The sequence below is a fragment of the Lemur catta genome, chromosome 1 (genome assembly GCF_020740605.2).
Source record: "Lemur catta isolate mLemCat1 chromosome 1, mLemCat1.pri, whole genome shotgun sequence".
NCBI lineage: Eukaryota > Metazoa > Chordata > Mammalia > Primates > Lemuridae > Lemur > Lemur catta.
The window spans coordinates 8975969-9118418 of record NC_059128.1 but is presented as its reverse complement, the minus strand read 5'-3'; the positions used below and the strand labels follow the sequence as shown (position 1 = coordinate 9118418).

The window sequence follows — 142450 nt, the reverse complement described above, 5'->3', positions numbered from 1 at the left end:
CTGGCTCTGGGAGACTAGAAGGTGGCTCTGTGTCACTGGCGGTGCTGGGGCACTCAGAAAGGGTCTGTGCGTGTGAACATGCTTCTCAGCTGCAAAGTCCTTCTGTCACAGAAAGGGGGAGGGCTCATTTTTCTCCACGTTGCCAGCAACTTACTTTTAGCCAATATTTACTAAGCTCGGCTGGAGCAGAGGTGAGCCTGGGCATCTGGCATGCAGAGAAGCCTTGAGAAAGACAAACAGCCATGCAGCCAGAATGTCCCCTGGAACTGACGACCCTCTGTAGTCCCGAGCGTCTCTGCAGAGGGCGAGGGTGGTGATGGGCCGCATATCTGCTTGCTCTGATGTGGGGATGGCCGGTCCGGAAGTAGCCTTGAATCCTTCCATGCTGTTTCGTGACAGAAACAAATGTGGTACTTGTTCTGGGAGCTGGACTTTAGCACTTGAGCAGAGCTAAAAATACTTAGACGGGCTTTCTTCTCTGAGGGGTCACCTGCATGAGATCTCTGGTTTTCCAGGTGCAAGGGGCTGATCCACGAGACGTTAACTTCTGCCTGCAATTGAGCAGTGGGTTGCTAAGTGGGAAGGAGAAGGGAATAGAAGATGAGGGATCCAGGGGTCTCAGAAGAACTCATGCCAGGCCCTGTTTTTGACATCTGATCACGTCCCTAGCAAAGTCTCTCTTAGGGCCCTTTTGCCACCCCGTCTGCGCACAAATGCAGAGAAGTTCTGATTGAGCCGTGGACAGTGTGGAGGGCTTAGAGCCTGTCTGGGATAAAGCCTGTCTTGCCCCTCTTCACTAACATCCACCAGGTGTACCTCTTTGCTCTCAGCTTGGTGACAGGCTGGATTTTAGTCACAATCTGCTGATGGCCTCGAGGGAGTCACATCACACTGCTCTGAGCTTGGGGAGGTTGGACTAGCTGAGTTCCAAGTCCCTCCAGCTTCTGGGACTGACGCTCTCCTCCTCTCTCCTCTCCCAGGTAAGGGAACATGGGTCTCCAGCAAGAGACAGGACCCAACTCGGCCACTCGCCTGCCACTTGACCTCACTCATCTGGGTTCCTCATCCAACCCCTCCCCTGTGGGATTCTTGGGAGAGGTAAAGAAGATGATGTGCAGAGAAGCTGTAAATACAGATGAAGCTTTGCTCACTCACCCACCGCTCACCTCCTGCTGTGTAGCCCAGTTCCTAACAGGCCACGGACCACTACCAGTCTGCGGATTAGGGGGTGGAGGACCATAGGAATACGTGATCATTCTGCTGAAGAATGTCTTTCCATTAGAGGTAGTGCATTGTCATTTTCATTCATTCAATTGTTCATTCATCTGCTCATTCCATAGACATTTCCGGTGCCTTCTCTGTTGCAGACACTGTGCCAAGTGCTGAGGCTACAGAGATGAGTACAAGATTGCTCCCACGTTTGCATAGTTTAAGTCAGGAGGGCCAGAAACAAAGGAACATAAAATTGTATCAGTGCGAAAAATACTGGGAGAGAGCCAGCTGTGGGGGTCAGCCAGCATACTCATGGGGGAGAAAGCATCTGAGATGGACCCTAAAATTCAAGTAGGAGTGAGTGTGATGTGGGAACAAGAAGAGGATTGGGAGAGAGGGCTGGAGTCGAGTTTAGGTGAGAGTTTTTCACACTGCAGGTGGGGATCCTCCTGAGACCAGTGGCAGATCATGATAAAATGGTGGCTGTTTTAAAGAATGGGGTGGACAGAATAGACTAGACTAGATCAGAATGCTTCCAGAATTAAAGGGAAAAATGATCATCTCATGATTGTTTTAGGTGTGTGTGTGTGTGTTTGCTGGTTTCTGGTATAAAATGTTCTCACTCCTATAGATTAAAATTTAAAAAAAAGGAAATCCCATAGCCCGGATGAGAGTCTGGAAGCTCTCCAACAGTGGTGTGCTGGATGAAATTTAAAAATGTTTTTTTAACAGTTGACTCTCTAGGGAAAAAATGTATGCATACATATATATGCGGTTTATTATATATTTTACTGATATGAGAGATGTGTAGCACACGATTTATAAATAAGAACATATATGATATTCTTTATTGCAAACTCCATGTAGCCAATTCATTCTCATGGAATGCTTTTGTTGATTTTTGCTGAATTCTTGCATTTATAGCTAATCTGTGGTTGCATTTCAATCGTAATTTGACAGATAAATGTTTGGTTCCATTCAATTCAGCAAAGAAGTGGCTCGCATCATTGATGAAGGAGTGTAATGCCATGTGTGTTGGATGGTACTTTCATTTATCCTAATGAGTAAGAGAAGAACAAAACAACAAAGACGTCTGTCAGAACCTCACTCCATCAATGATCTGAGTCACTTCTTTACTGAATTGGATAATAGCTGTCAAATTCTGAAAGAGTATTTTCTCCACTTTTGAGGTTGTTCACAATGTAATGGCTACAGATGCAACACATTTTTAAATTTCATCTTTTCAGGAACAATTGTGAAAGATTTTGAAAAGGGTAAAAGATTGTTGAATATTCTTTTAATGGATCTCTGGGCCCTCCAGGGATTATCTCATTTTATAAAGTTATGTGCCTTTCTCTGTATTTGTGTTTTGCAGTTCTGCAGGGAAATTAACTTATAGAAAATTGATAGTAATGCAAAGCTTTTGTGTCTGTGGCTATGCAAATGATTCCTGTTCAGGACTATGCAAATGAATTTTGCCAGGTAGAAAACATAAATCTCTGTAAGGCAAATCCTTATCTGACCCAGTTGTAACTTCTTACTGGGGTCCTCCTTAATTAATGAGTTAGGTAAAATATTTGACTTGTATTCATTTTATATCTGCATGAGAGCCATGATTTTATCCTGTTTTGAAAACTATCTTCTAACAATTAACATGTTCTCTATCACTTTCTTCAGTCTAGACAATCAACAAAAAAATAAATCAAGCTTTCATTTGTAGCCCTTGCCAATTTCCATGGTGTAAACACTCCCACATTGACGAATTTCCAGCTACCAGTGGGAGTGACATTGTTCCACAAGGAGTTGGGAAGAGACGTGCAGTAGCACACCATTATGTGATGTCACCACCATTATGTGATGTCACCACCACACAGATGCAGTGAGCATACATAACTTTAGGAGCATAGGTAACAGTAAAATGCAGTGAAATAATTAGGAAGTGATGAGTTTGGGGTATTTATTGGCAGATTTTTAATATAACTTATTGAATTATAAGCTTATACATTTAATATTTATTGTGTTTAGCAATTTCAAAATCCTGAAAATTTAACAGTGGGCTCTCATGAGATCGCTATATATCAAAAAACACCCCCATAGGAACAAAGGGGTTCTTGGTGGTTTTTTTGGCAGATGCTTGGGATTCCAAGCAGTGAATTTAAATGAAGGAACTGGGTAAAGATCTGTAAACAGAGGTGGGTCAGGGTAACCCTTTGATTTCCATCTGATGAGATCCTAGAGTAGCATTATACCTGCTGACCTGCTGAGGAGGCTTCAAGGGTGACATGGGCAGGTGGGTCATGTCCCACTTCTGTGCCCTGAGCTGGTAGGACTCACTCTTCCATGGCTTAGGGTCTGTGAGTGGAAAGGGAAACAGAGTCTTGCCCTGGCCTGGGAGTTGGGAGACCCTTCCAGCCTTGCCTTGCTGGGGACCCCATTCTGTCTGGGGCTCAGTGTCCTCACGGAGGGTATCTGTCCTATGCAGGAGCAGGCAGGTGGCATACGTATGATCAGCAGCTGATCCTCAGGTCATGGCCGTAAAGGGCAGGGGCAAACATGGAAAGTGTGTGCCCTGCCTGCAAGCATTCAAATACAGACATTTCAAAATTATCGGGAGCTGATGCCCAGCCAGACTTGGCCACCAGGCTGCCAGTTTGACCCCTCAGCTAGAGTATTTCTAGGGTCCGGTCTGGGTTGACACACCTTCTGCTTACCCACCATGCTTGAGTCCTGCCCTCTCCTGAACTCCTGTCCTTCACGTCCACACCCAGGACCAGGCTGAGGGGGCCCAGGAAATGTTTGCTACACTGAGCGGGGATGTAGTGATGCCACGAGATAGGTCATCCTTGGGAGATTCTCAGTGTTTGGGAGTGTGCAAGTTTCAAAGGGGAAAAAAGTCATGTTGAATGTTCAGTTCTGGAATTCAGAAGTTTCAAACCAATTCTTTTTAACCCTCCAGTCCGATTTCTGTGTCTGTGAGAAGCCCCCAAATGAAGGAGTTGCCTTAACTTTCAGAGTCATAGGGTAGAAAAAACATATATCTTTAAGCCCCAGAGAAGCCTGGACGGCCAGCGCTCTCTTCAGGGGTGTGTCTGGGCTGGGTGGCAGAGGGAGTGGGATTCAGTCTCTGACCTGAACCCTGGGTGGAATAGCAGGCGGTGTAACCACACCACTTATGTGTGTTATTAATACTGTCTCTCTGCAAGCCCTCACGGACAAATTTGCAAATTAAATGCATTTAGGTTACAACTGTGCCATACAAGACAAACAATTTTCCTCTTACAAAGAGTGACTAATCACCTGTCAGGAGAACTTTTGAGGACTATTATAGTGACATTTTATATTTATGTGTGTGCAGAGGCAAAATGTGTGTGTGGGGGATATATATATATATTTTGCTTCCTTATTAAAGACCCCTCTGTAATCTCTAACGTCACGTGCCACTCTGAATTTGGACAGTCATGCACACATAGGGTTGCCAGGTAAAATATAGGACATCCACTTACATCTGAATTTCAGATAAACAATGAATACTTTTTAGCATAAGAATGTCCCATGCAGTATTTGGGAATACTTATGTTTAAAAAGCAGTTACTTTTTGTCTACATTCAAATTTAATCAGGCATCTTATATTTTTATTTGCTAAATCTGGGAGCCCTACATAAACACAAATACACACTTGTGCACGTCCCTCCGTGCACAGCCCCCACCAGGTACATAGACACAAACATGTGCACACAAACACATACGACTGGTATGTCCAGTGCCCACGGATTATTCAGATGTGCACACAGCCATGCATGCATGCACGCACACGCACACACACACACACACACACACACACACACGCATACTTCATCGTCCTCTGCCGCTGAGCACAGTTGTGTCCCCAAGGTGCTCTCTGAGTTGAGTTTACAACCACAGGGTCTGCCGTTGCTTCCTGAGGCCGGGTTGCTCCCAGGTTTCTTTAGGAACCTGCAGTTGCTGGGCGGTCATTACTCTTTCCTGAGGTTCCCATGGATTTAACAGCTCTGGGCCTGGTTTTGGAGCAGGGGCCCCGGCCAGGCGGCCTAGGCCTCCCTTCCCTAATGGCATCTCGGTTACCTTCGGGCCTGCGGGCCGCGGGCTGATGGGCTTTCTCGGGAGCAGGCCTCTTCCCTCCGGCTCCCAAGCTGCTCGTATCCTGATTTACAGCCCCGGGGCAGTGCCTACGGGGCCTGCAGGCTGGATGTTCTGAGATTTTTATTGGCATCTCCATCAAGATGAGGGCGGCGGGGGTCCTTCAGGCCTTCCGGAGCCGCTTTATTGGAGCGGCCTTGCAGACGTGGCGGGGAGCGGCGATTTCCAGGGGAATCTGGTTTCTCCGCTGGGCTCGCACCCCGCTCCCTCTGTGTTTAGCTTGGCAGCGCCTTGGCCTGGCCTGTTTTGATCCTCACCTCGTCTCTGGGCTTTTGTGGCCTGTCGTTGGATGAGGTGGCGCGGGGTAGCCATTTCCCTGCAGCCACAGGGACACAAACAGAGCTTTGTGTCAGGCGGGGCACAGGTGGACTGGAAAGAGTTCAGGCCCCTCCGGTGCTCAGGGGAAACGCTCTGGAGTTGGAAGACGTTAAAACAAATGAAAACCACTCCAGTCGTCTACACCTTGGGAACCCAGGCTCACGCGTGAGAAGACTGAATGGCTGGGTCTCAATTACTGCCAACCCCTTTGGGATCGGAATAGGAAAGAAGTAGGCGGGATTAATATTCTGCAAGGGGATTTAAATTTTAAAACCCCAAGGGGGGTTAAGCTTTCAGTCAGCTCTGAGCAACAGATGGCCGGAGTGTCCTTGGCGTTTGAGGCCGGGAAGGAAATGCTTGGGGAGAGAGGGTCTGTCCTGGAGGGTCCCCTTCTGTCCACAGGCTGGCACTTGTGGCTCTTTCTCCATTTGGTTGGCCACCAAGCCAAATGAATAACCAGTGTGTTTTTAATAAGAGATTCAAGGTTAGTGTTTGGGCTGAATCGTGCCCCACCAAATTCATGAGATGAAGTCCTAATGCCCAGAACCTCAGAATGTGACTGTATTTGGAAATAGGGTCTTTAAAGAGGTAACTAAGTTAAAAGGAGGTCGTATCAGTGGATCCTACTCCAATAGGACTGGTGTCCTTATAAGAGGAAATTAGGACACAGATGCACACAGAGGGAGACCACGTGAGAACACAGCAAGAAGGCGGCCGTCAGCAAGCCAGGGAGAGAGGCCTCTGGGGAAACCGGCCCTGCCGACACCTTGAGCCCATACTCCCAGCCTCCAGGACTGTGAGTAAATAAGTTCCTGCTGTTGAAGGCCCCCAGCCTGTGGTCTCTGTTATAGCAGCCCTAGCAAACTAACGCAGTTAGCAACAAGAAGAAAGTTACTAGGTAGAACTTTAATTTCATTTCTTGTACTTGATGGGTTTGAGAAGGTGGCCTTATAACAGAGTGACAGTGCTCGGGTTGTTCATTCCCCCCACAGCAATCCAACATAGTGCTGCAGTTCTTCACAGCCATCCTTTGCTTTATCATTTGTCTGCTCGTCGTCTGGGCTCCCCACGGAGCTGGCCCCAAGCTGTGGGTGTGAGTAGCCTACTTGGGAGGTGGTCCCAGGAAGCACACGAGGGAACAGGGAAGGGAGGACAGTCAGAAAAGGGTGAGTTCATGCGTGGGTTACTGTTGTGGGCCTCAGGAGCTGGGTCCCATGGCGACCCTCTGCGAGACTATTTGGAGCAGTCCCTGGAATTGTCCCCCAAAGGGGCAGGAAGCCGGGGTATTTTCCCAGCCAACTTGTGCCTCCTTTGGGGAGGGTCCCTCCAGCTGTTGGAGAAGATCGTCAGGCACAGGACACGGGAGATGGCCTGAAGGGGGCGGAGAATGTCTTCCCTGGGGTGGGAAGCAGATGGCGGCCACCAAAGGCCTCTGCTCGTAGCTGCACTTGCCCAATCTCTCACTGCTCTCGCTGACCCCAGGGCTGACCAGAACAAAATCCCGGACCCTTCAGTCACCGTGTCCCTCACTGTGGACCTGCTTCTGCTCCTCCTGCACCGACCTTCATGCTTGAGCTTCTTGGTTCCACACTACTAAGGATAGGCAAAAACCAAAACATTTTTCCTAATCACACACACCACTCAGCACAGCACTTCCAACACCAAGCAGCTCTCCGGCAGACGCCAGCTGGGGGTCCTATCGTTCAATTCCGACACTGTCTACCTGGAAATAGCATCAGATTCCGCAGGCTGTGGGCTCCGTCCCCAAGACTGCCCCCCACTTCAGATGCCAATCGCAGGCCCCAGGGTGTAGCCTGAACTCCTGACTGGCGTAAAGGAAAAGAAAAATCTCAGGACCACCCCTGCCCCCAACTCCTTATGCAAAAGGAAGGTCAAGCCTGGAGGCTGACTCATGCAACACCCCCTCCAAATGAACAGCTGCTACTAACAAGACTCATCAGCCCGGTCTCCACGGAGAGGTGAAAGGCCTCAGGCATCTGCAAGGATTGTCCCCGCAGATCGTTCATAAGGAAATTCTGTGCTGGCCTCCCATAAACAAGGACATGCAAATTGTAACTTTGGATCCACAGGCTAAGTCTAGCTCCTGAAAGTACACTCTGTTCAAGTCCACACTAATAATGACGATTACAAGTTTACCTTCCCAGGTGCAGAGCAGCAACAAAAGACGATGATGGATCCTTCTTCCACCCACCCAGGGACATCTACACATGGGTTCTTCCTTCACTGCCTTTTTCTCTTCTAACTTGCCCCTTGTCTTATTAAAATGTAGATTTTCCTGGGTCTCAGGAGAATGTGACCCTTTGCCTCGCTGCCCACCCCCTCCTCCTTTTTCCTTCTGTATTCCTTTTCCCCTTCAAATATTCAAGTTCCCAAATTCTCCTTCGGGAAAAACAGTCACAGATGCCTCTGTGGTCTGTGTTTTTCCCAGGCGCGTCCTCAAACTTTGTCTTAGGAAACCCTCACTGATGAGAGCTTAGCCTCAGTCACTCATTTTTGGTTGTCACCTGCTATACATCAGGGTTCCCACCACCTCCTCCTCGGTTTGATGAATTTGCTAGAGCGGCTCATAGAACTCAGGAAAACCTTTTACCTTAGGTTGACCCATTTATTATAAAGGACACAGATGAAGAGAGACACAGGTGGGAGAGATACACGGGGGACATATCGGGGAAGGGACACAGAGCTTCCACCCTCCAGGAACCTCCGCGTTTCCAGCGACAGAAGCCCAGCTGAGCCCTGTCTTTCTGGGGTTTTATGGAGGCTTCATTACATGGATGATTTATCAAGTCATTGGCCTTTGGTGATCAGCTCAACCTCCTGCCTTTGTTCCCTCCCGGAGGTTCAGGGGTTAGGCTGAAAATCTTCATCCTCTAATCATGCCTTGGTCTGTGCTGCCAGCCACCAGCCCTCTCATTGGCACACACAAGACACTCTTATCACTCCAGTGACTCCAAGGGCTTTGGGAGCTGCCTGCCAGGAACCAGGGGCAGGAACCAAATATACATTTCTTATTATGTCACAATGTCATACACACTTAACCCTTAGATCTGTTGGCAGATTATTTCTCCAGCATTCATCTTGTGTTCTCCTCTGGGATAGGAGTTCTCTCTCATGCTGGGGACCTTCTCACTTCTGGGCCCCCCATTCTTACCAGCTCAGTGTGACCCCTGGTAACTCCCCTGAGGCTGTGACGTTGTCCCAGGACCTGCCCCTTCATAGGGTAAAGCTTTTACTGGCATAAATTATGGCTATATTTAAAAATCACATGTTATTCATTCTTAAGCTTTCAAAGGACGTTTTCCTTAAAGTCTGTGGCTTTGATAGACTACATTTTGGTGTTGGCTGTTCTTGGTCAATATTCTTAGATATACAGTGTGCTCTTTCAATATGTAGCTTCCAGTTTTTTTCTTTCAGAAAAGTGTGTTCTTGAATTATAGTTTTTAGCATTTTCTACTCTCTTGCTTCAGTTTTATTTTTCAGGGTCTCCCATTTCCCACATATTGAATCTTCTTTGACTATTTTCAATATTTGTCACATCTTCTCAAATTTTTGCCTCTTTCTTTGATTTTTATTTTGTATTAAAAAACTTACCTGCGTTTTATCTCCTATATTTCTTAAGACATTCTTAGTGGTGTTGTTTGCTATTGTGTTTCTTCCGGTTTTGTCTTCATTTCTAAAATGATTTTTCTTGTGTTTCTAATTCTTGTGTTCTTCTGTCTCTTTTTTTTTTTTAGTTTTTGAAATTCTGATTATGATTTTTCCTCTGTGTCTTGTATCATATCCCAAATGACTGTTAGCCTTTTTAAAAATACAGTTGACCTCTTGAACAGTATGAGTTGGCACTGCAGGGGTCCACTCATACAAGTCACTTTTGCAACCAAACTCAGATCAAAAATATAGGATTCACGGGATATGAACCCCGAGTATACAGAGGGCAGATTTTCATATATGTGGATTCCACAGGGCCAACTGTGCACTTGGGTAGTCACAGATTTTAGTATATTGGGGGGGTCCTGAAACCAATCCCCTGAGTATACCAAGGGATGACTCTAGCAGGTTTCAGTTTGATCTATTTTGTGAGCATGTCTTTCTGGTGTGCTTTCATTATCTTCAGGTATATTATTTTGCTTCTTATTCTCTTCTTTCTTATAATAAGTTGGTATAAGAGTTTCCCTGATAAATTCCCATTGCTCATTTTTATGCTAATTCAGTTTTCTTGAACTTTTATGAGGAGGCTTGGTTCAGATAACTCTTCTAACTTCACAGAACTGTTCTTCTGCTGTTTTCACATAATATTAAAAAATATGGTGCGCAGATGTCTGAGCTCCCTGACTCTGTTCCTCTCCCCCACTCTTATCTGGACTTTCTCTTTCCATAACCTTGAAAGGAATCAGCTTTGATTCCCTTCCAGCAGTTTCTGCTCAGTGCGGGGCACAGTCCTGTGCCTTTCCTAATACACAGCTCGATATCTGGAGCCGTACAGAGCCCTGACTGTGCATTCTTCCTGGGAATTTTATAGATTCATTGCTACAGGTAAGATACCTGCATGTGGAGGACAAAGAATAAATTGAAGGCAACTGCTTCACTGTGCGCGTGACGTGTCTCAGATGAGAAATGAGAAGAAGACAGCTAACCCACAGGAGGGGGCACGTCCAGCCTGGCTATGAGACTGGCCAGAGTTTGACTTGTGACCTGATAGGAAATTGAGGTGTCCAGGTATTTTCCTTTGCATGAACATCTGTTCTGAAGTCTGGACATATTAGACTTGTGCTGTTTAGGGTTTTTTATTGACATAGGAGTATGCTGTGGTCTGAATGTTTATGTCCCCCTCAAATTTGTAAGTTGAAGTCCTTGCCCCCAAGGTGATAGGAAGTGGGGCGTTTTGGAGGCAATTAGGTCATGGGAACAGAGCCTCATGAATGGGATGAGTGCCCTTATAAAAGTGGCCTGAGAGAGATCCCCTGGCCCTCCCACCATACAAGGTTGGAATGAGAAAACAGCTGTCTATGAGGAAGCGGCACCTTCCCAGGTGTGAATCTGCTGGTGCCTTGATTGTGGACTTCCCAGCCTCCAGAACTGTGAGAAATAACTTTCTGTTGTTTACAAGCCACCCAGACTATGGGATCTTGTCACAGTAGCCTGAACTGAGAGGGTTAATCACAATGCAAGTGCACTGTGACTCTAAAACATTTGCCAAACTGATTATGCAGGTTATGATTATGCCTAAGGCTATGACTTAATTCATTTGTTAGATAAATATTGAGTGAGCTTCGGGCCAGGCCTTGTGTGAGGTGAGGAGCTGGGGATTTAGTGGTGGAAACGACAGATAGTCTTTGCTTATAAAAATTCCAGTTGGTCTTCCTCTTCTGCTTATGAAATTGTACATCAAATATTTACAAGTCTGTGAAGTCTCAATATTTGAGAACAACAATAGCAGTGAGAAGTTTAACCTTTTTGAAAGTAGAATCCTAACAGGAGGACATTTGCATTTCTCTCTTTTAAAACGCTCTCCCACATACAAAAAACCACACTGAACAAAATATAGTATCCACATTTCAGTTTCTGGTTTTAATTTTCTCCTTTGGGGCCCAAATCAGATTTGAGTTTCTAAAGAAGTTTATCAGTGGTAGAATTGGAGTTGGGATTCTCTATTGCATGGAACTCTCCCGTCTGAAGCCCTGGTCTTGAATGGGTATTATCGTCTGCTTTCAAGCAGATGTTTCTGTGATCTCCAAACTGGCCTCTCCCTGAGGCCTGACTTTATCATGAAATGTGATAAATGAGGCCAGAAGGTCACCTTTATTGTTCAGCAGAATACTAAAACTTCACAAGAAAAACATTTATTATCTGATAACTTGTTGCCAGGATTTATAGCCTCTGGGGAAGAGGAGAGGGTCATCCAAGTGTAGCGTCATGGTTTCCATCACAGGGAAGCAGGGGGCTCCAAAATAGGATTAGTTTATCGACCTGTGTTCTCTGGGCGGCTGGTCTCCCCAGGTTGGTTCAACCACCAAGCATTTGTTCAGCTCCGTCACCGTGCCAGGCACCATGCTGCGTCCTACTGAGTCAAGACAGCCCCAGCTTTTGAAAGTAGGAGGAGGGGACAAGGAAACCAGCCCTTGCTGGCCACTCTCTATGGGCCTGGCAAGGCCACTCTCTAGACACCTTCAAGGGGGGCTGCAGCCAGTCCTCAGTGCAACCCCAGGGGGTCACAGGGCGGGAGTGGGGGTTCAGAGGGGTTGGTGGAGGTCAGACGTGGTACAGACACGACTCGGGCCCTGGTCTGTCTGAGTCCATGGCTTCCACCTAGAAAAAACGCTGGGCAGGAGGACAGAAGCCTCATGTTAAGTCTCAGCATGACAGTGTTGGGGGTAAATGACAATCTCATAGCAGATAATCTCTCTCTGGCTGGGAGGACCTGAACAGTCCAGTAGATTTAATATGATTAAAATATGTGTGCATACACACACATACTCATTTATTTATATATTACACACACACACACACACACCCTATACATATGCACATATTTCCTGATGCTACTGTATACATTCTGGTATTTTCCTACTGAGCAACTCTTTTGCTGTAGACTGTGAACTTGGTCAGAGCAGCACCACCAGCAATTATGATTCGACTCAATTCTTCTATCCATAGTGATATAACCCAAAGAGGCACATTAACATGTGGCCGAGTAATGATTGTGTAAAAAGTTTCTTTGGTCAGGATGCCACTCCTCCAGTGGGTTCAGCTCAGAAGTCACCTCCTCCAACAAGCCTGCCCTGACTTCCTACTCCCCAGCCCATCTACTTCCCTGCTCCCCTCTTAATGTTTTCTACCACGGATGAGTTCTGCATGCACAGGGCAAGAAGGGTCACAGATGCAGAGACCTCCAGGTGTATGTCATCTTAGCTTAGCCAGCTTGGAAGTGAAAGAGGTCTTCTTTCTCCAGCCTCCATAGTGGGATCCCAGCCTGGGACTGGACAAATTAGGTCACCTGTGTTTTTACCATGACTGTGTCCAGAGAGATGGGAGGCTGTGCCTGTCCAGGCCTGGGTCGTGTGCCCACCTCTTTGGCCAGGGGCTGATGGGTAGCTGTGCTAGAGCTCCACATGCATGGATGACAGATCAGTTCGAGGAAGGAAGGTCCTATTTCAAGAAGACGTGGGAAGGAATACTGAACAAATAAAAACAGCAGATGACCTCTGCACCTCCTGTCTGGGGGTGTAGGTGGGCAGGACTCCTGGATTATTCAGGGATGTTTATTCCCTGCCTTATCTTTCTGTTCTATGTGGACTCGCTCTGGCTGGTACTTTTTCTAGCTTGCCTGGCAAGTGTTCTAGTACATTGTCTGAGTGTAAATATATGCAGAAACATAAATCAGACATCGCTGACTGGGTTTCTCGCTTGGGGTCCACACTGCCTCCTTCCGGGCTGGGCTGGGAGGACACACATCCCCCCACGTCTGTATTCCTTTTCCCGAAGGTGGTTGTGTTTCAGATCCTATTGGTATTAACTGAGCACCTACTTAGTGTCCAGCACTTCCACATCCATTATCCCGCTTAGTCCCCGGATGACGGCTGGGGAACCCAAGGCTGGGAGAGGCGAATGCCTACCGTCTTAGTTTCCCAGGGCTGCAGTGACAAATTATCACAACCTGGGTGGCTTAAAACAGCAGAAATTATTCTTGTACAGTTCAGGGGGCCAGAAGTCCAAGATCAGGGTGTTGGCGGGGCTGGCTTCTTCTGAGGGGCCTCGAGGGAGAACCCGAGCCGTGCCCCTCGCTAAGCCTCTGGCAGCCGCCACGGCCCTTAGCACTCCTTAGCCTGTGGGCGCACGGCTCCGACCTCTGCCTCCGCGGCCACATGGCCGTCTCCTGTGGTCCTCACAGCACCCTCCCAGCAGAACACCAGGCGTATTGATTGTGAGCACCTCTGCATCTTAACTAATTATATCCGCAATGACCCTGCACCCGAATAAGGTCACATTCTGAGTTATGGGGCTTAGAACCCTAACGTATCTTTCTAGGGGACACAGTTCAACCCCTAGCACCTAGGAGACAGTGGAGCCCACGCTCCTTCTGCCCAAAGCTGAGGGCAGTGGCAGCCAGCACCTCCAGGGGCTGTGGCGTACAGGCAGCTCCCTACACGCTTGCCACTGCAACGCCACCACAGCCCACAAGGCAGCCATTGGGTCCATTTTACAGGTGAGGAAGTTAAGGCATGGGAGGTTAAATGCTCAAGGTCACACAACTACTTAGAAATGTAACCAGCCCCGTGAAGGAATGGATGAAAAAGGACAGAGGCTCACTTCAGCTGGGGACCCCAATGAGACGTCTGTGTTTGCTCACCCTCCAGGTCTCCCTGTTCTAGTGGAAATCCACTTCTAAAGCCGATTCCACCCGAGAGAGGGGGACATCAGAAGACGGTAGTGGAGGCCCAGATGAGTGGGACCTGCTGAGCGGGCACCTTGCCCTTCTCCCCCCTCACATCCCCAGCCAGCACCTCCCTCCCACCCCGGCCCAGAACGCAGAGCGCCGAGCTGAGAGACTCTCTGCCCCCAGAAGGCTCAGCCCAGTTCCATTCTCATCCACCAAGTGAAAAGGTTTCCATGTGTTTAGCTGGTTGCCATGGGTCTGCTTTCTGCGTCAGACGTTCAGTCTGTCAGACATGACAATTGAATAATATTTTTATTTTTAGGCATGGGCCACAGACTCTTTTCTTTGTACTGCTAGGTTTACCCCCGCACTGGAACTCCAGGGAATTGGGCCCCTGATGCCTGGGAAATGAACGGCTTCAGCAGGAAGCCGGTGGGTGGTGTTCTGTCTGCTGGACACTGTGTCCTGGAGTGAGATGACCTCGTCCCGGTGGGGGTTCGTCTTGTGTCTTGGCAGAGCATGGCGACTGCAGTTGGTCTCAGCCAAGACCTGGGTGTAGTCGTGCCCATGTGGCAAGGCTGGCACTGGACCTGCTGCAGGTGGTGGCAGGACCTGCAGCAGGTCCTGCTGTTGATGGTGACAGGGAGCAGGTGGCCACCCAGGCAGGTTGTCAGGGTCTGCAGAGAGGCATGGGATGCCCCAAGGTGGGTTGCTGGCATTCACTGGAGGCAGGAATGAGCTTTCAGGCTTCTAGTCAAAGGGAGGGGTGTTCAGAAATAGGACTCTCACATTAGGGGCCAGACCCAAGTCAGGTTAGAACAAAGTGGGACCCCAGGCTTACAGCAGGTGCCTTGGCCTTGGCATGATTGGCATTTGGGCTGGATAGTTCTTTGTCATGGGAGACTGTCCTGTGCACTCCAGAACATTTAGCAGCATTCCTCACCTCCACCCCCTAGACGCCAGTAACACCCCCTCCCCAGTTGTGACAACTAAAAGTGTCTCCAGACATTGCCAAATGTCCCCAGGGCAGGAGGTAAAACTGTCCCCTGTTGAGGCTTAGAGGGATCTGGAGGCTGAACAGGTTTGGGATTTGGGGGACAGACTCAGGTATTAGAGAGCAAGCAAAGATCCAGTTAGTGGAATAGTGGCAACTTCTCAGCTTGCCCCACACTGGTTAGGACCTTGGGCGGCAAGCAACGAAGTTGGCTGTGGCTCACATTCCTGCTATGGCTTGAATGTGTCCCCTGAAGTCCATGTGCTAGAAACGTGACCCCCAATGCAACAGTGTTGAGAGGTGGGACCCTTAAGGGGTGATTAGGTCATGGATTATTTTGCTCTGCCTGAACGGATTAATGCCGTTATTGCGGGAGTGAGTGAGCTACCATGGCAGTGGGCTCCTTATAAAGGATGAGTCGGTCCCCTTCCCTCTCTCTCTCACCATGTGACACCTTCCCCTCCGTGCTGTGATGCAGCAAGAAGGCCCTCAGCTGATGCCAGCACCTTGATCTTGGATTTCCCAGCCTCCAGAACCACGAGCCAATACATTTCTGTTCATTGGAAGTTACCCAGTCTCAGGTATTCTGTTATAGCAGCACAAACGAACTAAGATATTTCCCCAAAGGGGACGCACAGAACAGCTATGGCAGATGTCAGGGGACATTCCTCAATAACAAGAGGCTGGTAGGCTTCGCTTAGAGATGGCAGGAACCCAGGCAGCCTCAGTTTCTTCATCTGCACAGTGGGGATAATAACCATTCCTGCCTCAGAGTCACTGTGGGGATTAAATGTCACTATAGGCACCTGATATGTGGTAAGCACGGAGTGAGAATTAGCTGCGATAACTGTTCCTGTCCTGGTGTCAGTGTTGTTACCTTCCCATTCGGGATCTGGCTGTCATCTCTCTTCCTGCCTGCATGTCTTGTCGCCCTCTCTCCTGCCTTCCTGCTCCAGCCGTCCCCAGCAACTGCAGGCCTCGCCAATGCTAAGCCGCTGCACATTTCCACCCAGCTGAAGAAACTTCCATGAGATTTGCTTCCAGGTTCTGTTGATGTTGCCTTTATGGTGTTTGGATGGAGAATGAGCCCGTCGCCTTGAACTAGCAAGTCCCCAGAAATATTTCTCAGAGGAGGCGATGAAGTGTTAAATCTGGAGGGCTTTCCTGAGAAGTGATTTGCCACCACCAACCACATGAAAGGCAAGAGAGGGGGACAGGCTGGAGCCCAGGTTGGAGAAACAGCACCCCAGGGTGGGCGGGACGCAGCCCTCGCACACCACGCAGAGACACGTGTGACGGGAGATGGCTGCGTCTTTCCTGCTTTGAGCTTAGAAGAACATCCGGGCAAAGGAGCGCAGGCAGTAGAGAGAGCAGTGTGAAGTGTTCCCTGAAACTTGCAGCGCTGCCATCACTTCCCACCTGGGACAGCGGGATGCACTCAAAGGCCTTTTAACAGCAAAAAGGTGAGATTTTTAACATCGGAGCCATTTGTGGTGCGAAAAGGCAAAGGCTGTGGACAGGTGGCGGGTGCTTTTCTTCACCTGGAAGCACCAGGGGTGAGGACAAAATAAAAGGCTTCTCTTCAGGGCAGCTGACTGTAGTCGGAAGAGGTGCGACTCTCGCCCAGGTGTCGTGTTTGTGTTAAGCTGGCTTCATATTGAATCTGGACTGGAGATTGTTATGCAAAGCGCAGTCACTGTGGGTAATTAACTATTTATGCTCTTATTTAACAATGATTTCCATTTTAGCAAAGGAAGCAGACAGTAGTCCTGGGCCACTTCCCACCTCTGCCTGGAGCAGCCCCAGCTTCAGGGGGGCCCAGGACAGCACTTACCGACGGTCACCAGGGGCAGCCCCTGGCATGTCAGGCAGAGCACGGATTGGTACCGAGCCAGCCCTTGACCACAGTGGGCGGCATTTGGTGACCAACGGAGGGCTTGAGCTTTGACCATCACCACCCCTGGGTTCATGCCCCAACTCCACCTTGAGCTAGCAAACTTAATTCTTCTGAGCCTCACTTTCCTGGTCTGTAAAATGGGCGTGAGGTTCTCTGCCCCAGGGGAATGCTGTGTAGCTGCAATGAGATGACGAATGTTAATGGTTCCCATCCACATGGTGCACAAGATTCAAGGGAGAGATGGTTGAAATGCAGGTTCCCAGGCCTCTCCCCAGATTTTCTGATTAAGTAAAATTAAGCTGGGGCTCTGGGCTATTCCTACAAACATCTAGGTGATTCTCATCCAGGTATATTAGTAAGAAACACTGATGTCTAAAAAGGGTTTAGTACCAAGCTCAGCACTTAAGAAGTCTTCAGTACACATCATTGGTAGTTGTCGTAATTATTATTCTAATTATTATAACAACAACGGCCCATGACAAACTATCCCCAAATCCAGGGGCTTAAGACAATAAACAGTTGTTTATTCCATGAATATGCGGGTCAGTGATGTAGGCTGTTGTCAGCTGGGCGGTTCTTTTGGTCTTGGCTGGGCTCAGTGGCAGGTCCAACGCCAGCCAGCTGTGCACTGGAACATGGGCAAGGGGGCCACATGCCTCTCACCCTCCGGTTGTCTAGCCAGGCCTGTCCTCATGAAGGTGACAGAGGCACATGTGCTTACTACTGTCCCATTGGCCAAAACAAGTCACCTGGACAAGCCCAGAACCAAGGCTGGGAGCACCCCCTCTCCCCCACCCAAGAGCGGTAGCACAAACCCCGATAGAACACATGCCCCGGGGAGGGGCTAGTGGGAGGAGTGAAGATTTGGGGCTAATCAGTCCATCACAAATGTCATTTCAGAAAATAACAAAATTATACTTTCTTTGTTTACCAAATTTGCTTCGATGAGCACACATTGCATTTTTAATCAGAAAAAAATTTAGTTATTACCCCTTGGAAACAAATAGTGCTTAGAAAACAAGAGAGGATTATCATGAGGATTAAACTAGATTTAAACGTGTCAATGCATGAGAAAGTGGGTTGCAAGCTGCCCGGAAGCCTGGAAGGATGGCGCTGAGAACCAGCCCCCAGCGGTGTGAAGAGCCCCTTCCCCAGGCCTGCAATCTGCTCCAGGGCCGGCTGAGATGCTCACATATCACCCCTGCGTGAGGATGAGATGTTAACACACCCCTTCCCCTTCTGGAACCCCGGTGCTCTCACGTGGCAAAGCCACAGCCTCGCTGGCTCTCGGGGCCTCTCTTCACCCCCCTCTGCCCAGGCCCCTGCCAGTTATGCACACACACGGCTAGACTGACGGCTCCTCGCAGGGCAGGGCCACAGCCCCAAAATGCACGATAAGAGTAACAAAAATAAGAGCAACTACTATTTTTTGAGCACTTACTATGCACCAGGTGCTGTGTTAACTGCGTTTTATATATTAGTCCGTTTTCTGGCACGGTGACCCTGTGAGGGTGTGAGTTTCCCATTGCTGCTGTGACAAACTGCCACATATATCTTGGCTTAAAATAACACACATTTATTATCTCACAGTTCTGGAGGTTAGAAGTCTGAGAATGGGGCTAAAATCAAGGTGGCAGCAGGCTGCGTTCCTTCTGGAAACTTCAGGGAAAAATCCACTCCTGATCTTTTCCAGCTGCTAGAGGCCACGTGCATCCCTGGGCCTGTGGCCGTCTTTCCACCATGAGGATAAAGAGATGGGTGAGTGGGTGGGTGGATGACAGATGGATGGAAGGATACACACCCAGGAAGTCCTCCCTCTCCCCTGCGTGCTCATGTCTGCGGCTTAGACAACTGCACAGTGTCTCTGTCCCGCCCCGTCCCTAGAGCTGTCATTGTTTTCCATCTTCATCAGCGTCAAGGTGCTGCCCACTCAGCGTCGTGGGTGAGAGCCTCTTCTCTTCCCAGACCTCCCGCAGAACCAGTCCACTCCCGTCAGGAGAAAATAAGTATGTCGTTGAGTCACCAGACGTCAGTCAGTCAAGGAACCTTGAACAAAGAGATTAGTTCTGCTTTTATTTGTTGGGACAGGGGAGCGCCTAACGCATTTAACAGCATTGTAATGTGGAACAGATGGGAAAGACCTGGCTTTCGGGGCCTCTCCCTCTCTCCCACCTTCCTCCAACAGCCAGACCAGGACACCCCTTAGGACAATTTATGGGCTGGATGGCCGCCAAGGAGCCGCTTGCCCAGGGGGTACCACCGGCCTGACGATGCCTGCTGGCTTCTTCATTGAAGAGGATCAAATGACCATCCCTGGGAACCCCAGAAATGCCACAGTGGACCTAGATGCAAAATTGGGGTCAAATCCTCACAAGCTTAATGCATTTATCATTGTGTTCCCACTGAGTGCCACTACATCATGGAATTTCCATCCACAAAACCAACAACTTGAGAAATCACCAAGGAATAAATTGTGATTTGGTTATGTGCTGTGCAACCTTGGCCAAGTTAGTAACTCTCTGAGCCCGTGTGTCCAGCTGCCAAAAAAAGGGAGAAGAGCCAGCTGGAAGAGTTGCTGGGAAGCCTGAGTGAGGTAACGTTTGCAGAAGCCCAATACGCACATAGTGGGTGCTCAAACTAATCTCAGGCCACGTGGGGGTGGGAGTGACAAAGTTCAGGACTATGGGCCTGTTGAGAAACATTTCGCATGCACATGTTCTGTGGATCTGCCTCCCACAGAGAATTTTAGAATTTTTGAACTGAAAGGAAACTTGGGGATTATTTAGACCAAAGCTTGCAATGCAATGGCCTGTGGGCCACACCCAGCCTGAAAACACATGTGCACACACGTGTGCTTTGCACAGGTATTTTTGTAAATATTCAAATTAGTTGCCAATCAAAAAAATTTTAACATTAAAATCTAATATCTATTCGTCCATAAAAAATGAATGAAATTCTGTCATTCATGGTAACATGGATGAAACTGGAGGGACATTATGTTAAGTGAAATAAGCCAGGAACAGAAAGTTAAACAATGCATGTTCTCATTCATATGTGGAAGCTAAAATGTTAATCTCTGGAAGTAAAAAGCAGAACAGAGGATACTAGAGGCTGGGAAGGGTGGAGGGAAGGGATGGATAGGAAGAGATTTGTTAAAGGATACAATATTATAGCTAAACAGGAGAAATGAGTTCTAGTGTTCACTACCAATGTAGGATGACTATCATTAACATATTATATAGTTTCAAACAGTTAGAACAAGGATATTGAATGTTCCCAACAAAAAGAAGTGATAAATATTTGAGATAATGGATATGCTAATTACTTTGATCTGATCACTGTAATATGTATCAAAACATTACTATGTACCCTATAAATATGTGCAATTATTATTTATTAATTTTAAAAATTATGAAAAAAATGTAAGCTGATGAAAAAAGAAGTAAATAGATATTTTTCTAGTGTTCAGATATGCGGTGCTTGTCCTAAATACTATGAATTTGGTATTTGGAAGAGAAGAGTAATCTTATTTAGAACATGCTATTATTTAGTATGTAACTTCTTACTATTTCTTAATTATAAAGTTGTGAGTAAAAACTGCAAACTCAGTTACTTCAATGTTTGAGGCTTTTGAAAATCCAGAACTTTTCATCTATTGGGTAAACCATTATTTATACGATTCTATTCATTTCATTTTAATGAAAATAAAGATGAAATAAAGTGGAACAAACTGAAAAACTATAAATACATAAAATTTTTATTTGGAATCATTTTAGAAAAGTTGTTAAAATAGCACAAAATTCCCATTACCCTTAACCCAGTCTCCCCTGATGTTAATATCCATGAGACATTTGTGAAAACCAAGAAATTCTCACCAGTACAAAAGTGTTAATGAAACAACTTTGGAGTTTCATCAGGTTTTTTGCTAATACTCTTTTACTGTTCCAGGAAGCATTCCAGGACACCACATACATTCATTGCATTTAGCTTTTTTTTTTTTTACTTCTCTTTTTCTTACACCATCACCTCGTTCCTAAGGAGAAAGGCCTCAATTATTTGCACGTGCTCAAGGACAGGAAACACACACTCACACTGTGAGACCGGCTGTGTCTCAGAACAACTTAGAGCAATTTCCCTTGACGTTCCTTGATCGAGGAGCCCTCCTGTTAGAAACTGGCAGAAGGGCCACAGTGAAGACCAGGCTGCAGCTGGGCATAGGGACCAGGATCATGCCAGCGAGTAATTGCAACGTGAAATGCCAGCCCTGAGCGCAGCGGGTTTCTCCTCTTGCAGCGCAGTGGAGGGAGGCAGGGTGGAGAAAGGCCACTGCAGGGGCGGTGGGAGCCAGGGCTGGTGAGACCATGACAGGAGAAGCCAACAAGCCCAAGTAGCCGAATAACATTCTCACCAAGTGGATTCCGAGAAAGGATGATGAATCTCTCCAATTCAACATGTCATGGCTGGGTTTGGAAGCCACAGATGAAAACAGAGGTAAGATAATTATTTCCATGGGACGCCGGGTTGTGGGAAAAAAAAAAAAAAATCACATAGTCGTAAAAATGAATGAAATCATTCAGCCAGGAATATGAGAGAGCTCTGTAAAGATTTAGAAAGCGGGTGTGTTTAATGTTACTTTCACAATAGGTTAGGTTCCCCAAAAGGTGCTAAATTAAGACAAGGGAGGGTGAGTCTAGTTTTCTCACTGGAACAGTGTTTTAACACTGAAGTTCCTGACCCCAGGTTTGATGCTCCTGCCGTAGAAATAAACACGTACAGCACGTTTAGTGAACATAAATGCTACGAGGCATAGCTTTACGCTACACGGATTAAGGTTTCTCCAAATCAGCTCAGCAGGGCGACACCATAAGCCATTCCATAGAGACCTAAGGCGCAGAGGATCCCAGTGGGCAAAGCTCTGTCTTTCTTCATGGAATATGCTTTATTTTCTGGACAACTACTTAGAAGGTGAAGTAGTGACAAGAGTCACAAGAGTTCCTGTGAGGATATTTGGCGCTCCTCCAAGACTTTGGACAGCAGATCCAGAAACGCTGGGAGGAATCACCTCTCTCAGCTGTAAATTCCTCGTAGCAAGCACTGGTCTTGCTGCATCCTGACAGCACAAAGTGCTTCTGCTGTCCGCACGGCCAGCGGTGTGAGCTGTGGCCCTGGGGACTTCATTTCCTCCTCCTAACGGGGCCGGCCAGGGGGACACAAGGACCACCCCCAAGTCCTGACAGAACGGACTTGCCCATCTCTTGCTCTTTCTCTGCAGAATGGCTTCACCTGGTCAAAAACTCAAGAGATCCATCTGATTGGTGTTTGACTCCAGGGCATGAGCTACTGAGGCAGTCCTGAATCTAGAAGTTTCCAGGTATTTGTGACTCACGGTTGTGGACTCCACTCGGATTAACGTGGAGACTTTATGTTTCCTTCAGCGGCCTGGTGAGCAATGAGGGGTTTCAGAGGAAACGCTTCTCACCCGACGCCCCTCCTCCCTCTCCCCCCAAAGGCTGCGAGGGGTTTCTTAAGATCACAGGTGTGGAAACAGAACTTAGGAAAAGTATGACAAGCATTATTAAAATAATGGCTGAGTTTTAAAAATTCTCAGTTGGGAGAATCAATTATACGGGAAATAAAACCTTTTTATTTTCAATCTTTTTAATGGAAAGTGTTCTGAAGTGTACACTTCTGTCCCTTTATAAGCAGAAGATTCTGGACATAAAGTTTGCTTTTCTGGGCAAACGAGGGCCATTGTTAGGAGACTTCATTAATGTGTGGCGAGTCCTGGGTTCACCTGCCGGTTTCTTAGACCTGCCCAGGAAAGCCAGGCGCTGTCCCTTCCATCTGCACCTGGCAGAGTCCTACCCTTCTCGCCCGCAGCTTCCAGTGCACTGGGGGCTGGGAAACCAGACCCCCAAACCCAAGGGCTGCTTGTTACACAAATGGCCTTCGCGCCCTGGTGTGGGAGTGTGATGGCTGGAGAGGCCTGGTCTGACCTCGCAAGTGCCTGCATCTATTCGGGCGGCTGTTTCTCTACTCAGAGCACATTTCGGAATTTTGAAAATCCACTCGGCCTAAACCTCACCCCTGGACTGTGGCTGAGGAGGTCTGGGGAGATGCTGAGGGTGTTTGAAGCTGCTCCCAGGTGCTGTCGAGGTTCACATCGGATTGAGTGTTGGGGTTGCCTTGAGGTCAACCTCTGCATAAACGAGGCTGAACTGGAAGTCAGGATTTAAAAGTAAGTCAGCCTTAGCCACGTGTCATCTTCCTTCTCCTAACTTCTTCAAACACCCCTTTACTTCAGAAAAAGAAATTCCAAACCACACAGTATTTCATAGACCAAAATAGAGATTTTTATTTCCAAACATAAAGAAGATACATTTTAAAAAATATATAAAACAACAAAAACGTCAAACCATCTTTTAGAACGCTGCTACTTCCAACTTGCACAAAAAGAAGGGGATGGAAATGTCAACATGACTATAAAATACAGCACTGAGAAGAAACCAGGGGTCCCTGCGTTCCTCCCTACAAAGCCAGGAAGGCAGGGAAGGCTCTCCGTCGGCTTTGGACTTGATATGAACCAAGATAACACACACATGTTCCAAGACGAGTCATTTGGCTCCAAGACCTCCTTCCCAGAAAGCTTAATTTATTGCAAATGCATGTTTTATAATCACAAATAATATGACAAGAGTGAATATGGTCCCTTTACAAACTGTTTACATAATAGAACATTTAAACTATGAAATTAGTTTGCTTTTGACATCAAAAGCCATTTATGCAGCATCTACACATGTGTACGTATACACACACACACACACACACACACACGCACCATTGCTGGTCCACACTGCACAAGCCGCACCATTCCAGCCACATGAACAACGGGTCAGTATCAGGTTACTGTGGCCAGGTCTTCAGATGCAAAAGATGGGTGAGTTTGCTCACGTAGCCTCGGCTTAGGGTAGATTGAGAGCGGGATTCGGCTGATGCCTGCAGGGTGGGTGTCTGAGCAGGCGTGGGGCCCTCTGGTTCCTGAGCCCTCCCTGGCTCAGGAGGGAAGACAAATTAAACGAACAAATCCATCAGGGTTGGACGTGTTGGGAGCAGGGGGCTGGTCTTTTGGACTTGAAATGGAGGGAAAAAGTACTCATTCCTCCAAAGCTGGTATTGGAAACTTGTCATTTTTCCTAACACACACACACACACACACACACACACGAGAGTGAGAGAGATCGATGCCCTCCTGCACAGGAGGTTATTTGCTGTCCTGAGAAAAAGAGAGGACATTGTTTCCAAACCAGCCCGAGGAAATTTCCAGATGACAGAGGTCTAAGGGGTCAGTCAGCCTCCCTCCAACCCGTGTGGAGAACGTCAGGGAGGACAACCCGTTGCTCCCATAAGAGGCATAAAACGCCAGACCTCAGGGGAAATGTCCTGGGAGGTGTGGTCTCCCTGGGTTCCAGAGACCATGGGCTGGGGTCTCCATTGTCCCAAAGCCCAGGGATGGGAGCAAGAGCTGCCTGGCTGTGCTTCTGCATGGAGATGCGTGTAGTGTATACACACACACACACACACACACACACACACACGGGCACACACATGCCATGCTCAAACACACGCACATACAACTTCCCCCGTCCGCTTCCTCTCTTTGTCTCTCCCAGGGGGGCCCTGGAGCTGCTCAGCAGGCAGTGACCTCACAGAGCAGCCTGTCCTCTGCCTGGCCCTGCAAGCGGGGGCCTGTCTCTCCAGGGGGGAGGCAGACAGATGGTAAGCACCTGCCCTGTCCCCTGGCACTCTGTCCCTGTGTTGCCAACTCTCGATGGCGGTGGGAGTCACCTGCGGCAGTGGGCATGGGAGGAATGTCCTGCAGGCCCTGCTAGGGAATGACTCCCTCCAACTAGCCAACCAGCCGCCAACACAGCAGCAGCCCGGGGCCTACAAAGGAAAGAAAAGCAACTGAGGCCAAAGGGGAGTTCCACAGCGTGGTGGAAGGAGCATTGGGCTTGGAGCCAGCCATCCCTGGGTTCAAGTCCCAAATGTACCACTCACCACCTAGCTGGTTGCTTTTAGGCAGGCTGCTAACCCTCCCTGTGCTCTGGTTCCAGCATCTGAACACAAGACGACTCCACAGCATGGGCTTTTAGAAAATGTCAGGGCCGTGGTGCAGGCCCTTGGTTTATGTTTCCTTCCCTCCCTTTGTCATGAGAACAGGAATAGGGACTGCAGGCTTTGTCCCTCATCCCCGCAGAGGTGCCTGGAATGGATGGCCCTCAGGCCCCTGGTTGCTGAGCTCAGAAGTAAGCATTCCAGAGAGGAAGCCCAGGATCCCTTGGGGAAATTGAGGCCTCCCCATGCAATTGCTGTCTCTGGTTGGGTACTATCATGTTACCATGACAACTAAAAAAGGCAGGTGCTAGGAGATGCTGGGTCCTTCCTACTGTGCTTTGAGGCTTGGGGTGCCCTGCTATAAGGTTTGGTTTTAGACCAAGAGTTGTGTTTTTATTGTCCTTTGAGACACAAATTCTTCCTTGTTCTTACTTTGACAGACAGAAGGCATTTCTTTTGTTTGGAGCTAAGGGAGAAATGATGGCTGGTTTTAAGGCCTTTGATTCTGGCCCTCTGCTGGAGGGTCCCGTGGGGGCTGGCGGTTGGGTGATGGGCGACACCTAGGGGGTGTCCCTCCCTTTCCCTTTCGAGACCTCCATTGTCTACTAAAAATGAGGGGCTGGTCTGGACAGGCTCAGAGATTCTGTCCTTCCAGGATTTGGATCCCAGATCTCCTCAAGTTCAAAAAGAAATTATAGCAAATGTGCATTTTCTGGGCTGAATCCAAACACGAGGTGTTAAAAAGCCTAGCCCTGGGTCCATACCGCCAGGACAAAGAGCTGGAGGGGCTGCCTCAGCGCACAAACTTGGGCGAGCAGGGATGCTTGGTGTATTTGTCTGTTCCCAAGTCTTGCAAGAACATCTGCAGTACCTTTGGGTGGACTCGAGGGACTCAGGGGCCCTGTCAGCAATGGGCAGGTGGCAGGCAGTGGTGGAGGGTCATTCTCAACAGTCCAAGGGTGAACGTCTCCAAGTTCTGCCCTCGGAGTGTGAGGCCAGGACAGAGAGGGTCAGGATGAACCCTGGTTTTCGTCTCTGACTGTGGCAGAGACATCCGAGTGCCACCCTAGCCTTCTTTCTTACTAAACGAGCCCTATTTTGTCGGGGAGCATGTCCCCAGACTCCTCACAGATGTGGGAGAACCGTATGACATGGTCCTGGCCAACAAGGCGACAATAGAAGTCACAGTGGACCTTCCAGGAAAGCTCTTTGTAAGGAGGACAGGCTCGGCTAGCTCCACCCCTTCTTCCTGCCTGGAACGCAGATGAAAACCTGGAGGAGGGGTGAGCATCTGGGCCATGAGGTGACCGTGACAAAAGGGAAAGACAGTTGCAACACCTTGGCTCTGACATCCTCGGGGGAGGAGGTGATGCCAGCAACAGCCTCTCTCTGGACTTCTCAGGATGAGAGCAGGCCAAGCCCTTAGTTTGTTTAAGCCAAAGTTGGTGGGGGAAGGGGGGGTTCCGTTACCTGAGGCTGAATCTAGAAATTTCCCTCCAGACGGGTACCCACCTTCCCAGGGTAGCTAGCATTTCTGGGGCGCTGAGGCTCCAGGGCTGATTTCCCCTTTTGCTAATGGGTAGGAGGAGGTGGCAGGGAACTGGCCGGGGTCACACAGCCCACCACCGGCAGAGCTCCAGCCCAACCCCGCCCAGCACTGAGCGGTGTGGCCCTGTCACCCGGGACTGACTCCCTGAGCCCACGGGCTGAGTAGGAGCTGCTGAGGCGTCAGGTCCTAACCTGTGAAATGGGCACAGGTTGGAACCAGACGGTCCATAAACGTCCTCCACGCTGACAGCCCCAAACCCAGGTGTGCTCCTCCAGCAGAGAAGTCAGCGTTTGCCCTCCGCTGTGCCTCCCCTGAAAGTCCTGCCTGGTCGCTCCTCGCATCACCTGCTTTCTGAGGTCAGCTTGTCTCTCTCCAGTACTGGATGAAGGAAAAGTGGGTTTTGATTGGGAACATCCTGATTTTAACATAAATTACAACAAAAGAAAAAAAAAGGAGGCCAGAATTGAGTTTTCTGTGAGGCTGGTATCAGGTGTAAGGATGTCAAACAGGTTCTCCTCACCTGACAAATGTGACTGATTGGCAGCAGCTGCCAGGAGTGGCTTTGAGGCCCGTGAGTGAGGTTGGTGGGGGGCTGGGCGGGGGAGGGGAAACGCTGCATGATCAATGCCCGATGTCTGCCGTGGGTGCAGCAAGGGCGGTGGCTGTCCACACCTCCCTGCAATGCTGGCCTAGATGGGGGACAATCAGATTGGGGTGATGGGAATGGGGGAGCCCCTGATGGATTAGCTGAGGTCGCCTGGGAGAAGGATCAGAGCAGGACCCCTTTGGGCCAGGGACACAGGGGCTCCCTCCCAATCACAGTGCTGCCATCAGTAAGAGACACTGCGATGACAGACTGCAAAGGAAGCTGCTGGGACCCCAGGACTCAGGGAGCAGGCAGGGACCTTGGCCCGACAACCGTAGGCACAGCCTCCCTCCGGGCTCCCTCAGCGCCCCTCTCTGGGGAGTAACCAGGGGCGGGAGGTGGGAAAGGGCAAGAGATTATCCTAATTCACGGACACACTGATCACTGAAGTGTGATCGCTGCCAACCCAGAAAATCCCCCGTGGGGAAAAGTGGGTTTCTTAATTTGGTATTTCCAACCACAAATTTTTACCATGACTATAGACTAATAATGGTGCTATTAATAGGAACAATAAACTACGTGGTATTGAAAAACTCGCATGTCCACAGCCTCAGCCTGGGGCCTCCCACCAACCCTCCAGGACCCTCTCACGCTGTTGCGCTCTGAGAGCTGGCACAGCCCAAAACTTTCCGTCCTCCTGAGGCCCAGCCGTCTGCTTCCCCCTCTTGCTGTGCCCAGGTCCTGTCCTCGCCCTGCCTAGCCGCCGGCTCCCGTGACCCACCTCCTCTGCCCGAGTGGGGCACAGTCACCATGGTAACCTCTGAGTGACAGCAGGACACCCCACGCCCGTCCTGAGTGTTCCCAGCGTCTCCCCTGTGTGGCCCTTCCAGCCCCTGTGACGGGGTCTGCTCCCTCTGGGAGGGCAGACGGCCAAAGTCAAGGGCACATTCAGTGGCACAAACCCTTTCCCTGGTCTGTGAGCTCCTTGCAGGCAGGGACTGGCTTTCTTCACCATGGATCTTCCAGTACAAAGTCTGGCACAGAGAAAGGACTGGAAGAATGCTTGTTGCATTGGACTAAAATGAAAAACAGCGCAGGGCACTTCTGCCCATGCCCAGGGGAGAGAAAGCCACAGATCCTGGAGGGGTGCACAAATGGTCGGGGGGCAGGCAGGGCCAGTGGGCTTCTGGCTTTTTCTTTAAAGACCACGGCCGGCCAGCTTTTGACCTCTCCCCTGCCCATTTGCACAGATTCCCAGACGTGTCCCTCTTCCTGTTTCTCTTATCTCCCTCCGGGAATCCAGCACCGAGCAACCTTCTCCCCACCCTCTCTAGCACGGCTTCCAAACTTCAGGGTTTCGGGTTTTTCTGGAAAGAACACTGTACGTGGGGCAACTTTTAATTTTGTCCAATGAGGGCTCAGAGAACAGAATATAAACCTTAAAAGAAGGCACAGCCGCCCCTACCCAGCCCTCATTTCCCACCTAACGTAGGAAGGGCACGCTCTCAGAGGAAGAGCCGTCGCTCAGTGGAATAAATCCTACGTGGAGGAAGAACTCAAGGCGTTTCTCATTTTTTTCACCTTGTCTTTGGTCAGTGATGGCTTTGCCACTGGGCCTTGTCCTCGGAGGGAAGTTGGGAACTTGGGAGGCCCAGCCCGGCATGCTCATTCTGTCCAGCTTCAGGCCTTTATCTGCCCTCCGCCTGTCATTCTCCTTGTCCCCCAGGCTGCGGAGGGTCCCCAGCGTCCTTCCCCTGGAGCTGCCCAGGGACAAGCACCTTTGACCCCCTGGTCCCCGCTGGGAACCTTAGCAGCTGCCGAGGCAAACGGGGCCTGAGAGATAGAATCGGGTCACGACGTCCAGGACCCATTTCCTCTGCACCCAAGAGGGGAGTGATATGTCAGGAAACACACTTGCCTCTGGGTGTTCAATGCAATTCAACAAGCCACAGCTGAAGTTCCTACCTTGTGTTGGGTGCTGGGGCTGCACTTGTATCACTCACAACCGGGAAGACCTCACCGTGGGACAGAAGAGGGGCTCATCTCCCAGGTGGGCAGAAAGTCCTGCTCCCCTGAGTGGTGTGGAGATGATTGTGACACTCCTCAGTGCTGAGGGCCACCCTCGGGGAAACCTGTGGAAGGGTCAGCTCTGGCCATGGCCCAGCCGAGTGGTGGGCAGAGAGTTCTGCCCGCTTGTCCGCTGAATCCATTCCCAGGAGCTGCAGCGGCTGCCGCCTGGAGGAACAGCCTAAAGCCCCCTCCTCCCCACGTGGCTTTGGGGTCAAACTTGGGTTCAACTTTTACTTGAGCAAGTGTCTCTGTGTCTTTTAGCCTCAGCTTTCTCACCTCAAACATGGGGTAAAGCAACAGCAAACCCTGGGGGACCACAGTGGGAATTCCGTAAAACGTGGCTGCAAGGTGCCCACCATGGGGCCGGGCACCGCGAGCACCAGACGGAGCATGTTCACGTCTCCATCATCGTCTTCCCTCTGCACCCCACTGGGCACCGCTGGGGGTCTCCTGGCTTCATCTGCTGCCCACACCTGCCATCCCACCCACTCCCAGCTTTTGTTCATAAACACCCTCTAGATCCTGCCTGTGTCTTGCGCACCCAGAGAACAGACTAAGAGGAAAAGGGGAGGGTGGGCAGGTAAGGGAGGTGGCCGATGCATCCATCTTGCCCACTCCCTCCTCTCCCCTTCTCCCCACCCCCTTCTCCTCCTTCTCCTCTCTGTCTCTGTCTCTCTGTCACTTTCCCCTGTCTCTCTCTCTGTCTCTGTTCTGTCTCTGTCCTATTCTCCCTCTCTCTCTCTCTCTCTCACACACACACACACACACACACACACACACACACACACACACACACACTGAGTTGGGCCATGATAGTCACAATTCTTACCACCAACTCTAAGACCCCTCTCACTCTGGGGACAGAGGAACAAGACACACACACACACACACACGCAGGTCCCACAGCGATGCCTTTCTCGAGCAGCACCTGAAAGCTCTTCGTGGCTGTTGTTAAAGAGGCTAGAAAGTGAAGTCATTAGAAGAATAATTGCCTGCACCCGCTTTAAGCAAAAGAGCTTGCATTTGAAAGCACCAGTAAATGGGCAGTGATATCATCTTATAACTGTGTTTATATGAAAGTAATGAAAATATCAATTCTCTTTTTTTAAAAAACGGTTATATGCAAACAAGCAGACTTTATGCATCATTATCAAAGTTTAAAATATACACATATATGGACATTCCCACCCGCCATCCCACATGTGCGGTCTCTCCCTCCCCAGTGTGTGGTGCACGTGGCGCGGCTGCACACACATGGTCAGCTTTTCTTTTTAAAGTTGCCAACACGGGGGCATTGTGCCACCGTGAGCAGGGTGTGGCCTGAGGGCCGTGGCGACCAGTTGGCTCTGGCCTTGCTGCCTCTCGCTGTGTGGCCATGGGAAAGTTACTTCCCCTCTCTGGGCCTCAGCTTTCTCACCTGTGAAGTGGGAGAGTAGACATGGAAACTTTCAAAGTCCCTGTCACAGCTCTGGCTTCCATGGCTGGACCAATCGATTCAGTGGGCACCTGGGCTTGGCTGCCTGGGCCTGAGGTCTTGGCTCATCCAACCCTTGATTTCCAGTAAAGTGCCACCCACAGAGAATGGGCCTTGAGGTTCCCAAACACCTGGAGGAAAGGGCTGAGTCAGCGCCCAGCGCTCCCCTCGCCAGCGCTGGTTTCCCGCCCGTGAGCATCCAGCCAGTCCTGCTTGCCGGGGCCTGGTCCCCCTGGGGACAGCTCACCTGGACCCGATGCAAGGGAGGGAGGGGTCAGTGTGTACGAGCGAGCAAGGTGCTGGGGGCCAGGACCCACGTAGGGCCTCAGTTTCCCTCTGTATGGGGCCTTTTTGGGTCTATAAGACTTTATGACTCCAAAGTCCCCCATAAGGCCCGAGGAAATCCCCTTTTGATATCATATTTGCAGTTCAACAGACAAAATCCATTTGTAAAGAGTGGGCACTAAGTATTTTTTAAAAAAGGAAAATTTAGTGTTGATTTAGGGAAAACATGATCCCTCCCACACATCCCTGGGGGGGAAGGGACGTGTGTCCGGCCCCAGAGCCCAACACGGAGTTGCCTCAGCCCTTTCCCGGCGGCACGTGGAGCCCAGCTTGCCCAGACCTGGCAGGAGAGAGCCTGGTTTGGGTGGCCTGGGCCCTGGTCCCATGGGGGACGCGTGTGGGGCGTTCCTGGGCCAGTGGACCTGCCTGTCCCCAAAGTCCCTCTGGGAAGGGGAGGGAGAGCCCTTCAGACAGGCTGAGCGCCAAGGCTGACCTCGGTCTTGGACCCTCGGTCCTCGGCCCCTGGCATGGCAGGTGCTTCCCTTCCGCCCTCCAGCCTGAGTTCTAGATGACGAACACTCGGTCCAAGAGCAACAAAAGAAACACGTCTTTTCCTGGCAGTGTCAGGTGGGCTCTGCACACACAGTGTGTTTCACCATTCTGCACGGAAATCTGAAAAATTAAGTCTAGCTCCTTCCCTTTCTCCCTGAACAAAACACAGAGGGCATGATCTAACCACTTCCTGAAGATGCAGCATCCTGACCGTGGACATTCATCACTGGTCCTTGTGATCAGAGGCTACTGAGTGGTGGGGGTCAGGGGCTCCTGCACTCAATGCCTTCATTCGGCTGTGCTTTTTTAATTCCGGGTCTGTTCTTTGTAATTCTTATTTCCTTCCGTTGATAACACTCTGTCACTTGTCCCTTTTTACCGCCATCACTGTGCCTGCCTCTGGTAAACGCCATTTCTACTTCTAATCCACAGCATCTAATCTTTGTGGTTTTAACAACTAGACGAGCACATCTGTTCTCATTGTGCGTAAAGCAAAAGTCACTGGGCTCTGAGTGAGGTCTGTGCTGTTCTTCTACATTGGCAGCTCAGAGGCCTTTTCACTCACATCTGAGCTCTGGGGTTGGTTTCTGGATAAGAAACCGTCATAGAAGTGACATGTTATTGTTCTTGCTTTCCAGGGCTGACCGCAGGCCAAGTCAACACCGCCACAAAATCCCACTGGAGACGCACACGGCTAGGAATTTTCCCAACTACAAACAGACCTCGCATATGAAATGATACATACTGAACATTTACACACAGAGTATACAAAATTCTATACATTACTCCCTAGCCACACATAGTACACGTTCAGTAAACAGACTAAGATAACACTGTATAAAAAGGAAGTTTGTGCTGGGAACACTGATGCAGCTCTGCGGTCTCGGGCCTGCCTCTGTTTCCAGTTTCCCTGGGAGGGGGGGCGTCCTCAGGAGCAGCCCTGGGACCGAGGAAGGTTGGAGAAGGCACCTGTGCGCCCCAGCGGGCTAGGTTGGCGGGGGGCCGTCATGGCGCAGCATGAGCGTGAAGGAGCGGGCGAGGTTGTTGGCCAGGCTGCAGCTGCGGTCCTCCTCCCCGACGGGCAGCAGGAACAGCAGCAGCAGGAACAGCAGCAGCAGCACCTGCAGCGGGAGCGCCACGCAGCACACCTTCCGCAGGAGGGAGCCCAGACCTCGCCACCGAGTCTGCGGAACCAACACAGCACGTGTGAGCGGGCGCAGGGGCCCTGAGGCGGGCAGGGGGCAGGGAAGATGCATGGAGATGGTGGTGGTGGGGATGGAGATGGTGATGGAGATGGTGGTGGTGGGGATGGTGATGGAGATGGAGATGGTGGTGGTGGTGGTGATAGAGATGGAGATGGAGACGGTGGTGGTGGTGATGATAGTGGTGGTGGTGGTAACAGTGATGGTGGTGGTGATGGTGATGGAGATGGAGATGGTGGTGGTGGTGATGGTGGTGGTGATGGAGATGGAGGCGGTGGTGATGGTGGTGGTGATGATGATGGTGGTGGTGGTGGAGGCGATGGAGATGGTGATGGTGGTGGTGGTGGTGGAGGTGATGGTGGTGATGGTGATGATGATGGTGGTGGTGGTGGAGGTGATGGTGGTGATGGTGATGATGATGATGGTGGTGGTGGTGATGGTGGTGGAGGTGATGGTGGTGGTGATGATGGTGGTGGTGGTGGAGGTGATGGTGGTGATGGTGATGATGATGATGGTGGTGGTGGTGGTGGTGGTGGTGATGGTGGTGATGATGGTGGTGGAGGTGATGGTGGTGGTGATGATGGTGGTGGTGATAGAGATGGAAATGGTGGTGGTGGTGGTGGTAGTGGTGGTGGTGATAGAGATGGAGATGGTGGTGGTGATGGTGGTGATGATGGAGGTGGTGGTGGTGGTGATGGAGGTGGTGGTGGTGGTGATAGAGATGGAAATGGTGGTGGTGGTGGTGATGGAGGTGGTGGTGGTGGTGGTGGTGATAGAGATGGAGATGGTGGTGGTGGTGGTGGTGATAGAGATGGAGATGGTGGTGGTGGTGACCGTGGTGGTGAAGAAACATTGCTAAGTGCAGTTGTTCCTGGGAGGTTCTGACCTGGGCACTCTGTCTCTCTGCCTCTCGTATCTGAGTCATCTTACTTCCTCTCCTGCCCCAACCATTTCCTCCAGATAACACTTGACCTTCTGCTTCCAGCCTGACACGTTTCCACTCACCAAAGGCCTTAGACACCGATTCTACAAAACAGACTGCCCACAGCCCACACAAGGGGAAAGTACCCTTGGCTGCATTTATTTCAGCAGTGACCCAGGGTCGGCGAGTGATGAAGTGTTTAAGCAGCCGAATGAGCATGAGTTCACAGACAAAGTGGCTCCCTCAGCGGCTGGGCTGGGTAGAGCCAAAGCCCTGACCCATCTGACTGCTCCAGGGAGAGGGAGAAGGGGCCAAGGGGACATGCTGCACGCCCACCCTGCCTGGGTTTACACAACTAAAAACTTGTGATTAACGGCCTCCCAACGGAGGGTCAGTTTACAAGGGTCCTTTTCCTGTTTGTGCCTCCACTCCCCGAGCTAACACTTTGCTTATGCAAGTGAGGGGCTGTGCCTTGGCCGCGAGCCTCTGGGGCAAACATCCCCGAAGGTCCAAAGTATGTTTGCATTTGCAGCCGTTGACAAGGGTGGTCTTCTCCAAAGGACTCCTGCCGCCTGCCCAGTGCCTGTGCACTCAGAGCTCACGTCTTCACTCAGGGCCCTCAATTCTAAAATGCTCTTTAAAATAAAAGGCACATTTTAATATGATTCTCAAATGCTTAGAAAACATGAAAACACACACAGACATGAACTACCTTCTAAGAGGCCAACAAAGAAATTGACAACCTCAGCTCCTCCCAGTTCCAAGAGTTCCTCTGTGCCTCTCTTTCCCCACAGGAAGTACCACCTGTCTTCTACTGAGACAGAACTATCCAAAGAGAGAAGGAGCTTCCTCAGGGAGTGACAAGCTCCCCATCCTTGAGGGTACGGAAGTGGGGGGCCGATGAGCACATGGCGGTGAGGAGGGAACAGGAGATGTTGTGCAGAGGAACTAAGTGCTCAGCAGAGGCTCTGACCAAGAGTCCTTCAAGGTCTCCCGTGAACCTGAGACTCCAGAGTTCTGAGGAACTCAGGCAAGACGAGTTTATCACAGTAACTGGGACTTAATCCTCTACCATGGATGAACTGGGATATGGGGGGAAGTTAAAGGTTTGGAGTCCTGGGTTCTAACCCTGGCTCTGCCGCTTCCTGGCTGTGTGACCTAGGCCAGGTCACTGAGACTCTCTGAGCCTCAGTTCCTTTATTTGTTGGGGGAGAGGGAGAAGGACACCTGCCTACCAAAGTTACAAGGACAAACGAGGCAACGCGTGCTGTGCTAACACGCGTGGCAGGTGCCCAGTCGCCGCGCCTGTCCTTCCTTCTCCGGCTGGTGGGTGCTGGGGCAGGCGGGAGCTCCCACGAGCAGCGCATATTCCCCTCTGCCAGGGATGCAGGATCAGGCACCATCACCTCCCTCAGTCCCACCGGAGAGGAAAGCACCGCCCTTCCTAAATGCCATCTCTCCGCTCCTTAACGGCCCTCACGTCCTCTTGCCGCAGGGCCTTTGCACAGGCTGTCCCGTCTGTCCGAAATGCTCACTTCCCTCTTTTCTCCAATCCACCTGGCTAGATCCTGCTGATCATTCTCACCTCACCTTGAGTTGCTTCCTCAGGGAGACCTTCCCCGGCCTCTAGACAAAAAAAACCAAGCCCCCACTACACACTCGCATGGCACCCGACACCTTTCCTTCGGGTCCCTGATTAAGGGCTGTGTTGCCCTTAACTCCTCGGAGGCAGGGTCCCCGTCAGTTTTGTTCGTTGCTGTATCCTCTGCAGTGCTCAGTAGATATCTGCTGATGAAATACTGAATAAGGCTCCTTCCCCTCCCGTGCCTCTGGCCGTCTGCTCCTCCCGCGGCACCCGCCAGGTGACCACAGAGACGCCTGCTGCCCTGTGAGCGGCCCTCACCGTCCTGACGTTCACCTGGCACGCCGGGGCCACACTTGTTGATGAACTCGCCAAACAGCCCCCAAAGGCCCTGAGCTCCGCTCTTCCCCTCGCCCGTGGGCTTCCTGAGCCCCTCGACAGCTCTGTGAGGTGGGCTTTCCGTGACCATCTTACAGAGGAAGGAGCTGAGGCTACGGGGAGGCGACCAGCCCAAAGTCACATGGACGGTCTCAGCTACCCAGCGTCGCCTCAAAGCCCAGGCTCTTCCCACCATCCTGCGTGGCACTTCCCACAAGAAGCAGCAACCACAACGAGGAAAGGCTCTGCTGAGGATGGTCCCCTCCGGCCTGGGGCCCCGAGTGTGGGCGTGATGCCACCTCCCCTCTGAGGCTCGGGATCTTTCCCAGGACCCGGATTCAATAGTGGCATTTCTTCACCACTGAGTTTCATCAACACAGGTTTGGATAAGTGGAAAACCATCAAACAAAGAGGATGGCACCCAGCAGAGGCGGCTGGAAGAGGAGGACACAGTCGGGAGCCCCAGCGCTGCCCAGGCGGAGCACGGTGATGGCACAGCGTGGTCACTGGGTTCAGTGAAGACGTAGCAGCTGTTACCTCACTGGGGGGGATTTCAGAGACTTGGAGACAGAGAGATAAAGAAACAGAAAGCAAGTGTAGATAACACTTTTCTGGATTTCAAAGGTCAAAGGCTAGTTTCAAAAACTCATGTCCAGAGTTTTAGCACCAACTCATTCACAAATCAGCAATGACCAGTTGCTCCTGGGCTCTGTGGGTGGCTGGAGACAGGGCTCCATGAGGACACAGCGCATGGTTTGAGGCCTGTCCCTGCCTCTCCCCTTTTAAAGGTCAGAGACAGCACAGCCGTGGCAAAGCCCAGGCCTTGGGCTGTGACCAGAGGTGACCTGCCCCCAGAGTTGCACAGAGAGCCTCAGGGGCACAAAGTCAAGCGACGTGGCCTTTGCCCGACCTAATCTGGCTGTGAGCAGCATGCGGGAGAAGGGCCCAGAGGCATTTGCTCCCCTAAACATGCGGAGGGCAGTTCTGAGTGTTAAAGTCCAGGCACGTGGGTGACCAGCACAGTACCTGGCACAAGTAGGGGTTTGTAAACAATCATAGTTGGGAGAGAAAGTCATCAGCTAACATGAAAAACCCACCAGTGCTTCCTGAGATTTGGCATTACAGTATCTCATCCAACCTAAGGCACTGATTGTAGAGTAGACCATTATTTTACAAACCACTAAGAAAGGAAAAAATAGCTAAGACGGAGCCCCTGATTGGGGCACCCACACAAATGTGGGGCACCTTCCGTGTGAGGGGAAACGAGGAGTAAACTCACTCACAGAAAGGGGAAGAAGGAAACTCAGGGTCTTATCTGGGCACTGGGTAAAGGGCGGGAAGTAAAAACTCTTCCCTGAAGATTTGAACCCCGGCTGGAGCTCCCCACGGCGGTCCGAGTTTACACAGTCAGTGTGGTCCGCAGGAAACCAACCAAAACACCACCCACAAGCAGAGATTTTAATTTAGAGAAATCTCAGGTGGGTGGTGGAGGGAAGTAAACCCAGATCCTCACTGGAAGACCTAGATTGTAATAAGACACCCACATTCCAGAGATGTGAAAATGTGAAAAATTATGAGTCTTAAAACCCATGCCATAGGATTGAGTAAATAAAATGCTACTCCAAGGTCACTCAACATCTGCATTCACATCCCAGGAGCCCACAATATGCAATGGATGGAGGCGTCTGCTCTCCGTGCCTGCACACTGGCATTGCCCAGGAAAGAGAAGCTCTTGCCAATCTGCTCCCCAACTGAGAGTTTGTCTCGGGTAGGGCTACACCACCGCCGTGGGCCGATGCAACTCGAAAAGCAATCACATTTCCTGCGTCTGAGTGCTGCAGGCAAACACACCCGTGGCACAGCGTTGGCAAGAGTGTGGGCAGCTGCAACTTTAATAAATCTTAATTATTCTGTTTATACAAACAAGCAAGCTGAAGCCATTGACGTAGTGGGAGCTTTCAATGACTTGGGGCACAGAGAGATGAAAAAAGCGTAGAGAACCAACTGCTCATAAATAATTAGCTTCGGGGCAGGGTTTTTTTTCCTTCCCTTTGGACTAAAAATAATACATGGAATGTTTTTAAGTTGGCAGCATTACAACCTCGGAAGACAGCACCCATTTTCTACCTGTCAGGCCTGTGTGGGGATGTGCATACGTGCACGTGTACACGTAGCCATATGCTCACACGTGCACACCCCAGGCAGCGAAAAACAGCACCAGGACCAAACCGAAGGGAGGAATTCCCCCAGCAGAAGCACCATTGCCGCCTTTGCTCTCAGAAGGAGAAGCAGGAGACTGCAGGGGTCTCCCAGGTCCTCGCTGGGAACCTACTGTGTGCCAGTTGTTACAACAGAGACTTGACTACCATTAGCTCAGTGGACCGTCATTTGACTCAGCGGAAGACGGTGGTTAAGTGACTTGCCACAGGTCGCACACACTGATGGTGGAGCCGGCATTGAAATCCACAGTGTCGAGCAGTGGTTCTCAAAGTGTGGTCCCCGGGCCACTGGTATCACCTGGGATCTTGTTAGAAATGCAGATTCCTGGGCCACCCTAGCCCCAGTCGGTGAGAAACTTAGGGGGTGGGGAGCAATATATGTTTTAAGAAGCTGGCCGATGAGCAAAGATGGTTTCTGCGTGTTGGCCCCTAGGGTGCTCACTTCACAGCGGGTTCAGAAGCCAGCTGAAAGTCAATTTTTTACATATCCAGTTGTTTTAAACACAGCCTAAGTAAGCAGATTTTTTAGCCATTTAGGGCGGCGGTCCCCAGCGTTTTTGGCACCAGGGACCAGTTTCATGGAAAGCAATTTTTCCACGGATGGTGTCGGGGTGGGGGCAGGCAGAGCTTATGCAGTCATGGGGAGCAGCTATAAATACAGATGGAGCTTTGCTCTCTCACCCGCCGCTCACCTCCTGCTGTGCAGCCCCGTCCCGGTACCCATCCACAGCCCAGGGGGTTGGGGACCGCAGATTGAGAGCCTTTCTGCTTTGTATACCCTACCAAACTGCACCCAACATCTGCCAGCTACAGATAGCATAAACCTCGGGGCTGTAAGACCGACCCTCGGAACTCTCTGACCCAGAGACTCCCACTGTGTCTGGGCAACATCAGCAGGACACTCACGCTCTCTCCCGATTCCCCTCTCTCCACCCGGCCAGGATGCACAGTCTACGCGGGCAGGCCGTTACTATTCTGTTCACTGGTGTGTCCCAGTGCCTAAGACAGAGCTTGGCCAAAGTCAGCACTCAGTAAATATTGGAGGAAGGAAGAAGGGAAGGAGGGAGGGAGGGAAGAAGGGAAGAAAGGAAGGAAGGAGGGAGGAAGGGACGGACAGCAAATGCACACGAAGGCTGTGAATACACAGTAACACATTAATTACAGGCTGCAGGAAGGAGGGCTGGTGTCAGCCAGCCAAGTGTCACCACTCAGAAACATTTAGTGAGCACTTACTATATGCTAGGCACCATGGCCAGGCACCAGCAGACCCAGACTTAACTCCAAAATGGACTGTGGCCTGGGGGCTGCATAGATGGGGGCTCTCAACCAGTGAGGGGGTTAGAGTGCAGGAGCTAGAGGCCTTCTGGATGCCTGGTACCGGGTCCCCCATCTCCCACCAGGAGCCACCAGGCCGGGCTGTGTGGACCACCTGCCTTTCCTGGTGACCTTCCCTATTCCGGAAGGAGGCTGTTTGTTATTCTAAACTGGGGTGGGGGTGGGGGCGACCAGGACTTAAGCCATTGAAGCACTTCTCCTTTCACATACAACAATTCACATGCTCTTCAAAATTAGTTCATAGAGTAAATAAAGCCGGCATTAACAGTCCTGTTTTATAGATGGGGAAAGTGTGCCCTAAGATGCAAAACCACCTGCCCAAGGCCACAAAGCTGGCTGGCACTGGGCCCAGAGCATGGCCTTGGTCTTGCGACTGCCTTGCCCAGTCCACAGGTCACCCACTCCCCTGCAGATGCCAGACACGACACAGCTGGAGACCGAGAAGAAAACCTGGAGTGCAAAGCACCTGGGAAACACAGATCCCACGGACTGAGAGACCTCATGGAACTCAGAGGCCGCTGGGGCAGAGCATGCTGGAAGCTCGTGTCACTGGGGGCCAGTGCTTGGCAAGAAAACAAGAGTGTTCCCTTGAAAGCAGTGGCACAGGGAGTGTCAATTTACATTTGGCTTTTCCAGAAATGTGAAGACTTGCCAGGCCCCCGGGAAGCCTTCTCCAAGGCACAGTGTGGAAGGTCAAAACGTGGGTTTGTGGCCGGGCACGGTGGCTCACGCCTGTAATCCTAGCACTCTGGGAGGCCTAGGTGGGTGGATGGTTTGAGCTCAGGAGTTTGAGACCACCCTGAGCAAGAGCGAGACCCCGTCTCTACTAAAAATAGAAGGAAATTAGCTGGACAACTAAAGATATATAGAAAAAATTAGCCGGGCATGGTGGCACAGGCCTGTAGTCCCAGCTACTCGGGAGGCTGAGGCAGTAGGATCGCTTGAGCCCAGGAGTGTGAGGTTGCTGTGAGCTAGGCTGACGCCATGGCACTCTAGCCCGGGCAACAGAGACTCTGTCTCAAAAAAAATAAAAACAAAAAACATGGGTTTGCAGTCAGAGGTCAGAGCCACGCAGGTGCCTTCGTTAAACAAGTCATTTCAACCGCAGCCTTTCTGTGCCCTCATGCTTGCAGTTGAGATGTCAATGGGAGCGTAAAATGAGACGCCCAGTGCCTGGCACACCCAGTGGATGGCCGATATGTAGTATCCAGAGTAACAACAATCACTACTGTTATTATCATTCTTATTATCTCTGCTGCTGTTGTGGGTGCTTCGGCTGCAAACACCTGAGAGAGGCTCCGTGGGCTACTTGGCGGCACCTGCCTGGCAGAACACACAAGGCACCACACCCCTCCCTCCTTTGTCCCCTGCGGAGCTCCGTATACCCTTTCATCACCAGCGTGGCCACACACCCCCGTTTGCCTGGGACAATCCGGGTTCCCTGGGACGGTCCGGGTTTATGCCTGTTGTCATGGCATCGTTATCAGCAGCTTCCTTGTTCCCTTCCCAGCGTGCCCTGCTTTGGGATGATGACTTCCACGTCCCTTCCCCACATGTGCTTGGCACAGCGGAGGATGCTGCGCACGCTGCCAACCTCCCCCTGACCTGGGGCTCCCTGGGAGCAAGGATCCTGGGCCCCCGCACAGTGCAGCCCAGAGCCGCTGCCCCATAAACGTTCCTCAGTCCTCCTGGAACCTTCCAGAGGGCCCATGAGTCCCGCCCTGGCGTCCTGGCGTCACAGGCCCACCACCCCTCCCGGCGCCCTGCCCCTGGCCGTGTGCAGCAGATGGCAGACACCGTACCTTTTGGAATCCAGTCGGCTCCCCTGGAGAACTCTGTGTCTGTTATTTTAGGAAAGGGGAGGAAAAGGGGGAAAAAATAAGTTAAGTGAGTGAAACTTAAATCCCAACAGAGCCTGTAATGGAATATTCATTTTGTCAGGGGAGTGTTTCTTTAAAACTTCTGGTCATCTGGACAGCCTGAGCCAGCAGGTGATTCGATTTAATGAGCTTTTTAACGCACTTCAGGCCCAGCTGGGACCCTGTCTGGGAAGAACTTGGCCGTGGCGGCTGGGGCCACGGCCCACCTGGCTTGGCCTGGGCTGACACCTAGTGGCCGTCAAGGCTGCGAAGGGCCAGGAAAGCCCCGGAATGCCAGAGTTTGGAGCCTGGGGCCTTGGGGCCATCTCATCCTCCTCCTCCTTCCACTTAGGGACTTAGGACACTTAACCTCTGTGATCAGTTTCCTTATCGGTTCACAGGGACTAATAACCTCTTTTATAGGGTTATTATGAGGACAAACCATTTAATAAAGGTAATTGTTATCAGTTTAGCTATTATTATTATTATTTTTATTGCATGCATGGAGAAACGAGGGCCCAAAAGGGGAAAGTGCTTGCTCTACTGGATCACAAAGCAAGCTCATGAAGCGGGGCTGGACCCCAGGGCTCCCCACATCACGCCTACAACACGAGGCTGTGTTTTAATGCTGGCTCTGGCACCTACTAGCAGTGTGGCCCTGGGCAAATTTCTCAGCTTCTTGGAGTCTCAGCTTCCCCTCTGGAGACTGGAGTGGAGATACCATTACTCTAGCAGGGGGCAGCTATAAGATCGAATGGGATAATGCACATAAAACTCTCAGCTTGGTAGGCAGCAAGTGCTCCTTACACATTAACTGTGAGGTTATTGCTGTGGTTACTGGGACTCCAGCCCCACAAGGTGGTTGCATGGCCAAATGACATCATGCAAGTCAACTGTCTAGGCCCTGGGAGTCTTCCTCTCCTCTCTCTCTGAGTCATCATCTGTGCCTGGTCTGTGGGTGCACGGAACAGATGAAGGTCTGTCTCCCCAGGTGAGTCTGGGCCCAGCCACGGTCCCCTCCCTGGAGTCTGAGACCGGTGCACCCTTAGCACCTACCAGCAGGGAGCTGGAGTCCTTCAGCTTGGACTTGTACAGCATCCACCGGTAGCGCAGATCTTCCAGCTGATCCGAGGTCCCCCTTGCTGGCCCAAGACGAAGGAGGTTCTCAAAGAGATGCTGACCTTCTGGTACCCGAGCCTCCAGCTCCTGGGAGGAAATGACAGCATCATCATGCAGCTTCCAAATGGCCCAGACAGCCCCACTTGGCCGGTAAGGACGGGCTAATCAACTTTGACAGAGAGGCACGTGGAGAGGAGGCAGCCAGAACTGGCAAAGCGAGGCTTCCATCTGTGCAAATTCAAGCCAAGGCCCAAACTGCTCTCTAGAATGTTACAGAATGGCCTCCTGCACAGAAGGGGCAGCTGGATTGCTGACCTCCAGTGGTTGCTTCCAACACTGACGTTCTAGCATCGAGTTCTCCAGGGCTTGACATAAGAGTCAGCATCATTAGAAAAGCTATCATCGTTCAACACGTCTTTCCATTGGCATTTTTGAGCCTGGCACAGTGGTGTTGGAATGGGCAGATCTTTCTTTCAAAATACAGTGCAGTGTTCCCCTAGGATGGCACCTTTTATTCTCAGGACTCCTGAGAGGTTGCGTGATGTGGGTGTAGGAGCAGGGTTCTAAATCCAGGAGCTGAGGTTTAAATCCTGGCTTTGGATCCTGGCTCTGCCCCATCCTACTAGCTGTGCAATATGGGGCAATTTGCTTAGCTTTTCAGAGCCACTAGCATATGTGCTGCACAAGAGCAGAGGGGTTTAACATGGGAAAATGAAAGTTTTCTCTGATATGGCTGCAGTTGGGTGGTGGCAGTGGTGAGAAACGAGAGCGGGGAGCCAAGCATGAGAGAGGAAGGGTGGGCAGGAAGGGTCAACTAGATGATTGGGATCAAACCTCTCACTGAGGACAAAATATTAAAAACATTTTAAAGGCATTAAAAGGTTAACAAAAGAGTAAAGCACATCAGATCAAAAACTCAGGAAAGATGGAGAATCCCAGAGAAGTCAGGCCTGCTTTTTCCCTTACAACATTTGCAAATTTGGAAGAGATAGCTGTAAAACAGATCTGTGCTATAAAACAGGGGTAAGGAGATGGAAGGTCAAAGTCTGGGCCCTGCAGAGGTGAAGATTCTGAAAAACCATTCACCCTTTAGCTGAGATGTCTAAAGCCTTTACCCTCAGAATAAAGTGAACCAAAAGTGAACTGTACATTATGTGGACTTGCACCCTGGCTCCAGTCAGCTCAGTGGTCCAGGGAACCTAAAGCCTTGAACTTGGATTCAGTGGTCCCAAAATGATAAAGCTTGTGCTTGCCTGGCAGTAGCAAACAAAATCTTCTCTGGAGAAAGAGATTATCCTACATCTCCAATTACTCTTACACATATTTTGTCAAACACAATGTCCAGAACATAAGTAAAGCAGCTACACACAAGAAACCAAGAACAAGAACAGGCAGAAATAATACACAATAGAAACATTTCTAAAATGCCTTGAGATACTTAAATTATTAGACACATTCTATAAAACAGCTATGTTTACTATGTTCAAAGAATTAAAAGACAAGCTTAATTTCAGCAATGATCTGGAACCTATGAAAAATGATAGAGCAGATTATTAAAAGAACCATATAGAAGTTCTAGAACTGACAAATACAATAACGAAAGTTAAGAACTAAATAGACATGCGTAATAGCATATGAGACACAGCTAAAGAGAGAATTAGTAAACTGGAAGATGGGTCAGAGAAAACTATCCAGAATGCAACACGAAAACACAAAAGAATGAAAAGTACACAAGAGAGGGTAAGAGACATAAAGCACACAGTGAGAAGGAATAACATGTTTAAATGACATCACATAAGGAGAGGAGAAAGGGAACAAGGTAGAGGCAATATTTTAACAGATAATATTAGAGAATTTTCCAGAAAGGCCCTAGACTACAGATTCAGGAGTTCAAATGAATCCCAAGCAGGATAAATAAAAAGAAATCCAAACTCTAACCTATCATAGTAAAAAATCAGAAAAATAAGGGAAAAGAAAAGTAGTCTAGGGCCTGGTTGAGAAAGGCCTTGCGTGATAAACTTGGGGGTTTAAAGTCTACACTGAAAGGTTTTCATTAGGGGGAAGACAAGGTCATATCTGTGACTCTGAAGGGTTAGTCTGGCTGCAGAGTGAGCCATAACCTGGAAGTTGGGCCCAAAGGGAAGAAGAGAGACCAGCTGGGAGGATATTGCCACAAAGTCAAAAACAGTAAGTGCCTAAAGTAAGACGATGGTAGTAAAAGGGACTGAAACAAAAAATATCCAGGAGGTGGAATCAAGGAGGATCTGGTGACTAATTAGATGTGGCAGTGAAGAAGAAAGAAGAGAAATGGTAGCTTGATTACAAAAATGGCTGTGACTTCCACATCCCCCTTCCCTGGCCACATCCATGTGCTTTGCAAAATGACTTTGCAGACCCTGCCCCCACCATCAAGGGGTGGAGTCTATTTTCCTTCCCCTTGCACCTGGGCTGGTTTTGTCCCATGGAATGCAGAGGAATTAATATTATGCCCTTTCCCAGCCTAGGTCTCAAAAGGCTTTGCCTGCTCCCAGCTGCTCTCTTAGACCCTGCCTGTCCCACAGGGTAGCAAGAGAGGTGTGGTCCATGTCATTCTCGTCTCCAACAGCCTCCTGCCCCAGAAGCAGAGCTGCCCCCCCTGACCTGCCACTGACAGCAGACAAAAAGGGGAGCCCAGCCAAACCCAGAAGCAGCGCCCAGCCGAGCTCAGCCTAAATCGCCAAGTTTCAGAATCACGAGTGAAACAAGCAGTTGCTGTTTTAAACCACAGACTAGTGGGGTGGTTTGTTACACAGCAATAGCTAACTGATATAGGAGTCAAGCTGTTGGTGGTGATAGTTTCCACGTAGGGAAATACAGAAGTGGGCTGAAGGGATGGATAAATGCCAGGAAAAGTTCTTTTAAACTCTTTGAACCCAAAATGTTTAAAAACCATTATTTACAAACAAGGGAGAACAGATCATGAACTATGTCTGTGCTCCTTTTTTTGTTTGTTTGTTTGTTTGTTTTTGAAGAACTCCCTGGTGGCAGACGTATCTGCAGGTACAAACGCTGTGGGCAAGAGACCTTTCCTTGGGAACAGACCTGCAGTTTCATTTCTCTGGTCCTCAAGTCCCTGGCTGTGGCAGTTCTCATGGCGATGATTCTAACCAGCTTGGAATTTTCCACCTGCAACCACTGCTCAAAGTTCCTCAGGAGCTGGGCGAAGTCTTCACGGCTGGCTTCGTCCTCCTGGAGCAGGTTTGCCTGCAGGAAGGCACACGGCCAAAGCGTCAGAGGTGAACAAACCCACTGGCCATGTGTCCTGGGGATCCCACCTGAGGTAGAGGGGCAGGGATGAGGACAGGATGCCCAAAAGGTGACAGGAGAGGCTGGGGGAGGTGGGGTGAATCTCTACTCAAAGTGACCATATTTAGAGGCCAAGAGCATGGCTCACTTTCTGCTCCCTGGTCCCCTGGTAGAAAATACAGTGGTCACCCTTCTACCACGTGTATTCCCCTCTGGGCTTCATGGTCAGAGCGATCTGTCTAAAGTGCAAGTCTGTTCACCTAAGTCCTTGCTAATACGCTTTGGTGGCTTCTCACACCTCCCCAGTGTGGCCCGAGAGCCTCAGGTTCTGCTTTCCCTGCAGTGCTGCTGCCTGCCCTGTTCTCTGAGCAAGCAGACCTGTCCCAGCCCCTCAAGCTGGCGCTGGCTCACCCTCCGGGTCTGTGGACACACTGTCCCCTCTGCCTGGACACGCCTCCCTCCCAGTCTCCCCGGCACTCCCACTCTGCCTTGAGGATTCGGCTGACATTTCACGTTACCACCACTCCCCGCAGGCTCCCCTAACATCTGGCCCCCTCTGCCCACCGCACCAGGCTTTGTGTAAACTCTTATTTAACTGCCTGTGAATCCCCCTCCCTTGCTCCTGGGCCCAGCAGCATGGCGTGTCCCGGGAGCTTGTTAGAAATGCAGAATCAGTCTTGGGGTCCCCCTAGACCTACTGATTCACAAGGTGCATTTTAACATAAGGCCAAGTGCACATCACAGTCTGAAAAGCTCTGGGCTGAAGTCTAAGTTTTTTGAGGGCAGGAAGTGTCATTCACAGCCGTATCCCAGCTCTGAGCATAGTCCTTGGAACAAACTAACAGACAGTACAGGTGTTTTGGATGAGTGAATGAAAGAATGAATGAGAGTGAGAGTATGAATAATTTGATACATTGTTTTTGAAGGGCAAGGAATAACTGTCTTTTCAACATGGCTCCATTTTTTAAAAGGCAGTAGGGGAAGGTGATGGATGATACAATGTTGTTAGTTCTTTTTACAAAATACAGCCATGGCACAAAATACACTCATCTTATGTGATTTCAGTTTCCAACCTGGGGCTTGCAGGAAGCTGTCAGCCCTGGTGCCCTCCTCCCTGCAGTGGCTGCTGCTAGTGGTTCAGAGAGGCGAGTACCTGTCTGGCCAAGGGACATCTATGTCCTCCCCAGTGGCCTGGCTCTGCAGAGTCTGGGGTCTCAGAGGCCCTCTGCACAGTGGGCGAGTGCTCCCTGGGCCACAGCAGGGGCAGGCTCGGGCGAGGCAGGATGTCCCAGGTCCTTAGAGCCGAGCGTGTGGCCCTGGGCAGGGAGGGGCTGTGCTGGGGACCCCCACCCCACTGGCCCTGGGACCGGCCCATTCTCCTGCAGGCCCACTGGGCAGACTCACCCGGCGACGATGCCTGGGAATAGGATCTGTAGGGTTGATGAGAAACCCAGACTTTGGGATGTTGTTGGTGAAAACCATTTTCTTCCCAGAATCCACTTCCGTCCTCTGCAGCTGCCAGTTTCTGATGAGGCTGAGAAGACAAACTCCTCCCCATCAGTGTGGTGAGGTGACGGGGACCCACCAGGCCACGGGCGAATAGAATTGGGGGATCAGGGGCGGCGAGTCAGCGCCCCGCTTCGGGTCTGTCAGAGTGTTCCCAAGGCATAGCCACGTCTAGTTTCTGACTTCAAACCCACATTACCCTGCCATGAAGGTGCGGATGCCCATTGATACAGATGGGGAAACTGAGGCTGAAGCCGGAATAGGCTGGAGGAGAACTCCCAACCCAGGGACATTTCCTGGCCTTTCTTGTCCCTGATAGAATCACCAGTTGGGCCAAAGAGTGGGCACCTGTCGCCATGCCGGGCACACAGCAGAGCCCCCGACATCTGCTCCACGAGCACCCTGAGCTCTCCCGGGTGGGGAGGGGCTCTCACCTCAGCAGCCTTTCCTCCAGCAGCCGCAGGGCCCTCCACGACTCCGCCAGCTCCCTGAGCTCCTCCTGCACCATGGCAGCCCCCTCCGGGGAGGACGTCTCCATCACCAGCCGGCCGCGTGCTTCAATGAGGGGCAGCTGGGCCTCCTTCTCCGGGAATTCGGCCGCCAGCCTCTGTAGGACACGCAGACACACCGTGAGGGCTCAGGCTGGGGAAGGTCTCTGCGCGCCTCCCCCGTCCTGCCCCCCAGTGTGGAAGTGTTGGCCTGTTGAGGCTGCTTTGGGGGATGCAGGTGAGGAAATCACCACCTTACCTCCACCTCGACCTCTTGGGACTCCACATCCCATGGGCCGGTGTCCCCCCGGTGTGACTCCAGCTTCTGCGTGACCGCAGCAATCCACTGCCGCAGCTCCAGCAGCTGGTGGCTGAAGGTGCAATGCTCCCGCACGCCCTGCTGACACCTGTCCATGAGGTCCTGCGGCACAGCCCGGAGGGCCAAGGGCACCCTGAGCACTGGCCAGAGAAGAGACCCTGGGCACCACCCCCACCCCGAAGGACCCCCAGATCTGCCCAGCCCCCCAGGGGTCCCCACCCGGCAGCAATGCAAGAGGCTGGTCCTCCCTTCTACATGGCACAAGGAATTCACCCCCAGAAGATCAACTCGGGTTTAAAATGCCTCTTGAGCCTGTTTTACTTTCATGGAGTCTAGGCGAGGGTAGGGGAAACCTGAACTCTTGTCTCTTGTCCACCACTGATGTGAATTGGCACAACCCCTTACGGAAACCATTGGTATCTACTACAACTGAACACGGATGTACCTCGCGACACAGCCATGCCACTCCTGGGCGTATACCCCACGGAAATGGGAACCTATCCTCATCAAAGGGCACCCATGTGATGTTCCTTGTGATAGCCCCAAACTGGAAACTACCCACATGCCCATCAAGAGTGGAGTGAATAATACACGATGGTGGATTCACACGATGAAATGTTTTACAGCAAGCGGCAAGAAGGATCAGTCCATAACCACATGCAATATTATGGATGAACTTACTTACACACAAAAGAAAACATTCTGTCCCCTCCAATTTAAGTGGAGCATGAAATCAGGCATACTCTGTGCTGTGACAAGCCTGGGGTCAGGGTGACCCTTGAGGGTCAGTAATGGTGGGCTGGGCAGTGCCCCAGGGGCACCCGGGCGCTGGGAGGCTGCTATGATTCTGGGTTTTATCTGGGTGCTGGTAACAGATGCATTTAATTTTTTAAAATTCATTGAGCTGCACACTTAGATAATCATTTTCCTGTATATGATTATGCTTCAGTAAAAAGTTTGTCAAAATAGTCTATCAGGTTTTTCTCCTTTCCTGGGCCAACCTGTTGCTCAGCTCTCTGAGGCAGGGACCTTGCTCTCCTCTGTCTCCAGCAAGGGTGGGCACTGAGCCCAGGGGGTAGCCATTCTCCATCCTCCTGGCCACCCAGCCTGGGCTCCTCCTCGGCCCACCCCCACCTAGTCAGACCCCAGGCCACAGTCCTGTCCTGCTGTGCTGCCTGGATGAGGTCCTCGTGACTCTCTGTTTGGCCACTGCAGGGCCTGCCTCCTGCATCCCACAACGCTGGCTGAGACCACTGTGTGCCAGGCCAGTGCCAGGCCCATGGGGACATTGCTGCACCTGTCCTTGACAGACCTTATGAAGGCCTGAGAAGTTATCTAAAACTCCACTTCTCTGAGCTCTCACACCACTGTCACCTCCTGGCCCCTGTGTACCAACATCAGACCAAACGCCTTCAAAGGACTCCCCGCTGCACAGAGCTGTGATCTCCAGTGTGGGACACATACCCCAGGGGGACGGGAGGTCACTTCACGTATTAGGACTTACTAGACTTAAGCACTGAGTACCAGAATAATCAAAGAAGGGCAATTTCTTTTTAAAGAAGCACATAAACAGTAAGTAAAGAAGTACGACAGAATGGGAATATCGTCTTGCAACCCCCAGTGATGCTCAGTGAATGCTGCTTCTTTTAGGGATTAATCTGCTCATCATTTATTTGCATGTAGGCATTTAAGCTGACTTTTGTGCTTCTGTGGGTTTCTGTGGACTCCGGAAGGATGCAAACAGTGTTTCCTATTTCTCTACTCTCCCTGCCTCAACCTTGAGACCACTAGCTGCTAATTTATTAACTGTAATTAAATGAATTCAAACAGACCTTAATCATAGCTTAGATCAGTGGGTCTCTATAGATGGTGCCTGTTTCCTGGAAACTCATGGGGGGAGTTTCGGTTGCTGCAATAATGATAGGGTGAGGGTGACGCTAGCGGACACAGTGAGAGGCCTGGGTGCCCCCGTCCCATCCTCGGGAGGACAGTCCAACAATGCAGAATTAGAATGGCACAGACCCCACAGGGTGTTCTAATGTCCTGCCAACATCCACAGTGGTTAAAAACAAAAACAAAAAAGAAAAACCTGTTCATCACAACCTGAGCTTAGACTCTCACTCTAGTTAACACACAACCACAAAGAGGTTTTTGCAATTTTAACAAAAATGCTTGACTTCTCCAGGAATGCAGCCATTATGTAAACCAACAGGAGGCTGGCCTTGGCCCGGCTACTAGAGGGGCGTGTTCTGACCTCTGCCTACGTCTTGAGCGTGGCCATCTGGGAGTACCTACGTATCGAAGGACACTATTTTATCGTACTTACTTTCCTTTTATTTCTCTTTTCTATTTCCTGTGTGGGTAACTTATCTATGAGTTTCAAAATCGTAACGAGGATGTTGGGAATATTTGTCATTAAAATAGGGCACGCGGGGTCGGGATGGAGACACTGCCTGGGACTGGGCTTTCTCGAGGTGTAGCTGCCCGAGACCGGCTCCGCGCTCCTCAGGGCTCGTTGCAAAGGCAGAACCAGGACTCCACCTGCATCAGTGTCAAGGCCAGGACTGTGTCTACCTTCCAGCTTATCCTCAGGCCAAGTCTGAATGCGCCTGGAGTTCCATTCCCACCGCTGGGGGAGACGCAGTCCTGTGCCAATGCAGGTAGACCTCGGGCAGCCACTAGGGGGCACTGCAGACGAAGCTCCGCGGCCTCCGGGACTCAAACACGCTGCACAGAGTGCTGGGGCCTCCTGCGCGCCGTGAGGATCACAGCAGCCTGTTCTATTCTTTTGCCTCACAGCCCTTATCACAATATGGAACCGTGCATTCACCTGTTTGCTGATTGTCCATCTACCCACCTAGAACATAGCCCCCAGCAGGGCAGGGGCCTTGGCCGTCTTGGTCACATTACCTCCACCCTCAGGCCTAGAACACTGCCTGGCATGCAGGAGGTGCTCAATAACAGTCTGTTGCATGAAAGAGCAAGGGAAGGAGAAAAGGGAGAAAGGGAAAAAAAAAGGTTGGGTGGAATGACGGAAGGAAAGAGGGAGGAAACCCCTAGGCGTGCAGGATCCCAGGGGCCAGGTCTCTGCCCTTCCGCGGCCTCTCACCTCCAGAGCCCTCTGCAGGGCCCGGTAGTCGGAGGAGAGCTGGTCCATTCTGTGCTGGTGGTTGGGGTTCCCCTGGGCGAGAGGCTTCAGAGCCTCCATCTGTGCCCCCAGGTCCAGCCCCTCTTCCTGCAGCGCCTGCAGAGGAGAAAGGAATGGGGGGGGGGCTGATCAGGGTGGGGCTCTGGGTGGGAGAGCCTGGGATGGGGGGAGACTGCCCGAGGAGGGCAGGGCCCCCCCCCCCCCCGACACCCGTGGCCGCACCATGCATATGGCTGGTCTGAGGGGCTCACTCTCAGAGCTGGAGAGATTTTAAAAATCAGACAAAAATATCCTAGGACACGATGAAAATAAACCCTGCTGCAGACCAGACGGCATCTCAGGGACAAACTACTCACATCTGGACTCGCACTTGATGGTTACCTCTTGTTATGAGGACGCACATCCCAATCTTAGTTGCCCCAAATTCACCATCTTTCATGTCATCCCAAGAACACTCAATTTATGCATGAGCCTTGCTTGAGTTTTAAAAAGATGAATGTGTGCCACGTGCATTTTAAAAACATGCAAGTCCCTCATCCAGCCAACAATTTCCAGTGATCAGCCTTACAATCCACATGTTTTTAAAACATTTATTCTTAATCCCCAAATTGGTTTGTTTAACTAAAAGTCTCTGGACTCATTAGGAATACCTAATAGCAAAGCAATTTTAAAAACAAATGCCAGTGTTAGACTTTGGAACTGAGGAGTAAACAAAAAGCTTATCATTTTGTTAGGCTCAAGAATCGGTAACTGGAGGCCAGGAACCATCAGATACATAAGCAAAGATTCTGTTGAGACGAAAGGTCAGATCTCAAGGAAGGGTCTAAATCTCTGGCTCAAGCCAGCTGCTGCTTTGCCGGTTACTGGTAAAGGAAGGGGGCTGCTCTTAGGTGCAGCTGAGCACCTGGGCGAGGGAGACTTGGGCCCCACAGACCCTTTACCTGCAACCTCGAGAGCTGGGCCTGTTTTCCAGGAAGGTCCCGCTGCAGCCCATTCTCAGCGTGGACCCTGACTTGGAGGTCCAAGAACTTTCTCCGCAGGGGCTCAAAAGCAGCTCCAAAGTCTTTGTGCTGAGTGAGCAGGCTCTGCAGAGACACGGACCCGGCAGCACGCACGTTAAAAGCTTTCCTCACGGGCACCTTGCTGTAAGACCGGACCCTCGCAGCCAGGCTGCTCTTGGTCTCAGCCAGCTCATACTCACTCAGGCACCACCCATGCCAGGAAGCCTTCGTAGAACCTGATGGGGTTGGCTGCCTTTCCTTAGGGTCACCAGAGTGTCCTCACATAATGCTTAGATCATATCCCTCTAGAGTAGGGACTGGCAAGCTACATCCCCCCACCCACCAACCAAATCCCACCAGAGGCCTGTTTTTGTGGATGAAGTTTTGCTGGGACACAGCCATGCCCATTCATTTGCAGCTGCTTTCACGCCACAGTGGCAGAGGTGAGTAGCTGCAGCAGAGACCGCCTGCCCTGCAAACACCAAAACCTTCACCATCTGGCCCCTTATGAAGCAGTTCTCAAACCCTTGCTCTAGAATAGCACTTCGGTGCCTCCTGGGAATGGCCTATTTATTTGTCTTCACCACCAGGCTGGGAGTATTTCAGGGCAAAGACCTGGGCTTCCTTTGCTCATGCCCCCAGCTCCTAGAACCGTACCAGGCCCTGCTGATGGCGGCAACGGTGCCCGGGAGCCGAGCTCATGTGCTAAGTCCTGGCTTTGCCACTCGTAGGCCATGAGCCACTCACTAGACCATCCTGCCTTAGTTTCCTCATGTGTAAAACAGGGAAAGTAAAAGCACCTCCCTCATAGTGTTCTTACCTGGAGTAGATAAGACCAAGGACCCAAAGCTGGCTCACAGGCAGAGCCCCACAGATCACAGCTGTTACTGTCACCGTCATTGGATGCTCAGCAGATATTTGTTACATAAAACAATAAGCTGCCCACAACATGCCATGCCATGCCACGTCTTTGACCTCGTGTAGTCATTTAGCAATGTGTCACTGTTAGAGCTGGCGTCCAGCTCTATGGCGGTGCAAAGTTGACACGTGCTTTTGTCTGCATTTTCCTATTTGACTCTCCCCCAGCTCTCACCGAAGACTAGGCTTGCTGCAGTCTGACTGCCGCGCAGAGAGGGGGCTTGGGGCAGGCGTGGAGCCAGACAGGTGGCCAGAGAACCAGGTGGAGGGATCACGCAAGCATCCTACCCAGTTCACACACAGGAGCGAGGCGAGGGGTGGGGCTGAGATCAGAACACAGGGCGCCCGCCCGGGGGTGGCCCCAGCCCTGCGGACAGGCCAAGTCCCGAGCAGACGCCCGCGATGCTCACCTGCAGTTTGCTTTTCCTCTGCAGAAGGCTGTTATGCAGCAGGTCTCTGTCCCTCACGGAACCTGCCACCTGCTCCAGGAGAGCTGTGGCTCTCTCCTGGCCGAAGACGCTGACCAGCAGATCTGTCTTCAGCTGCAGCATGGTCAGCTGCTCCTTCAGGCGGGAGCTTTCCGCCAGGGCCGCCTGCGGAGACAAGGCCTCCGGTAACCACAGCGCACGGCCGACTGGGCAGGACAAAGCTCGGAAAGGAGCCAGCAGCGCACCTGTTCTGGCTGCAGCTTCTCAGGAAGCTGCGCCTTCGTGCTGGTGTCTGAGGAAGCAGCAAACACAAGTAGAAACACGAGCCGGCAGGAATGCGTTGGGGAGACCCTGAATTTCAAAGCCAACTTTGGTTCCTCTCTCACCCCCCACATCCATCTCGATACTCGAGCCTGAATCTCTGCCTCATACTCGATACTCGAGCCTGAATCTCTGCCTCCTACCCGTCTAGGAAACCTGACTCGTCCCCATCGCCGATGCCACGGCTGTGACACACCCTCAGCCTCGCCCACCTGCCCCACGCAGCTCCTGCCTGCCTGCTGCCTCCCAGCCAGCCCCCCAGAATCGACCCTCCACATTGCAGACAAATCCAGACCTAACCAGCTTGATCCCCTATCAATGACCCCCATCACCGACAGCAGTGGGACCCCTGAGCAGTGTTTTGGACATTCTGAAGGGGGCTGTGGGCCTGCGGGAGCACAATGAGAGGGGATCCGGGAAGGCTTCCCAGAGGAGGCGACTTCTCAACAGAGTGCTGATGGTGGTGACGTGTGGGAGTTTGCAGGCAAAGAGGGCACCTAAGGGGACTCATATAGTGGCAGCTGGCTTCCACACAGTCCGAACTCTGCACTGCCCAGGCCCACCTCCTCCAGGAAGCCTGTCCTGACCACATTCCCAGCCTACACTCACCCTGCTTGCCCCAAACCTTGCAACTCTTACAGCCTGAGCCAAGCCTGGGCTCTCCAGCTGTCTTAGGTAAGCACCTCTTGCTTCTCTAACCAAGGGTCTGGGCTTCTAGAAGCCAGAGGTTTTGTCTTCAACTGGCAGAAGTCCTTCTGTTTTATACCGGATGTTACCAAGAACCTACTCTCAGACTTAAGATGCTTAGGTGGGTGCGGGGCTGGGAGAGGACAAAGATCCCAGGTAAGTAACTTTGATCCAACACAGAGAATGATCATTTTCCTAAGCAAAGTCTGACCTAGTGCTGTGCGTGAGCTCAAGGCGGCGGTGGACACTCCTGGTCGGGGAAATCAAACCCTGTCTTGGAGGAGGCCGTAAACCACAGCTGATGCCGCTGTACCGGCGTGTCCCACACATACAGGCATTTGGCTTGCGGTCAGCCACACAGAGGTCAAGCCTCTCACTGGAGGGGAGTCACCTTCACCCCCTTTTCACCAAGCGCAGACACAATATCATGGGAGTCAAGCATTTAGGCTGGGAAGTTGCAATGGTGAGTTGGGATTGTGTATTGGCTGGGAGGCCTTGGGCACTTCTGGGCCTCAGTTTCCTCTTTTGTAAAATAGGCTCCCTGGCTCCCATCCCTCATCTGCAAAATGAGGAGGACAATAGTAGAAATGGAAATTAAACTGTGTATACATAGATACCCAGCATATATTAATTACAACGGTGAAAAATGAAAAACAACCTAAATCTCTAATTACATTAAATTCTGGCATAGTCCAAACTGAAATGTTATGCAGCCAACTGAAATTATTACTTTTATTTCAGTGATTTTAAACTATGCTGAGAAAAACCTCAAATGTGTGGAGTGAAAAATATAAGACTAAACAACTATATAACATGAGCCTAAATGCACAGAAATTGTAATTAATTCATCAAATCTTTTATTGGTAACCGTACCTCACGGAAATGTCTAGATGGATTTCATCAGATGTAAAAGGTAGATTTGGGATTTTCTTACCTAAAATTGAGGTTTCTAGCACACATGAAATTCACTTTGGGGAGCCCTGAGCAATACCTCAAAAAGACGGATCATCATGCTTTGGAGCATGGAGGGGAAGAGGCCACTAGACCCTTGGGAAGAAGAGCTACGCCCTGCAGCTTAACAACCATGGAGACAGAAAACAAATTCTTATTCCAACACGAGCCCCAGGTGGAAAATCACAGGCAGATGCCCCAAAACGCAGGCATCAGTCTCTGGTGGAACGGAGTGTGCAGGCGGCTCATGCACCAGCCCCGGTCACTGGTTCTCCCCAGCAATGCCACGCTGGACAGAAAAAGTGGCGGAGAAAGTGCCCCAACACGTCAGTGGTGCTCCTATGGCTCGGAGGACTATGGGAGCTTTTTGTTTTCTTCTTTGCACATCTCTCCATGCTCCAATCTTTTATAACCAGAATGAAAATTAATATAAAACGGGGGCTTACACCTGACACACTTTTGTGTCTCTTTCCATGCTTGTGTCTAAGAACCTCCAGACACAAAAGCCTTTTATGGCACCACAGGCAGTATGTACAGGCACACGAGAGCCACCGTGGTGGCAGGCACGTGGCAGGCATCGTGGCAGCCGCTGTCAGTTGCTCATCGCACAGCCGTTCTCTTTGTGTCACACCAAACGACCAGGATTTTGTTTGGGCAGCCAGGTGCCCAAATGTCATTGGTCCAAGCCCATTGTGCAATCCCATCGTCCTCAGCTGGCAGTTGGTCCAGGGTGGTCACATGACCTCGAGTGACCAGTGAGACGTCAGGGGCGCGTGCCAGGGCTCCGGGATGGGTCTACCTCCCTGTTGAGAGGCGGAAGTGGCCGTGGAGAGAGACCTTGTGTGCTGTCTGTTGTTCATGGGTGCTGTGTGTGTGTGTGGAGTGACGGCAGCCACCCTGGGGCCATGAAGGGAGACCTGGCTTGGATCTACATAGGGCCTGGGCCTGGTGACACTGCTGAGCTGTCAAATCAGCCCTGAGCTGCCTGAACATCTCCGTGCTTGAAGCCACTGCTGTCAGGTTTCTGGTCACTTGTAGCAACAGTAAAGGTAACGGACCGATATGCTGCTCTTTCCAGAACGGCTGATGCTTCCCAGAGGACTGCCCATAGTGGGGTCCCAAGGGAAGGGAAAGTGCTTGCAGGTGGGGGACAGTCTGTGTGGGGTCACACCAGGCGGCAGGCCTCACCTTCTACCCAGGAACCGAGGACGACCTTGGTCACTGATAACAGACAAGCACTGACACCTCCTGTGCACTTAGGACTCACCAGACCCTGTGCGATCAGCTCCCCCCAGATATCTGGAGGAGGCAGGAGCACACCTTTCTCTGGGAGAGCAGCTGAAGTGCCACGCCTGGCTGGCAGCCCACCCCAGCCACCCCGGTCAGCCCTCCCGGCAGGAGCCCGGTTACCTCAATCTGGGGCAGGAAGGTGTGGAGGGAAGGCAGGTCGGGCAGGTTGGTGGTGACCTCCAGGAGCCGCTGGGCCAGGGCCTTCCACACCTGCAGACCCTGCAGAGGCCGCTGGAAACGCTGCCACAGCTCTGTCTCCGCGGCGTTACGCAGCCTGGTGCTCTTGCCCTTCAGGCTGCGAGGACCATGGAGGGGGAAGCCGAGAGAGGAGAGAGAGCAGGCTCAGGCCAGGAGTGAGGCCTCTGTGGGACCCAGGGGCCCAGCGTGTGCTGCTCCCGGCTGGGCTCTCTCCTATCCCGCAGGCTGCTGGGGGGGTGTGCAGCAATGGACTCAGGATATAGATGAAAGGGACTGTGGTTAATATTGACATGAAAAGTGTCTTCCTAAGGACAGACACTGGGGCTCCCTGGGACCTGCAAGTGCTTACATAAATCAGACACATGACAGTCCTCTGACCTGAAGCAGGTGTAAGGAGCTGGGAGTTAGGAGTCAGACAGACCAGCTGTGTGACCTTAACTGGCTTAATGGCAGTGAGCCTCAGTTTTCTCACCTGTAAAATGGGCACACAATGCCCCTCTCATAGCCACTGAAAGTGTTAAATAATAGATGAAGACTTCTTCCAGTAATGGAAGACTAATTAATTCAGACTCGCCCTCTCATTGAGAACAAAAACAAATAAAAAACCAAAAATGCTTGATCAAATTTTTAAAATAAATAAATAACAGAAACAGGAGTCTAACATCCAAAGCTACTCTGACCCCGAAGGCATTTGCCAATCTGGATGAAACAGCTGCACAGCTGAGCTAGGGCTGGGGCAGCCTCTCGGCATAAGGACCCACCAGCGGCAGCAGATTCCGATAACTGCACCTCACATTGAGCTGGGACCTGAAAGGTCTGTGCCCTCCGGATAAGAGTGTCCTGCAACAAGACAGTGCTCAAGCAGACTGACGGCCCAGCTTCACAGCCAGGGAACCACAGCCCTGAAGGTAAGTTATGGAGACCCCAGACCTGTCCTGCCTGGGTTCCAGCACACCCCTGAGTGTCGCCCGCCCTCTGCCTTCGCAGATACCTCTGATACTCCTGGATGGCAGCGACGATGCTGTCGGAGAGCAGCTGCAGGTCGTGGGGGAAGCCGATGACCTCCTTCAGCTGGGCCTGCAGCCAGTCCACCCGGGGCTCCTTGGAGGCCAGCGCCGCCCGCGTCGCCTGCAGCACATGCAACAGCCCAGGGGCAGGGGGGGGATCCTCAGTGGGAGGCGGGTGTGTGTGCAGAGGGGTGAGCGTGGCCAGTGGGGTGGACCAGGCTGGGAGAAAACTGTCACCAAGGGCAGGGAGTGGGGGCCCCACCCTCGAGCCCAGCCCTTGCTCTCCTGCCTCCCACCCCGGGTGACCTGGCACCTCTGCTGTCGCTGAGCTACACTTTTGCTCTTTATTGCCACCAAACTCCCAGCATTGTCAGCGCCCAATAGTACAAATGTCCCAAGAGCAGTGACCCCTAATGCTCCGTGCTCTGGGCGTCCCATTCATTTAAGCCTTGCAGCAATCCTGGGAGATTAGTCTCCACCATGTCCCTGTGTTATTCACAAGGACACTCGGGCTAAGAGTTTTCTGGTGGTTGCAAAGTCCCTAGCGGTAGACCTGACCTATCAGAGCCCGGCCTTTGCTTGCTTCTAAAGCTGCCCTGTGAACCCCGTTATCATTCTTGGCGGGCCTGGAAGATATTTGCAACTGACTATTCCCAAACTGCTTCACTTCATTGTGTGAAGCAGCCTTTCCCTGCTGTCCTGAGAAGTTCGGGGTTTGACCTTGACCGGCAGGACCCCTGATCCCTTGCTGGGCTCCTGCTCTGAGGCAGGGTGGGTAGTGAAGAGTGCACCGGCTTTGGCACCGACAGAGCTGGCCTGGACACCCACCTCTACCTCTTCCTAGCTGTGAGACTTTGGGCTGGTCCCTCCCACGGGGCAGGGGAGGGCAGGTGTCCTCTGACTGAACTTCGCGTCGGGGTCTGGAGCCCACCTGCCCTGCACTGCCCACTGCCTGGCGCCCAGGGCCCCCGCTGTGTTTGGTCCTCATCATCTCTCACTGAGAGCTTCCCCTTCTGACCTAACGTCACTCACCAACTCACTGTGCGGCCCTGGGGATGTTGGGGGAAAAAAAATCTCTCCAGGCCTCAGTTTCCTCACCCAGAAAATGGGATGAACACCCAGCTTGTCTATGACCCCTCAGGGAACTTAGATACCTGGGGAAGCCAGAGCGAGTCTGGCATCTCCCACCACACGGGGTGCAGACAGCCCCTGGCCTGCTCCGTGGCTTGGCCCATCACCGCTCACCGAGTAGAGCCTCCAGCGGGCCACCAGCTCGTCCTCGGTCCCCGCCTTCGCCGTGGGCTCCAGGCCCTGCTGGGCCAGCCTCCGCAGGCCCTCCCTGAACTCGCCCAGCTCGGCCTCCAGCCGCCGGATCTGCTGCTCACAGGCGCCCCTGGACTCCAGCAGGCCCCGCAGCCGCTCCTCCTCCTCCTCCCCGAGCACGCGCAGCTTCTCCAGAACTTTCCTCATCTCCTCCAGCTCCCCGGTGATCTTCTCTGCACCCAGAGGGGAGGTGTTCTGAATGACCCCCACAGACTGCTCCTCCAGCCGCCCCAGAGACACCGCACCCCTGGGGAACTCTTTGGCGATGTCCTGAAGGGAGAAGGGGGTGGGAGGAAACATTCGCTGCATTTTCCAGGCAGACCTGGGAATGCCGTGCAGAACACGCGTTCCTAGACCCCGGGTTAGAGCCAGAGGGGCCTTCCCAAGGGCGGCCGTCTGCCTTAGGAAGGGGGACTTGCAACTCGAGAACCCTGTTCCTTCCCCAGGTCTTCTCATGTCACTGGACTAAAGTCAAGGAGAGAGTCCTTGCTGGGTGCTTCTCTTTCTTTAAGGCTTCCCCACATTTGTTAATCTTCCTTTTTAACAAAGGGAGAGGCAGCCTCAGGCTCAGAGCCTCCAGCCCGCAACACTGGACTCAGACAGGGCCTAATGGCTCCATTTGGTTTCATTGCATTTATTTCTATAAATAAACACAATTGTCCATTAATTATCTACTAATTAGGAATGGATGAACGGTGGTGGCTTTTCCATCTGTGACAGTGATACAGGTTTTCTTTCTCAATAAATGATCACCAGTTTTTTTTAAAGCTAGCCAATTTAAACACAAATATTAAAGGAGTAGTACAGGTGCTGCGTGGTGGTATAATAAATTATAAAGTGGTCCTTGAATTACCGAAGATACTCTACCCACTCACTTTATAGAGGGGCTCAGGTCGTCAGGCCAAGCGAGAAAGGCCGGAGTAGACCCCACCTCCCCCGCTGCAGGCTGATGCCACACCAGGCTTCTCGCCCTTTGGCACTACTGACTTTGGGGCTGGATGAGTCCCCGTCGTGGGGGGCTGTGCTGAGCACTGTAGGGTGTTTAGCAGCACCCCCAGTCTCCACCCACTAGAGGCCAGTGGCAGCACCCCGTTGTGGCAAACAAAAATGTCTCTGCACATTGCCAGATGCCCCACTTGTGAGACCCCCTGGCCTAGGCTGCTAGTCTAGGTCTCCAAGTGCCCTGCTGGCTCCGAGATTTCCACACAGCAGCCCAGGCCCCAAGCATTTGGTACCAGATTCCACGCTTCTCACGGGGGTCTGTGTGCCGTGGGTGTCTGTATCCCCCGGGCACCCAGCAGTGTCCTATTGAATCAACTATGACATAGAGCCCAGCATGTGAGCACCCCCTCAGCTGACACCTCCGATCCCTCCGTCTACGCACGGCCGGGGTTACCTGCAGTGCGGAGAGGCGGTGCGGGGTGGGCAGCTGGCAGCTCCGCCCCAGGCAGCCGTCCACCTTCTCCACCACGGCCTTCAGCCACAGCTGGAACTCGTCCACGCTTGCCCGGTACTGCTCGTGCTCCCGGGCCACGCGCTCCAGCAGGGCCACCCGGTCCTGCGCGAGGGGAGAATCACCAGCCATGAGGGTCTCAGCCCAGGCTGCCCCTGGCCTTTGAGGCCAGAAAACCCGCAGCCTGCCTGGGTGTGTGTGTGAGTGTGTGTGTGTGTGTGTGTGTGTGTGTTGAGGGTAGATGCAACCAACCCTCAGCCCTTTCTCTGGACACAAGGAGATCCCAGATGCTCTGTTCTACCTTATGAGCAGTATACCAAGAGACTTAGCTTTGGGGACCAAAGCCTGTTGGCCCTGGACTCTGCCAACCGTGTAGCCATGTCCTGGGAATGGCACAGAAGACTGGAGTGCAGTAACAGCAACGACAACATTAACACCACTACTGCTGCCTAACACTCATCATTTTGAGCACTCGCCAAGCTGCGGGGCACTTGCTCTAAGAACTTTACGTGCATGATCTCATGAACTCTGACCATGCCATAGGGTGGCACCATTATTATCCCAGTCTGACAGATGAAGACTAAGACACAGAGAGGTGAAGTGACTTGCCCACGGTGACCCAGCTGGGCAGGTGCCAAGCTCCATTACACAACAGGGTCTACAGGGCATGCGAGTAACTGACAAGCGGCCCCCATTTCACCACAAAGAGGATGACATTCACTGCGTGGAATCATCTCTATTTTCAACCAATCCCACTCAAGGTCTAACCACACAGGGCCAAGATGATGTCCTGAGGGTGGCCGGCGTTTGGGGAAATGACACTGCCCCTGCTATAAGACCGTCTGTGCTCCTTGAGACTCTTTTTCAAAACACTCCCTGATCACAGCGCTGTCTCCTTAAACCCCTCCCTGGCTCCCCACTGCCCCCAGGCTCAAGTTCAAGCCCCAAAGCCTGGTGGTCAGGGGCAGGTCCCCATGATGCAGCTCTGTGGTCCAGTGATCAGGACTCTGGGCTTGGGAGCCTACTGCCTGTGGCCTGAACCCCGGCCCCACCTTGGGTACATAACTAACCCTTCTGTGCCTGTATGGTGCGGTTAACAAGAAACCTGCCTCATTGGGGTGCAGTGAGATGAGATGGTTCAGAGCTCACACAGCCCCTAGAACTGCGCCTGGTAGCTGGTAAGCACTTAATAAGTGCCAGCCACTGCTGATCACCTCCTGAGCCCCCGGGCTCTTCTCACACCTCCGGAGGGTACCCACTTGGCAATGCCAACCACTAGGCACCCCCTTCTTTCTCTGAAGCCTTACCCACCACCCCAGGCTGAATTAACAGCCTTCCCTCTGTGTTCCCAAAACACTGTAACTCTATCATAGCACTTGTCTATGGCATTGTCACCTGCAGGGGGAACCAAGATGTCCCCACAGGCAAGGCTGCCCTTTTCATTTCATCTGTCAGAGTCTAGCTCAGGGCAGGCTCTGTGACCGCCTCCTGAATGCAGGAAGAATAAACGTAAGTGTCTGCCATTGGAGGGAAGTTCTCAAGGAAAGTCAAGAAAAAGGTAAGAGGTGACTGTCATTTAATAGGCACCTACATGTGCCTGGAACTCGAAAGCATTATCTTATTTAATACTCACAACCGTCATGAAACCCTCCCATTTTGCAAATGTCCAAACTGGGACTGGGACATGGCAGAACTCTTGTGGGCTTTACAGGTGAAATTCGAACAGCAAGAGTCGAACTCCAAGACGACTGCTTGAGCCCAGGGGGTGCCAGACTGTTCCTGTCAGGGGTGGCACAGGGAATGTTTCAGCTTTGCCTGCCATATGCTTCCTGTTGCCACTGCTCAACAGCTCGCGGGCTACTCGTGTCGAAGCACATAAGCCGCCGTAGATAGCGTGTAAAGAATGGCTGTGTTCCAATAAAGCTTCCATTTGGACACTGACATTTGGATTTCACATCATTTTCACATGTCAGGAAATATTTGGCTTTTCATTTTTTCCCAACCATTTACAAATGTAAAACACCATTCTGAGCTCACATGTCACACACACACAGGCTGGATTTGGCACATGGGCCATAGTCGGCCGGCCTCAGACCTTCACCACGGAGCCAGCTCATGTCCGGGGGGGTCCTGACCATCCGTGAAGCTAAGTCAAAAGTTCTCGACTGGGACAGGCAAGTAGATTTGCAGAACTTCGCTACCTACTTGTACATGCCTTCCCCTTTTCCTTTGAGAAGCTCCTCACCCAATCTAGAAATTTAATGCATTTTAAACATGGCGGCAACCAATGGAGAAAATATCCCCATTGTAGAGAAGGGGGAGCCATTCTCCAATGACCCTTCAGTGAAGAGCTCCGTTCTCTGAAATCGCGGGTGCTGCTTGAACCCGACAGGGGACCCAGACACGGGGACAGTCCCCTTCGTGCTTCCTGCCAGTGGCCCTGACGTCAGCACTGGGGCCTCCTGGGCAAGCTCCCTCGCTGCGCCCCCTTCCTGAGGGCTCGTTCACATCCATCAAAACCCTCCAGAGTGCGTCCCCCACCGCCAGGAAGGGCTTATTTTTGAAACAAAGTGGTTCAGGGGTAACAAGCAGAGACTGGCTGACGGGGACTCTCCCACGAAGCCCGAGCATGCGAATGGCAGGGCGCTGGCACCGGCCAGGCCCAGAGTAAATAAAAGTCTGCCTGACGGGAGCAGGCGCTGGAGAGGACACGGCAGGGCAGGGATCCAGATGAGGTCTGTGCCAGGCGTAACAAGTACGGGGCCGCCCGGGCCCAGCGCGCCGGGGGTGACAGGCTGACAAATGGGAAGGTGTTCAACCCCCTCGTTAGACCCAACAATTAAACCGTCGGCGGCCGGCAGGGCTGGCAGGACTGTCAAAACACGGCCAATTAACAGGGCCGCGTGGATTTATGCCTCTGCACGAGCAGCTCTGATTCACGGCCGAGATGCCAGACGGACGCGCCTTCTGTGAGGGCCGGCTGGGGACACAGGGAGACGGAGGATGCTACTACGGGCCTTCACAAGGCAGAACTGGTGGATTAAAAACAAACAAGACCCTCCCAGCAGCCAGCCTGCTCGGTCTATATTTCACCTGCAAATGCGGTGGCCTCAAAGCCCGCTATTGCTGCCCTCTGGGCTTCACCCGGTGCCCTAATCAATGATCTCCCTCCAGGGGTTGGTCAAAGACTACAGTCCTGGGGGGCCCCACGGTGCGTCTGTCCCCATCTACACGACAGGCTTTGCTAAATGACATGTTGGATGTCAAACGTGGGCTTTTATAGGTGAGACCATAGCTTGTTACCTAGCAAGAGGAGAGGTATTACTATGTACCATACCTCAGAGACCCTCCCCACCCTGAGGCTAGGCCTGGACCCCCGGGAAGACACCAGGGCTGGTCCTCACAGGGCCCTCGCCCTGTCGCTGGGGTTACAGGACTGCCTCGAGGGAGCCCTTTTAGCAAGGGGGGGCCTTTATCAGGTGTACAGAGCGGGGACCAGGAGGCATCCAGGCCACCAAGGATCCTCAGGGGCCCCTGGACACGCAGAGTTCCCCACCCTGCTCGGGATGGGGCCAGAGTCCTTTCCAGAGCTGGAAGGCCGGGTGTGGTTGATGCCTGGGGCCACGTCCCTCTCAGCAGATGAGGCTCTTGGGGTGGGGACGTTAAGTCTCTTGTCAAGGGCGAGGTAGAAGTTTGCCCCTCTCAGGAGCTGCTCGGTCTTTTGAAGGTCAAGGTGCCCTGTGGGAATCTGACTGAAGCCATGGCTCCTCGCCCCATAAAAATGCACCCCTATTCGACATTTTGCATAAAACTTCAGAGGGGCTGTGGGGACTTTCCTGGCCCTCCCCACCAACTTCTAAGTCTTCCCATGGCCAGTCCTGGGAGAGACAAGAAACACCTCCATGCTGTCCCACGACCCTCCCACCTAAGAGCTAAAGGGGCTGCGGGTGGGTGACAGCAAAGTTCCCAAACCTCTGGGGTCCAGGAAGAGATGGTCAAAGGTGCTGGGCTTTAGCCAACAGCTGAAAAAGCCAAACTGAACCCGCTTGTCCATGCAGGGTCCAGTCACCCTGCAGACACCAGCACCCCATGTCCACAGTGGGCTTGGGACTGACCAGCTCGCCCGGCAGCTCTGAGGTCCTCCAGGCCAGCAGCTTCCTCCCCATGCCATCACCACCGTGTCTCCCAGGACAGAGGCTCCCATGCTCCTGCCTCGGGACCCTGCAGCCGGGCCTTTGCCTTGTGAACCCTGGAAGCAAATGCGCCCTCCTCCTGGAGCTGCAAACCTGCCCTCTGCCCTCCCAGCCTGACCCTGATGGGCACAGGTGCAGTGACTCACCTGGGACCTGAGCCCACCTTGGGAGCACCTAGAACTTCTGGTTCTTTCTACAGGGGCATTGGCATCTGACCCTCAGTTTTTTTTAATCTGAAAAAGGGGCCAATAACTTCTCTATCTACTTCATAGGAAAGTTTGGGGATCAAATGAGTTCAGAAACATGAAGAGGCTCAGAAAAGGTAGCACCCATGGGTAAGAGCTGTGATTTCTATTGTCTTTTGGGTCATGTCGGGGGAGAGCCCACAGAAATGACAACGAGGCTCTCTGAGGAGATTATTTCTGCATCTGGGCCAGAATTGGCGCTCACCTGGTGCCCCAGCATCTGCCCTCCACACACACACACACACACACATACACATAAACACACACACACACACACACATGCACATACGTGCACCGACCACTTTCCATTTCCTCTCCTCTGCAGCCTGCGCCAGGGGCTCTCTATGGATGGGCACAGCACCTGTTTCCTGCACCATCACAGCAAGGTGACAGGTGCCTGTCTTGCCCAGGCCCAAGGGGCAGTCCTGGAGAGAGGATCTCAGTGAAGCCTGCATTTGCCCCTTGGGACTTGGCAGAGCCAGATGAGGGCCAACTGGCTACATGTGATGAGCCAGGACCGAGCCCTGCCATGCCCATCCATTTGGGTCCCTGTGCAGCCACTCCAGGAACTTCCTGTCACTCCCCTCTGGGGCCCTGGGGGTGGCTCACCTTCAAGCTACAGGGGTAGAGTCCTCATTCATTCAATAACTAGTTCTGAGCACCTGCTGTATGCCAAACACCATTGTTGTTTCTCTTTATTCTCACTGCTGCTGACAATAGAGTTGATCCTTTGCACTGGGAAACGCTTGCCAGTTTTCAAAGAGCTCACACAGCCTCGTGACCCGGGTACAGGGAGGGTGAGCTGCCTCAGTGCCACACAGCTGGGAAGCAGCAGTGCCTGGCCCGGAACCCAGGTCCCTCCCCAAGCTGTCACGGGCCAGAGTCTTGCTCCTGATGGATTCCTTATCTCTGCTCATTATAGAATTTATTTCCCCTAAATTGTCAGCATGAGGAACCCAGGAGGCCTCTAGTTCCGGCACGGTGGCAGACTAGACAGCCTGAATGTCCTTCCCCTACAGAGAGCCAGGAAAGCTGGATAAGACATAATGAACATTGTTAACATGCAGACCCATGTCACGCCAAGGTGAGGGATGTCCCCATGGACCAGAAGTATGGATGCTATGGAAACCAGCCTGTTAAATTCACACGTGTGCCTGAAGTCTTCATTTCTAGAACGCTGAGTTTAATGCTCAAGGCAGAGTAAGAAGTGACACTTGGGCCCAGAGGAAGCAGAGACCACTGTAGAAAGGCAGAACCTCAAGTGGCTGCTCCCCACCCAGCCAAGGGTGAACTAGAAAAAAATCTTTCCACAAACATAACATGAGAAGGAAGCTTTATGTGTTTTAGCTTGAGTTTAAAAAAGAAACCAACCAACCAACCAAACAAAAGCACAATCACCTTTCCCTATTGCATGATTTTGGCTTAGGGTTCACATTTAGGGTGCCCATTCGATCAGGAACCCCCAAGTTAATACAGTGGCATGAAAATAGAAACCAGGAAGGTAAATCTCCAGGGGAGCCCAGCTGAGGCTGACACAAAGTCCCCCTGCGGTATGTCTCAGCCACGGGATTCTGCAGATAAAGCCCTGCTTAGGATGAGCCCACAGCTCTAAATTACAAAGGCTCCAAGGAAATAATTTGCCATGTCAGGAGACACAACAGACAATAGCATTGGAACCTGGAACTTCAGCTACCAGAACAACCTGATGGAGACTGTAAGGTAGGTATGCTTGCAATGAGTAAGAATATATGCTGTGTCTGGAGGGAATGCAAAATTTCAGGGGAAGATGACATAATTAAAAAAAAAAAAAAAAAGAACAGGTCGACATAGTAAAGAACCAAACAGAATTTCTAAAAAGAAAAATAATAGAAGCTAATAACTCAATGAACTGTTTCGAAATCAAGGCAGGAATAAGTTGAGGGAACCCAAACAAAAGGGGGACCGAGGGCTGGGAGAGGGCTAGAGAGAGCAGAGGAGGAAACGTGGAAGGGTGGGCGGGAGGAGGAGGGAAGGGAGGTCGGAGGGAGAGAAAGAGAAGGGAGGAGAGGAGGGAAGCTGTTCGGGTGAGAGCAAACATCGCAGTCTGTCCGTCAGCCGGTCACCACGCTATATGCATATTAAGCACTGAGCAGGACTGCATGTCTGGATAGTAGATAATGGGTGGGGGGGTAGTTAGGTGGTGGGTGGACGGGGGGACGAACACGTGGGTGATGGTAGATAGTAGACCGTGAGTAGTTAGGCAGTGGAGAGAGGGAGAAGTGAATGGTGGGTGAAGAGGTGGGTGGGTTGACGGGTAGGTGAATGAGTAGATGGACAGGTGGGCAGGCGATTAAGTAGTTGAAGAGATGACTAGGAGATTGGTTAGCTTGGTGGAGAGGTAGATGGACGAGTGAGTCAACAGATGGGTAGGAGGGTGGGTGGATGAATACATGGTCAGGTAGGCAAGCGGATGGGGTGGTGGGTGGGTGGATGGTGAGTGGGAGATTGGTAGTTTAGTGGGGGGAGACGGGTGAGTAGGTAGACGAATGGGAGGTGGGTGGATGGAGGGTGGGTGGGTGAAGGGTGTTGGGTGGGTGAGAGTGAGCAGGTGAGTAAAGGGATTGACAATTAGTGGGCAAACAGGTGGCTGGATGGGTAGATGGGGGATAAACGGATGGGTGGGAGGAGATGGAGCCCACCAAGCCTCACCTGGGCTTTGGCCTTCACTGCGTCGTACTCGGCCTTCATCTTCTTCTGTGCATCTTCGTCCACGCTGGGGTCCCCGATCCTGTTGAACAGGGAGGCCGCCTCCTCCAGCAGCCGGTCCAGGAGCACGGCCTGGCTGTCCACGTTGTGCAGCAGCACCTGGGCGTGGCTCAGCTGCCACTGCTTCTCCTTCAGGCCCAGCTGCAGCTCCACGCGGGGCTCCAGCGTGACCGTCATCTTCTGGAACCAGCGGTAGAACTCATCGCGGGCCAGCAGGTACTCGCTCCAGTGCAGCCACACCCACTCGATGCGGCTGTGGGCAGAGACCTCGGGCTGTGAGGGGACCCACCTGCTCCTGGGCGGGAGGCCATGGCCCTCCCCAGTCCCAGGGGCTGCGGGATGGGGGCACAATGACATTCGCTCTGGACTCAGAGTCGCCTGGGCAGCTGGTGGCCACCCAGATTCTGGCCTTCCCTCAGTCCCCCTGGATAAGACCCTCCTGTGCAGTGGGGCTACAGGCCAGGTACCCCAGATTCCAGACTCGCTCCCAGAACCACCAGCCCTGGGGAGGCAGCTTGGGGAGCCCTTCAGCCCCAGCACTCCAAATTCTGGCCCTGGCTCCCACCGTCCATGCACGGACACCCCCAGTCATTTCTCTCTGGCGTTGGGACTCTGAACACAGTTGTCCCAGCCCTTGGCACATGCAGGTCCTCTAACAGTCAGGAGACGCCCTGGGAACGTGTCCGTCACCTGCAGAGCACCATTGCGTCTGTGGGCTTGTTACACCCAGTGGGGATGGAAGGCTGGGGGCCCACGTGTAGGCTCCAGGGGGGCGTGAACTCACTTCATAAACCTGCCTCTTCACCTGCCTCAGTTTCCCCATCTGCAGCATGGAGGTGGCTCTATCTCCCCAGCCAACATTAAGCCATTTTGCTTGGAATTTAAGTGCAAGGGTGTGGAAAGCAGGAAGCACTGTGCAAATGTCATTCCCACCTCCACTCGCAGTCCTGCTCTCTAAGAACGGAGAGCACACTGGCAGCTCCCGTTTACTGAGGGCCTACTTTGTGGCAAGCACCGTGCCTTGCTCTTGACCTTGGCTATCTCCTTCCATCCTCCTGACACCCTCCAAGGAGCACTTGATTACCCCCATTGTCCAGAGGAGGCACTTGAAGTCCAGAGAGGTCAAGTGACTTTCACAAGGCCACACAGGAAGTAATCAAAGGGGTAAGAGTCAATGGCAGGTCTGAGTCTCTGCTCCTCCTCCCTCCCCACACAACCACCACCTGGCTCCCTGGTACAAGTGGGGAATCTGGGCTGCCATGCCAGCAGGTCACAGGCCTCCTTTCTCCAGAGCCACTCTGCCATTCTGCTGCAGGACATGCACACAGCCAAGTCTGTTAAGAATTGCTGGGAAAACACGCTGGGCTCCCAGTGTCTATTACCATCATTAAGCTTGATTATAATTAGAAAGAGGCAGGCAAGGCTGGCCCAAATCCCAAGAGAACATCCTGTCCCCAGAAATACCAGGACTGGAGAAATGTCCCTTGGGCAGAGGTCCCCAGCTCTGGTCGCCCTACCTGTGACAGTGAGTCATGTAGGTGACCGTTTCCTCCCACTGGGCCTTGATGTCCTTCAGCTGGGCCAGGATCTCGGGCCTCTGGTCCCTGGAGCAGCATGCCAAGAGGGCTTCAGCAGCCCGCAGCACCAGATCCACCTTCACACGCCCCTCGGGCTCCAGCTGGCATATTTTCTGTTGTGGACACAAAAGCCAGTTTCCAGGGTGAGGCAAATGCAGACAGAGCCAGGATCCGGAGGACAGGGGAGCTGAGGTTCACATCGCAGCCCCTGCTCCTGCACAGCTTCCACTGGGGCCCTGGGCAACCTGCTAAGGGCTCTGAGGGTGGAATCGGGGGCCACGGAGGTTGGCAGAGAACTGCCCTCTGCCCCGTGATGAGACTGAGTTCCTTCTTGGCCCCACTCGACCCATTTCCAGCTGTGCAAACTCAGACGAGGTTCATTCTCTCCCTGAACTTGGTTTTCTCATTTGTAAGGCGGCGGTATTAACAGTATCTGCCTTCCTGAAGTTTTGTCAGGATTAATGAGAAAATGCATGTAATGTGCATGTCACAGCACATCCGAGCATCTGCCTCTCGGGTGGGCTGCAGGGAGCCTGCTCGGCCCAGGGCCCCAGCTGAGGCTCCGGAATCATCTCTGCTTTCGCAGTTTGCGCCAATGCCTTGCTGCTGGGCTGCTCCCTCAGCGACCAAGCACAGTGGGAACACCAAGTCAGGCCCTTCCTGGGAGACACTGGGTGAGTGACTTTAACTCAAAGACAGCCTGAGGTCTTGCAAACTCCCTTAGAATCCATGGCACTGTAAGACGCTGCCTCATGCCCCCACCACCCTCCCTGCTCTCCCGGCCTTGGGGCCAGGCCTGCACCCCTCTCACCCGGCTCTCCCAGCCTCTCCCAGCTCCCTCCTTCCCCATCTCCTCTCAGGGGTGCTCCCCTAATAAACGCCGTGCACACTGAATCTCATCCTGCCATCAGCTTCCTGGAGGACGGAGACTAACACGGGACGTCCTGCACATCCTCAGTCTCCAGTCAACGCTGGCAGTCGGCATTATTCACCGTTACCACTGGCAGCTACAGCCTGGTCTCTGCAGTCAAATATGCCTGGATTCCAATTCCAGGGCCCCTCCTGCTACCTGTGTGACCCTTGTCAGGGGACTTCAATCCTCCAGGCCTATGAAATGGGGGAAGACCACGGTTGTGCTGCCAGGGTGGCAGTGAGCATTAGGCAACGCAGGGGGAGCCCTTGGCACCCTGCCTGGCCCACGCCACGTTCTCAGTCACTGATCGTTCCCTATTAGTATTATCTTTTCTTTTAGAGACAGGGTCTCACTCCCTCTACGGCCCAGGTAGAGTGCAGTGGATCATAGCTCACAGCAACTTCCAACTCCTGGGCTCAAGCGATCCTCCTGCCTCAGCCTCCCGAGTAGCTGGGCCTACAGGTGTGCGCCACCACATCTGGCTAATTTTAAAAAAATTTTTTTTAGAGATGGGGTCTTGCTATGTTGCACAGGCTGGTCTCAAACTCCTGGCCTTAAGCAGTCTCCCTCCTCAGCCTCCCAGAGTGCTGGGATTATAGGCCTGAGCCATTGCACCTGGGCATTCGCATCTTTTACTTGCCTTTGGGTCATATTTCCTGACTGCACACATTTGCCTAAAGATCAAGCCCAGAGCCCCAGCCAGTCTCCCTGGGCGCTGGCGGTCAGTTTCCTCAGACTGTTGTCCCAGTGGCCTGCCTGTCTCTGACCCTTCTCTGTGGATGGGGTGGGGGAAGGGCTCCTGACATCTCAAATGCTGCCCCACTGACAGCTGTGCAACCCCAGGCAGGTCACTCGACTACTCTGGGTCTTCCTTTCTCATCCTGAGACAGTGATAACAATCTGTTTTGTTACCTCACAGGGTTATAATAATAGTTTTAAAAAGACTATTAATTAAAACATGGATATAAGTTAGTGTACTTGGTAAACTTTTAAGCAGTTGGACACTGGTCCCAATCATTTTTGTCACTTCGTATGATAATGGTTAATGACGACGATGATGATGATGATGATGACAGTATAGAGGGACTTCCCGTCCTACATGTGTTATCAAGGAACAAGATTAAAAACCTCCCTCCACAGCTTGCCTCTGCGTGCACACGAGGGCTGGGGTGCAGGTGGAGTGGAGAGTGGAGAGATTCCCCAAGACAGAGACAGAGTTTATTTGTCCAAGTAGGAGGAAGTGCCAGGGTCCCAGAGGGTAGTGGCTGCAGCGAGTGCCCAGACAGGGACCCCCGGGTCCCTCTCAGCAGCGAGCAGCGATGTGAAAGACAAAAGTAGCTAGTGTGGGCTAAAGATCCAAGGGCCACTGCGGAATGTTCTGGAGTGAGTATGATTGCCCACCCGGGACATTTCATATCACTTAGGAGCACGGTCTCAACGAGGCTGAGGATGAATTTCTTACCATCCAGAGAGGGATTTAATTTGATGAAAAAGAATAAGAAGAAGGTGTTATTTCTGGCTCCCAGAGCTGTGAAGGAGACTTCGTACTCCCCGAGCTGGCAGGACGGGCATCGTGATAATTCCAGTTTTACAAGCCAGGCCGCCAGGGACCCACAGAAGCCACGAGCTCTGCAGAAAGAGTCTCTGCGGCAGTCAGAGGCCTCCCCTACCCCTGCTGCCCAATTTCAGCTTGAGGGGAGTCCCACTCTGTAAACCAAGAGTGCCAACGGCTTCGGGGAAGAAGAGAAATGCAATCTCTCTTTGCCGCACCCAGGAGGAGCCAGCCAGGCCCAGAATGTCCCAAGAGTCCAAATCTTGGTGTCCTCATTGCGTGATCTGCCCCAGGCCTGTGGACCTTGGCCCTCCTTGTCCTTGTGTTGGGGACACAGGCTGGACTGGGGGACGGGGAGGGGGTGGACGTAGAGACCCTGAGGCCCCCTGCCCTTTTCAAGTGAGTGAGCTGGATGCCTCCCTGCTGGAGGGAGAACTCTCCCTGAAACACCATCCAGCGGGACGTTTGCTGTGGGGCTGAAGCCAGGAGAGGCCAGAGGCTGTGGCTGAGCTGCCAGAGCCAAATTTTGAGAAGTGGATTCCACCCTCCTTCGCTGCTCTGATGACTCCGCTCTTTGGCTGGCGCACACGGTTCTTTACAGCCCGTCGCCAGCAAGGATGTGGTCCAGGAGTGCTTGGCAAAGGCCGCTCTGCCCCTGGGAAGGAGTACTAGAACTGCAGCCACAAAATCATTCCGATTTGAAGCAGCCAATGAGGGCAGCGGTAACGTGGGCATTGGAGGGAGGGAAAACCTCAGGGAGGAGAAGAACCAGGAGACCGGGAGCCTGGAGGAATGGGGTTTACCAGGGTTTTCCCTGAACATAGTCAAGACCAGCTGACCGGCAGCTGAGTAGTTGCTGGGCCCTGGGGTCCAGGATGGACAGGACCAGGATGCAGCCTGGCACTTCCAGGCTGGACAAGAGCACAGACGACAGCAAAAAGAGCCATAAGAGATCATAGAGCATCGTGGGAGCTCAAGGAGGGATGGGGGAAATCCAAGAAGGCTTCATGGAGGAGGTCATCTCGGCAAGGAAGCCTTAGAGATAGTGCAGGCAGTTGGAGAAGGGGGTTTGAACAAAGGTAGGGAAGCAAGATGTATTTAGGAATGGGTGCATTTGGCTTTTGCAAGCCAAGCCCTTGGAAATGCTAGGGTGCCCCTGACCAGGAAGGGGCCTGGGGGCCTGTGAGGAAGCTGCCTGGCTGAGGCCAGGACCCAGGTGCAAGGCTGGGGAGGCTGGGAACCAAGGAGCGAAGAAAACAAGATGCAAGACCAGCTCCTGGGGGCCCGGGCTGGCAGGAACAGTGCACGTGGTATGTATCCCAGCCTCTAAAACCACAGGAAACAACCGCCCCTCTGTGCCCAGCTCTGCTAGAATACCCTGCACTGTGCCAAGTACATACATAGATTATCTGCCTTAATCTTCCCTCCTTCCCGCAAGGCAGTGACTGTCCCTTTTCCCAGGAGCAAGCTGAAGTTTAGGGAGCTCTGGAAATCTCTCCTGAGTCCCCAGAGCCACAGCAGATATTGGAGCCCAGGCTTCCTGGCCCCAGCACCCAGGCTCTCAGCCTCTGAGCCCTGTGCATCCTGCCTCAGGAGCTGCAGTCTCTCCGGTCGCCCTGTACGGAACACTTCCGCTCCATGAGGAGTCTCGAGTCTTCCTCCACTTCACAGATGGGAAAATGAGGTTCCAGGAGGGCATGGGACCCATTCCCGGCCACATAGCTACTAACGGACAGAACAGGATTGGAACCCGTGTCCCTGTCACTGTAGCACTGGAGACATGACAAGCTTAACTGAGGTGGTGAAGCACTCACAAGGAAACCCCGGGGAAAGTTCCGTGGGTGGGTGGGGAAGGCCCCAGCTGCCCCCTTTCCCAGACGGCAAGAGAGAAATGTTTCTTTCTTACCGTGAACTTGGTTTTGAAATGTCAAAGCACATAGAAAATGCAGCATATCTGAGCCCTGTGGGAGGAAACAGCGGCAGAGAGCCCAGGATGTGACTCCCTCTGCCTGGACTCACCTGGGAGCTCATCTGATGGAAGTTCTCCCTCTGCCTTCCGGGCCCGTCCACCCTGGCCTAGCTGTCGGCCCTTCCTAAGAGCTGCCCTTGCCTTCGCCTACGCCAGACTCACCACCAGGTGAAGAGCCGCCACAAGGGTACAAAGGTCCAAGTGCTAAGTGCCCTGAGACAGCGGGTACACGTGCAGGACTATGATGCTCAGACAGAGAAGGTCAGGTGTTGGGGCAGAGAGAGGGGAAAGGTTGGTCAGGAGAGACTCAGGGAGGGAGGGAGTGTTTCATTTCTCATGCATACCCAGACCCCCAAAAAAACGGTGTTCCAAGTACAGGCAACACACGGACAAAGGCTCGATGATTGGAAATCAAGGGGTTTTTCTGCCAACAGGAGAGTGTGAGCCTAGGAGATGTGACAGTGGGGGGAGCTGAGGCTGGAAAACAGGATCGTGTAGATAGTGGAGGACTTTTGATGCCAGGTGAAGTGTGGTTTTCTTTGGTGGGCAATGGGGAGCCATGGAAGGTTTTAGAGGAGGAGAATAACATCATGAGACGCATGTTAGAAATGTTTCTCATACAGGCTTGTGTGGCTACCTGGTTATTTGCATACCTGTCTCCCCTTAGGCTGTGAACCTTTAAGAGCAGGGTGTGCCTCACCCACCCCATAGCCTCAGGTGCACCTGGATGGCAGAAAGAACGGGTGGTCTGCTCTTTGTGATCTGTCAGGGAGGCTTCCCCCGATGGTGAAGTGAGCAGAGAAGGGAGCGAGAATGTGAGTGACGAAGCCCTCCAGGCAGAGGCAATGGTATGTGCAGACTCAATTTCCCCAACTGCAAAATGCAGATAATGGCTCCTCCCTGGTGATGTTCTGATGAGGCTTAGACCAAATATTGACTCTGAAAAGGTGATGTAAATCCTTAATTTTTACTGTCCACTTCCAAAAAAAGCACGAGATATTGATAATAAAATGCACAAAATCAATAAGACAATGCATGAAAAAGGAAGCACACAGGGAACCAGGTGTGGGGTCACCACCGCTTCCAGCCTGGCTGCGTGATGAGTTTGCCGCAGAAAAAGGTAGGTCTTCCTCTAAGAGCAACCATCGTTGGGTGATAAATTAGAATTCTGGGATAGCTAAATGGATGTGACCCCAGAAGTGTATAAGTCAACTGCTCCATTTACAGATGGGAAAATGAGGCCCAGAGAGGGACAGGGACTTGGTCACCCAGCACTCTAGCATCAGCATGGAGATTATAACTTGGGTCTCTGACTCTTAGTTCAGGGTTCTTCCCCTTGTCCCTGGCAGCCCGCTCTCAGGCCAGGGCACCACGATGCCCGGCCAGGTACTGGGTACCAGCCCTTTAGTGCTACTTGGACTGAGGCCCTGCCTTGCACCAGGTGGGTGTGTAAAGTGAGACCCTGGTTCTGACTTAGCTCAGGGAGTCACTCCTGTCACTGGGCAGAGCCCCCTCCCTACCCTGCTGAAGGCAGACCTGGGCCAACCCAGACCTGGCAGGAACCCTAGCCACACAGAAGCAGGGAAGGGGCTGGCTGGGGATGGGGGACCCACCTGGCTGCATGGGTGCCCCTGCCAGGAAAGGAGGTCAGAGGGCATGCTCTTAGTCCCTCACCAACAGAGTATGGCCCACGGACCAGCAACTAGGGCATTACCTGCAACTCATTAGAAATGTACTCTTGGGCCCCACCCACCTCCGCCCACCTGATCGGAGTCTCCATTTAAACAAAATCTCCAGGAGGTCTGTACACACATCAAAGTTTGAGAAGCACTGTCTAGCCCAGCCCTGCCTGCCATTTAACAGACAGGAAACCTGAGGTCCCAGGGGGAGGGGCACCGATGGCCCAGGCCACAGGGACCCACGGCCACACCTCTGCATACCTCTGTCTCCCGGAGCCTGGCCTCCAGGGCTGCGCGGGGCCCCTGGGTGTTGTCATTGACCTGCAGCCGGTCCTGCACAGCCTTCATCCACGCCTGGGCGTCCTCCACGCTCCTGTCAAAGCCCTCCTGGGGCTGCTGAGTCATGGCACCTGCGGGGGCTGGGGAAGGACCACAGGGGATCAGTGGGGGCTGCAGGGAGGCCCCCAGGCAGGCTGGTGGGTGGGGACAGGCCCACGCCTCACTGCCAACACCCTCCCTGTGCTCCCAGTTGGGTGATACAGCCAGAGGCCAGCGTGTTTGTCACACAGCCAACGTTCTAGAGACGGCAGGATGGAGAAGGGTCCGTCCTCTCGCTGCCAATGAGCTGGGGGAGTGGCCCAGGGCACCGGGCTGGCAAAGCATCTTTCTCTGGCCCCTCAGCTTCCCTGCTCCCCTCTTCCCCCAGCGTGGGGCTCTCGGGCAACTCTCTTCTGTCTGTTCAGGCTGAAGGCCTGGACCTCAAAAGTACAGTCTGAGATACCTGGACCCATAATGAAAACTGACTTGATCGGATCAAAGAGGTCTCGACCTAAGGAATATAGTTTTAGGCATCAGCCAAGCTGACACCATCCTGAGCTCCACCTGAGGTCAATGACCCTCTCAGGCTGGGTTGGCCATGTTGGCGGCCTGTTGTCCCTCCCTCTCCACCGCCCTGGGTCCACGGCAGCTGCTGCCCATCAGCTGGCTTAGTGCCAGCTCTGCAACCCACTTGCTGCTCCTGCCTTAGGGGACACCCTCCTGCTGGCATCGGTCACCCGCCAAGCCAACTCCCGTTGCTCGACGGCCCACCCTGCGGCTTACCGTGGGCTGTGGCTGCAAAGTCTCAGGTTTTCTCCTGTGACTTTCTCAAAGCCCAGGCAAAACTCTTCGTATTCCAGTTCTAGCTGTCTGCTTGTAGTAACTATAGCCTGCTTTGGACTGAAGTTACTGATATGTGCGTTTTAAGGGAAGGGACTGTGTCCGCCTTATCCTCCAACCTCCCGCAATGCCGTGCACAGAGTGAGCCCAATGTTGAACTAGCCCAGAATGGGGATAAGTTTAACACACCAAAAAGCTCACCACAGCATTATAGAAAACTGCAAAATAAAATAAAACTAGAAACAACCTAAGTGCCCAATAACAGGGGATTAGTTCATTAAAATATGGTACACTTGCACTTTAGAGTATTATGCAACCAACACTTAACATGAATTTGCAAAGGGGAATTTTTAGGATATAAGGATAATACAAAAAAAATGAGCCAAAATTATATATTGAGTAGTCGCAATTCTACAGTTAATAAAAGCAAAATGAAACATTAACGATCACAAAAAACAGTCAGAAAAAGGCTGGGAAGTCTTGTCATTAGAGGGTCCACGTGACTGGGCCAGAGCCAGGGGGTGTGGGCAGAGTGGCCTTGGCCACTCCGAGGCCTGGCCCTTAAGCACATCCCATGTGGCCCTCCGGCCCCTCTCTCCTTGGCATGGGCAGGGGCACAGTGACCTTGGAGGCCACGTGGTCAAGGACAATCATCTGTGGTTGATGGAACCACCACTGGAAGGTTTTTTCCCTTATTTTTTCTCTTAGCCACTTTGTGAATTTTCTAGAAAGGTTAATTATTACTTTACAATGAAAAATAAAAAAAAAAAACCTTTCCTTGACATTGGCTAAATTGTTTATTGGTTCTTTCTTCTCAGTCAACAGTTGTTCCACAAGCACCTGCTGGGAACCGACGCCCTCCCTGGCCTGCACAGGGTGGGGGGACCTTCAAAGGGGAGCCCCTGAACGACAAAGAGAAAAGAAACAGGACATCAGAAGTGCCGCTGACCTGGGCCAAGGGTGAGGGTCGGGGGTCGAGGGTCGGCCAGGGGAAGGGCTGCTGACCCAGTGGGCTGTGCTCTGCAACCGGCCGAGATTCTCCCTGTGTGTTGTTTTCCTTCCAGAGCTGTTTTGATTTTCTCTAACAACTTAATGTCCCCTGCAGCCACTCCCTGTTTTTGAAAAGCACATTAGAATGTGAAGCGTTTAAACTGGTTCACTGTGGCTCTAATTTCTTGTCTAGTGTGTGGCTTGACTGGCTTCCAAAAGCTCAGCTTTTATTTTTATAAAGCAAGGAATGGGAGGGACAGAAACGAGTCTCCCTGAGTTTCAGATGACAGGACAGTGGGGCCCCACGGCTCTAACCACCAAAACGCATCGAGGTTTTGGACAGCCCTTCTCATGGGACATGCCTGGTGGTCTGGTGACCCCCAGGTGGGTCACATGGAACACAAAGGCCAGCGGGGCAAGCAGGGTGCGGGGGCCTCAGACTGACGGGCCCCGTGGGCTGGGCGAGGTTGCAGGCACAGTTCAGGAGGCCCGGGCCTCCTCTTGGCTTATTCTGCCAGAACACTTGGCTTTAATTCAATGACACAAACAGGAACCAAGCACACGCTCTGAGCCACAGCACCAACTGACAGACAGCAGGCACCGACCCTGCCCTGGAGAAGCTGCGCATAGAACACAGTGTGGCTGCAGGTGGAGCCACAAGCGGGGGGTGGGGAGAGGCCTAAACTTTCCCAGGAACCTCTTCTCAGAGTAGGGGCTTTGAATGCCAAGAATAAAGTGCAAAGAATTACAAAGGAAACCTCATGTTAAAACCTAGTTACCAAACACTAAAAATCAAATTCATGGGACACACACACACACACACACACACACACACACACACACACACACACTTCTTTATTAACACATTAAATCACAAGACCTGACAATGGGCTGAGCACAAGCAACATGTCAAGATACCAGCAACAACCACGACGCAGCCAAAAACATACATGTGACAAAGTTCCAGGTGCTGCCAATGCCAGAGGGGGGTTGGTTTCGCCTTGCTTGTAATTGAAGGACATGCTGTCAGCTAGAGGTGAGTAGGACGGCGTTAGTTTCCCATCCAAGTTCATGGGCCCCTGAATTCTATCCGCAGGCCCCTGTCAGTTCCTGGGCCCCAGGTGAGAGTCCTATTCTAGGCCTCCCAAGACAAGTCATCAGCCCTTCATTAATGTCAACGGAGGGACGAGTGAGCAGATGAAGTGACCTGCAGTGCTGGGTTAGAAGAGGGGTGGGGACTTCCTAAATGCCCAGTTATGGCCGAGGTGGGGACAGCAAGAGAAAGTCCTGGACTTGGAGTCTGAACATTTTCCCCGAGCAAATGCCTTTGCTTCTCTGGACCTCAGTTTCCCCATCTGTACACTGTGAACGTTGAACAGGGAGTCTCTGAGGACCCCCGAGCTTGTGGCTGAGAGGGTCCATGTTACCGAGAGCTCTAAGAGCCAGGTCGCCCTGGCCCGAGCTGGGCCTGGGGACCAGCCTGTGCCCTCAGACTGTCAGCCTGGTCTGGGCCCCAGCTCCCTCCTCTGCCCAAGCGACCCCCTCAGCCAGTGCTTCCCGAGTCATGGTGCCCTCTCCACGGGCCAATGGGCCAGCTCCCATGGCTGTAACTACACACAGCCGCCGGTCACTCCCTGAACTTCCAAGGGGGATGGTCAGGGAACATTTACATGGGCAAGGGGGCAGGGGCACACTGTTCCTGGAAAGGGCCAGGCAGCAAACCTTTTTAGCCTCTGTGGGCCACAAACATTCCCTGTTGCATATTCTTCCTTGTTTCTACAACCCTTTAAAAATCCAAGAGCCATTCTCAGCTCACTGGCTGTACAAAAACAGACCACAAGCCGGACTTGGCCTTCAGGCTGTCGTGTGCCAACCCCTGTCTTGGTCCCAGGCTGCAACCAGCAACTGCAGAAAGCCCAGCTGCCAGCCAAGCTAGCTGGCCAAGTGACCCCACAGGCATGTGTCTGGGACAAGGCTGGCCTTGAGGGCAGAAGGACCTAGAATTGGTCCCGATGGTTCAAGCCCAAAGACTCACTAGCTGTGTGACATCTGGCCAGTCACTTAACCTCTCTGGGTATCCACTTCCTCATCTAGAAAGTGGGGATAACACCTGGATTAATTAATGATTAATGAAAATGCCACCTACCCAGAACCTGGTGTACACGCCATGCTTGAAGCGGTTCCCTTTTTCCTAAATGCACGTGTCGGGTGGAGGCTTTCCCTCCCCAGGAACCTGCATCCAGACCGCGGCTCTCACCATCTCAAGGTTGGCGTAGGGAGGGACGGGGGCACTGACTGTTGGACTAACGAATTTGTGCATACAAGTGGCTGCTGCGTGCCAGGTGCTGAGGATCCGGAGATACACCAGGTGGGGCTCTGGCCCCGGGGGGCTCCCCGCCCAGTCAGGGGTGCGGATCAGGCAGCTACAGCACAGGCCAGTATGAGCTGTGTGAGAGGGGACGAGAGGGCCACGGGGCCACAAAGAAGGCGGGCTGGCTGGCAGGCGCTGCCTGCCGAGGGCGCAGGAGTGGGCTCCTGATACACTGGGGGAGGGGGCTGGGGGAGGGGGCCGCTGAGGCTGGAGCATGGGAACAGGGGTAGTCCATGGAGGAAGCTGGAGTGGGGGGGCAAGGGCCAGGTCAGAGAGCCTTAGGAGCCACGTCCGGGATACTGGACTTGACCCTGAGGGCAACAGGGAGCCAGTAAGTATTGGGGGGTGGGTGACACGGCTCCAGGCAGGCCACCCTGGCCAGGGTGGGCAGAGGAGGGAAGAACTTGAACAGAGGTGGGCTGAGGCTGGAAGGTCAGTGCAGAGACGGCAGCTGCACGTGGCCCAGGACAAGGGGAGGCTACAGGAGGGAATTTTCATCTCTCGATTGGTTAAATGGAGATAGTATACATTTTTTAAGAGATGGGGTCTCACTCTGCTGCCCAGCCGGAGTGCAATGGTGCAATCTTAGCTCATTGTGACCTCAAACTCCTGGGCTAAAGAGGTCCTCCCACCTCAGCCTTCTGAGTAGCTGGGACTGCAGGTACGTACCACTAGCCCCAGCTAAATTTTTCTTGGGTGTTTTTAAAAAATTTTTTTAAGAGATGGGGGTCTTGCACTGTTGCTCAGGCTGGTCTTGAACTCCTGGCCCAAAGCAATCCCACGCATTACAGGCATGAGCCACTGTACCCATTCTGGAGATAGTATTAAGGAAAAAAAGTGACTATGCATTTTTCCAAGCATTTTCAAACATGGCAAGAAACCAACATGCTCAGGGTAAACAATAAGCTGCTTCTCTTTCCAAGCCACTTCTGGGGCCATTCCTGGGGTGTGGCCGCGGGAGAGCAGGGCTCTGGGCGCGGCTCTGAGCCGGCCCTACTGAGTCAGCGAGAGGCCTGGCCCAGGGGACACTGACCATTTCCAGTTCAGGCTGGCGCTGGTCTGCACAGGAGACAGTTAGAAAGAAAACAGCCTTGGGTTCCAGCGCCCGTGTGGCTATCACAAATGACAGCAGGAAGAGAAGTGATTTTTTTTTTCGGTCTTGATGATAGAAAACCTGGGCTGGGGCAGAAGATGGAGCAGTCCGGAGACCAGATATGCGCTCAGAAGACGGAACCTGGGTCCAAAGCCACTGGTCTGGGAGACCAACCAGTCCCGGGGGGGCGGGCCCTGTGGGCACAGCTGGAGGCACGGCCTCCCCAGGAGGGGACAGTACGGGTGCCCTTTGGGAGAAGCCTCTAGAACCTGAGCTCCAGGCCTGAGCTCTCTCCTCAGAAAAGGAGACCTTAAATAGAATCAAACAGAAAGCGCAAGGCAAAATGAGGAAGCTGGAGTGTCATGGAGAAGTGTGTGGTTGACTGAGGGTGCTGGAAAATGTGGTGTAGACTGAGGAAAAAGACAAGACCAGCGAGGGAAGAGGGGGATGCTAACGCTTGTGGAAGAATGAGATACCCGCACTGTCAGGCACTTGTCCAAAACCGCCCCCTTTAGTTCTCCTGGCACCTGGGTGTGAGAGGCTGCCCACCTCGGGGGGCAGCAGAGGCAGAAGAGGGTTCCGCTCAGGCTGAGCCCTGCGGCCGTTAGCTGGGGGCTGGGCAAGCCTCCCCTCCCCCGGCACAGCCTCTGCTGAGAACGCCGCAGGGCCCAAGGGGGCAGGCGTGGGGAGCCCCTGCCGTGGATCTGCTGGACTCCAAGGCCCGTGCTTGTCTCGCTAGACCACATGGCCTCCAAAATAAAGTCCCACCTCACTACCATCCAGACATCCGACACAACTGCCCCTGGGAGGACTGCAAGGCTGTACGGGGCAGGGTCCAACCGGCAGAGAAAACCCACTCTGAGTCCACCTATGGAACGAGGGGGTGAAGGGGCTGCACAGAGCCAAAGGGATCCCAGAGGTCAGCCACTAGGCTGGAGAGACAAAGGGGGAGGTAATGTCACCAGACCCAGGTTGGTGACTAAGCAGCGGGAACTGGAGCCCCCAAAGAGACACAACTGCTGCAGAGGACCCCACCCAGGGCGGAGAGGCTGTCAGAGGAACTCCAGCCTTCCCCTTGCCTCTGCCCTGTGCACTTACCTCTGACCCCGCCAGAAGCCAGCACAGGGGAGCCTGGGCCATGCAGCCTGCAGGCCATGCAGACCCAGGGCAGAGCAGGGGACAGGGAGGAATAGACGTGAGGCCCCCAGGCCAGAGCCGCACAGTCTGTCCACTGAAGACTGTGAATGTCCCTCTGGACACCAGCTCCCTTTGCCCTGATTCCAGGCCCAAGAGCAACTGGCCAAGCTGCAATTTGGTCTCCGGAGACCAGCCTTGCAGGAAGGACAGGCTACTGGCACGGATAAGAATGCCTGGTACTGCCTGCCTGCCGGGTCGGCACCATGGATTGCCAACTGGGGCTCAGAGCCCTGTCTCTTGGAGTCAGTTGGCTTAGATCCCTGCCCTGTCCCTTCCCTATCCTGAGTCCTGCACAGCTTGGGCTGCTGGGTGGTGCCCCTTCTTGGCTCTGCAGTGCCACGGGTGAGGGGCAGTCACCCCACAAGGCCCAGGTTATGACAGCCCCCTGCCTCAATCCCTCCGACATCCTAACAGCAATTTAAAAATGCCCTGGGAATTTGCAAACATGGCAATACTTCTTGCCATTCGGTGATCTAGAGGTGCCTCTAAGAATCCTGCTCAGGACTTAACCAAATCCTGCAAGGGAACAACCGCCAGGCATGACACGAAACCCCTCCCAAGCAAGGAAAGGGGCAAAGTCAGGCTCACAGAGCGACTATCACGTGGCTGGCATCATTCGTCCCATTTCACAAAGATGGAAACAGACTCAGAGAAGCGAAGAGCCTGCCCAAAAGCTATGGATCTGGGATCAAGAATAGTGACAGTGAAAACCAGCTTTATCTGGCGTCCTGTGTGTGCCTGACTCTGTAATAAAAGACTTACAGCTATTAACTCATTTATCCCACAAAGACCTGGTGAGACACTTACTATTACCCCTACTTTATAGCTGAGAAAACTCAGGTTAACCGATACTAAGATTGCTGCCCAAAGTCACGGGAATGCCAAGTAGCAGAGGGAGGACTTGAACCCAGAACGGTCTGAGTTCAAGGCCTTTGCTCTTAGCCACCCCCGCCCCACGGTGCTACAGAGTTCCAAGGCCCTCCCTGCATCTCCCGGGATGCAGTGTGGGGAGCCCGGGCAGCAGCCCTCTGTGGGCGTCATGGCTAAGCACCCAGGTTCCAGGAAGGCAACTCCAGGGTGTAAATCTGGGCCTCAGTTCAGAGCTCAGGACAAGCTGAGCCCTCAGCCACCAGGCAGCCTCCGTCACACTGTGCCTGGTCACCCCATCCCTGTGCCAGCCCAACTGCCTATGGACATTTGGTTCCGGAACCCAGAAGGCGTCGGGATTCAGACCCCAGTGAACCCCTGCTCCCGTGGCAGCCCTACACGCAATGACATCCCGGCGCTCCTGCTGGGTTGGCCTGGCTGGGGCTGCCCACCCACCGCAAACCAACCAACCCCACTAGGGGCGTGCTCCCCTCGCTGTGACTCACACGCTGTCCCGTGACTCATTCCTGCCCTGCCACACACAGTTCCCACCCCTATCCTCTCTCTCCCACCGCTCTCTTACACTCGGGTGGAATTCCGGGAACTGAGCTGGAGCTGGTTTTAATCCCAAAGCTTGTTCCAATGGATTCTGGAACACTCTTTTGTTTACTTATCACTGATGACAGTGCAGGGAGGCCATTGTCCAGGGCACCGAGAGGATGGATCCCGGCGATTCTCTCTTATGTGGCATCAGCAGAAGGTGATTCTGAGAAGAAAGTGTGTGCAAAGGAGGGACGGGAGCCCTCAGCGAGCACAACGCGGCCATTGGACCAGGCCCGCTCGTCTTATTAAATCTTACAGCGACCCTCCAAGGTAGCTGAATCCAGAGTTAGGAACATTTACTGGGTTTTATTTCACATTGGAGGTAAGCAAACAGAGCCTTGGACTGCACCAAAGCCACACAGGCCGCAGGGCCACTCTGCCCCGTGCACTGGCTATGAGTGGTTATACAGGAAACCCCACCTTGTAGGGAGGTTGTGAGGTCCACTTTACGATTACAGCCACAAAGAGGACCAGCCAGCGACTGCTTTCGAGACACGTGCTCCAAAAGCCATTGTCAGTCAGCCCCACCATCGCAGATAAATGGTATCTGGCAGCGGAAGCCGGCTGCTCTCTGGCCCAGCTCCTTCCCCAGATACGCTGACTATAAACCAGCTTTTCCAGCCACTCCTGAGTGAGCTAAACCCAAGCTCTCCAGCAACAGGCACGGGCTGAGGACACCAAGATCTCTGCCTGGGAAACGCTGGCCTTGGCAGTGCAAAAGTACAAATGTCTGAAAGGGGTGAGAAGGCACTAGGGCAACTAGGAGAAACGGGGGAATGGTGGGGTGGGGTGGGGTGCAAGGACAGAGTGTGTGCCAGGTGCAAAGACGGTCCCCAGCCGCAGGGGGTGGGGAGGGGTGAAGGCTGCCTGCCCGCAGAGGAGAGCCATCCCTGGGGCAGGGCAGGTGGTGCGGGATGGAGCCTTAGCTCCTGGGACCAGGTGTGATTGGCTCAGGCTCTGGGAAGGCAGCCAATCAGAGGCTGCGAAGGGGAGGGCTCCCTGGGGGTTCTCAGGCAGGTCCTGAAGGGCACCCTGGCCAAGGGTGACAATAGGCTGCTGGCAGTGTGGGCAGAGCCAGTCAGAGGGCAGGCAGGCAGGGGATGGCTGGGCAGGGTGTCAGGGCACAGGTTACCTGTTCATAGGTCAGGGCACCTGGCTGGGACATTGAGTGCCACAGGTGTGGTGCGGACAGGCCAATCAAATTGGCTGGACAGTGCTGGTTTTTACACGTGAGTGTGACTGTGGGTTGCGAAATCAATTCAGGGGTCTTGATCAAAAGTGCTTTATAAGGAAAGAAAAGAGAATAGAATGGAAAACATCACAGTACCTCTCATGGACTAAGGATCAATATTGTTTTGTGAGACTTTTGCTTGTCTTACAGCTGTGTTACACACGCATGAGTGTAGAATGTATTTCTCAGAGCTGTGATTTAAACAACAAAAAACGAAAGCAAACCCTTTGAGGAACAACAGGTTAGGTCAGCAGTTCTCATGCTTGAGAACCCAGAACCACCTGGAGGGCTTGCTAAGCGCAGCGCTGGATCCCACCCCGGTGTCTACGGCAGGGCGGGGATGTGCACATCAAATTCCACTGCCGGTCCCGGGACCTCACTTTGAGAACCACTGGATCCGAGGACATCTAAGGCTCCTGTAGGCTGGACTTGCCCCTTCCGGCTACGGGGCATGTGTGTCCCTGGCATAGTCCTACACGTGGTGCGGGCAGAGGGTGGAGCTAGGTGTCACCAGCTTTGAGTCAAGGTGGGCGACGATTAGAAGTCTGAAAGCAAAGTCCAGAGAACTTCTGCCTGTCTTGCCTCAGCTGTGTCAGCCACTTCCATTTCGAACAGCAGAGCAGGCCTCCTCCTTTCAAAGGACAGAGTGAGGGGCTCCTGCCCCCTCCCCAAATTCCAAGGTATTCACACGGCTGTTGGAGCTATGCCCGGTGGCGGCTTCTGTTTAATCAGCAGACCCGAGGGCGTTGCCCTGAGGCAGTACACACTCCTCAGAGGCCCCGAGGGACCTGAGGGATTGGCTGCCCCCCCCCCCACAGGCAGGGCACCCTAAACCACAGGGCCACCAGTGCTCCAGCCTCTCCTCCTGTCGCCACCTCTGCCCCATAGACCCTGGACCTCCTAGGAACACTGGAACACCCCGTGTTGTCCCCTCTGCAAGCACCAGGCATCTCCTTCCCTCCCCCTTGGTCCCCCCCCACACACCCCTTCCTCTAGGATACCCTGCATCCCTGGAGGCTGGGCCCACAGAGCGCCTCTTCCAAGAAGCCTTTCCGGAATGCGATGCACCCTTGTCCTGTGTAGATGTCAATCTCAGCCTAGATCCCACTGGACTAGAAATCCCTGTCCCCTCATCTCCCCTGCTCCCCACTGAGCTCAGTGCCTGCTCTGGGTGAACACGAATAAACGGGACTTCTCACACCCCACCCCCGAGGGCCAGCAGAGTCTCATTTGGGACAAGGGGGCAGGGGCCAGGTGGGTGAGAACAGAAACCTGCATTCCAGGGGTACACTGTCCCCCCTACCATCCCCTCTTTCAGCTCCATCCGCACAGTGCGGGGCAGAAGGGGGAAGTGCTGTGCACCCTCTGGAAGCCGAGGAAGCAGCCCTTCCCGAACCCCATGCAGGGGCAGTGAAAACACCACCCACACCCCCAAGTGCCTGCAGAGGAAACCTCCAAGGCCCTGGTCCCAGAGGAGAGTTCTCCATGTGGCCTGGGGAAGGCTGATCGCAGGTGCTGCACCAGCCCTCAGGCCTGGGACTCCAGGCTCTGCTGAGAAGATCTGGCCCAGTGAGGTGGGGCCGAAAGGATGTCCAGCCGCTTGTCCCTGCACCTGCCTTCACCTTCCCCAGTGACCCCCCGAGCATCCTTTACAGCACGGTGGGTGCTGACAGATGGCCCCCATACCGCCCCCTCTCCAACGTCTCACTGGCCCTGGGGTCAGAGGTGGGAGCTGACACGGGCCTCACCCTCCCCCGGTGCCTCCTGCCTTCTCCCCGCCACAGAGGGAACATCCCCAAGCCCGCGACCTGCCTGGCCAGCCGGCCCTACCTTCCTGGGCCTCTGCCACCTGGAAGCAGCCGCCTCCTCTTGGACTGTCTGTGCTGCAGCCCTAGAGAGCAGGTCTCCTACAATGACCACGCACACCTCGCCACGGGCCTCCCCAGCCCTCAAGCCCTGACAGCACATGGACAGACGCTTTTAGAAGAAAGGTATGGATGCACGCACAATAATCTCAGACCCCGCTCCTATCAACACGGACTTCAGAAATGCCAGCTTTCTACTAGATGAAAATGTCTCTCAATTGAAAAGTGCTATGCCAAAGTATAAGATTTAAACTTTTTTGTTTACTTTTATTACACAAAGATGTTAAAACTTCCCATAGAAGTCGTGGCCTCCAGAGGAAATCTTTCTCAGACTCCAAATCAAGAAATCCTGGCCTGGAGGATGAAGTTGGAACTTTTCAGGGACCCTGAAGAAAGGGGGTTCCTGCCTAACCCCACAGCCCTAACTCACCAGGGGGGCCCTGCAGGCCGGCTGCACCACACTGCTGCTGCCGATGTTTCTGGAAGCTTTGAGTCTGGATGCCACACTCCCAGGGAGTTCTGCCTGGGAAGTCCTTCCCCTTCCCCGCCCCAGCCCTCCCGTCCACCCCTCCTCCTGGCAGACTCTTCCCTGTTCTCAGGACTCAGCTCCCAGCCATTCAGGGCCACACCTTGTCAGCCTCCACTCCCCCAGCAGAAATGACATCTCTCTCCTTTGGCCCCCGCAGGGCTCTGTGCGTGCTGCCATTTATGGCATGTTTACTAAGCATTTTACATGGATTTTCCCATGTTCTCCTCCCACCAATCCTAGGAGGTAGGTATTATTATTGTTCCCATTTCTTAAGGAGAAAACTGAGGCTCATGGTGGCACAGCAAGGTTGGTGACAGGACGGGAAGGGGAAGCAGCAGTCCCATCACCCTGTTGGTGTTTTACTGTTCACATTCGTGGGTGCCTACCATAGGAGCTCCCTGAAGGAGGGCAAGGTCAGATTCAGCTTATTGATTGATTGGCTGGAAATTGGGGTTGCCATTACTTTATTTTTAACAGCTTTATTGGGGGTATAATTGACAAACAAGAAACTTCACATATTTAAACTTCACAATTTGATAAGTTTTGACATACACACCTATACAACCTTCACCCCAATCAATATAATGAACATACTTATTACCTGCCAAGGTTCCCTGACCCTCTTTGTAAACCCTCCCTCCTGCCCACACCCTGCGCCACTGATCTGCTTACTGTCACCATAGATTAGCTTGCATTTCCTGGAGTTTGTACATAAATGGAATGGACATACAGTTGACCCTTGAGCAACACAGGTTGCAACTACGTGGGTCCACTTATACGTGGATTTTCTACCACCTCTGCCACCCTGAGACAGCAAGACCAACCCCTCCTCTTCTTCCTCAGCCTACTCAACATGAAGATGACAAGGATCAAGATGTTTACAATGATCCACTTCCACTTAATGAATAGTAAATATAGTTTCTCTTCGTTATGATTTTCTTAATAACATTTTCATTTCTGTAGCTTATTTTGTTATAAGAATACAGTATATAATACATATAACAAAATATGTGTTAATTGACTATTGATGTTATCAGTAAGGCTTTCGGTCAACAGTAGGCTATTAGTAGTTAAGTTTTAAGGGAGTCAAAAGTTATATGCAAATTTTTAACTGCACAGGGCCTGGTTCTCCTAACCTCCGTGTCGTTCCATGGTCAACTGTACTCTTTTTGGGGGCAGGGGGTCCAGCTTCTCTCACTCAGCATAATTACTAAGATTCATCCATGTTATTGCCGGTATCAGTGGTTCGTTCCTTTTCATTGTTGAGTAATATTCCATAGTATTCCTATGCCACAGACTGTTTGTTCATTCACCCACTGATGGACAGTTTCTGGCTATGACAAATGCAACTGCTGTGAACACTTTTGTGTGGACATGTGCTTTCCTTTCTCTTACATAAATACCTAGGAGCGGAATGGCTGGATCATATGGTAGGTATATGTTTGCATTGTGAAGAAACTGCCAAATTATTTCCAAAGTGGCTGTACCATACGTGCCCATCAGCCATGTGTGAGTGCCAATTCCTGCACATTCTCACTAAACTGTGTATGGTCAGCCTTTTTAATCTCAGTCTCTCTAATTGGTATGTAATAGTATCTCACTGTGGTTCTAATTTGCAGTTCCAAGTGGCGAATCATCTTATTTATTTCTACATTTGTCATCTAGGACACCCAAACTCAGCTTCCAGGCTCTGTGAGAAGCACTTCCCAGGCATCTCTCCTTTGAGGTTCCTGTTGGCCGAAGGCTAAGGGAGTGAGCCGCTGAGTGACCAGGAGACACACGGCCAACAAGGACCTGCTCCAATCCCAAAGGCGCGGCCAGCCAACTCTCTGAACTCAGGCAGCTCTCAGGACAAAACCCAGCACCATGAACCAACAGCCAAGAGTGTGTAAAATCAGAAAAACAAATGCAGTCACCCCCTGGTGCATGAGGCTCTCTGAGCTCCCAAAGAGCATTTCCAGGGGGCTTCTGTTCCACCCTCCTGCAGATGCCAGATAGGTCCCTGGCATCAGGATTGAAAGTCAACAACTTCTGAATTATGGGGACCTGGTTTCAGTCCAGCTCCTCTGAACTCTGAGCCTGTTGTTCTAATTTGAACAGAAACTGCCCCTGGTGATCACAATACCTGGGACAGACACTGACACACACGAAGTGATCACAGATATTTGTGAATGGAGAGAGAAATCTGGAAGCAGAAATAAGAATCCCTGCCCCTGTCAGTGCTTAGTAGCTACTCAAAAAAGTGTTCAGTTTTTCTTTTTCTTTTCTTTTTTTTAATTATAAGGAAGAAATCTGGAATGGGGATGAGCACCTCTCTGCCCTTCCCAGTCCTTGACGTACATGTGCTGCTGCTCAGGGGAACTGAGAAAGACAGGAGCCAGGTGACAGTGGACATCAGCACAGATTCTGTCAACCCCCAAAGGCGAGCCTTCCTTCGGGCCAGGAGCAAGGTTGGAACAGGCCCTAGAGTGGGATGAGGGGACACAGGTTCTGCTGTGGGCTCTGCCACCAAGTAGCTCCCAAACCCCAGTGTCCTCATTGGTAAAATGGGAGCCTTAGTTGCCACCTGACTTCCACCCCTCTGAGATGAGTGAGCTTTGAGGTGGAAGGTTGTTGTGAAGGGAAGGGGCACATTCCATTCACCTCGAAATTTTTTCTAACAGAATCACTGTTAGTAAGAAAAATATATGCTGCTGCGAAGTCCTGTCCTATCCAAATGCAAAAGATTATAATAATAATAATTATTATTATTATTATTTATTTTTTTTTGAGACAGAGTCTCACTCTTTTTGCCCTGGCTAGAGTGCCATGGCGTCAGCCTAGCTCACAGCAACCTCAAACTCCTGGGCTCAAGCCATCCTCCTGCCTCAGCCTCCCAAGTAGCTGAGACTACAGGCATGCGCCACCATGCCCAGCTAATTTTTTCTATATATTTTTAGTTGTCCAGATAATTTCTTTCTATTTTTTTAGTAGAGACGGGGTCTCACTCTTGCTCAGGCTGGTCTCGAACTCCTGAGCTCAAATGATCCTCCCGCCTCAGCCTCCCAGAATGCTAGGATTACAGGCGTGAGCCACTGTGCCGGCCTATAATTGTCATCTTTTGTTCTTACAACCTAAAGGCTAATCATACCATGTTACCGTGTTACAACATGTAACAGCCATGGGCCATAATAACCAACTGTGGAGTGGGTGCAGCATGCTGGGGTGATGCTACATTGTTACAAGCTACAGTTCCAGCCCGTAACAACAGGAGACCTTAGTAAGAGCTACCCCTGTGCCAGGTCATTTTCCAAAGCACTTTATAATGTTTTAGAAACAAATATCCTACCAGGTAGATGCTATTAGTATCCCTATATCACAGATGAGGAAACAAGGGACAGAGATGTTAAATAACTTTTCCAAAAGCATGCAGAGCTAGGACTGAAACTCAAGTAATCTAGCTCCAGGGACTTCCCCCTCAGTCACTAAACTGTACTTGTAGACAAGTGTTCAGCACCCACCTGGTCACCGTGTTGTGGCTGGTTAGAGAGCCAAAGGTGTGAGCAAAGCAATAGCTGCTATTGCTTGGCAGGTGAAAGAGCTGCAAAGGCTTTTCCATGATTGCCTTACTCTGCAGCTCAACCTGACACTCTGCAGACATGGCCCAGAGCAAGTGTGTGCCACTAAGGCCAGGCCTGGGACCCTATCAGCAAAGCCATGTGTTGCCATCCACTTCCTTGCACCTGCAGCTTGTGGTACACAGTGCCAACCAGCATGCCCCACTCAGCTCCGGATCATTGGCTGATGTCTGTCTTCCCATTAGAATGCCGCCCTCAAGGGCAGAGGGTACGTCTCATCCACTCTGGGTGCTCAGGCCTGGGACACGGCTGGCACAGAGGAGGAGGGCAGAGCTGCTTACGAAGGGAATGTGCACAACACCAACAGCCTCGGAAAGGCAGGGCCGGCTTTCATGGAGCCAGGCCAGGGTATGAAGTCGCTGAAAAGACCCCTAGTTTGAGACTGGCTCTGGATCTCATGCTGTGGGGTGGCCTCATGGGATGACAGGACACAAGAAGGAGCCCATGACAGTTCTGTGGAAACCTGAGTCTCAGCATGTCACGATCAGATCAGTTCCTAGGAATCCTCTTATCTAGTTGTGCCGTGTCACAGATGGGAGACGGAGGCTTAGCGATGGAAACAGACACGCCCAGAACTTGCAGGGCTCACTGGCAGAGTTATGGCCAGGACCTATCTTGGTATAAAAACATCTTGTGCCTCCAAGGGGGAGCTTTCATTTCTTCAAAATGACCCAAAGAGAAAGAAACAACCGGCCCTCATGTTTACAGACAATTAATTTTCAACAAGGGTGCTGAGACAACTCAACGGGAAAAGGACAATCTTTTCAACCAGTGGTGCTGGGACAACTGGATAAACACATGTGAATGAATAAAGTTGGCCCTCACCTCATACCGTACACAAACATTAACTCAGAATACATCAAAGACCTGAATGTAAGAGCCAAAACGATAAAACTCTTAAGAAAAAAAATAAGCATAAATTTTCCTGCCCTTGGATTAGGTAATAGTTTCTTAGATGTGACATTAAAACCATAAGCAACAAAAGAAAAAAAAAATAAACTAGACATCACCAAAATTAAAATCTTTTGTGCTTCAGAGGCAAAAAAAAAAAAAAGAGTGACACTATCAAGAAAGTGAAAAGATAGTCCACAGAATGGGAGAAAATTTTTTACAAATTATGTATCTGTTAAAGGACTCATATCTAGAATATTCAAAAAACTCTTATGGCTCAATAATAAAAAGACAACTAACCCAATTATAAAATAGGCAAAGGATCTGAATAGACATTTCTTCAAAGAAGATGTACATAACAAATGGCCAATAAGCACATTGAAAAGCACAGACAAGATGTTCAATGTTGTTAGCCATCAGGGAAGTGCAAATTAAAACCAAAATGAGGTAGCACTTCGTACCCACTGGAATGGCTATAATTAAAAAAAAACATATAATAACAAGTGTTGGTGAAGATGTAGAGAAACTGGAACCCTCATGTTCTGCTGCTGGGAATATGAAGCGGTGCAGCCACTTTGGAAAACTGCCTGGCAGTTCCTCAAATTATGAAACATAGAGTTATCATATGATCCAGCAATTCCACTCTTAACCTATACTCAAGGGCAATGAAAACATAGGTCCACACAAAAACTTGTGCATAAGTGTTCATGATAGCCAAAAAAAGTGGAAGTAATCCAAGTGTCTATCAACTAATGAATAAATAAACAAAATGTGGTCTATCCATACAATGGAATATTATTTAGTAATAAAAAAGAATTAAAGCTGGGCATGGTGGTGCATGCCTGTAGTCCCAGCTACTCAGGGGCCTGAGGCAGGAGGATGGCTTGAGCCCAGGAGTTTGAGGCTGCAATGAGCTATGATTGTGCCACTGCACTCCAGCCTGGGTGACAGAGCAAGTAGATTAGTGGTTGCTTAGGGATAGGGAGGTGGGAGGGGCAGGGATTGACTGCTAAAGAGGCAGGGTTCTTTCTGGGGTAATAAAAATGCTCTTTCTGGGGTAATGGTTGTACAACTCTGAGAATATACTAAAAGGCACTGAATTGTATACTTCAAATGAGTGAATTGTGTGCTATGTGAATTATATCTCAATAAAGCTGTTTTAAAAAACCAGAATCCCCAAACTAGGAGGGATTCAAACTGACCTAGTCTAACCACCTATCTCTGCTTGAATTTCCTTAAAAATACACCCACCAAGGGACTGTGAACTACTACAGCCTCTATGGAAAGTAGGATGGCATCAAAGAACACAAAGAACTAAAAGTAGACCTACCATTTCATCCAGCAATCCCACTACTGGGTATTTAACTAAAGGAAAAAAAGATATTCTATAAAAAAGACACTTGCACTCGAATGTTTATAGCAACACAACTCACAATCACAACAATGTGGAAACAGCCCTAGTGCCCATCAATTCATGAGTGGATCAATAAAATGTAGTATATATATACCATGGAGTATTACTCAGCCATTAAAAAATGGTGAACTAATACCTTTTATAACAATCTGGGTGGAACTGAAGACCACGCAGTTAAGTGAAGTATCACAAGAATGGAAGAACAAAAACCATACGTACTCACTACTAAACTGAAACTTATAGATGAAACTCATGCACACATGGCAGTAAAAGTCAATGGAAATCAAGCAGGTGGGAGGGGGGAGGAAGGGATGGGTAACTTTACACCTAACGGGTACAGTGCACACTATGTGGGTGATGGGCACACTTGTAGCTTTGACTCAAACTGTACAAAAGCAATTCATGTAACCAAACATTTGTACCCCTGTAATATTCTGAAATAATTTTTAAAAATTAAAAAAAAATATATAGCCATCAAAAGGCTCCCAAGACTCTTGCACACCATTAGGGATAGGTGACTCACTACCTCCTTCAGGCAGTCTATTGTGTTGTCACATAGCTCAGGCAAGAAGGACATTCTTCCTTCCAGGGAGGTAGAACTTGTACCTTGTCGGTGGTGTGCCAATGCAAAGGGAGCTAGGGGACTGCCTGAGATCTTTTCCAAAGTGGAGAACGGGGCCGTCCATGTACTGAACACGTGTTAGGGTCCGGCTCATACGCGGTCCCTCCCCAGGCATGCATTACCGCACCTGATCTTTAAGACAGCTTTGAAGTTTGGTATCACCACCCCCATTTCCAAGAAAACTGAGACTCAAAGAGGTAAAACAACTTGACTTTAAAATCTCAGAATTGGTCACTGTTATTGCCCAGGAGGCAGAGCTTGGATTTGAACCTGGGTCTACCGAACCCCAGAGCTGCAGCTGACCCAGCTGCGTTAGCCCGGCAGCTTTCGAGAGCCTGACGCCATTCCACATCCAAGCCGGTCCTACAGGCATTATACAAATGACAGGAAATTTTCAAATCAGTCAGTAGAACAAACAGAAAGGAAACTTTGCCTCTCAAAAGAGATGCCACAGCCCGATGGGGCGGGCAAAGCACTGGCCTGGGAGCGGGGGGGTGTGGTCTCCAGTGGCGGCATTGCCTTGGGAAGGCCTGGGCAGTCTCGCGGGAAAGGAGAGCAAAGCGAAGCCTCCAGAAGCGTTCACATAGCTTTGGCTTCTCAACCCAAGGTGCATAACTGGTGTTTGAAATTCCTGTAAGGAACAAACCCTCCCCTGTGAGAAGCTACTGAATTCAATTCAATAGCATTTGCTGGATTAATAAGAACAATACAAATTTTTACTGGAGAGGCAGTGTTTACTATTTACTCCCATTTTACAGATGAGGACACAGAGGTTGGGAGAAGTTTCACGGCCTGCTAGTTGGGTGCCAAGGAGTCAAATCTGAGACCCTTTGACTCCCACATCCAGATGTGCCCGGCGCTCTTGCACAGCTGGCCTGCGGGCTCTGCAGACCACGAAGTCTAAATGGGCGTATTACGGTATTAGACGCAGAGGCAGAGCAGACACTCTCGGAGCCCAGAGGAGGAAGCAACGATTCTGAGTGAGATTCCGGGGACTCACAGAGAAGCGAACACCCTGGCTGAGACAGGAAGGGACAAGGTGAGAAGAGGGAAAGGGCAGACTGGCAGATGGACTGATGTGGGCAAAAGGTGGGCAGGTGGAAAGGGCAAGGCCAAGCTCAGGCTGCAGGGTGGGCTTGGAAACTGTTAGCAAAGGGAGACAGAAGGGAGTGGTGTGGAGAGCAGTGTGTCGGTTTTACTCCACAGGCGACAGGGAGCCAGTGTGGGTTTGCAAGCAAGGCAGTGGCATGGCCTGGTCAGTGACAGGACCCACAAGCTGTCAGGGCAGCATCTGCTCAGCTGTCTGGAGGCCATGTTAGACCGGTGAGGGCCCTTGCAGCATGGCACCGTAGGTCACATGCTAGGAAATGCCTTTTTTTTTCCGCCCCGCCCCCAGAAATGCCTTGTAAAGTGCCACTGGCATCCTTTTCATTGTAAACCTGCCCTTCAAAAAAAAAAAAAAAAAGGCCAAGGATTCATGTAGAAGGATCTTCTTTCAAGAACTGATTAAACTTGCAGACAACTAATGAGCTCTGGGGAGCAGCCTCTGTTCCACCCAAGGGTGTCTGCCCAAAGTCTGTCCTGACTGACTCTCTCCCAACAAAACACCCAGCCATGCACACCTTGCCAACGTCGTTTGACAGGCAAGGGGTCTCCTGGCTGCTGCTACCCTGTCCTCCACCCTGGCTTATCTGTGACGCTATGATTGCCCTGCCCTATGGTGTCAAGGTCATCATGGATCTTGACCTTTGGATGCCAAAGAAGCCTCCTGTGGGTTGGGTAAAATGTCACCAAATACCTGTCGTAAAGGCAAGAGTCCCCATGTGTGAGGCTACCTGCTGTGTGCCAGGCACTGCACAGATGCCATGAAGGCCCCATCAACTGCCCAGGCAGGAGTGACCGTGCCTCCTCAGAGATGGGGAAACTGAGGCTCGAAGAGGCCAGCTCTCCCGCCTACATCAGACAGCGAGGAAGGCACCGAGCCGGGAGCAAGCCCAGCCCCGCCTGGCTCCAGCACCCATGCCATGCTGCAAGATGGTCAGCAAAATGAGGAAGTGAGTCAGGAAGGCAAAGAGGGAGGGTTTCTTTTTGAGTCAGAACAGGATTTCCCATAACACAGCTGACCAACTGCAGAGACAGACAGGGTGGGGGACGAACCCCAGGGCCTGGGGCTGGCGAGATGCCCACTCAGGCCAGCCCCTCTGCGGTGAGTGTGCTGAGAAGGGACAAGCCCGAGAGGCATGCAAGGCTGGGTCACCGCTGATGGGCCTGGTCTGGTGAGGCCTCCCCAGGAGGTCTCTCGAGAGTATGGCTTGACATGAATCAGGCAGAGCAGCCGGCGGACACCGGCCCCAGCTGTGGGGGCCCCGGACCCAGGTTCCCGGAACCGCTGGTTGCCCCAAACCCAGCTCTCTCCCACTGCTGCCCTCTGCCTTCTCCTTGCACCCAGCAGGCCCGGCTGGTGAAGACGAAGTTGTGCCCTCAAAGGACCCCAGGGAACAGGCAGAGAGTTGCTCTGCGGCCATCTCGTCTTCCAACCGAGAACCACACCCAGCCCAACTTCTCTCCCTCCCAAAGCTTGGGAGACATTTAATTCATTTTATGACAAACCTCATCTCACCACCTACTCCACGCCAGACGCTGCGGTTGGTGCTGAAGGTCACAGAGATGAACCAAACCGACAAGATCCTGCTGCCCTGACAAAGCTCATGCTCTCGGGTGACCTGACAGCTCAGTGTCCCTTTCCTCTCTGGACAGGGGGCGCACTCGGCACCCATGGACTTCCTCTCCTGCCCCCACCCTGAGTCTACACCATGAGACCTTCTGGAATCTACCAGTTCACAAACACCCAAAATGTCTCTATGGACCAGGGATTTTAACCTGCCTCCTCTGACGACATGTTGGGGTCCCTGGTGGGCCTCAAAGGCTCCATGCACCCCTGAAACCGTAAGCAGCACTTTGTGCCTAAGCTACGTGTTCTCCGGGTGGGAACATCTGCAATTCCCATCTGCTTCCCGAAAGCCCTGACTCAGGGAAGACTGAGAACAAGCTTGCCACAACCAATCTAGGACTGAATCTGGCTTCTCCAGCTACTAGCTGTGTGACACAGGCAAGCTTATTAACCCCTCTGTTCCTCAGTATCATCCTTTGTAAAATGAGGATGACAGTGGTACCTACGAGCATGCGCAGAGCCTGGGTCCGGGGCACAGTAGGTCCACAATACAAAGAAGTCGCCTCTCAGTCCCACCCAGGCTGGATCTGGCAGACCCTGGGTCTACAGCTGCACCACGAACAAGGTGGACCAGAAAGCCCAGCATGCTTTACTTGCCAGCTAAGAAAAAATACCCTCCACAGTTTTTAGGTTTGGTTTACAAAACAACAAAGAACCACTTGAACCTTGCTTTTAATTTAATAAATGGCACCCCAGCCTGAGGAGTGGCAGGGCTCGATCGAAAGGGGAGTTCTCAGAGGATGCTTCCATTCGTTTCCTAGGAAATTCGCCACTTCTGTAGGAGGCAGGGGGACCAGAGTCCTCTCTTGGCAGAAAGGAACATCTAAAGGCTCGGGGAAAGGTCTGACTTAACCCCTCCAGCGGCTCACAGCCCCCGCCTGAGAAAGTCCAGGAAGCTTAGTGGGACAGAAGAAATCCTTCTCCAGCCATTTCTGCAGCCTCAACCTCCTCCCTTCCTACCTCCCCTGCTTGCAGCAGGAGCTACGTGTGACTCCCTGTACACATCACGGGCTTCTCCCCTTGGTCTTTGCTGGTCCCTCTGCCCTTGCCTGCCTGGCTACATTCACCCGACTCTGACAACACTGCCTCTAAGAAGCCTTCCAAGATTCCTCAGGGAGTTGAAGACTGAGAATCAACATTGCTAAGTACCTACCAGGTGTCAGGCGTTGTGTTAGGTGTTTGTACACATCCACTCATTGAGTCTTCCCACTCATTGTTAAATAGAAATGCTTAGCTTCTTTTTATAAAGAAGTTGAAGTTAGGCTCAGAGTGGTTAAGTGACCTGCCCAAAGTCACACAGCAAATAAGCCTTCTTCTCCCCCGTAGTCCCTCAGCAAAGCTCAAGAGGCATTAAATTATCCCCATTCTGCTGGAGTTGTAAGGTGATGTCCATGAATTACCCCAAGAGTCTGTCTTCTGTATCACTAACTCCTGCGTTATATCTGAGACCTTCAGAGCAGCTCTGACAACTCCTCCCTGGAGCCTTCATCTCCCTGGAGTCCAAGGTCAATTGTTAATAGGCTGCACAGATTATAATTAGGACATGCCTACTCCTGCCAGGGCTTCGAGATGCCAGGTTTACGATGTGTCTGTGTGAAGCCAAGGGCACCCAGCCTAGGGACTGGCTTTTGTTTCACTGCTCTTTGTGGGTCCAAATATGAAGGGGTTACCTGTAGCGCTGAACAACTACCTTGTAGACTCAGAGGTGCCCTCCTGAACCCACTAGACCTCAGCAACAGCGCTGCCCACACCCAGGCAGCAGGGAGAAGCTGCCCTTGGGGACTCGGCTTTGGCCTTGCAGACTTGGTGGGAGGAGGCTGCCTTCCTCCCTCCCAGAGCAGGCCAGTGACTGGGGCTGAGCTCCCCGTCAGACCAGAGGGACAATACCCCACTGTTGTGTGCTGCGCTTGAGCCAGCACCTCTGGGCCTCATTATCCCCGTTGGTCCTCTCCCTGACAACCCGCTGCCTGGCGGCTGGCCATTTTAACGCCTTTCCCATTGGAGGAACGTGGGTTCTCCAACAGCCCCTTAGCAGAGCCCACTGTCCCTGCCTGCTGCTGCGGGGCTCCAAGGCCACCCACCCAGCTGGAGGAGGGCGGGTCAGTGCATGAGCCCCGTTCTTTGTACTCCCGGTCGGGGGTGGGGGGTGGGGGTAGACAGGCGTGGGGTGGGCGCTGACACACACTGGCTTCCCACACCAGGCACAAAACCCCATCTGACTTTCTAAAACGTTTTCTCCCTCCTCTCAGACAATGCTGGCTTTACTGGATTTCCTTAAAGGGACGGATGGCCCGTATGCTTTGCATGAAAGGCAAACGCCACTGTCCCCAAGTGGACTACACTAAACAGTAGGACCGTCCCCACCCGGGAGACGATGCATTCTTTCTGCCTGCAGAGAATGGGCACCATGTGCACAGGGCCTGAGTGACTTCCCCTCCCAGGAGCCGGTGCCTCCACCCCCAGCCCGCAAGCGGCTGGCAGAGCCTCCGGTGACTCACCTTCTCCTCGTGTTTTCTTCCGAGCACACACAACCTTCTGATACACTGCTGTTGACTTATTTTCTGGCTTGTTGAATCTAGATGACTCTAGATCCTTCTAGAATGTAAGTCCCACCAGAGCAAAGGCTTTGCCAGTCTTTTCTCCCAACCCACTGCCTAGGACAGTGCCTGGCACACAGGAGGCCCTCCGAGGAGTCGGTGAGAGAGCGAATGAGTGACTCTCTGCCCCATGTGTTGAGCTCCACTCACTCTTTGAAGATGCCGTCCAGCAGAGGAGATGCTCACCTTGAGGGGCTCACAGTGCACGGGACAAAGATGCAAAAACAGACCAGCCCAGCGGGGAGGTTGAGTGGAGGGTCTGTTCACAGGGGATGCAGCAGGGGCCGTGGGAGAAACTGCTGGCAGTTGGGGGTCAAGGGAACAGCCACAGGGCAGGGACCTCTGGAGCTGCAGGGACAGTGGGGGAGGCACCCAGGGCAGAGATGGGCACGTGGGAGAGGGAACGAGGCGTGCAGAGCGGAAAAGCATGAGTCAGCATCTGATTAATTTGTCACCAGCGAGGAAGACACGAAGGGGGAGACCCTCCATCCTCTTCCCTTCATCTAGTGGCATTCACTAAACACTCTGTGGCCTGGGGCAGGCAGGGGGTGGCCCTGATGACAAGGGAAGTGTCTGCCTTTGCAGACTTGTGGGGGACACGCAGGCACACAGGGGCTCTGGCAGCACTGGGGAGGAGCAGTTGAGTCTGAGGGAACACTGAGGCTCAGGCGGAAGACAGCCCCCCTCACGCAGTCTGCCCAGCTCCACGGTCAAAGTGACATGGCTCTGACCTAGCATGAACAATCTGTCCTGGTTTGCCAGACACTTTCCAGGTTTTAGTCCTGAAAGTCCTGAGCCTCCAGAAACCTCTGAGTCTCGGGCAAGCCAGGGACAGTTGGTCATACCTCCTTCCCCCTTTGCGTTCACTCTCAAGACCACCCCCCACCTCCCAGCCACCCACTGGGGCTGGACTGCCCGAGCCTGTGTTCTCAGAACTAGCCAAGGTCACGGGCAGCTTTTCCTCTGGGCGCCAAGAGGGAGACTTGCCCCACGTACAGACAGGCCAGCAGTCTGATGCCTGTGCGTCCTCCTCCTCTTACTAACAGTCTTCAGCGGAGCGCCAGGGGTACAGAAACCCAGGCTTGGCCCATCCTCCCTGGCTGGCTCCCAATCACGGCTGCCAGGGACTCTCTGATCCAGTCACTGCATCCCTCGCCTAAGCTCTATCTCCTGAGGCCTCCGCAATCCAAGGACAGGCTTCCTACCCAGCCTTCCTCTGTGCCTCTAGCGAGGCCAGTTGCAGGAGCCAACACACACGTACTGAACTGAAGCAACAAGCAACTATTACATCACCAACTCCATTTTACAGAAGGAAAAACCAAGACATAAACTGGTCAGAAGGAGGTGGTCAGAAACTCACCTCCAGTATTTGTTTTGCAAGACTCTGATGATTCCATTATTCAAAAGCAGCTCTTCAGAAGAATCTCAACTTCCAGAACCTTCTAGAGCCTTTTCCACTAGCTCTACAGAGACTCAGAAACCACCGTAGTTCTCTCTCAAAGGGACGCAGGAAAACGTAGTCTTCCCCAGATGCTTGTTCTAGAGTGGGGCTTCTAAACTAGAGCTCCGCGAAGAGCAGAAAGTTTCCTCCAAAGACATTCACAGAAAACACTCAGACTGGAGCCACCCCAAGCTGCTGGAGGTCTGTGAGGTCCCCCAAAGGATGCTGGTCTCCCCAAGAATTTGAGAAACAGCACAGAGAAGTTACAAGAGCCCTGGCTCTCACGGGAAAGGTGCTAATGATTAAATGATTAAATGAATCCCATTAGCAAGCACCTAGATAAAGTAGCTTAATCTCTCCTCAGGTCCCCTGCAAGGGCACTGCATGGAAACAGGAATCACAGTTTTCTAGTTCTACCATTTACTATTAGCTTGTGACCCCGGACAAGCCCCTTAACTTCTCTGGGCCTTCTCTGTGAAGCGGCTTCTCTGCAGTGCAGGGTTGTTGGATGATGGAATAAAGCATCACTGCCCACCTGGGTACATCCTTCCTGAACCCAACCTGGATACATCCTTCCTGAACCCAACCTGGATACATCCTTCCTGAACCCTTTACAGAGGTGAGAGAATAATAGTGAACCTTCAACAAGGCATGCTATGTGCCAGGCACTTCACTAAGTCTTATGAGGATTATTTCACTGATGCAGTAGGTCCTACTATTCCTGCCTCTTTATAGATGAAAGAACTGAGGATCAGAGAGGCTAAGCCATCGGCCCGAGGTCACACAGCCAAAATAGGACAATTTCCTCTGCTCTTAACCACTAGATTATTAATATTTACCAAATGAGCAAATAAATTAATTAACACTAGGTTCTATTTTAACTAGCAGACACAAAATTGAGACCTGTTTCAGAACTACATTTTTAAGAACTGAAATTATTAGAAGAGTGACTCGCTCAGATCTGTGAGGTCCACTCTCCGCTGCAGAGGGGGATTCTAAACAGGGATTGCAGACCACGGCCCACTGCCTGGTTCTCTATAGCTCTCAAACCAAGAATGTTTTTCACCTTTTTAAATAGCTGGGGGAAAAAAATCAAAATAATAATAATGTTTCATGACACATGAAAATTATATGGAATTCAAATCCCAGTGTCCATAAAGTAAGTTTTATTGGAACACAACCAACATCCATTCATGTCCACAGTGTCTGTGGCTGCTTTCAGATATATGACGGAAAGCTAAATATATTTTTATATTTACTCTCTGGCCCTTTACAGAAAAATTTGCCAACTTCTGTTCTAGAAGCTCCAAAGGCCAGTGCTGTTTATCAGCCCAAGGGCAGCCCTGCCCCCGCCCCCTGCCTATCAGCACAGCATTCCTCCAGGTCTGGGAGCCTAGAAGATTCTCTCCTGTTCCTTTCAGCAAACAGCGATACAATTTGCTGATAACCTAACTTTGCTGATAGGCAAAGCTTTCCAAATGCTGACAGTTGTATCTCCACCAGGGTTTTCCCTCTGGAATTTCCCTTACAATGTGTGGGGGCCTTTGTCAGTAAGCTGTGGTTGCCCCACACTGTCAGGGTGGTTCTGCCGAAACCCCTCCCCACCCCTCCAAGCCAGTACCTGAACCACTGCTGGATCCTGAGGATGGGGTCCACCCTGCCAGGGCCCGGGATGCGAATCACTCTGTCAGTTAAAGGACAATAGGAGCCACACACCAGCGCTCTCCAACGAAAGGCTCACGGCCCGCTCTCCCGTGATAACGGGTAGGGGCCACTGGACACAGATGGGGAGAGCTGGCCGGGACCAGGCAGGGTCTGTTCACATCACATTCTGTTCCAGCCTCCCCTCTAGAGAATTTAAGACCTGGGGCTGGGGGCCCTTCTTGATTAGCAAGGTCTAGGCCTGGGAGCCAGCAGGGCTGGGTCCTGTCCTGGGGCTTAGGGCTCCTCACTGCCCTCCATGGCCTGGTTTGCCCGGGTACTGATGGGGGAGCCAGGCCCCTGGGGACACTGAGGTCCTCAAATGTTGCATTCGCTGAGTTTGTGCAGCAATGTTGTCTCTAGGAAAATAACCCTGAGAGCCGGCCAGGTGGCTTCTCTGGCTGTCCCTGTGGTCGAGGGAAGATGGAGCCAGAAGGCAAGTGCAATGTAGGGGAAAGAATCCAGCTGTCCTGTCCGTGGGGGCTCGCTGAGGACGGCCTGGCGGGGACACCTTTTGCTATGCACACAGCCGGGTCCAGACTGCTAACGGGCTCTCTACCAGTCCGGGTGGCCGGTGCCAACAGCCCTGCGTTAGCAGGTGATCTCGTTAGACAGCCCTCGGGCCTGTCAGAATGTTGGGCTGGGAGGGCCTTTAGCGTCATCTAATTCCGTGTATTCACACACTTTGGCTATTTTGTGCATCGCAGTCACGATTTTGGCCACGTCTGCAGACACATCTGGATTATTATTTTTTCTAATTAATTTTCTTTAATTTGACCCCTTTAAACTTAAATTTATTTTAAAAGAGGACTTTGTATCTTTACCTTAATTAGAAAAGCAGGGCCAGGATCCACTGCCATATATAGAACATGGTAAGAAATAGAATGAACATAAACAATGTGTAACTCTGGATACTGTTGCTAGTTTGCACCTGCCGCCTGCTCCTTGTTAGGGGGAGGCTAGGCAAGGGTTTGAGGGCTGTTAAAAGCAGATTAGCGTCCACTGGAATGTTGTCCTAGACAAAACTCAGGGGTCCTCATGAATCCCTGTGCATCAGAATCACCCGGGGAGCTTTTAAAATACAGACAAGCAGCCCCACTTCCAGAAGTTTCTAACTCATTTGGTCTAGGGTGGCGCCCAGGTGATTAAGAGAACATCATATGATCTGAAGTATTAAAAGAAAAAAAAAGATGGCGAGGGAGTGACTGTCATTCTGTGCCTAGGCTTGTGCCACCAAATTTGTCCTGCCAGTTACCAGTAGCCCCTGGTCTGAGCTCTCAGAGATCTGACCTACTTTACGCCCCTCCACGGTAGGGAGGAGGACCCTGAGGCTCAGGGCTGGGAATAAGACAAGAGGACCTAGTGTGGTGACATTGACTTTTTTCCTAAAGTTAATTCTACAAAAGAAAAAAGTCACATTGGGCATTTGGGGGTGGCTGGTGCCCTGGGCAGGCAACGAGTGGTCAAGGTATGTGGTCGGCACCCTGTGTACCCTCTAAGGGGGCACGGGCTTGGCTCGGCCAACTGCAGCCATCACGCTCCCCTGGACCGGCCAGGGCATGGGCATCCGCCAGCAACACCTGAGCCAAGCACTGACTCACCAGCAGCTATGCCCCATTCAGCTCACTGCAAGTGCTGGGGTTAGAGGCAGACTGAAGTGTGAGCTCCCTTCCAAGTGACCTACATAATGGCAAAGTTGCCTCCCCAGCCAGGGAGCACCCAAGGAAAGTGGGGAGTGCTCAGAGAGGCGGGAAAGGGAATCAGTGGGAACGAGTGTGACCAAGCACCTACCACATGCTGGGAATTCCACATCTGTTATCTCATCTGACCCGCACCTCAGACTCTGCAGGGAAGGCATGGCCTCATTTCACAGGTGACTCAGGCCCAGGGAAGTTATGTGACTTGCAAGGATCACACTGCAGGTGACAGAACTAGGATCCCAGCCCAGATCTGTGTAATTCCATTGCAGACCCAGAAGCAGAGAGAAAGTCCCCCTGCAGAGAAAGTCTAACTTGTCTTTTGCATAGGAAGACAGCTGGTGTCAGTAACACTTTGCTCTGCTGGGTAAACTGACAATACCTATGACCCTGTGCCTCCAAGGGGTGGTCTGCGGTTCACAGCAGATGCTCATACATAGCCAGCAAAGCGAGGGTGTAGCACCTGCCCCCCACTTTACAGAGAAGGGAGGTGAGGCCCAGAAAGACTGTGCCCTCGGGCAGAATTAAAGGGTCCTTCCTGACACCCCTCCCAGACCCGAGTCACTGTCCCCTTTGGAAAGGACTGTGTTTAAAGCACCCATCTCATGCACTGCATTCCTCCCACAAGGCATGGACTTGTCTCTGGTGTTTTCCCACCTTGTGTCCGTCTCAACCAGTGTCAGTAAGCTGAAGGAATGTCGTTGCCCAAGGCACGTAGGTTACAGGGCGGAAGTGCCCAGGTCCCAGCCACAAACAAGTGCCTTTGGCTCCCAAACCAAAGTCAGCTCCAGCTATGAGCTGCATGACTAACCCCATGGCTTCCTGTAGGGGACCAAAATAGGAACCTGTGGGGGCCATCCTCTCACCCCCTCGAAGGAGCACGTTAACAAGCAAGGACCGAGCCACGGAGTGCCTGGCCTGGACCCCCGCCCCCTGGGCATTCGGGTAGTTTTACCCAGAAGAAAGTGGGATAAGAGATTCCACAAGATGGAATGTTTTTTAAAAAATAATTTCTTAAAACTATTTCTGAGCAAAGTTGAGTTTGAAATCAGCAAACAGATAAAATGGACAAATTATATAAGGCAGCTCACTGGCGGCCTAGAGCAGGGTGAACGGCAACCCGGCAACCCCACTGGCTCACACCCAACCTACAACCTCCGGCTGTGGTCACTAAGTGCCCAGCAGCTAGTGCACGAGTTACAGTTGGGGTTCCCTGGGAGAAAAGGGTATGGTCAGAGGAGACAGGGCGGGGTGCTCCAGGGTAGGCCCTGGCTCTGGAAAACTTTGGCATTCCTGGACCCACGTGACACTGGTCACACTGAAGGGATTTCCTTTGAGGCATGGCCTGGCAATGAGAGAGTCATCGAGGTTTGGGGAGAAGGAGCCAGAGGCCTGGTTAGGAGGCTGAGTGCTGGGCCTGACTTGCCAGCGCCAGCCCACCGCACTCCCAGCAGGGAAGGGCCCGCTGTAGCCTGGTGGTGACCTGCCTGAGCACTGGGATCAAGTGATCTGAGTTCAATTCCCAACCCCACTGCTAACCGAGGTGGCTGAGGACAGGTTACTTAACCGCTCTGTCAAATGGAGTCAATGTCGGAGCATCCCTCACTGAGCGGGTGCGAGGATGACGGGAAAAGGCAGAGGGTACTGAGGCATCTGGTGAGTGCCGGGTAGATGCAAGCTGCTATGATAAACCGGGTGAGGAATCTCAGACGGCACCCCGTCCACCCGCTCAGGGCACGTACTCCCTCATTCTACAAATACGCACAGTATTGAGCAGCTACGATGGCTGGGCTCTGCACAGACAAAAACCCCTGTCCTTATGGGGTTTATGTTCTAGTTAAAGGGATGGACGATAAACTCAACTGCAAATAAATAGATAAGTTCAGGTAGCAATAAAACCGGTGACAGGACAGGGCACAGTGGCAGGGTGGGATGCGCCACTACGTGGGCAGGAAAGTCCTCTGAGGCTGTGACTGTGAGCCGAGGCCCAATGCGCGGAGGGAGAGGCCCGGGGGAGGCTCTTTTCGAGCAGAGGGAAGAGCAAGAAGGCAGGCCCGACAGGGAGGGAGCTTGGCGTACTCAGGAGAGAGGACTCAGGTGTGAGTCCCGGGGAGGTCAGGAGACATTTTTAAGGTTCCAGGGCCGGCCCCCAGAGAGCCCAGGAAAGCCACGTCCTCCAAGAGAACAGTCCCCTGAAGGGGGCCATGAAGGGAGGTGATGCACACGGCACCTTCTCTCCCCAGCCTCAGGTCTCGACTCTCGAGCTCACGTTTTTCCTCTGTGTCCTGGGTATATTGGGATCTGCCCTCGATGATCCATTTAAAGGCGTTGTGAGAATCAGCTTCCCTAAAATTTGTAAGATCCTATTTTAAAGTATAAAGGCTTTTATTAAATAATAGCAATAACCCCGTCTCCCTGGGCTGGGAGTGGGATGTCAGGATGAAAAACCTTGCACCCCTCCTTCTAGGAGGTCACAGTCTAGTCACTGTTGATTTGTATAAATGGCAAAGTGCAATGGGAACAGGAAAACAGAAATCAACAATCCCATCTGAGGCGGCTGAGGAAGGCTTTCGGGAGGAGGTGACATCTGGCCAGGTGTTGGTGGGAGGCACAGGGAGAAGGGCAGCTGGGCAGAGTGCAGGTGTCCCGGTGAGAAAGGTCAGGAGGGGTAGGGGCGTCATGGGATGGGGAGGTGGCCCAGGTTGTAGAAAGCGGGGCTGGCCTGGGACTTGCAACTTCATCCTCAGAGCAAGAAGGAGGTCCCCAGCTTCAGTGACCTGGCCCTCCTGGGGTGGGTAGGCAGATTGCAGCGGCCAGACTCAGGCCCCTGAACACCTACCGTGAGGCTGTGGTCCTTGGATGAGAAACACCTGGACTCGAAGGCACCTTGGAAATATCCTAATCTCAACCCCCCACTTTAGAGAGCAGGAAGCCGAGACCAGCCCAGGTGAAGGTCAAAGGCAGGTTCCTCCCATCATTAAGGAAAAAGGCTATCCCAGTGAGTCAGCCGGCGTATTATTTCAGCAAATGTCACTTGGGAGGGGTGGAGCCCTTTTCAGATCTCAAATAAAACTCTAGGCTTAAATTAGAGTCCAAACAGCCCCGGTGGCCCACCCATTCCATCCATGCTGTGGTGATGACCGCGTATGCCTAACCCTGAAAACCAGCCTTCCGTTTCCATCACGCGACCCTCTCGGATACCAGTGAAACAGACTTTTAGTAAAGGTGGCTGAAAGGGAAGAGCACCCACCTGGAATGGAGTCCGGAGAGACTGTCTCGACCCCTAGGCACCTGCAAGACTTAGGCCAGTCATCTGCCTGTGGTGACGCAGTTTCCTCATATGTAAAATTATAGGCTCGGAAGAGACCATCTCTTCAGCTCCACTGGTTCCTCTGCAGCTGTCACTTCTAAATACTTCTTGAACACCCACACACAGTCTCTCTGGGCACCGACATCAGGTTTGCTTCCTAGTCTCCGAAAGCTGCCTCACCTGCGCAAAGTTCTCTCTCGTTAGTCCTCGCTAAGCCCTGTCCTACAGGGAGCTATCACCAATCCCTTGACCAGATGGGAAACAGATGGATTCACAGTATAGCGATCGGCCCTACGACACAGAGGCTCACCTGGCCACTGGAGACCTGAGCCCAGGTCCCCACCCATGCTGGGACACAGCAGCTGAGCGTCAGGAAAACCACCACCCAAAGCCAGTAGTCCTGGGATGCCTGTCCCTTTGAGCCCTGTTGGCTGTCACAGGCACCTCTGCAGAAGGAAGGCCAGCACACACCTTTGATGTTGGTAGAGAGAAGGTGACCAAGAAAAAGTGTGTACCAAAAGCACCAAAAATGGGATGGATTTCCCCAACTCTCAGTGCACCACTGCCCATGAGGCAGAGGGAGCAGTGGCAGAAGCAAGGCGGAGCTAGAGCCGTCAGCATTCGGATCCTCTGTGATCTGACAGCTGGGAGAACACCACCCAGTTGTCCTCAACAAGTATTTCCCCACGGCCCACCCAGGCGGGGCTGCGCTGCCCAGAGTTTCAGCTTCCAAGGAGTAAAGAATGTGTTCACAACACTGCGCACGAAAAACAAAAGTGTCTCGTCGTTTCAGCTCTCCCTCTGGGTGAAACTCCTGCTCCATCCTTGCCCGCTGTGTGACTTCGGACAAGGCATTTAACCTCTCTGAATTTGTTTCCCCAACTTAAAAATGAGAATAACCATACCTGTGGCACTAAATTGTTTGGAGGATCAGGTGTGCCCTGCAAAAAGCAGGATGTGTCAGAGTGGGTCTCTCGTAAGAGGACTTCTTGTAGGAAAGAAGATTCTAAGCACTGCTTATGTATTTCCCTTGATGATGTTTCTATTCATATAAGTTCTACAAGTGTGTGGTCACATTGCACGTTGTAGCTCTTCTCTGACTTTTTAGAATTAAAATGATCGAACCATTTTAATGTGCCACCCGTGTATCTCCCTGCCTGGCCTGAGGAGGAGGCTTGTGGCCCAGGAGTCACACTGGTGTGTCGGGTGGTGTCCTCATGGCAGTCATACAGGTGTGGCAGCCCAGAGTGAACTGTCCACCTACGTATGTGCCCAATGTTGACCTTGGCCAGGACACTTCCCTCAGTTATAAAAACAAGCAGATTGACCCAATGGACCTGAAGTTCCTCCCAGCTCAAAGATTTCAGGATTTTATGATTCAGAAGCATAAATCATTAGGCTGGGACTTTAGAAAGCCCTGTTGATAATCTGAGATCACAGTGTTAATGCCATCTTCTTCCTGCATAACTTGGGAAGAAGGAGATTATGTTTCTTAAATAAAGTCAAGTCATGTGTCACACAACAGGATTTGTGCTTTATTTTTTAAATCCAACCAGATTAACATTTAAATCCGAAGAGGCTGCTCTTCTAAGAAAGCATCTGAAAATGTTCCATATTATCTATTAATTTTATTTGTACTATGAGATTTGAGAGAGAGAGAGATATATAATGGAATATATACGTGTGCCTTCTATTTGCAAACGATGAAGCATAAAAATATCTAGAAATAACACCCACGAGCCCACCACGGGACTGGAGAAACAGAACATAATGGATCCCACTGAGAGTACAACAGAATCGCTGCTTCCCCCTAAAGATAATCACCTTGGTTTTGTTTTATAATTCCCTTGCCTTTTTCTTTTTTAAACCTGCTTAAATTTGTGAACTAGAACCTATGCATAAGGCCTGTGTGAAGCACGCAGGGACCCAACAACTGACTACAAACTGACCTCCTTTGTGACCGCCCCTCTCCCCGACTCCCCTGGTCCTCTTCTCTCCCACCCATGGTGACATTTGGCTTTCATTTAAGATAATCTCCTTCTTGCGTTTTGCCGTCATTTCACATCTTGGGCACGTATCACTAAACAACTCGTGGTTAGTGTGCTTCTGTTTTGAGCTTTCTAACGCCCTCAGCAGCTCTCTGTCCAGACTGAAAGCATTTCACAGATGCTAGGACTCCCTGAGCCGTACCTATGGCCTGGAGGCCCAGCAGGAGGATGAGTGATAACAACACACTCCACACACCCCTGTGGTGTGCACCACCACTCGGGGTGCTCTGCCGAATGTGGTCCCCAGTGACCTCATTGATCCTCTCAGCGACCATGAAGAGGGGTATTTCACTAGTTTAGAGAGGACAAAATTGAGGCTTCTGCTCCCAGGACTTGTGTCCCCATCTGCTTCCTGACTGCTCAGCCCCCAGGAAAGTCATCACTAAGTCCTTAAGCAAAGATGCCTTTGCATCCTCCAGGGTTCCTCTCTTGGTGGTCTAGTTGGGCTTTTAGATGCAATAGAAAAAAAAAATGTTTAGAATCCATTTTTTTTTTTCCCAGCGAGTACCAATGCCTTAATGAAGACAGGGAGCCGGCCTGGTCAGTGCTGTTTTGTCAATGATTAACATATAACATTGTCATTGGATTGTGTAAGACAGGCTGTGTTGTGTAATGAAGACCATTAAGTCAAAAGCCCTGAGTTCAAATCCTGCCTTCACTACGTCTGGCCACTGGATGTCAGTCTCATCCGTAAACGGGCCAGCAATGGCAGCCTCGGCTACTGCCAGGATCACAGGCTGTCAGAGAAGGGAGACCCCACAGACACATCTGAGTTCCTCTGTAGGCCCCTCTCTAACCTCTCTCCCTCCCGGGGCTGAGGACCAGCTTTCAGTGCTGGAAGGACCACCCACCATTTGACAGACATGGGGAAACCACGGCAGAGAGAGAAGGGGCAGAGCGGATGGGAACCCAGGTATCCCAACCAGGCCCCTTCACCCCAACATGTGACAACTGCTCACATATCCTGTGTCTGGCACCATACAAAATGCTGTTCATAGAATAGCTCATTTAATGCTCATGACATCCCTACAATGCAAAGGTTGTGGTTTTCCCCCTTTCACGGGAAGGACATTGAAGCTCTGAAAGGCAAAGTGACTTTCCCAAGGTCACACAGCTGGGAAAGGGCCAATGTAATCCAACTTGGCCACTCCTACTCCTACCCTCTGGGCTCCCAGGGGTGCCAGGTGCTCTGGAGGTTATGCTGGACCTGCCCAGTCTGGCCTCCCAGAGCAGCCAACCAGGACCCCCAGCACCGCTGCCCCAGGTATCTGCATCACGAGGCAAAGGGACCTCGCCCAGGCACGGCCAGGTCCACGCTGCAGAGAACAAGCAAAGCTCTCAAGCTGGAGGGTGGTTCCCATGGAGACAGAAAGAGTTCAAACTCACCCTGAAGGGCACTGGCGGGGGGCCAGATGCCAGCCTGCACCCTGAGGCGGAAACCTCGGCCTGGCTCCCACCACTTCCCTCTGTGCCACCAGCAAATCCTCAGCACCCCCCCCAGCAAGACATGAGTTCCAGAAATAAGACTTCCCAGCCCACTCCCCGCTCAGCCACCCCCAGAGGGGCCTCTCTGGCTGCAAACAACGCCCGGGGCCAGCAGGCTTGGCACAGCTGTGGCTGTCAGCCTGCCGAGGGTTGTCCTGCCTGAGGAATGTGCAGACCCACATGTGTTAGAGCATCCCGCTGGGGCACAGTGACAGGAAACTGAGCAAAACAGCTCACTGGCACGGTACACCCCTCCTACCTCCCAGCTCCTGACCCCTGTGAGCTGTCAGCTGCCTGGCAGTTGTAGGAGGCAAGGCCCGGCCCCCAGGAGAGCCAGGCTGTGTGGCTCTGGGCAAACCACTCCCCCACTCTGGGCCTGTTTCTGCTTCTCTTGGTGGATGAAGGAGGCTGTCCCGCCCAGCTCAGACGGGCAGTGATTTTGTAACACGTGCCCACCATCTTCTCCCGCCCTCACTCACGTGGGTGGAGCACGCCCCCTGAAACACATCAGGCCACACCAAGAGCAGCTCTTGGCTGTAGAAAACCCCTCCCTAATGCCAGGAGGAGGCGGGACCCCTTCAGAGATGAAAGAGACCAGGGGCCTGGGAGAGGGCCTAGAGCAGACCTGGGTCAGAACTTCATGGCCAGAGGGGTAGAACAAAAATACTCCTTGTCACATCACCCGGCTGGAGTCCCCTGGCTTCCAGGTTTGAAGCAGAGGACTCCTGGGCTGTGTGGGGCACTGCACCTGGGTTGACCAATGGGCCACGTCCAAGGGTCTGCTGTCTGGAGTCAAGCCCCCAAACGAGGCCAACATTCATCTGAGGCTCCCTCGGGCCTTGCAAGTGATCTTTGGCCTCACTACCGCTCCTTTAGAGATGCGGGAATGGGGCTCAGAGAGGCTCAGCCGCCTGCCCAACGCTGCACAGCCCGAAGGTGTCTGAAGGAAACGTAGCGGCGGTGGACTCCCCCTCCGTACGGCCCGCGCTGCTCTCTCAGGCACCGCCGAGGGTGAGAGCGCGCGGTCTGCAGGAGGGGCGATCCAGCCCCCGTTCCTGCCGGGGCCAAGGGACACGCCGCGGTGACAGGTCCCCTCGCCTCTAGGGGAGGCAAAGGGAAGACCGCAGGAGGCGCCCGGCACCCCTGGGACGCGCTGCCCAGAGCTTTTCGGGCTTTTTCTTGCGGGCCGAGCCTCCAGGGGCCAGAGGAAAGGCTCGGGGATTTCGGAGCCAGCAGGGAACGGTCGGATTCAAACTAAAAATACCCGCCCGCCCGCAGCTGTCACGCCGGGGCCCCCGCCCTCGCGCCGGCTCGCTTCCCGGGTCCCCTCGACTTGCGGCGCCCGATCCCAGGGGACGTGTCGGCGGCCGGCCGGGAGCTGAGGCCCCGACCCTCCCGGCCCCGGCCCGGCCTGCCGGCCCCGCGCCACTTACCCGGCCCGGAGCGTGGAGGAGCGCGCGCCGCGGGCGGCTGGGGCCGAGCCTCCCTCCCTCCTCTCTGCGTCCCGGGCGGCTGCGGGGCGGGGCGGGGCGGGGCCCGGACACCCGCGCGCCCCCGCCCCCGCCGGGACCTGCCGCGGGAGCCGCCCGCCCGGTGGCCCCGCCGCCCGGCTGGGCGGGACAGGGACGCGCAGGCTCCGCGCGCGCTCGGCGGAGGCCCGCGGGGACCTGGACGGGGGAAGAGTCTCACCGCCCCCCGTCGCAGACCTGGGCCGCCGTTGGGGGCTGTCCGCGCTGCCCCGGAGAGCCGCCCGGCGCCCCCCACCCCAGCCCGGTCTCGTCCTAGGGGATCACGCAGAGCTGCCTGTCCCCCGGGAAGTTGGGTCTGGAGAGGGAGTTCTGCGCGTCCAGACTTGGGGAAGGGGACCTCCTCGCAGAGCCAACTTAGGCAGGGGCACACCGCCTGGAGGCGCGGAATCCAAGAAGGAAGTGACCCCAATCCACCGGGCTGATGGGGGTGGCGAGGACTTCGTCAGTTCCCTCCCACCCCACAGTCTGGGGGTCACAAGGAATGTGAATCCCACCCATAATGTGAACCTCCCACAAACCCAAAGCCCAAGAATGTGCCTCTCCTGCCCTCAACCACAGCTCAGCAGACACCTCCTCTCATCTGTTCACCAACCCCTGCTCCAGCGACTCCCTTAAACCTTGAATCAGAAGGTCCAAATCTTATCTGCCTCTGTGCCTTTGCACTTGCAGTTGCCTTGGCCTGGGGTTTGCTCCACAGGCTCCTGCCAAACTCCGCCTACCGTGTGATGGCTGGGAGCCTTGAACCTCAGCCCTCTCCTCCTCCCCCCTGGCCGGGCAGTCACTGGCATCCAGCCAAGCTTTGAACTGTCTTTGGCCCCAGCCCTTATCTTTTTCAAAGTAATTACATATTTGCATGATTGGATCCGCCTCCTCTGGATCTGGATGAGAGCCGCTAATGAGGGATACAACTTGTAAAACTAGGTGCCATGTGAACCTCTGTCTTCACAATTTAGGTGTGGCTGGCCCATTTTACAGATGAGGAGACAGAGCTCTAGGACTTTAATAACTGGCCCAAATCCAATGCTTTGGGGAGGGTGTTTTCCTCTTTTGTTTCTTAGCAGGGCTGGCAGATGTTTGTTGAATAATTCAGCATAAAAGTCAATGAGTGTCCTAAGAGATTAAATTGTACAGGACCAGATAGTAATGGGATGTGTGCATCTTTTCTGAACTGAGGAAGAGAGGGAAGAATTAGCTCAAACCCAGGATTAACACTGAAGTAGACCTACCTTGAATTAGACCGCCAGAGTGTCAGCCCTGACTCCTTAGTTACATACCATTCATTAAGCCATAATTATTCATAGCGTTGTTGGAGTTGCACACAAAGGGGCTCTCCTAGCCTTGAACTTGACTGGTTCCAGGTGCCTGGTTCCAGGTGACTGGTTCCAGGTGTGCTATTAAGCCTCTCATCATCATCATGACTCTATTTGAGGTGCTGCCGCAGGCTGTGGGGTTACAACAGCCAAATTGAAGGTGCAGATGGTGATTAACCATTATTATAATACTTCATTTAGATAATATGTTTTGCTTTTCAGAATGCTTTCAAATGCGTCTCCTCATTAAATCTCTGCAAAGATCCTCTAGGTAGTTAGGAAAAGTTTAATGAGTTTTGTCTTCTGAGGGAAACCAAGGCACAAAGAGGTCAGGTGATTTGCACAAGGATAGAGTTGGCCCCGCAGGCTTCTGGAAGGGTGGAGCAACAGGCTGTGAAAAGTCAGTGTCCTGCATGGTTAGAAGTTAAGATTTCAAGCTCTGGTGCCAAAGTGCCCCAATTTACATCTTTCGGCTGATTACTCATTCTTGGTTTCTCTTCTGTTATATAGATCTAGTAATAGGAGCCTCTCGTGTGCGGTTTTGTGACTGGTATTGTGAGCACCCAACTTTTGTGAGCTGTTACATTTTGGTTGTGGATCTAGTATGGTCACTATAGTTTCTGGCACACGGCTTGTTCAGTCTCTCATGAAACATTTCCTGAACTATGTGTTAACCATGTGCTAGTCTCTGGAAATACTGAGAAGAATGAGGCATACACGCCTACCCACAAGGAGATCACGGTACAATGATTCTCTGTCTGTGACTGGGTAGTGTGGTGCTCAGAGATGCAGCACAGAGCCACGGAGGGACCCAAATTCCAGGTGCCACTCTGCAACTTATTTAAGTGAGTGAACTTCACAAGTTATGTAACCTCTTACAACACTGGTTTTCGCACCTGTTCGATGGGGATAGCAATAATATTTCATATGCAAAAATACATGTGATAAAAATATCTTATAAACTGCAAAATACTATGCAGGTGTTAGTTGTATTATTGTTGTTGTTACTGTCTTTGGCTCTGTAGGCCTTGCTGCTTTTCAGAATACTCCCCCATTACTTTTCTTAAGCCTGACATAAACTCTCATCAGAAACAGGACCCTGTTTTTTATTCAATGACAATCTTTTTTCTCTCCTAACTAGTCCATACGGAAGGAAAAATTGTTGAGTGAGCAATGCAGGAGAAAGGGGGAATTTGCAACTAGGGAGGCTACAAAAACTTCAATTCATCTTCAGCATTACCTGCTGCTACAGAAAGGAATAGAAATGAAAGCCTATTTGGAAAAAAAATCTGGCAAAGGATGGGGGAAGAGCCCTCTGTCATCTCTGGAATTGAGCACAGGAAACCCCGCCCTGAGGCCTCCTTTTCAGAAGCAGCCCAGAGAGGGAACCACAAGAAGGGTACTAAAATTATGCCGTTCGGAAATTCTGACTCACTTGGCAGTGGGGGCTGTTTGTGCAACGTACAAAACGTCTTCCAAAAAGCAAAGTTTTTACTGCTGTTTCCCCATGTCTCTTCCCTGCAGCCAGCATGTCCACCAGCACTCGCAGGGAAGCAGGGGCTAATTTAATAAGCCTGAGGAAATTATTTGGGTCTGTTTCACATTTGCAGTTGGTTAGGCAGCTTCAACAACAATCTGTACAATTCTCATTTTGTAAGCGTGCTTTGTTTGTGTGTTCAGGAAGATTAAAACAAAAGCTGCAATGGCTTTCTTGGCTAATACAGCCCCTGTATTAATATTATAGTATATGAATGGGTAAACTGAGGCAAGAGGGTGCAGAGGAGGGGTACTAGTCAGGGTCCCAGGGCAGTAATTGGTGCTCTGGAAATTTGTGTTCCCATCCCTGTCTCTAGCCTGGTTTCCCACTTAGTGGTGAATTAAGTAAGTGCTGCTGGGTGAACGTAGATGAGAAGCTTACACTGGGATACCCATTTCTGGGGTGCCCCTCAGAGAAGTCCTGATCTGAGCGTGGAGAGCTGGTTTTCAACTCAGCTCTGCTCTTAGCTGTTTCTTCCTTCTTTGTTTTCTGTTTGCCAGTGCTCTGTTTCTCTGTTCTTTCCCACTCGGTCCTACCATGTGCTTCCAGGGTGAGTGGATGCCCCACCCTGGTGTGCGAACTTCTCTGGGTAGGTTACCTTCCCCACGGGCAGCTGCCACCCAGGGACGGAGCAGGGGGCACCCTCCTGGGTGGCAGTGAGTCATCTCAGCACCAGGCAAGGAAACTGGAGTAATTCAGGATATTCCTCTAGGTACACTTCATTGTGCTGCTTTTATAAAATACAATTATAACATGTATGAAGCACAGGAGTGGATTCTATGGCAACGGGGTTCTAGCTGTTGTTAAGGCTGCTAACAAGCTGTAGAACTTCGGGTCACTTCTGAGTTTCTGAATCTGTGAAATGAGAGAATTGGAAAAGACCTTCTCTAAGTTACTCCCCTAACTTAAAAAACTATGACAATCTTGATTGTATTAGACAATAATGTCATTTAACATGACTAAACACTGCTGCCATTATACTCCAAGGAATAAGTACTCATATAAACAAAAATGTTAATGTACAATTGACAAATTTTATTCCTAAAAAATAAAATCCTTCCAGAAGAGACTTGCTATGTCTCCCAGCAGTGGGCAACTCAATCTACTCTTTCTGCTTCTACTGGGACAACTCTAAGTGGGTTTTTTAAATTAAGTGTTTTATTTTGACATAATTGTGAATTCACACATAGCTGTAAGAAAGTATACAGAGAGGTCCCGTATACCCTTTACCCACTTCCCCTAATGGCAGCATCTTACAAAACAGTGCTACAATGTTACAACCAGGATGCTGACACTGACACCTCACGACACAAAACATTTCCACCAGGACAGCCCCACAGGCTGCTCTTCCCGCCCGTCCTCATCCCCTCCTTAATCTCGGTCACCCACTCATCTGTTTTCATTTCTATAATTTCGTTATCTCAAGAATGTTCCATTTATAGTATGTAATTCCATTTATATAATGGAATCAGATAGAATGTAACCTTTTGGGGTTGGTTTTTTTCATCAATGTAGTTCTCTGGAGATCGGTCTGGGCTGTTGTCTGTTATCAAGAGTTCGCCTCTTTATTGCTGCGTAGTATCCCATGGTATGGACGTACCACAGTTTGTTTAACCATCCCTTGTTGAAGGGCACCTGGGTTTTTTCTAGTTTGGGGGCATTATGAATAAAGCTGCTACAGACATTTTGTACAGGTGTTTGTATCAACATAAGTCTTCACATCTTAAGTTTCAACTGTTATAGTAGCCACATACACTCCCACACCACCAGACTTTTCCTACTTATTCCTAGTGATGAACACACTCCAAGGATGTTTAAGTGGCCTAATTGCCTAATAATTTCCCAGGATCGGGTCTCAAGTTGTGAAAATTCAACAAAAGGAAATTACATGGCTCCTGCCATCCAGGAATTTACAGTCTATTGGAAGCAACATTAGGACACATGAAACATTGAAATAACAAAATAACACTGCATGTCATCAAATGCTAGACTGCATAGTACAGAATTGACTCAGAGAGGAATCCAGAGATGGGAGAGAGGTGTGAAGGCCTGATGTCTGGGGGAATGTCCTCTGGATAAGGTGGGCTATGAGATATATCTTGAATGATGGAGAATAATAATGATATTTAACATTTATTTAGGGCTATGTGCCAAGCACAGTTCTAAGCCTTTACCTATATTACTCATTTAATCCTCATCACCACCCTTCAGGATAGCTACTATCGTCATCCCATTTTACAAATGAGGAAACAGAGAGGTAATAACCTGCCCATCATCACACAGCTATCACGTGACTCACCAAGGGCATGAACCCAGGCATCCGATCCCAGCACCCACACTCGTACTCACTACGAATCTCTTTGACAGCAATAGCGGAGGACATTTTTCTGGCCATGATTAAATTCCAATTTGTTTCTTAGGTTATATTTTCACACAGAGCTATGCTGAGCCCAAAATATTAATAATCAGTTCCTTCTGGGTCAAGGTTATTGAGGAGAAGTTCAAATAGTTCGCAAAGAAACAAGCACCAGCCTTAGTAACAGGTGAGAAGGCTGTGTGTGATTTATCTGCTGCCAGAGGGAGAGCACCAGCCTGTGTGTGTGTGTGTGTGTGTGTGTGTGTGTGTGTGTGTGTGTGTGTGAGTGAGTGTGTGAGAGAGAGAGCGAGCGAGCGAGAGAGCGTGCGCAAGGCTGAAGCCTCCAGTTATGTGGATTACCTGCCTATGTAGCAAGAAAAACATCAGCGTCCTCAGCTTTATACCATAACACACACAGGGCTGGCTGAGCCCATTTCAGATAATGAATGTGGTTTCATTTCAGATAATGAATGTGGTTTCGTATTCTCTGAATTGCTACATTCCAGGAAAGTCATGTCCACGCTCAGCTATCTCCCTGGTTGCTAGGCACATGAGATGTGTGAGTATTCTTAACTCATAGCACTCTTGGCTGCACACGACCTTCAAACTTCATCATTTTGGTTTAAACAATAGCATACTATAAACCTGGCCTGTTTGCTTGGTTTTGTTTTGAATTCTAGATGCAGCCTTGATCCTGCCAGTGTTTCCAGCTGCGGCGTGGGCTGGGAGAGGAATGCTCCCTAGATCCACGTCTCCTCTCTTGGCGTCTCTCTGCGCTGCGTTCCCCAGCCAGCAGCGGAGATGAGCCGCGTCACCTCCTCACATCTATCAAACGGGGCCGGTTCTAGTTCTGTTTTCCCCGTAAGAGATGTCATGAGGCTCACATAGAGTAATGATGATGAAAATGTGCCGCAAACTTGAGGTTCTGTGCAAATGTGTACTACTAGGGTAAATTAAATCCTCCACTTGCTGTGCTTTTGAATAAAACTTCATGACAGAAATCAAATCGTGAATAGGCTATAAGTAAGGAAGACTTTTCCACTGAGAAAAACAAGTCTTTCATCTTTCTGCTCCCTGGAGACACGGTTTTGAAATTTGCTGAAGTGTTCTCTCCTTGCTTTCGACAGGCGTGGCTGTTTTGAACACGTGATAATGTCAGAAGCGCCCCGTGACAGGCAGAGTGCCCAGGAAGCCGGGGGAGGCTCCAAGCTCAGTCCTGGCAGACACACAGAGGTGTGGCCTTGGCACCCTAGTTCGGGCAGTGGAACCAATGCAGGACACTTGTGCCATCCCCACCCATGCCCATATGATCAGGCGGTGCTCTGCTCTTTGGGGACACTCACACTTGGGGCCCAGCTTATCCCTTTATCTGAGTGGCAGGGGCTCTTAAATTCAAATAGGTTCATGTGTCTGTATAAAACCTGTTGCTTTTGATGACAATTCTTGACGGGCCAGGTTACTTCCCTAACAGAGAAAGTTGACTTTCACTCTGGTAGCCACAAAACCTTAGAATCTTGCTGCAAACAACTGGTACCAAACACATGCAGAACAAATGCTTTCCAAACAGGCTGACGCAAGTCCTCACAACTGTAATAGCTGCAGCAGGGGCTTAAGATTTTAAAGAACATTAATCCTAAATTTCATCTTTGATGTTGTAGACTTGGTATACTGAGAGAAATGGCCAGTGCCGCTAACTGCACCTCCTGGTTAATTGAAAAGCCATATTCGGCAGACGGAAGCAACTCCCCTGAGCAGGCGGGAGAGAAGGTGGGAGTGGTCAATGCCATGGAACCAGCACACCAGCTTCAGCAATCAAGGTTGTTTCGTCAGCCAAATGGAAACGCTTGTTTGTGTCATGATGACTATGGGCAAATGGACTGGCCCTACCGGCTCACTTCACAAACTGTAAGATGGCCTGACACAAAGACTCACACACAGACAAAAATAAAAGCCAGAAGACACTTGGCAAATGCACAGACACAACTGTGTCATGCTGCAGAGCCCCTGAGAGGTTCAGTGAAGTGCTCAAGGTCAGGAAACACAGATTGCCTCAGCCCACACCGTGTCTGCCTCCACTGCCAAGTCCAGGAGACCCTGGGCCCTTACCTGGCCACTCTCCGTGGCTTCTGACACTGCCAGTCACTCCCTCTCTGCTGAAGCACTTACTCCCGTTTCTCCCCATGGCCTGCCCTTCCCAGAGACATGCTTGCCCTGCGGTTTTTTCACTGCCCTCTTCTTTTTCTTGCCCTCCCTGCCCAAATCTCTTTTATCAATAGATCCAGAGCCATAGAGGCAATAATCTGGATAATCTCCCCCTTCGTTTCAGATATCACCTGATGATTTAGATGTCTCTCATGTCCCTGTAAACTCAGAATGTCTGAAAGTAATTCATGACCTCAGCTTTTCAACCCTCCTGCCTCCTCCCCGTGGTCCCTGCATCAGCAGGCAGTAGCCCCCAGCCCCTCCCTGCGCAGCCAGCACCAAATGCTGCCAATCCTACCTTCAAGGTATCCAACTTGGCTTGCGTGGGAGCCCTTCCCTGGCACCACCCAGAGACCGGAATGGTTAAATCTTACAACTCTCTCCCAACTGGCCTCCCTCCGTTAGCTCAGCCACCTCCAATCCGTCCTCAACACTCTTGCCAGCGTGACAGCTCAAATACTCTGCAGTTCACTCTCCTTCTGGACCTCTCACCCACAGGACAAGATCCTAAGGCCCTTTCCACCTGACCTCACCCTAGCTACGTCCGCGTCTCTGCATTTCTCAAGAGATGACTTGGCATTCCTCCAGGGCGCTCATGGGCCTCTGTGCCTTTGCCCTGGCTGGCTGTTTCCTCTTCCCAGAATGTCCCTCCCTTTTCTATGGAAGCTCTTTACCCTTCTTTCAAGACTCCATCAAGCGCCCCCTCCCCCATCCTGCTTAGCACGGAGCTTGCCGCTGCTCTAGTGCCAAATGTTTCTTCACCTCCTACAGCACCTGTGGTTAATAGTGAGTTTCACACAATTTGGGATTTGCTGAGATACTGTCTGTACTCAATAATTATGTATTGAGCATAGACTAAGTGCCAGGGATGGTGCTAAGGCACCAGTGACAATAAATTCTGCCGAACTAGAAGCTGATGGTCACGTGTGTGTGTGGGGGCGGGGGGCAGGGCATGATAAATAAAAGTATGATACATACACTCCCTGAAGGGCTTTTGGTCCCCAACAGCCATGAAATAGGGCTGGGCAGTGAGGCAAGTGAAGTGGCTATATTCTTTGATGCCTTGAAGCGTATGTCCTGGATTGAATTGTACATCGGCCCTGGCAGAACCACTTTACGGATGGCCCTTTCTGATCTAATGCCAGCTGAGCTCTCTCAAGCCCATTTGCTTTACAGTTAGAAAAACTCAATTTTATGCAATATCATTCAATCCCTCACCACCTAATTAAATTTAGTAAGCATTTCTAAGGTGTTTACCATGGACAAATATGAGGTATATAAGAGCTAGAATAAAACTGTTTATCTGGCATAATGGGGGAAGAAAGCATTCCTCTGAAGTTTATTTTTTAACATAACCCTAACCTTAAGCTCTGTGTGTATAATTTTTGCTGGGAAGCTAAAATAAACTGCATGTTTCCTTGACTTCTTACCCCGAGTATGTGGAAATAATTTTTTTCGAGGTTACTTGGAAACGTTACACAAGGCTCTACAGCACAGGGAATAATCCCTTGTGAAGGTTGTTTGCCCCTTCTTATATCAAATGTCCGGAGAATTCTGCTTTAAAAAAAAATTCCAGAATGTCTGCTGCTTATTCTTTAATCTGTTGACCTATCAGTCATTTCTTCTTCCTTCTTTTACTGTTAGCCTTTTAAATTTACTGCTTCTAATTTGTTGTAACTATATTAGAAAACTAAGCAAGTTAGCCATTCCCTAAAATAACAGCCCTTGAGTGAGAACCGAGGGACCCCTCCTAGAAGTGGGCAAACTGATTAAGTCCCAGACACCGTATATAATCACCAGGGAGCCCTTATTGGCTCCTGGCTGCCCCAGCTTCCCAAGCAAAACAGCCTACTGCCCTCTACCTGCCTTGTCGGGTAAGACAGAGACTCTTTATAAAATGCCCCAAGTTTCTCAACAGACCGAATGATTTTCAAATATGTATTCTTTTTACTTTCCAAAAAAAAAGCGTGTGTTTTAACTCCTCTGACTATTATTCCCAATGAAAGATGTAGTGTTTTTGAACATAAACAAGAATTCCTTCAAGTAAGACGATATTATTGGCCCTATGCACAGACAGCCAACAGTACGTGTGAATTGTCACAGGGCCGCCACCGAACAGTAGGAAGAGATGAACCAATGGGAATACCACATCAACTGGACTGACATGTCCTGTTAGGGCTGCACTGACAAAGCTACGATATGAAAATGTCAGATCACCGTGCATCTGGAGCGGGAAGAAGGTATGTTAATACGGCAGCATCTCAAGAGTTCTTTTTTTTATTCACAGGCTTGTTCTCCGAACTTTAAAACTTTTAATACAAAATTCTTTTGGTCACCCAATTTTGCAAGTAAGCCTGTTTCCAAAAAAATTCCCTTTTTCTGTTTTGTTTTGTTTTTTAACAGCATATAATTGGTTTACGATATGTCTTTTATTAAAACTCTGAAACTCTGGCCCACTGAAATTTGATATTAACATTATCTTACTAGGCTACACTTTCAAAAAATATAAAGCTTAGAATTAACAAATAGAATTTTTCTGGCCATAAAAGCAGAAAAAATATTATTCAAAAGCCTCCATTTTTTTTCTGCAAAGGCTGTGTCATCCCATTTCTAACCTGAACCATCCCTTCCCCACCATGAAACTGGGGTGAATTTCTCCTTCTTTGCTAGATGAATTGTTGTAGAAGGCTGGATCTTGGATTCTCACAAGAGCAAGACTTAATTTTGAAGGCATGAAATGATTAAGGCTCAAAGGTTGAAGTACAAAGTGAAATTCTGACTCATCGTAAAGAGTATTTACGGCCTTGGCAATACATCTTAGCAATTATTCAAAGAAAACAATTAAACTTCCTAAATGTTCTTCTGGCTGCAAACTCAGTGACTATCAGAGGCAGATATATATAAACTTCCGCTAACAGATAAATCTTCCTAACAGGTCTGACACACACCAGCACTGGCTCCTTGCTTTGTATACTCTGTGGTCTTGGGATCTTTTCAGAAATCTTTAGAATGTAATTAATAATTTGAGTTATAGAAACTATCAGCTGGTAAAAACAGACACACATAAAACGAAACATTAAAATTCATTAAACAGGCAGTTGCGGAAAAGTCAACAATTCTTTCACCACCTTTAATCCAAAGGCTTAACAAGTTTTATGATTACCACTTCGTTCTTACCACTTTACAGGCGATTCAGGCTCTTTTCCTTGGAATTAAATAAGGCTCACAATGGAACAAAGGCCAGCAGATGTGACTTCAAAGGCACATAGCCAAGGAGCTCAGTCCTCAGTGAGAAAGCAGCATGCGGATGAGAGGACACAACTTTCAGAAGTGAAAGCTATGGTTTAGGGTTTTTTTAATTGGATCTTTGGGTTGAAGTTGTCATTGTAATTTTACAAAGCATAAAAATCATCTCTGAATTCACTGTATACACATGCAGAGCTACCAAAGATAGCTGAGATACTTAATTTTCTGTAGGAATTGCAGGTTATGCTATGGTTCAGCAGGAAAACAAAAACTGCACATGAAGGCAACAAAACTTAGAGGTACACAAAGTGCCAATGTCTGTCAATAAGATGTTATAAATATGAAAGAGAATATAATTGGGGGACCAAAATATCTGAGAACTGTTATCCTGGGGTTAATCTAAGGTTCAAATGAACTCACGTATAGATAATATACAAAGGTGGTTTAAAGAATAAAAAAGTACAAGATAATAGCAAGATTATCATTTTGGGGTAAATATTTAGGAGCAGAGGGATAGAGCACAAATAGACCCCTTGTAACTCTGTAGCCCTTATATAAAGAAATATTGAAATATGTATAACCTTTAGCAGACATCGAACGCAGTTTTCAAAAACCCATGAAGGGGAAAACAGGTGGTATGGAAAAATTTGAAGAAAGTCAAAAACAGCTCCTGAGTATTTAGTGATGTTTAGGACTGGAACCCAGGACAGAATCAGGCTGTTACACCATCGGTGCTTTTCATAAGTAATCACCCATCTCCCACGGTCTGTCCTAGACTGAACTGACCTGACCTACTGCACACCATCTCTCTTCACTCACCCAGTACTCTGAGGGCAGGCGAGGAGGGCAGGGCCTGCCTTCCTGCCTCTAGCCTGTCTCCAAGATGTGGGCACCAGTGATTAGCAAAGCTGAGGCCACTTCCATGGCCAGGGAAGTATTAATAAACCAGCTGCCTTGTCAGAGAGAGGTAGTCAAAATCCAAAAGGCATTTCTATCTCTGCATCAGGGATTCAAAAAATTCTCTTGGTGGGCTGGGTTATGCCTTGCTTTCTCACATATTATATTATTTTTGGTATCATCAGGGAATCCAATTAATTCCAGGGCTGCAGTGATGATCTAAAATTACTGGATAATAACTAAGTGCACCAGAGAAAGGTTTCAGGTTCCAGCTGAAATTGATGGAACTCTGAGTTCCAAACACTATTTTAGCTCAGGAATGTTTGGTGACTCGGCCCCTTGTCCACCCAAGCAGCCACTTTTCTCTTAACATGGCATTTGCAGAATACTCTGTCTGGCCAGCCCCAACAGAGACACTTCTCTATCACATGCTCTTGTTCACAGAAATACAGTCTCATTTTCTAAGTGGTCACTGCTGAACAAACAAGAATGCAGCACTGAGTACAAACGTAAAGGAATGGAAACACTGACATGCTGAACGTTCAAGTCAAGTGTTATCTGAGGCTCAATAATCCAATGCTAGTTCTTCATGTGAGGCTGACAATGGAAGAACCTATCCCAGATTTGTGAGAATTTTCACTCTGGATTCAATGGTGAAATCTGCTTTGGGACAAATGGGTAGAAAAGAGTTTTACCAAATATAGTGAAGCCTTATCTATAAATAAGCACAGGGAAGAAAAACATTTTTAGGATGCCTGAGTCAGCACATTTACATGGAATGATTATTTAGTTTGGAATTTAATTGGATTTTGTGACCAAAATCCCAGGATTCTCATAAGTTTCTGTGTACTTCCCATCCTCACCTCCCCATTAATGTCCACAGGCAGAGATCACAAACTGATATAGACCATTTACTTATGTGTTCAAATACTGAAAAATATTTGAGCGTAGGTGCAGATATTAATGACAACAGTTTATTTAAGAAGTATATTTTGGCCGGGCGCGGTGGCTCACGCCTGTAATCCCAGCCCTCTGGGAGGCCGAGGCTGGTGGATCGCTCGAGGTCAGGAGTTCGAGACCAGCCTGAGCGAGACCCCGTCTCTACTAAAAAAATAGAAAGAAAAATTATCTGGACAACTAAAAATATATATAGAAAAAATTAGCCGGGCATGGTGGCGCATGCCTGTAGTTCCAGCTACTCGGGAGGCTGAGGCAGTAGGATCACTTAAGCCCAGGAGTTTGAGGTTGCTGTGAGCTAGGCTGACGCCACGGCACTCGCTCTAGCCCGGGCAACAAAGCGAGACTCTGTCTCAAAAAAAAAAAAAAAAAGTATATTTTGTCATGGTTTCATTATAGGATTTCTAAAGAGAAATCTCAAAACCAAAATGCCAAATTATACAGAAAAGTTCAATGCTTTGGAAGAAATATTTTAAATAGTTTTCTTTGCTTCTTAAAATCATTGATGCTTGGTGCTAATACTCCAGGAGTGGCATTAAACCAAAGGCAGGAAAAAAATCTGCTTAACATATACAATAAATATTTCACTGTGTTTTGGGTTTATTAAAAATTTAAATGTATTATTTCAATTTCTTCACTTTAGATACATGATTTGCTTCCCTGTTCTTGTTCATGCTATCAAAGACATCCCTCTCATCTCCTTGAACAAGCACCAACATGCTTTCTCCTATCCTTAGCATTTCATATACTGTATGTTCTTATACTCTACATAACATGGCAACTCCACCATAATTTTGAAAAACAGGCATTATATTCTTCCTGCTCAAGGATTACCCTTAATCTTTAATGATAGTTGTATTTTCAACTTAATAGAACATGTAACAACTAAAAAAGACAACTGTGCTTCTGAAGCCAAAATTATACATTAGGTAAGGGATGCGATACTCCCCATTACTGCTCTGTGTCTCAGAACCTCAGAATATAAGTTTGCAAATTCTTCTCTCTATTGCAGGCAAAACAAAAGCAGATTTAGACAGTTTAGAGTGGGCAACGTGAAAGCTGCCAGAATCAAAACGGAGCCACTTGTATTAAAAGAAAAACCTGACAAATAGATCTGGGGAACACCACGAAGAGAAGAGCTCTCATGCATCAATGCCTGATAACAAAATCGATCACAAAAGACTCCACAAAAACTGGAAATTTGCACAAAGGCCATCATAACCTTACACAAAAAATATGCCTGCAAGGGCATCTGCCCAGCAACTGCCTTTCCAACCTTGGACTGGTGTCACCCTTATTACTGATCCTTGTAGCCAAGGATAATTACCTCAAGACTATTATGTAATCATCCTCATTTTTCCTTCAAAAACCTGTCTTCTTTTACCTCCCTGAATACAAACATAGTTTACCATGGCACACATTCTCCCATTGCAATGCCTTTTTCCTGTATAAATATCATTTACTTTTAGGGAGCCTGTGTGTTATTAAGGTTAACAGCAAAAAACAACTTAGGTTTTCAGGGACAAATCACCAATATTTACTTAAAGACAAACAAAAAACGTACTACAATATAAGCATGAACAAAACGTCATTTTGGAAAGAATTTAATAGATGCTTTATTGTTAAGTGCACCAGATGCTGGACTTCTGAAACAAGTTATGCTTCAGCATAACAGCATTTTTTATATATTTCTGTTCATGATGCTGGTTCCTCTGATTTACCTGGAATCAATGAATCTGAAAAACAAAAAGATTCTTTAAGCACCTGATCCATTTTCTGCCCCACATTAGAAAATTAGCAAGCATCAATAACATTGATGGGAGTGAAAATATGACACCAAGGAACATTTCTGGGTAACGTCCCAAGTTTATATTCCTAGTTTACTAGGCTCAAGTTTCAGTCCGAACCAATACTTGAAAGACTCACTCACTGAAATTGATTTTAAATGTGAGCACTCCCAAAGTATAAACGCTGGTCTCCTCCAGCAACATTTAAAAAAATACTCAAGGTTTTTAAAAGTGATTTGTAGCAGTACTTAAAGTGTCCAACAGAAACCGCTTCATCTGCTAAACAATATCTCGACTGCCAAGCTTCTCTTACTGTTGGTGAATAGATAATGACATGGCACAGTCATTATCACCGTGGCAACAGTACCTAGGAATTATCAGAGGAAAATTGCACATGGAACCGCTGGCTCTTGAGCAGGCATGCCTCAGCTTCCTCTGGGGTATGCTTTTTCTGCAAGTCTGGTGTGCTCCAGGGTAGGACCAACCCTGTGCGGCTCCAAGACTACAGACCACACAGCAGTTCCACTGAGTCCTGCTCTCCTGAATCCGTTCTTTCCACCAATATGAGCACCTACCACGTTCCAAGCACTGTCCTAGGCACTGACGATACAGCAGTGAATAATGTGGAGTGCCTGGGAGAGAAGTCAACAAACAAGCGAGTAAATACAGTATATAAAAAACAGTAACAAGTACAATGGAGAAGAGAGCAAGCAACTGGCCTACGGAAGCTTGCTTTCTCTCCTCTACTCCCACACTGGTTTGTATCTGCTTATCATTTCTCACGCTGATTCCAAACTTTGGGCACCAGATCTCCCTGAAGACTCTGTGCCGGTGCAGTGCCTGGCACCCAGCACCTGCTTCGGAAACGTTTGTCACTGTTTATTTCCCCCTTCAACAAACCTTTCCGGAGCCTTGGCCCAAGGGCTTCCGTGGGCTGGGAGGCTCGAAACCCAGAAGAAAACACACAGGCACGAGCGCTTTACAAGACTTTAAAAGAGAAGTTGTTCTAGAGAGAGAATCGCGCGCCAGAAGCCGGAGCCGCAGGGCCAGGCCAGAGCCTCAGCTCCCACGTGGACGGAGGGGCCGAGGGAAGGTTCTGGAAGCGAGACCACAGCCCTGGAGCTGGAAGCCCCCGCTCCCCGTCACGACGGACCGCACTCGGCCGCGGCCCTCCGGAGGCACCGGGGACGCTCACCTAGGCTGGCAATGGCGGACGCCAGCTTGCCCTAGTCCCACCACCTCGCATCACGCGCCAGCCAACAGGGTTGCCATGGCAATCCAGCAGCCGCCGACACCGGAACCGGAACCTTTATCTGGACGTGACCCCTTCCCGGCGTTCCGCGAAACGGGCGAGACCCCGCCCAGCGCCTGTCTCAGGCGTCCCGGAGTATCCCAGCTGGCTCCGTCGGCTCTCGGGAGGAAAGTGGTCTTCCCCCTGGTTTTGCCTCTCGCTGCCCTACGAGCGTGACCCTGATAGACATCCATTTTCTCCAATCAATTGACAAAACGGTTGCCCACAGCCAATTGTAAGGCGGTAGCATGCGGCTCAGGCATAAGGACCACCTCCCACTTGCCAGGCGGGACGGGCAACAGGATTGGTAGAATTGAGTAAATGCGGGCCAGTGTTGTCCAATCACGGAAAGCAGGTCGGATCCGGTCCAATCAGAGCTTCCGGGGGCGGGGCGGGCTGCAGTCGGGCTTGGGAGGGAGTGGGGTTGCGAGCCGAAGTCCGAGTCGATCGAGGGCTCCGGCGAGCGTTCGGGAATGAGCGGGTCCCTCGGCCGAGCGGCGGCGGCTCTGCTCCGCTGGGGGCGCGGCGCGGGCGGCGGCAGCGGCGTCCTGCGGAGTCCGGGCGTGCGGACGGCGGGTTCGGGCGCGGGCGGCGGCGGCTCGGCGGAGCAGCTGGACGCGCTGGTGAAAAAGGACAAGGTGGTGGTCTTCCTCAAGGGCACGCCGGAGCAGCCCCAATGCGGCTTCAGCAACGCCGTGGTGCAGATCCTGCGGCTGCACGGCGTCCGCGACTACGCGGCCTACAACGTGCTGGACGACCCCGAGCTCCGACAAGGTCAGGCCTGCCGGCGGCGGGGGTGGGAATGGCCGCGGAGGCCGCTGTGCCTGTCAGGGGTCCACCGCCCCCGGGACCGCTGCGCGAGGCTGAGCGGTTTCTCCGCACCGGGCCGATGGTCAGGAGCTCGGCCGCGCCGGGTTGGGGGTTGGGGCTCTATCGATAAGGGTCTGTCTGGGGGTTCCAACGGGATCAGGCCGGGGAGCGCTATTCTGGATCAGAGTCTGGGATGAAGATCTGAGTCGGGGGTGACTTGAATTAAGTCTTAAGGGTCTGAGGCTTTGGTACTGTTGCCAGCTTGGGCAGTGGGGTAAGTTCTAGGGGTTCACTGATCCTTCCTTTGAGCTGAAATAGGCGTTTCAGGGTGATTTGTCTTGGGCTGGGTCCGAGGAAGGTGATCATCAGCCTCACTCCCCGCTCTGTAGGGCTGGAAAGTGGGGCAAAGAGGGAACTCATAGTAAGTACTCACTGTAAGGTAGGCACTTTTAGGGACACTTTGAGGAGATTGGAAGCCATTGGCCTGTTTCGTGGATAAGGCACTGATGCTGTTGGTGTTGGGAAGAGGGCGGAGGCTGCCTTTATCTGAGGCTACTGAGGTCAGAGGCTGGCCTTTCTTGGTTCAAGGCACAGGCTGTCAAGTACCATCCTCTGTATTGCTACAAGGAAAGGGTTGGTGCTACAGTTGACTGATCTTAGTTGGGATCTAGTGCTCTGGTGGAAAAGGCATGACATTTGCTTTTACATGCTCAAACACAGGGGTGACTGTGTGGGGGCTAGGACTTCCAGAGACTTGTGGGAAGAAGCAGCAGCAATGACTCCTGGGCCCCAGACTAACTCACTACCTCAATCTTGGAGCCGCAGAAGGCCTGTGGCTTTTCACTGGCCCCAGGCAAGGAGGGAAGACCCTGACAGCTACTTAGCATCTTTTCCAGATACCTTACATGCATTCTCCCATTTTTATCTGAGTGGGGGAAGAGGAAGAGGCCAGGCACATGGGCCTGCTCCTTGGCAAGGGTTGGTCAGGGTTGGCAGAGAACTGGGAAGGTTGTACCTTGTCCTTTTGGCTTAGGGTACCCCTGCATTCAAGTTAGAGCCTTTAAATGACTGAGTCTCCCACATGTCCCTAGTCTAGTACTCTTCTTTAGTCACATTGTGCTAAAAAGAGGTACCAGGTTCTATGTTAGAATGGACTGTTATTCTACATTTGAGATTACTAATCATAGTCATTTCTTACATTAATGAGACAAGCTGGTGTTGTGGAAAAGCTTTGGGTTGGAATCCTCTTCTTTGGCCAACACAAGTCACTTAACTGCATTTTCCTTTTCCATAAAATGAGGATAATGAGATCCAACTTAGCACAATTTTTGTGAGGAAGAAAGTAAAAATGATAGAAAGTGCTTATTATCTTGCCTGGTACAGAAAGCACCCAGATAAATGGTAGCTATTTTATGATTAGCACTTATGGCTTTCAAATGTATTTTTTCCTAGGTTATTTAATCCTTAAAAATTCTTGGTGATAGCTGATCCTATATTTGCTGTAGGTGATAGTTTCGGTGGGTGGAACCTAGGAGGCCTGTTAGGTGGAGGAGTAGAGAAGGCAGATTAACATTACCAGGTATATATAATATTACCATGTATTATTCTCATGACCCTTTTGTCTTCCCAGAATTCTACCAGTTGCTAGGCTCTGCGTTTTATCATGTACGGGGGATCTGTAGTCTTCATTCAGAGGCAGCTTCTCCGCTTAAAAGATAAGAGTAACTGTTCTGCGGTCTTTAAACTGGGGCCTTGCAACACGTCCCCATACATTGCCAATATGGCATTTGTAAAAAGTTGTGTTGTTGTCTTGCTTCTTATAAAGTGTTGAGGGTCTTTGGTTTGTGAATTTATGTTCTCCTCTTTAGTATAATCAGAGATGGGATATATTGGAATATAGCTAATAAACTGAAAGTAGGAGCAGAAGTAAGAATGTGTGCTGATAGCATTTATATTTCTGTCTTCCAGCTTATACATCTGGCTTCTGAACTTAACATTCTTAATACAGTGAGACTGGGGCAGGGTAGAATAAGCATGTTTCCACAATGGGGATTAGTTTAGCTAGGGTACTACTAAGACTGTTCATCTCTTTGCTCTCTGTACCTTTGAGTTTACCAAGAGAGACTCACAGCCTGTCTGATGCTGCTTTTGTCAGCCAAAGATATGTCTGTGTACCTTTCCCAGACCCAAGGTCACTGCTAGTAACACGATCAGAGCTTCTGCAAAATTGGCCTTTCCTTTTTTCTGGTTCCAGAGAGGGCCGAGCTTTACAAGGGCCCAAGCCTGAGGAAGTTTGGGGAACTATTTCCTAGTTCTAGGCCCTAGGTTCCAAGGAGTGTGATACAGAGAGGTCTTGAGATTGTGACCCAAGGAACAAAGGTGACTGTGAGGCAGCAATGGGCTCTGGCCTTCTTATTCCTCTCCTTTTTATCTGGAACACACACAGAAGACAGCCACATAGAGATCAGGCTCCAGTAGACTGACATCACTGTTTCCTAACCCTGGTCTTAATAAAGAATATCCTTTATATTCAATTATAAATAGAATTATATAACATGCTCATAGAAGAAACTTGGAAAACACCAGCAAGCATGGAGAAAATGAAAATCACCTGTAATTCTACATAAACCATTATGAATCTTTGAGTCTACTTCCTAATATTTTTTAAAACACATAATGAGATCATGCTTGTCTATACATGGTATTTTGCCCTCCTGAGAGCAAGGGACAGGTCTTATGCAACTGCCTGTGGTGCCGTGTGTTCTGCTTGCGCAAAGCAAGCTTTCAATGTATGTTTTAATGAATAAATAAATGCTTCTTTTACTTATCATCATATTGCAAAAGTCTCTTCCCTGATTAAAAAGCATTGTAAACACTCGTAAATTTCTGCTGATTTAGATCACCATTGTATTTCTTGCACCTGGAACAAGTGTCTGATTGAATAGGGACTCAAATATTTATTGAATAAATAATTATCCTATTGTTGAATGTTTATTAAGTATTTGAAAATATGCTCCACTTTTCCAGTATCAGGGAATTAGTTGGGTAACAAATTGTGTGTGGTCAGTACTCAGTCAAGTTCATGGTGAACAGAGCCTAAGACTGAGCTGCTTCACTCCTAGGTGTATAGTCTAGAGAGGGGGAGCTGCAGAGGATGGTAGTGGAGTAGGGGCTGGAGAGTAAGCTCATCAGGCTTTGTGGGCTGTGTGGTCTTTGTTGTGTCAACTCTGCTGTTAGAGCCTGAAATCAATTATGGACAATACATATATGAATGAACATGGCTGAGTTCCAGTAAAACTTTATTTACAGAAACAGGAAATAGACTGGATTTGGCCTGAAGCCCATAGTTTGTCACCCTGTGGTTCGCAGAGACTGACTCCTGCATATGTGTGTTATTTTATATATATGTGTATATATATATACACACACACTATATATATATATTATATATATATAGGTGTTCATTTTAGCATTGCTTGCAATAATGAGGAACTGACAAGACAGCATCTTGGTCTATTATTAATAGTAGCAGACTGAATAAGCCAACTGAATAAACTGTAGTTTAGTCATATGATGGAAAACTAAATTATGTTTAAAATGAACTAGGTCTAATATATTTAACATGGCTAAATCTCAGAAATACAATGTTTAGTCAAAAAACAAGTTGTAAAAAGGTAATTATAGCATAATGGTATTTGTTTATATACATTTAAGAGATGTGAAACAGTCCCATATACTGCAGATGCATGTGCAGTGCAAGTGTAGCTCATGGTTAGGAGAGACAGATGGCAGCTGCAGGGTGGATACTATCTCTAGTGAGGGACTCAGGTAGCATGTGGATTTTTGTACTTCTAGAAACCTGGATGCAAATGCTGGTTCCACCACATGCTAACATTGTGACTTTGGGTAAGTCATTTAACTTCTCTGAGCCTTAGTTTCTCCTCTGTAAAGCAGGGATAATTATACCTACCTTCTGGGATTTTTGTAAGGATTAAACAAGATTAATTACATAAAACACTTAAGAGTAGGAAGCTCAGTAATCCTCAGCTCTGTAGTGTATGGCATACTCAATTGATATTTTTCCTACATTCTTTCCATCTGCTTTCTCTGTTGCATGTTTTTCTGAAAAAAGCATTCCTGTGAAGGGTGGGCAGTAGATGACATTGACATGGCGAAAATGTTCACATTGCACCTGGCGCTATGCTAGGAGCTTATTTCACCAATTATATCTCATTTCATCTTTATGACAAACCTGTGAGGCATAGAAGTGTTACTCCCATTTTACAGATGAGGAAACTGAGGGTAAGGGATTAATAGGTTTATCTGAGGCTACCTGTATAGGCTAGCAAGTCAGGTCTGCTTTCCCATGTGCCTGTGGCTTGCCCACTCTGCCACTGTGTTTTGCTTTTCCTCTAGTGAGGGTCTGCAGGTTTCCATGCTTTCAGCTCAGATGATCTCTTGTAGTCCTAAAGCCATTCTCTAGGGAAGATGAAGAAAATGTGACTCCTGGAGGTGATGTGACTTGCCCAAGGTCACAGAGCCTAGTAAGGAAGAGACAGAGTTGGAATTAATCTGCATCAGACTGCGAAGCTCCTGTAGTGAAATTCTTCCAGGAAAAAACAAAACAATGATTATGGTGCTCTTATGGTTTAGTGTCCAAACCAGGAGCAAAGTCCAGTGCTCTGAAATTTGAAGGATTTTGAAAAGTTCCTTCTGAAAGTTCTGGAAGGGAATTTTCAAGTATATTTTCTCTATTCTTGCTGGCTTCATACTTTGGATTATTATTATTTTTTTTTTTGTAGAGCAGATGTGCATGGACTGATTTTGTAAGACACCCTCCTAATTCCCAGTTCGTAGTGTTACTCTGTTTTTGCAGTCGACATTTTCTGTCCCAAATTGAATCACTCACTGTCTGTCATGTATGAAATATAATTATCAGTAAAATCCATTTTGGGGTATCTTTGCTAATTTTCAAGAGTTGCTCTCTGATTCTGAGTTATTTCAGGTGATATTTGTAAGAACTATCACTGCATATTGCAGTTTTTAAAAACTAAAGTATAAGAGAAATTAACCACTGGATTCATTTTAATATTCAACTTATGAAAAGTGGTCTTTTACTTAAAATTAGAAGTTTCTCAGCTGGGCTTGGGGGCTCACGCCTGTAATCCCAGCACTTCTGAGGTGGGAAGATCACTTGAGGCCAGGAGTTTGAGACCAGCCTGGGCAACATAGCAAAACCTGGTCTACAAAACATAAAAAAAAAAATTATATGGGCATGGTAATGTGCACCTGTAGTTTCAGCCACTCAGGAGGATCGCTTGAGCCCAGGAATTTGAGGCTGCAGTGAGCTGTGATTGAACCACTGCACTCCAAGCTGGACAACAGAATGAGACTCTGTCTCTAAAAATTAAAAAAAAAAAATATTTCTCACTTCATTCTATAGGAAGCAATTGGATATTTCCTTGAATAGTTAAACTTTAAGTCAGATTTCCTAAAAATGGAAAATAGCATTGTTTTTAAGAAGGATGCCAAAGTTTTACCTTGACATCAGCTGTTAATCTAAAAATTTAAGAAGTAGGTAAATTTAATTTTGATGAATTGTCAGTTAGTAGGCACCTTGGATACTGTTGAGAAAATGCTGCCATTCACTCTTGAGGTGGAGTCTTCCTGGTTCTTGAAATGTAAGTTATTAGGGAAGACAGCCCTGGGCAGAGAGGTTTGGAAGCCGTTAGTCTTACTCGCACATGTCTATGTGTGTTGAGTGTTCAGGATGTTCCGGAAACCCATCTGGTCTGAAAGCCCACTTGTTTTGGCGGTGAGGGTTCTGGTGCCCTTCTCTGATGGTCTGCCACGGCATAAAGCCCAATGAATGGGACAGGCCCAATGCTTTGATCCAATGTGATACTATAAAAATGACTGATGAAAAGCAATTCATTCTTTTACTCAGCAAAGATTTTGCTTAAAAAAAATTGTACCTTTTAGGATTAAACGTGGTTTTGAGTGGCCCTCAGGTGGCAAATTTATTTTCATTTTTGATGTGTTTCAAAAATCATAGGCACCCACCCAGAGAAATCAGTAAAAATTGATTGTCATGGAAAGCTTCACATAGTATATGGTGTTTTTTTTTTTTTTTGAGACAGAGGCTCACTCTGTTGCCCAGGCTAGAGTGAGTGCCGTGGCATCAGCCTAGCTCACAGCAACCTCAGACTCCTGGGCTCAAGCAATTCCTCTGCCTCAGCCTCCCGAGTAGCTGGGACTACAGGCATGTGCCACCATGCCCGGCTAATTTTTTCTATATATATTTTTAGTTGTCCAGATAATTTCTTTCTATTTTTAGTAGAGACGGGGTCTCGCTCTTGCTCAGGCTGGTCTCGAACTCCTGAGCTCCAGTGATCTGCCCGCCTTGGCCTCCCAGAGTGCTAGGATTACAGGCGTGAGCCACCATGCCTGGCCCCACATGGTATATTATTAACTGAAAAAAAAAAAAAATATGCACACAAGTGGTTTACCCGTATAAAAGGTATTTAAGAAAGTTTAGGAGAATTAAAAGCAGCTCATGTTTACTTTAAACATTTCTTAATTCCCACACCCTGCTCTCAGTCAACATAAAGGCAAAAGATTTGTAACTGGTATCATTATAAAAAGTACGTTCTGACAGACTGTATTTGAGGAGAGTTTGAAACTAACCAAAACCACACAACTTATATGCTAAGTAATTGTTTTTGTTTACATAGCACCCAACATCAGAATGATGAAAAACTTGAATTCATCAGGGTATTTTAGTAGATTTAGATATTTGATATTATAAAGATGTTTTGGTGTTTAATGGAATTTACCCTTTATTGGTGACCACCAAACCTCTATCTGATTTTGTTCACTAACACCCAGAGTGGCCTGTAACATTGTAACCATTTGTTAATAAGTGAAGTCTGGAGGAGAAAGATAAAGCTCAAGGGCTTTCTCCGGGGCTGTCATTTAGAGCAAAGTCACTGTTTTTTTTAGAAGGCCATAACTTTTAAAAGAAAAATACATTGTATCTTGGGACTGTTATTTTTGGTGTAACTCAAATTGGTAATTTTATTTGGAAAATAAATGTTTGATAATAAATGATGCGATATCAGGAATAAGTTTTTGTATTTTTAGTTTGTCTACATAAATATCAGTACTTGACTGATTCTTAAATTTGTATAATATAGTATTTTGCTTGAAGAATCTGTTGTCTTTTCTGTTTTGTTTATCTTCATGCTTATTTTGGCCATTTGAAAATATTTATATACATATGGAAAAATCACATATATGTAACTCTAGGAATTAAGTGTCATCCTTTGACCATCTGTTTTTTAACATACCCAACACAGACTTTCTATCAGCCTAATGTTTTTGAAAGTACATTCATTTCAACATACAGGTAGGAAAAAAGTGATGGAAAGGAATGTATGTTAAAAAGGAGTAATCTTTTATGTCTTAAGATTGAAGCTGCATTGCTTTCCGACTCTCTTGTCATAACCGTCATCTTGTGGCCCAGAATTGAACAGAATAGTTGCATGCTGCATTGTCACAGAGCGTGACACATCTCTTCTGTGTCCTCAGAGCCAAATTTTTTTGCACATGGGACTGATCACATGCATGCTGGTTGGTTTCTTGTTTGCTGTGAGCACTTGAGAGCAGAGCAGGTCTCACCCCCAGGCCCGGGACATGGACCTTGAGGAGCCTTGGCCTGTTCTTTCATTAGACTTGTCTGTCACTTTGGGTTGAGCCAAATCACTTGCCCCACTGAGAGCCATCAGGGTAGCTGAGTAGGATGGAAGCTGGCTGTCCGTAGCCACAGGACAGGGATTTTTCTCTGAGTAAAAGTAATTATTAAAGATTAAAAAAATTAACAACTCCACGTCTTGGGCCTAAGTAACTGGGAGTATGCACCAACCTAGACAAGTGTGAGAAGTGCATGGGTGAGATTGCCTGGTTTGGCAGTGAGTTAACCATAATGGATCCATGTTAAGTAGTCCATTGGGAAGGGAAGTTGGTTGTGACATTTCTTCAGGTTTAGCTTTACTGAAAGCATGACTGGCAGATATGTGGAGAATTATGGCTTTGTGTATCTTACGTGATTTATGTTAACCAGTCTGGTTCTCTGCTATTAATCCAGTATTGATGATGTGTCAGGGATTTTACTAAGAGCTTTACTTACCTGGTGCTCACAAAAACCTTGTAAGATGAGGGTGGAAACAAAGGATGGAGGACACATAACTTGTCTGAGGTCTTAAAGTTTGTAATTGTAAGAGCTAAGGTTTTAGCGCTGGTCTGTTTGACTCTAAAGCTCATGCTCTTAGTAGCAACAATGTTCTACAAGAATTGGGGAAGCAAGGGAGGGACAGTGGGTGTTCTGCTAGGAGTGGGGAAAAGTCATATTTTGCCATGAAAGGTTCAGCTTTGACCATTGAAATAACATTTGAATAAATGTTCTTTCCCCGTAGGCATTAAAGACTATTCCAACTGGCCCACCATCCCGCAAGTGTACCTCAACGGCGAGTTTGTGGGGGGCTGTGACATTCTTCTGCAGATGCACCAGAATGGGGACCTGGTGGAAGAACTGAAAAAGCTGGGGATCCACTCCGCCCTTTTAGATGAAAAGAAAGACCAAGACTCAAAGTGAGGGTGCCTGGGTCCTCTGAGCAGAGGGGGCCGTGCGTGCCAGAGACTCACTGCCAGAAAAGCCTTACTGATTTTGGTTTTCACCATTGAGACAACTGTTTCCACTGATTATTCCAGTTTGTAAGCAGTTGGGTGATTTTAGTTTGTCTGGTGTTTGGTCTAAGAATATTCTATTGTGAACTTGATTGCAACCAGTGCACTGTAATAATTCAATGTTGTATTATGATATTGCTGTACACAAAACTTGTTCTTATGTTGTCATTTATTCTTTGCCTCATTCAGGAGTTGAAGTAGGAGCTTTTGAATCATTATGATTCCTGACTCCTCTGCAAATGTGTCAGTCTGCAAAGAGAATATATCCCCCTAGTTTTTTGGAACTTCTTCTGTTAAGGAAAATGGCGGGCAAAGAAGAAACTGTGATAACTAGAGTGTTGTTTTTTTAAAATAAACTGCCAACACAGGGGTCCCATGCGTGCATGGGTTGTTAATTCTGAAGTGAATACGTCTGTAAGAATTTTTAGTGACTGCGTGCGACCTTTTTTTTTTTTTTTTAAATTAATGCTTTTCTATTAAATTTGCCACAAGAATTGGCATGAAGCTATGCTCCACTTTCTCTAGGGGAAGCCTGAGTCAGCAGTCCAGTTGGAGGCATGTGTGGCTGGAGGGAAGTGGAGGTGGGCTGGTGGGGAAGTTGGAGGCATGGATGAGTCCAGAAGAGGCGGCTCTTCCTGCCTATCTTTGTTTTTTCATTTTTTTTTTTAATGAAGAGGGAGTGAGGAGGGGCATTCAATTTCCTTTTTTTTTTTTTTTTTTGAGACAGAGTCTCACTTTGTTGCCCTGTAGAGTACAGTGGTGTCATCATAGCTCACAGCAATCTCAAACTCCTGGGCTCAAGCAATCCTCCTGCCTCAGCCTCCCGAGTAGCTGGGACTACAGGCATGTGCCATGACGCCTGGCTGTCTGCCTATCTTTGGATCCTTGTGCTCGGCAAGCTGTGCTGCAGTCAGATAGGGAGAAGCTGTCAACAGTCCACTAAGATATGGGATTTAATGAATATTTTATTTCTTAAAAAATGGGGCCTTCCTAAAAAAGGAAATAATTGGAATTGTGACAGAGATTCTTCCAGTATTTGATGTCTTTATGAGACTTTCCGTGCATTTTTTCATCCTGAGACTGGGCACGGTGGAGCCGGGAGAGCTGTACAGTGGCTCCTGGGACGAAAGCCCGTCCTAGCGCTGTGTGGCTTCAGCTCCTGGCAGCATTTATTCATTTCCAGGGACTTGACGAGAACTTCCGTTTAGAAGCGTGTCTTTATGGTGGCAGAGGTAGGAAGAAGGGTGTGTTTTCTAATAAAAAGGGCAAAAAGGACAGAGGACAGCTCCTTTCCCCAGAGCCACTCCAGAGGCTTGCTCTGTGCTGACTGGTCTCCTCGAGTTCCTCTTTAGGAAACTCAAAGTGGACTCCTCTGTGAGGTAGGGCCGGAACAGGATGGGGTCCTCCTCTCTGCCGCAGGGTCCACACCTGCTGCCCACCCGCCCCCAGGGGTTTTGGGATTCCCAAAGGAAAGGGAATGAAAGTCCCCCCACTGGGACTGTCCCGTCAGATTAGACCACTGCCCTTCGCCCATCACTGACCTCACAGCCCCAAGGAAAAGAAAAGCAGATTATTCTCAGAAGAAGGTTTTCTGTGACATCAATAGTACACTATATCCTACTGATAACCTTTGTGTCTCAGCCGAGAGAATTTACAATTGCAGAGGAGGTTAGAAGTCAACCGTTTTGGTTCCCAGATGAGGAAAGCAGGGGCACCTGAAGGAGGGTGTGTGCTCAAGACCTCGCCTGTGCTGTCATCAAGGTTGTGACCTTGTTGTGTATAAAGAGGACCGTTCACCAAGCACTTTGTACCGCCCCTGGATGAATACAGCTGTGGGTCACACATGAGTCTGCAAGATTGTCTCTCGTCTTCACGCCTGGTGTATAATGTGGTACTTTTCCACAGTTTCCCTCTGTTGGTTTTCCTTTAGATCTGCCTACATACCCTTAGGGAAAAATGAAATAATGAGAAACGTATTAGCAGGGAAACATCAGTGTAAGAAACCTCTCTAGAATATTATTAGGACGAAGAGAAGGCTGCCAAATGAATGATTTGACTCAGAGACTTGTGAATCATAGTGAGATCATATCAAAGTCACCAGAGAGCTTAAAAGTTGAAGGAATCACTGAGTTCTATAAGAAATGTAAATGTTCTTTCCCAAAGTTAATTAGTAGTTTTTTCTATGTGCTTAAATCTTTACCAAGTGGAAAATTGAAGATGCTATCTAATGTGAGTCTGAATAATTTTGATGGTCTACATAATTAGAAGTCACCGAGAGAATTAGAACAGTGACATGGAAGGTCCTTGTGCCAACAGTATTATCACACATCATCTATATAAAATGCACGGGAAGCTCCCCAGCTTCCCAGTATAGCACGTTAGACTTGCATCATTGTGATTGTATTGGATTTTTGTTACAGTTTCAGAGTGGAGTGTTATTAGACCCTTTAGAAATAGATGAAGTTATTTTAGAAGATGAAACATTTTTATTATTTAAGGTAGCTTTTGTTTGTTTCATAGATTGGTAGTTACATAAATGTAGTTACACTTCATTTCAGCTATGAGTTTTGGAGATGTTTTAGGATAGAAGGTAACCTTTAAGGCGAGTTTATTTTTATCGGCCCTATTGAATTCACTCCTGTAGAATCTGGGGGCCTGGCACTTTCCTATAATTTTTAAAGCTGTAACGTCCAGCTTAAGACAAAATTTTTGTTACATTCGTTAAATGGCTTACTTGGATATTGAGGCATAACTTGTCTTAAGAAGTTGGGTCCCTTGTTTATGACAGGAGGGACTATGGTAAGGGTTAGGAATGACTTGTTAGCAAGGTTTTGTTGAAGCAAATTTTTAAATTAGAAGTGGGAAAGTTTTCCTATCACTGACAGGAAATGGTATAGGTTGGGGGATGGTTACACAAAAAGCTGATGTGTTTTTATAAATGTTTAAAGAAAAAGATGTAATATTCCCCTGAAGAATTGTGTACCAAATCTAAAATATAGCTTAAATTATGCCGAAGAACCATATAATAGCTAATTTGAGGGAATGGTGTGGGGAAGAGCTGTTTTAAGGTCCAGGGACTTGGGTGTACAAAGTGACGGAGGGAAACTTGTATAAAGTTGCATTATCATCTTATTTCCTGAGAGTAGCATCACTTTAGGTCTTAAAGCCATGTGGGCATTTTGCAATTTATGAGCACATTTTTTTCTTGTTTGCTCTGTGAGCCGGGTGCTGAAGGGCTGAGGGCAGATCTGGCCTGAGTCCAGGCCGATAATAGATACCACCAAAGATGCACCTTGCTTCGAAGATCCTTTTCCCAATGTCAGCCAGAAGGGCACCGTCACTCCCCTCATTGCAGACCTCCCAGGGCGCTGTGTTGGCCTCACCGTGCGGTCTCCTGCCCCAGAGAGCCTTCCCTGACCTCCCCGGACGCAGCAGAGCCCAGTCTGTTCCACGGCCCTGTTCCCTGTTCATCACCCCAGGACCTAATTGTCCTACACTTGGCTTCGATCAGGAACCCCTGTGGCCAGCATTACAGAGGGCTTACAAAGATATATTTAAAAAAGAGTGAAGAATTTCCTTCCTTTATTCCTTTTGGATTAGTCACAAGAAGTGTGAGGTTATTACAGTTTAGCAGCCTGGCGGCACAGGGCAGTGGCTCAGAGCTTGAACTTGTGGCAAGCTCTCTGGATTTGCATTCCATTCTTCCTGGCTGTGCTGCTGACCTCAAACAAGTTAGTAACCTCCTTTGTCTACTTGATTGGGCAAGTAGCAAATGCCACCTAGCTCAGGCTTGTTAGGAGCTTAGATGAAAGAACCCTATCAAGAACGTGGTCCATAATGAGCTCTCAGTATGAATTAGCCTTGATAGTTACGTAGGATTACATCTGGACTTAGCATTGCACTATGTTACTCACCACCATTTGAAGGTTTTGAGGGGGCAGAGGTAAGTCCACGTTTATTAAAAGAACATTGTTAATGTTTGGTTTTTCCCGGGCCATGGAGGTTGGTCTTTGAAGGTGAAGGACAAGGTCTAATACTTGTGATGATCATCTCAGTGGAATGTCCCAGCTGCTCTAGGGGCCGGGAGGGCATTCAGCCAGAGAGAATTCACTATAAATCATTTTCCTAAGGTTATAGTTTGACTTGCAACCACCACTCAGTTTTATTTTTAAAAATTCTGCATCTATTTCAACTACAGTGGTAAGTCTTTTCTGAACTGCTATGTTAGGCACGTACTGTGTGTAGTTATGCCTGAAATAATGCAGTTTAACCTTGACTTGATTTCCAGTTTATCGGTAGCAAGGATGTGATAGTGGGTTCAGCAGTACCTAATGAGCAATTTTCACGGGGATACATTTTGCCAGAAACAGGAGGTAGAAATGTTCCCTGGTTCATGGGAAATTTGCTGATCAAATGTGGGAGGTATTTCCACACTATTGCTGTGTCTTCCCTAGTCCTGGGCAAGTGATCAGCTTTGCTAATCAACAACCGCAGATGAGCCAGCCTTCCCGGAGCACCGTGCCGGGCCCCAGCCTGTGGGGGACCTCCCTGCTGTGCACCCAGGCTGGCGGGAGGCCGAGACTTCAGCTGGGGGTCAGGTACCCTTCACCTCTCGCCCTGAGGTGTGTGGTGGTGGGGACACAGGACCTCAGGCAGGTGTCAACATACTCCAAATCTGAAGGAGAGCTTCAGCAGTTGTTTAGTACCTTTCCAAGTAAATTGTAATCCCGGGAGCCAGCAGCACCCTTTCTGTCATTCTGGCTTTTTAAATTGGTTTTTAACTTCTGCCCATGATTCCTTAGTAAAGTCTCCTTAGCTCAGTTTTAGTGGACTTTCAAACGGTCTGGTGTGGTAGGATGTCCGTGTCCTAATCCCTGGGATTTGTGAATA

General features: G+C 50.5%; 2 protein-coding genes, 1 long non-coding RNA gene and 1 other non-coding gene across 4 annotated transcripts; 1 reads left to right on the top strand and 3 right to left on the bottom strand.

The window, feature by feature from the left end:
- Positions 1-32409: 32409 nt before the first annotated feature.
- Positions 32410-112394, bottom strand: SYNE3 (spectrin repeat containing nuclear envelope family member 3). The gene is made up of 18 exons (XM_045561324.1): positions 112327-112394; positions 75697-75854; positions 69263-69435; positions 67689-67998; positions 60506-60667; positions 59032-59379; positions 57771-57907; positions 56702-56876; positions 53315-53497; positions 51927-52070; positions 50947-51081; positions 47778-47939; positions 47465-47637; positions 46929-47058; positions 45321-45482; positions 42177-42326; positions 41064-41102; positions 32410-32807 (listed from the first exon to the last, which is right to left on the bottom strand). Exons 2-18 carry the CDS (start codon positions 75838-75840, stop codon positions 32610-32612), a joined length of 2925 nt encoding a protein of 974 aa, XP_045417280.1. The 5' UTR covers positions 75841-75854; positions 112327-112394; the 3' UTR covers positions 32410-32609.
- Positions 112395-126518: 14124 nt separating this feature from the next.
- LOC123644900 lies at positions 126519-128259 on the bottom strand. Its single transcript, XR_006737300.1, has 3 exons — positions 127910-128259; positions 127290-127346; positions 126519-126663 (listed from the first exon to the last, which is right to left on the bottom strand). It is a non-coding gene; the product is annotated as an uncharacterized LOC123644900 (long non-coding RNA).
- Positions 126949-127225, bottom strand: LOC123630853. The gene has a single exon (XR_006732794.1). It is a non-coding gene; the product is annotated as a small Cajal body-specific RNA 13 (non-coding RNA).
- Positions 128260-128278: 19 nt separating the features above from the next.
- Positions 128279-137931, top strand: GLRX5 (glutaredoxin 5). Its single transcript, XM_045561305.1, has 2 exons — positions 128279-128779; positions 137290-137931. The coding sequence occupies exons 1-2, from the start codon at positions 128479-128481 to the stop codon at positions 137466-137468; spliced, it is 480 nt and encodes a 159-aa protein (XP_045417261.1). The 5' UTR covers positions 128279-128478; the 3' UTR covers positions 137469-137931.
- Positions 137932-142450: the final 4519 nt, after the last annotated feature.

Bases quoted from the DNA above. Each gene is read 5' to 3' on its own strand.
- GLRX5 (XM_045561305.1), top strand. From the start codon at position 128,479: ATGAGCGGGTCCCTCGGCCGAGCGGCGGCGGCTCTGCTCCGCTGGGGG. The intron at 128,780-137,289 runs GTCAGGCCTGCC...CTTTCCCCGTAG, and splicing joins CGACCCCGAGCTCCGACAAG to GCATTAAAGACTATTCCAAC.
- SYNE3 (XM_045561324.1), bottom strand. From the start codon at position 75,840: ATGACTCAGCAGCCCCAGGAGGGCTTTGACAGGAGCGTGGAGGACGCC. The intron at 52,071-53,314 runs GTGAGCATCGCG...GTGTCTCTGCAG, and splicing joins AGAGGAAAAGCAAACTGCAG to AGCCTGCTCACTCAGCACAA. The intron at 45,483-46,928 runs GTGAGTCTGCCC...GCCTTCCTGCAG, and splicing joins TTCCCAGGCATCGTCGCCGG to GCAAACCTGCTCCAGGAGGA.